Raw genomic sequence first — 131260 nt, 5'->3', positions numbered from 1 at the left:
GCAATTTGAATAAAGATCAAAATGTATGTTTAATTTTACTCAATAGTACGATTGAGAGAATCCATATGTAGTAAAGTGTTGTATTACTACATATGATTTCATCTTCATTTAATTTTGACACACTTTTCAAAATGCTACTCAGTGTCCCAGTGCACACATGTTTTGCGTGTGTAACTGGTTGTCACAACCCGTGTTCCACATCCTAATCTTTCCTCCCTCCAGGTGTCAAACCAATCAAGATAAAAGATAAAAAACAACAAAATAACCGCCAGTAAATTAATATAAGTCAATTGTTGTTGTTTCTTAACTTTAACTAACTCAATCACTCTCTTATTCTCAAATGTAAGAACTTGTGTAGTCTTGACACAACCAATTGACTATTTCTTCTAAATTTAGCTTTGAAATGTTGTTATTTAATAATTTTGTTCTTTCCATCCCTCAAAATTTGTTTCATCAAGGCTAGGCATTAATGCAGTGTGGACCAGTTTCTGTCCTCCAAAAATTATATAAATATGATTATGTCAATCCCGATCAAACAAACATAAGTAAGAAAATACAACGACAGCAATAACTTCCAGTGAAGATGAGGTTTTTTCCTCAAAACTCCAGTCCAAAGTTTGTGTGTAACTTAAAAACCTGCGGCCAGATTAAATGCAGGAAAAGAGTTACACGGACCCTCTGCCTTAGGCGACCAGAAAGCTATCAATAATAACAGTTCAAGATAACAATTGCTCGTGATTGTTCAGCCGTTGGGGGCTTGGCACGCCCACTAGTGGAGGGTGAGCACGATTCTCACCCCCTTCGCAGCTCCGCTCCGTCATGGGAGAACTCGGAAACATCTGCTGCGCGGTCGTTGTCTTCAGTTGCTCAGAGTGGACTACCTGGCCACCAAGAGGGAAGAGGATTATTCTGCCTCTGTATGAACTGGGGGCGGGGACTGTCGATGGCTGATCTGGTTCCTTGCAGGAACCCTTCACTGGGGCGCACTGGGACAGATGATACCACGTATCTCCTTTGCCGGCCAGCTGGACGGCACGTGAGATGCGCTCCACCAATTTGTAGGGTCCAGTCCACGCAGGCTCCGTCCCCCTCCTTCTTGGGACCTTCAGCCAGAACGTTGGGGTGATCTGGACCTCGGTCTTTCCTTCCGTATCCGCAGTAGTTTGCTGAGCAAATCCCTATCTGGATCCGCCACCAAAAGAACAGCAGCACGTCCGGAAAAACAGCAAAAAACAGCACTTTTTCTCGAACCTTTGCATTAGTCATTTGAGATGTTTCTTCTGCTCCTCTCATCACTGTTTTGGTTGCCCTGGTTACAGAGGCGTTGCTACACCAAAGGGAGGGAAGACTGTGTCTGTAGCAACGCTGATTAGTTAAGGAATGCAGTGTGGTGTGAATTAGCACTTCATTGTCGGCCCGTGACCCCCGCAGAATCTGTCCTCCTTCCTCAACCAGCTGTTCTTCTCTCATGGTTGGCTGACTCGTCCTCGAGTGTGATCAGATAACTTGAATTGCTGCTTTCCTGTGGAACAATGCAACTAAACCTTGGCTAGACTTTATATATGGCTGACAGGGATCAAAAGACATCCCTGCCGTTAAAGAGGAAGAACCCAAACAAAAGGAAAGTCACAAAATGTAAAGACAAGGCCTCCAGGTCTGGCAGGCCAAGGCTTCATCCAAATCACTCCAACATTTCCCTTCTGTTTATCTCACATTTGCTCAATTTCTACATTACCAAAAACAACCACTTCTCTTGATTTTCAGTTGACGGATCACAAGTATGAGCACAAATATTTCCACCAAAAAGGATAAATGTTGCGACATCATCATTCGGAAGCACACAGATCTGGGAAAAAGCCTGTAAACTCAAGTGCAAAAACTGCATCATCATCATCGTTATCATCAACATGCTGGCATTCAGACATTAGGCATACCCGGGCTTTCTCGTCTTCCATGGGCGATATTGCTGTAGTGATATGACGATTAAACAGAGCACGGAGACATGGAATACAACAACATCCACACAAGGTGAGTATAGCAGTAAATGAGGACACAAGGGCTTTATACTTCCCAAAAGCAGTCATCCACTTGTTGTGCTCTTTCATCCTCGTGGTGAGGGATTGCAAGCTTGCAATCACCTTCGTCAGGCTCCCATCAGGGACGGTGTCATTCTGGATGAAGGTGCAGCATTGTTCCCTGAACATTGCGCAGACCCTTCCTTTCCCAGACAACAACATAACAAGAGCATTGCGGTTCTGGATTGACATTAGGGAAGTTGTGGCTAGCTGTTCGTGCACTGCCTCAAGTCCCGCTTGTGTCCGTTTGCCCAATTTCTGCATGTTGTAATGGATGTAATTTATCCTGTCAACGTTCTTGTTCATCGTACACCGGCAGCAAATGGAGGACTCCCATCCCGCTGCAATTTGGTTAATTAATTCTTATTAATCAGGAACTCCTCTGGGGACTCCAATTGCATCAATTTCAGTCAGATCATCGTCGCCTCTGAAATTTAAAGACATTATGTTTTTGTTTTTCCAGCTTTTTCCCAGATCTTGGCATGTCAAGTCAAAGTCAAAGTCTGAACTGCCTTTCCATCCCCCTTGTTGAGCCAGGTGTCAACGCCACGTGACAACACCATGGCTCAATACAGCTGCCCATTCGTATCGTTTTTTTTTCCTTTCTCAATGTGACAACCCAATCCACTAATCGAAGAAAAAAAAAAAAATCAACAAAATAACTGCCGGTAAAGTAATATAATAGTTAACTGTTGTAGTTCCTTAACTTTAACTAACTCAATCGCTCTCTTATTCTCAAATTTTAAATTTAGCTTTGAAATGTCGGTACTTCATAATTGTTCATCATCCAATTCCAGAAAGCAAGTTCTTTCCATCTCTCAAATTTAGTTTCATCAAGGCTAGGCATTAAAGGAGTGTGGACCAGTTTCTGCCCATAAACAAATCGCTCGCCTTTATTTTTTTTTTCTTCCTATCTTTACAAAATCGTTTTTGTTTTGCGGTGCAGACTAATAAATTCTTTAGTGCACCTATATTAGCCAATTTCATCCTTTTAACACATAACACTTACAACACACAGACAACACAAAAACAGCAGAGACACAGCTCACAAACAATACCAACGAACAACGCTGCGCAAACGCCACCCTCTATTCTGACGTTTTGGTTATACTTTTTCTCTTTTTTTTTTTTCTTTCCTCAGTGCCTTTTATCCTTCGTGCCACTATTGTCACACCTTCCCTAGGCATCACCCTGCTTCAATATCACTTGCTACCACGCACACAGCACACCCCTGGAGTGGGTACGACCCCACTCCGCGCGCAGCCACAGCAAGGGAAGCAAGAGGGGGAGGCCGGAATTTTCATACTGATTTATCGCAGCCTGGCCAGTACTGGGACAATCAATGCTGTCGTCCCCCACCTGCGCCAACCCAGCAAATAGCTACCTGCAGAGTCCAGAGCCCCACACCTACATCAGTCTCCCCCACAATCAAATTACAATATCAATCACCACAGGAGCCGGCTCCTACAGCCTTTTCACACCACAATACCACACTCCCCCCTCCACAGTCCAGTCTCAGTGGGGACAATGGAAGGCAGGAAGGCACAGGTGAGACACTGGAGGAGCAAGCTCCTGCAGTCCTCCCACTAACCAATTACAACAAACAACAAAAGCCCAAATCACTTAGGTCTGTTTGGGAAGTTCACAACGGCCAAACGTTACAAATGACAAACCACAAGACGCAGGTCTTGGAACCACATCGACGACCGCCAAACGCAAATGACTGTTCTTCGTCTGTTCTTTGCAACTTTTGTAGTCAATTTTATTGCCCTTTTGAACTGGGCAGATAGGGGTGTCTGCGAGAAGAGTTTGAGCACTTCCTAATGATTCCCCCTAACCAAAGACCATTTATGACAGGGGCTATCCCATTTATTGCCTCCTGTTTCAAAGGAGATTCTCTGGTCTTGGTCGGATCTGGGCTGGGGGAATGGATGTAAAGTCCTGTAGCAAATGGTTCCTTTGATCAGTCAAACAAACGTTGAGCATTTAACTTACTCAAAATCACTCTTCCTTCAAAGTCGCTCAACTAATTTTCCATAATAGTCTCCAACAACTTCAACCATTCAACCTGTATTTTCCCTTCAGTCGGGCATTCAGTCATCAATGCTCATTTGCTTCTCACACACAGCCTCCAAAAAGGAGTCTTTCTATCACATTGGTCCCAATTCATCCGAGCTCTCCACACAACATTCACATACCATTTTCATTTCAAGGTTTCTGATAGAACAATCCACCAATCCAAATAATTCCAACACAAAAAATACTGCTGGCAAATTAATCAGAATTTTTTCTTTGTTCTTAAATTTAAAGAACTCAATCTCTCAGATTTCAAAGTCAAAGTCAAAGTCTGCTTTATTGTCAACGTCTTCACATGCCGAGACACACAAAGACATCGAAATTACGTTTTCCCTATCCCACGGTGACAAGACATATTACACGATAGACACACAAGTAAACAACGCAATATAAAAAACAAGAAGGCACAAACAATAAATAAGAGTAACAATAAATAATAAATAAATAGATAACACAACGAATAAAAGCCAGTGTGCATACAGACAGTAAAAGTACAGGACGCTACGCAGAACGTCTATGTGTCGGTACATATAAAAGTTTGGTTGACTACATTCTCTAAAAGCAATGGTTTTTTTGGGGGGGTTTTTCAACAGATATTATTTAGAACACTGTCGCACATTTCACAATCAGTAGACGTGACAGATTTCACACAATCTTTTGTCAATGGCAACGGTACAACATATAGAATCGGTCGTCAACCCATACACATGACATTCATTATTTTTCCTGTCTTTGCAGCTTGTTTTGCCATTAGCAATCAATTGTTTCTTTTACCAGTTACTCTTATAGTCACCTGAAACAAACTATCTACATTCATTTTAGAGATAGTGATTCCATCCTTTAACATCTACAGCAGTTGTTGACAAGGTATTATTTCTTTACATAACGTTTTTGCCACTGTTAAGGCATTCAGTTTTAGTTTGAAGCCAATTCAATCCATTTTGAGAATGCATCTATTATGACCAGGCATTATAACCCTGTGGATTGTGTTTAGCACATGTTAAACAAGCTCTACAAAAAAAAATTTTATAAACGTTTTGAATATGAATCAAATTCATATGTTGTATAAAGCTGACTGAACTGCCTTTCCATCCCCCTTGTTGAGCCAGGTGTCAACGCCACGTGACAACACCATGGCTCAATACAGCTGCCCATTCGTATCGTTTTTTTTTCCTTTCTCAATGTGACAACCCAATCCACTAATCGAAGAAAAAAAAAAAAATCAACAAAATAACTGCCGGTAAAGTAATATAATAGTTAACTGTTGTAGTTCCTTAACTTTAACTAACTCAATCGCTCTCTTATTCTCAAATTTTAAATTTAGCTTTGAAATGTCGGTACTTCATAATTGTTCATCATCCAATTCCAGAAAGCAAGTTCTTTCCATCTCTCAAATTTAGTTTCATCAAGGCTAGGCATTAAAGGAGTGTGGACCAGTTTCTGCCCATAAACAAATCGCTCGCCTTTATTTTTTTTTTCTTCCTATCTTTACAAAATCGTTTTTGTTTTGCGGTGCAGACTAATAAATTCTTTAGTGCACCTATATTAGCCAATTTCATCCTTTTAACACATAACACTTACAACACACAGACAACACAAAAACAGCAGAGACACAGCTCACAAACAATACCAACGAACAACGCTGCGCAAACGCCACCCTCTATTCTGACGTTTTGGTTATACTTTTTCTCTTCTTTTTTTTCTTTCCTCAGTGCCTTTTATCCTTCGTGCCACTATTGTCACACCTTGCCTAGGCATCACCCTGCTTCAATATCACTTGCTACCACGCACACAGCACACCCCTGGAGTGGGTACGAGCCCACTCCGCGCGCAGCCACAGCAAGGGAAGCAAGAGGGGGAGGCCGGAATTTTCATACTGATTTATCCCAGCCTGGCCAGTACTGGGACAATCAATGCTGTCGTCCCCCACCCGCGCCAACCCAGCAAATAGCTACCTGCAGAGTCCAGAGCCCCACACCTACATCAGTCTCCCCCACAATCAAATTACAATATCAATCACCACAGGAGCCGGCTCCTACAGCCTTTTCACACCACAATACCACACTCCCCCCTCCACAGTCCAGTCTCAGTGGGGACAATGGAAGGCAGGAAGGCACAGGTGAGACACTGGAGGAGCAAGCTCCTGCAGTCCTCCCACTAACCAATTACAACAAACAACAAAAGCCCAAATCACTTAGGTCTGTTTGGGAAGTTCACAACGGCCAAACGTTACAAATGACAAACCACAAGACGCAGGTCTTGGAACCACATCGACGACCGCCAAACGCAAATGACTGTTCTTCGTCTGTTCTTTGCAACTTTTGTAGTCAATTTTATTGCCCTTTTGAACTGGGCAGATAGGGGTGTCTGCGAGAAGAGTTTGAGCACTTCCTAATGATTCCCCCTAACCAAAGACCATTTATGACAGGGGCTATCCCATTTATTGCCTCCTGTTTCAAAGGAGATTCTCTGGTCTTGGTCGGATCTGGGCTGGGGGAATGGATGTAAAGTCCTGTAGCAAATGGTTCCTTTGATCAGTCAAACAAACGTTGAGCATTTAACTTACTCAAAATCACTCTTCCTTCAAAGTCGCTCAACTAATTTTCCATAATAGTCTCCAACAACTTCAACCATTCAACCTGTATTTTCCCTTCAGTCGGGCATTCAGTCATCAATGCTCATTTGCTTCTCACACACAGCCTCCAAAAAGGAGTCTTTCTATCACATTGGTCCCAATTCATCCGAGCTCTCCACACAACATTCACATACCATTTTCAACTCAAGGTTTCTGATAGAACAATCCACCAATCCAAATAATTCCAACACAAAAAATACTGCTGGCAAATTAATCAGAATTTTTTCTTTGTTCTTAAATTTAAAGAACTCAATCTCTCAGATTTCAAAGTCAAAGTCAAAGTCTGCTTTATTGTCAACGTCTTCACATGCCGAGACACACAAAGAGATCGAAATTATGTTTTCTCTATCCCACGGTGACAAGACATATTACACGATAGACATACAAGTAAACGACGCAATATAAAAAACAAGAAGGCACAAACAATAAATAATAAGAGTAATAATAAATAATAAGTAAACAGATAACACAACAAATAAGAGCCAGTGTGCATACAGACAGTAAAAGTACAGGACCCTACGCAGAACGGGGAAGCGAGTTCAGGATCCTAACAGCCTGGAGTATGAAGCTGTTTGAGAGTCTGGTGTTGCGGGAGCGCAGGCTTCTGTACCTCTTCCCAGAGGGCAGAAGCTCGAACAAAGAGTGAGCGGGGTGACTCACATCACTCACAATCGTGGTCGCCTTGCGGGTGAGATGGGAGGTGTAAATGTCCTTCAAGGAGGGGAGCGAAGCACCAATAATCTTACCAGCCGTGTTCACTATGCGCTGCAGGGCCTTCAAGTTGTAGTCAGTGCAGCCGCCACCCCAAACAGCAATACAGCTAGAGAGGACGCTCTCAATTGTGCCGCGGTAAAATGTAGTCATGACGGCCGGAGGAGCGCTCGCTCGCCTGAGTTTCCGCAGGAAGTACAGGCGGCGCTGGGCTTTCTTTGCCAGTGATGCGGTGTTGGTGGACCAGGAGAGATCCTCACTGATGTGCACCCCCAGGAACTTGGCGCTGCTCACTCTCTCCACCACAGCACCGTCGATGGTCAGCGGCAGGTGTCCACAACAATCTCCTTGATCTTGTCGACGTTCAGCAGGAGGTTGTTGTCCCTGCACCACGTGGTCAGAAGGTCAACCTCCAGCCTGTATTGAGTCTCGTCTCCCTTGGTGATGAGACCCACCAGAGTCGTGTCGTCAGCAAACTTCACTACACGGTTGTCGCTGTAGGTTGCAGTGCAGTCACGCGTCAGGAGGGTGAAGAGCAGCGGACTGAGCATGCAGCCTTGAGGGCCCCCGTGCTCAGCGTGATGCTGGCGGAGATTTTGTCGCCAAAACGTACTACCTGTGGCTTCTGTCAGAGGAAGTCCAGTAGCCAGTTGCAGAGGTAGGTACTGAGGCCCAACGTGTCAAGTTTGCTGATGAGGCGTTGTGGCACAATGGTGTTGAACGCAGAACTGAAGTCCACAAACAGCAATCTCACATACGAGTGCCTTCTCTCCAGGTGGGTGAGGGCCGAGTGGAGGGCAGAGCAGATGGCATCCTCAGAGGACCGTTTGGCTCGGCACGCAAACTGGAAGGGGTCAATGGTGGGGGGGAGAATGGATCGGATGTGCTCCATGACAAGCCGCTCAAAGCACTTCATGATGATGGGCGTAAGTGCCACGGGCGGTAGTCATTGAAGCAGGACGGAGCGGGTTTCTTCGGCACAGGTACGATGGTGGCAGCTTTGAAACACGACGGGATGATGGCCTGCTGCAGGGAAGTGTTAAAGATGTCTGTGAAGACATCCGTCAGCTCACCAGCGCAGTCCTTCAGCGCTCGACCCGGGATGTTGTCAGGGCCCGCCGTCTTACGGATGTTGATAGCGGCAAGCGCCCTCCTCACGCTGTCGGCGGAGAGGCACAGGGGCAGCTCGTGTGAAGGGGGAGTGGCCTTCAGCGGGCAAGTGCTGTTCTGAGCGTCGAAGCGAGCAAAGAAGCGGTTGAGGTCATTGAGCAGACGGACGTCGCCTTCACAGCTCTGCGGCGCGGGCTTGTAATTTGTGATGGTCTGAATGCCCTGCCAAAGGCTCCGTGCGTCCCTGCTGTCCTTGAAGTGGGCGGTAATTTTGCACGAGAACGCCCTCTTTGCATCTTTGATGCCCCGGGACAGGTCAGCCCTCGCAGTCCTCAAGCCAGCCTCATCCCCCGCTCTAAAGGCTTTGTCCCTGGCCCTCAGCAGCCTGAAGACAGCACCTGTCAGCCATGGCTTCTGGTTAGCCCGAGTGACGATGGATTTTGAGAGAGTCACATCATCAATGCACTTCCTGATGTAGGAGGAAACAGAGTCAGTATACTCCTCAATGTCTGTCCGATCGTCGCAAGTGGCAGCCCTCCTAAACATGTCCCAGTCAGTAGAGCCAAAGCAGTCACGCAGTGCATCAGAGGCACCCTCAGGCCACACCCATACCTGCTTGCGAACTGGCCTGGACGCTCTCACCATTTGTCTGTATGCGGGCAAAAGCATAACAGTGATATGGTCAGAAAGTCCAAGATGGGGGAGGGGGCGGCTTTGAAAGCTCCTTTATGCGAAGAGTAGACCAGGTCCCGGAAGCTGTCGCCACGCGTAGGAAAATTAACATGCTGGTGAAGCCTCGGAAAAACAGACTTCAGGTTAGCATGATTAAAATCCCCAGCGAAGATGGTGAAACCGTCAGGGTGCGCTGTCTGTTGTTCACTGACAGCCAGGTACAGTTCACTAAGAGCCGCGATCCTGTCGCCTTCGATGTTGGAAGGCGGGATGTAAACCGCGACTAGCAGAATCGCGGTAAATTCCCTTGGCAGGTAAAAAGGACGGCACTTAATGATCACAAACTCCGCCAGTGGCGAGCAGTGCTTGCATACCACTACAGAGTCCCGGCACCATTCGTCACGGATGTAGACGCATATTCCACCTCCACGAGATTTCCCCCCTTGTAGAATGGCCCGTTCCGCCCGATAGCACGCTAGCCGCTCCAGATGTACGGCAGAGTCCGAAATGCTGACAGTCAACCAAGTCTCAGTGAACACGAGCACACAGCAGTCCCGCACTGTCCGGTTTGTACATCGCAGCAAGCGAATGTAATCCATTTTGTTGTCCAGCGATCGAACATTCGCCAGAAGAATGGAAGGCACGGCCGGGTGAGCAGGGTTGGCCGCCAGCCTGGCCCGGACGCCCCCGCGTTTGCCCCTCTTCAGCCTCCTCGCACACCGCTTTCGACGCTTCCCAACCGAGGGAGGAATAGCAGACGAGCCCGGCGACGCTTCAGGACGTAGCAGTCCGAGCTCCTTTAATGTTCCCGCATCAAAGTCCAGAACTTGACAAAACTCGCTTTCGCCGATGTCAAGCAGAACCTGCCTGCCGTACTTGTAGCACGACTCAGTACGACGAGACGAACAAAAAAAACTGCCGGACAAACACTCATTAGACGGACAAAACACCGTTTGGGCGGGACAGAGAGAGGTCGCTGCGTATGCACGCGCCGCCATCTTGAAAGTTCTATTTAGGTCGCATATAGAAGTTTGTATAATCTTATAACACAACCAATCAATAATTTCCATTAAATGTAGCATACAATGTCTCTGTATTAGCATGAGCGGTCAAAATTTGGCTTTTCCTCTGCCTCTTCCTTCACCCTTTGATTGGTATTGTTTTGCACGACGACACTCTTTTGACCAGTGTCCACGTTTCCCACAGTTCCAACAGTTGTCAGAACCTGATGGGGGTTTTGAATTATATGGAAGCTTGCGACCATGTTGGTCTCTAACTCTTCCTCTGCCCCTTTTGGAGCTTTGGAAGAAGATCGTTGCATCTTCATTTAGATCATTATCATCATCTAGATCAATGGTTCCCAAACTTTTGCAGGCTGGCGCCCCCTTGGGTCCCCAGTGAATTCCTAGCGCCCCCCCCCACAGACACATATGGAAACAAACACCTCTTTCTTGATATTTGGTATGCTGCAATTTGAAAAGAGAAAGGTTAAATTGGAGTCTTGGAAGAATTCAACAACTGTATCAAACAGTGAATAGAAACGTCTCAGGCAGTTTCCCTTTGACAGCCATCTAACTTCTGTAGTTTTGTCTATCTTTTGTAGTCTATGCTGTCGTATCTGACTGGGCCAGAGCGGCGTGTGGTAACCGGACCCTGATGCGTCGTCCACTGACTCGTCCTGCTGCACGTGTTGTGTACAAATCGTCAAACAAACGGTACCGCCCACTTTGGGAACCACTGATCTAGATGAAATACATCAGAACATTTGCCTTTCTCAATCGTCACAACGCAAGCAGTGCCTGCTTCCACCAAGTGTTTCCTCACCCAGTTGCCTAAGTCGGGGGGGAAACCAGTGAGGAGCGCATTTTTAAGATGTTGCTGATAAGCACTCTCAGCTGCATCATCGAATGGGATGCCTCTGTGCACCCAGAATTCTTTTCCAAATCTTAATTGAATGGTGGTCTCATCACTTTTTATCTTTCCATTTTTTTTCTCTTGAATTTGTTCTCTTCTCTCTTGTGAAGCTTTCAACCTAATTCTAGCACAATTCAACTCTCTCTCTTTCCTTTTCTTTTTCTGTCCCTTTGTCGTCCTATCTACACTCTCCTCCAAAACTTCAACCACTATCTTCCAGACTTCAACTTTCAACTTCCCTTCTACTCCATACTTTTTCTTCCACTTTGGCATGTATTGCATACAATTAAGAAATTTACCTGCCATGTACTTCTCATCTCCTTCAAGAGCTAGGGATTTACCGGTTTTGCTTCCCATCTTAATTTGGTATTTTAGGTTTATACAATTATTTATTTCTTTTTTCTTTTCTTTGAGGATCCTCAATGCAGGTTTAAATTGACTTTCCACCAAATTCTCTTTGCAGTCAATTTATCCTACAAGTCACACTCTCTCAACCACACAACATTCATGCAAACAGCTTGGAACAACGGACAAAAAAAAGAATCTACGCCCTTCTCCAATTAGGAAAAAGAAGCTCTGTTTTTTTTCTTAGCCCGTTCCTTCCACTCGGACTTGAACCCAAGCTGTTCTTTGGCCGGAAAAACATACTAAGAAAAATCTACACTCTTCTTTGATTACCAAAAAAAGAAGCTCCGTGTTTCTTAGCACGTTCCTTCCACTGGGACTCTAACCCAAGCCAGATCCCTCAGCTTGGAAAAACAGACAAAGAAGAATCTACGCACTCTTTCGATGAACGAGAAAGAAGCTCTGCTTTTCTTAGCCTGTTTCTTCCCCTGGGACTTGAACCCAAGCTATCTCCCGTGCACCTTTTACGCGTTTCACCACACAATTTTATACTTACCTGACCCCTGGTCCGTTGCATTGCCGGAACCCGTCAATCCACCTCTGGCAGACGAAGGCAGACCTAAGATGCTGGCCCAGCGAAGAAATTCTCTTCCCAGGACTTTCTTTTCCAGGTCCCCCTAAAGCTAGTTAAATTATTACAGGTTACATTCCAACATAATCATACGATGAAGATATTCTGCAAACCCTAACACAGGGGTGGGCAAACTACGGCCCGCGGGCCACATCCGGCCCACGGGACCGTTTAATCCGGCCCGCCAACCCTGAACAAATTGTATTATTAAACTTTTTTTTTTTTTTTTTGGTCATTTTGCCTGCAATGACTGCGTTTCCCCAGTAGATGGCGAAGCGCTCGCCTGCGCATTTACTACCGGAAGCCGTGTCAGAAAGCTCGGTGCACACTCATAAGTGCGTGTACGTACTCAGTAGTACGGACATGGCGCACTCTCGCTCTATTCGTATCAGTCCCGAATTTAGAGCGTGGGCTTCGACGACAGCATTCTTGTAATTCGCGCGCTGAGCTTTCAGATGCAGTTTTGCGCTAAAGCCACCCACAAACCTTCCCCTGGAATCTTTCCATTAAAATGAGTCGCCCAAGGAAACGCAAGGTGGACACAGTGCCGAGCGTTTAAAAGAGAGTGGCCAATTTGGCCCGACGTACGCGACGTTCAGCCACATCAACATCAACCCGTCACAGATCGAGGTAAACGGACCAACACCTCGCATTTCTCCTAAGAATTTCCACAACAAATTTTACTCCAGACTATGACGCACTAGCAAAAAAGGGAGACCAACAACACTGTTCCCACTGAAAATGAACGGGAGGCTCTCAAGTTTATTGTAAAAAAAAAATGCATTTTGAATATGATTTGTACACATAGCAGGGATTGAAACTAGCGACCATTCTCATTTTCAAACAATGCAGGATGCTCAAGGACATTGATGCACCACCTATTTGCGACTAATCTTAACCTGTAAAGTTCTTAAGGCTTACTTTAAGGAAGTGTTTCCCATTTCCTCACCTCTGTTACCTGGTGTTTGTGAGTCAAAACTCTGCTCTGATTTTCCGATACCCCTCACCGTGTTGCTGTTTTGATTACTTTATTTAGATGTATGCTTTCACAGATTCTTCAAGAATTCAAGAATATTTGGTCAGAATGTTTGCCGTTTGATGTGATCTCATAAGATAAACATCTTTCATTAATCTGACCTGCAGGCACTGAAGTGATGGAGACTGTTATTCATAATAACAGTGTCGTATTTTATGAGAATCACTGATAGCAGTTTTTTAGTGAATTATTATTATTTATTTTTTTAATGCTGTTAATAAATGCATTTGTTTTCAAAAAACTTGTTTGGAATATCCATGCTTTACTACCTACTAAAGGCCAAAATCTTTTATGCAATGACCTTTGCAGGTCGCTTATATGACTTCACACAAAGCCTACGTCCATCTGCTCCTGGTTCGGCCCTCCGGTCCAAATTTAGAACCCAGTTCGGCCCGCGAGTCAAAAAATTTGCCCACCCCTGCCCTAACAGGTATGGTCTTAACTAGGCTGGATGTATTTTTTTTTTGTTGGCGTTGATTTCTGCCCGTAAAGGCACCACCGCGATCAGTGCGGACATGTGAAAAAGGCGTGCGGACATGTGAAAAAGGCGGCTCTGTATTGGAGAGAAGTTGAAGAGGAATAAAAACACCCTTGGAAACCAAAACGTCGTGATTCGGAGCCGCAACAAATGTTTCGGATTTGTGTAGGGTACATTGTGACAGCAAACGAGCAGGTGATCGAGCAAGCGTCTGATACGAGAGCATTGCATTCGTATGGAGCGTGTTTGAAGTGAACAGCAGAGACGAAAGGAACAAGGCAAAGTGTTGTGAAATAAAAATATTACCTGTAATACGCATTTTGTTATTTGCTGATTGAAACTGCTAATTAAACTGTGAATTGAAACTAATAGGAAGAAAACTGAACTCTCGCTCTTTATATAGCTGACGTGTCTTGCGCATCCGTTCTGCGCATCGGATCCATAGTGCACATGCGCAGTGATACTGCCTCCGTATGACGTCCGGTCCGCAATGGAGATCAAAAAACAAACAATATTTGACAATAACACACCATCAAGGATTGCACCATCGCATCAAACGATGTGTCGTCAATTATGAATTTTACTGACTAAGTGTGTTGGGCAGGATGGCTGAATGCGATGCGCGATTGACAACAAACAAGAAGAAAGGTAATTTCAAGTTTTATTTCGAGGGAGATTTGTCATGTCTCGTCCCTAGTTTTGCTATGTGTCTAGGTTGCCATAGTTTCTGTTCGCGTCGCCCCTCCCTTCCTGTGTCACCTCAATCAATGTAACGTGTTTTGTATTTAAGTCCTGTCTGCCCCTCGCGCACCGTCGGATCATTGCATGTGTTACTGTCATGATGTCTGTTTGGTTTCTGTTCCTGTCTTTGGTAATGTCACCCTGTCTTTTTGTTCCACGACTTTGTCGGTCAGTCCTGTTGTTGGTTTTGTTGTACCATGATTTTCTTAAAAAAAAAAAAAAATTTTTTTTTTTTTCTTTTTTAATTTGTACCCATGTATAATGCGCACCCCAGATTTTAGGACAATAAATTAGTTGAATTTTGCGCATAATACACGGAAAAAAAAGGTATATGATTCCGCTTGGGGATATAATACGGAAATATAATATTAGTTTTCAATGTCACGCGGATGACACCCAATTATATATGCCGTTATCGATGATGGATCCGCTGGACTGTTGTAATCTTGAGGCGTGCCTTGCGGGGATCAAGCAATGGATGTCTCTCAACTTCCTTCGTCTTAACCCAGATAAAACTGAGATGTTGATAATTGGTCCAACTCGTTATCAACACTTATTTAAGGAAACCACTATAACTATAGATAACCGTACTATCACTCAGAGCGATACTGTAACCAATCTCGGGGTAATATTTGACCAAACGCTATCCTTTCAAAAGCACATTAAGAATATAATCAGAATTGCGTTTTTTCACCTTTGTAATATTGCTAAGATTCGTTCGATCCTCTCGACCGGTAATGCGGAAACTATTACCGTAATTTTCCACGAATAATACGCCCCCATGCAATGTTCCCTCTAAGCTGCGCGCGTGCGCAATCGCGCATTGCCCGCACATTCTCAGCGCCCAAGAAATCTATCCAGCGCATAAACATCCGACCCCCCCCCCAATGGAAGAAAAGCGAACACGCAGCGTTTGACGTCCCATTAACATACCCCCCCCCGAAGCGAAGCAAACACGCAGCGTTGGACGTCTCATTACCCCAAACCCCCCACCAGAAGCGACCTGACGCTCACAGTAGTCCTCAGTTTGTTCAGGGAGCTTGTGTGTATGCCCTGATACATGAAAAATTAGAGGGAACATTGCCCCAATGTATAATACGCACCCTAAAAATGGCATGCCGATGCTGGAAAAAAGCCTGTACCCATGTATAATACGCACCCAAATTTTGACTCTTACTTAAGTCCTCCTCCTAATTGAAATGTCATTGCGCCTCATGAATAAGTAGCACCACTTTGGAGAGGCTCTGAAGTTTGAATCCGGGTGGTCTCTCTTTATCCATTTCATAGCCAAAGTTCTAATCTCAATAGTGCTGATGGCTATTCCACCAGCTCTTCTCTCCCTAATGAACTCCACTAATTGTTCCTCAACATCTGGATACTGTGCTTTCTTTCCTCTTCCAGTTGCTCTTGCTGAATTCTTCGCTGTATTGTGGTGGATGGTCTTTGTTGTTTCGCTGGTCTCCAAAAAACACTCGGTGGACAATGGCTGTCCCGGCCAAGCACTCCAGTGACACACGGCTGATTGGGAAAAGATTTTATTCAACCGATGTCAAAGTGATGTCTCTCCAAAAGTTTGAGTGGCCCCAAAAGCAAAGATCGTTCAGCTCTCGACGGCACAGATGTTCGCCCCAAAAAAACTCCCCCCTCTGACAGACAAGCCTATCTTATACCTGCCCGAACCGTTGATGTCATGACTTGGGGTGCAGCTGCTGTTCGTATTTTAGTCTACTCGTTGCTCCCAAATGTCCTAAGAAGGAGATGTAGAAGACGCTTTCCCCTGCATAACAACAGCTGCTCCCTTCTATATTCTAAGTTGCTATACCTTGCAGAAACTGAGGCATCTCTGGCCAGCCAAAATAGCTTATGGTCTCCTCACTGCAGCTAAGTCACCATTTAAGGTGACATACGGCGACGCCTAGAATCTAAAATTTACCTCATTCCCCCCTCCGGGACGTTATAAATGTCCCGAAAACGGTCCGAAAAAGAAAGATGACATCGGTAAACATCCAAAAATCTTCACCCAACCAAAATTTACAGTCACGTCTACAATACGGCCTAGAAATTCGCAGCCTAAATCACGCTCAGGACATGCTACGCAAGGTTACATTGTCTAAGAAAGCTCAAACTCTTTAGGTATCCAACTGCTCCTTGACAGCAACCTGAAGTAATGAATTTGGCGTGGTCCGTTAGAAACCCCAAAAAACTGTCTGCCCTCCCTCGAGAGAAAAACCTGCCTGTCTAATGACAAGGAAAAAGAGGGAGGCCCTTTCTAACAACCCCAGTGATTCCCTCCACCTGGCGTCAGCCAGGTAACAAGGAGTCCTGGCACACATCACAAAACAGTATGAGCTCACAGAACAGTAAGAAAAAGAAATGACACGTTCAACGACTGCCAAACGGTCAAGTCGCATCGTCACCTAATCAACATGCCATGATTTAACAAAAGGAGGTATAAAAAACGGAATAAAACAACGAGGTATACGATAAAGAGGTATCAAAATAGCTTATCGACTCAAAACCCCGAAACGTAGCCCCCCTTCTCATGTGTGAGTGCGTGCTGAGGCAGAGTCCAGTCCACCGAATCTTCCCATGGTGGGTCGTGCCAGGTACCCCTGCCCAGGGCCTGCTGTCCATACAAAGTCCTTATGTCCAGTTCACTGTCCATAGAGTCCCTTGCACGGCCCCGGTCCACATCCAGGGGTTCTGCAACGAATGAGAACTTCTGCCAGTATCGAGTGATGGCAATGGCACGAAACACAAAGCACACATGCAACTTTGACATAACGAAGGTGTTAAAGTCTGTCAAGGGCCGGGCAACACTGTACGGTGGACCACATCACACTGGAATCATGCAACACAGCAAAAGAAAATTGAAAATCGGAATACCAAGACATTGGTGCTGTGTTCTTGTTCCCTACACCTGATTTTCCGCTCTCATCACTGTCCTATCCCCGGTTCTTTATTTATTTTTAGTGTTTTCAATCGCTACTCTCAGTCCTCCCTACCTTTGTACTCACGTCGCCAATCTGTTAAATTTAATCTGAGTACCTATCATTTATTAGCATCCCATCCGCGCATTTCAGATCTGCATCGCGGTCGAACGGGAGTAACGGCATCTGGGTCTGGTCCCTCGGCATTACCACACCTATCCACCGTAATATCATGGCCTTTGCGCAAGTCAATATCACAGTGCAAAAACAAAACATTACACACAGCGATATCCCGAGTGCCCCCAGCACCTGCGCCACTATCGTTCCCACAGGTCCCAGTCTATCCTGAATCCAGCCCGTCGCTGACCAACCAGCGCCCTCGGACGGCCCAAAAGAATCCCGAATGACTCTAAGCGCGTCGATGATACTGGTGATGTTGTCAGTGTTATCTGGGATCAAAGTGTAGCAAGCGTCGTCCGTCAAATTTAGGGCTACGCACAACCCCCCTTGCCTTGCCAAGATATAATCCAAAGCCATGTCGTGTTTAAGCAGAGTCAGCCGATGGCTCTTTTGGGTAAGCGACAACTGTCTGAAACCCTTGATCGTCTCATTCGCGAACCCCTGAAGGGTATACGTGATGTTATCAATGTGATCTGCCAAAAATGTGACCCCATACCAGGGAAAAATCCCAAGGCCCCATTTTTCTCCCAAGCTAATTCTCCAATGGTACGCGTCGGTAGTATGAAACGCCGCCATCTCCCTCTTAGCCCTACTAGGGACCTCCCTAAACGCCTTCTCCTCAGGCTTGTGGCCCTTCCTAATCGCCAATACCTCGAACGGAAGCTTCAGGGTGGCAGAATAGCAGCAACCCATCCATCCATACGGCAAAAACAAATAAGCTCTAGTTCCACAAACCCACCAGATGTCTCTAAGATCCCCTACAGTCGTGTTCCCAGGCACCGTGCGATTCGCCACCATCACAGTAATCGCCTGATAGGAGTCTGGTAGAGCAAAGGTCACCGGATGGACGGCTCCCCTCTCCCCCCATGCTTCTCCTGGGAATTGCATGGAGTAATAGTCGCAGTCTGCCACCCCCATAGGCACCCCCGGCCCTCCATGTGTCACATTAGAGCAAAAACAGGTGGGCACCTTTACAGATGGCACATCTATGGATTCTGGCACCGCGACTTGGATGTCCTCATGCACGGCGAGCAGATCCAAGTAGGGAAGTTCGCTTATCCAGGCGCACTCCCCTGTGGGCTTGAAAATCTTCCTGACCTGCGCGTCGGTTTCAGGTGCCTTCCACGACTGTTCGTATACCAACCAAAGCAATAATCTAAGCTGGCAATTGTCGGATACCGGCACCGGTATGGTCTGGAACACGGCCTTAAGCGTACTTGGTGATTTCACTCTTACTAAACACGGCCCACTCACCGCCTTAGACGATTTAATCGAATGCACCATCAGCTGATACCACATGTTCCTTCCTGCCCATTCATCAACCCCAGGTAATGCCGAGGCATCGAACCCATAAGCCTTCCATGCAGCCTCCCGTCTCGCCATGGCATGCAAATTGGCTTGCACCTCTGCCGGGGACCAGTTCGATTCAGCCAGTGCATCGTTGACATTTTCTGGAACGTCAGGCGTCGGCTCTACAGCCTCTATCTCCGACATGAGCGCCCCTGAAGCGGCAGACTGTGTTTCAAAGCTGTCACCAATTGTCGTCACGGGTAAGGCGACATTATTCATGGTGACTGCTTCTTCCTTTTTGACACATTCCGCGACGGGGCTGTATGGATGCTGTTTCGCAATTTCTTTTTTCTCCATCAACGTCACGAAATTAATGCTGTCCACCGTCTTATGACCGCCCGTGCGGTCTGCTTTTCTCGCCCCCCGTTTGAGACAGGTACACGTATAGTACCCGAAATCATCTATGCCAATTTTTGTCAGAAGTAGAGCACAATCTCCTAGCACCTCAAACCGCCTATATGTATTCAATAACAGCACATTGTCCGTATGTGTTCGCCCGGCCAGGGCAAGTATGTTACCGGTGTTGTCTTCCCATTCGGCGGTGCGCCTGCACAGGGACCCTTCTTCCTTTCTGCAATTGCATGGCAGTATTGCAGCCCCCCCCAACACTCCCTCAACATTGCTCAATGTACCGCTCCGGCCGGACTCTGTGGCGGACTGGGCGTCCGCCGCTGGGTCCTGCTGGGTGGCGTTGTTCTCTGGGGGCACTACCTCTGGCGGTAGTTGGCTCAGTGTTGTTGTGCTGAGGGTCGTCATCTGCGCCTGGGGAGGGTGCGTCGTCACGATTGATATCGTTGAACTGTTGGTTTCCTCTGTCGTCGGCTGTGCTGCCCGCGATGTCCTCAGGGACAGGTTCAGCAGACACATTATCCACCACAGCTTGATCATGCCCATCTTTGTCCCGATCCGGGCCCTCTGGCGATTCTTGTTCTGGCAGTGGTTCTGCAGTTTCGCAGTCGCGCCTCCCTCTTTGGGGATCTTCATCTTTGGGCACCTTGACGCAGTGTGTCAAATGGTACCAAGTTGGTGACCCTTGTACTTGCACTGCAGTTCCGGTACAGCGGACAACTTCGAATGGCCCCTGCCGCCTTTCGTTGAACCACTTGCGTCGGAACACTTTCACATACACCTTGTCTCCTGGCTGAACAGTGTCTTTAGTATTTGCCTCGAGTCTCTCTTGTGCCTCTTCTTGTTTCTGCCTGTCAACAACATAGGTGGAAATATTCCTATGTATCGTGGTTAAGTGTTTGACATAGGCTTTCATTTCGTCCTCCAAAATTGACAGGCTTGGGCCTTTCCCACTGGTTCGCAAACATGGTGAAGGCATGCGTCTACCGGTTGCCAATTCGTGTGGGGTCAAATGCAAATCGCGTAGTTGACTCGACCTGCAGACCATCAGTGCCAGTGGTAAGGCAGCTATCCAATTCAAGCCTGTATGTTGACAAATTTTGGAAATTCTATTTTTTAAAACGCCGTTCATTTTTTCACAAATGCCTTGGCTTTGTGGATGATATACTGCGCCAAGCCGCTGTTTAATTCCCAATTTTTGAAATATGATTTTGACCGTTTTATCCACAAACTCTCTCCCGTTATCTGAAGAAATCCTATCCGGCAGACCCCATCTGCTGATGACTTCACGGCACAGAAACTTGGCCACAGACTGAGCATCTTTTCGTTTAGTTGGACAGGCCTCCGGCCATCTTGAGAATCGGTCTACGACCACCAACATGTATCTTTTCCCTTCAACAGGTTGTATCATGTCGACGAAATCTATCACTAGTTCTCTCATGGGGCCATTAGGAGTCGGGATGTAACCCGTGGGGGTGGCTACCCCTCTCCTCACATTGTTTTTCAAACAAATTACACATCTTCCAATGACCTGGTCGATTTGTTCGAGTAGATATGGCGCCCAAAACCCATATTCTGCGGTTATTTTTCGCTTCACCTCCCCCCTTGACACATGGGCTAACCCATGTGCCTCCTGGATTAACAGTCCCAACAAATCTGGCGGCGCCACTATCAGACCCTCGTGATTTCTCCAAACGCCGGTAGAGTCCTGGCTCGCCCCCCTCTGCGCCCAAAGATGTTTGTCCATCGGATTAACGGCCGCTTGCATCAACAGCACATCCCTGAGCGTGACCCTGTCCTCGAGGTCAACCTCATGCGTTACTAACAAAACTCTTCCCTTCTGGCTTCCCTTCGTGACAGCCCTGGCTGCCTCGTCTGCCATCTTGTTTCCCTGCGTAACCCTGGACGCATCGGACTTGTGGGCCGCACACTTCGCGATGGCTATTTCACTGGGCTTCATCATAGCCATCAGCAGTCTCATTATCTGCGCATGATGCTGGATGGGGGAACCGTCAGTTTTCTTGAAGCCCCGATTCCTCCACACAGCACCAAACAGGTGGCACACACTATGCGCGTATGCGGAATCTGTATAGATCGTCACTCTTTTCCCTTCCGCGAGCAAGCACGCTTCCGTTAACCCCACCAGTTCAGCAAGCTGGGCCGAGGCTGGTTGTGGTACCACTTCGGCTTTGATTGTCACAAACTCAGGACCTTGCGCTTGTACCACTGCATAGCCAGCGCACAAATTTTCCCCGACTCGATAACAAGAACCGTCCGTCCAGAGTTCGAGATCCGCCTCGCCCAAGGGGATGGCTTGCAAATCAGACCGTAATCTCGAGTATTTTTCTGACTCATGTAAGCAATCGTGAGGGTCTCCGTCCTCTGAAGTTGGCAAAAATTCAGCTGGGTTTACAGTAGTACACCTTGCTAGAGTGACTTGCTCCAAAAGTCTGTAATAGTCCCGGAGCCGGGGCTCTGTCAAGGTGTACTTGCCATGGTTCAACAGAGTCCGAAGACTATGGTGAGTCAGAATGGTCACAGGATAGCCCATTGTTATGGCAGAGGCTTTGTCGTACATCAAATAGACTCCCACCATAGCTCTATAGCAAGGCGGCAGTCCCATCTCCACCCCGGAATAGGATGTTGAATAATAGGCCACAGGTTGGGGTCCAGACCCGGTGCCTGTAGGCTGACAAAGAATCGCACATGCAAACTTTCCCCCTGCTGAGATTGACGTGAATAACACAAAATTTTTGGAATAGTCTGGTAAAGCCAATGCCGGGGCCTCTTGCAACCTTGCCTTGGTTGTTTCAAACGCCACAAGGCCATCCTGTGTCCAATCCAGTGTTGCGTGGAGGTCATTATTGCCTGTGTCTTTGACCATAGCCCTTAGCGGCCCTACCAATTTGGCGTATTCTTCGACCCAGGAGGCCGAATAGCCCGCTATTCCCAGAAATGTTAACATTTGCCTGACGGTTCTGGGTTTCGGAGCCGTCCGTATCGCCTCCAAATGGCCATCTGAGATACGTCTCTTTCCATATGATATTTTCTGACCCAAATAGTCAACTTGTTTTTTACAGTATTGCAATTTCTTTTGGGACACTTTATGACCATTTTCTGCCAAAATTTGCAACAGTTTGATTGAGTCTTTGTGACACGTTTCAACATCTACGGCACAGACAATAATATCGTCCACATATTGAATAACAGTGCTCTGCACCTGTCGTTCCAGCCCTTCGAGGTCATCTTTTAACACTTTGTTAAACACATGAGGGCTATGTTTATAGCCCATAGGAAGTCTCTGATATTGATAAAACTGCCCCTTGAACGTAAACCCGAACAGTCCTTGTGATTCACAGCTGAGTGGGACACTGAAAAAGGCGCCACAAAGGTCCACCACTGAGAAGCACAGCATCCGGCGGTATCTGTGCCAGCAGGGTGTGCGGATCCGGCACATCGGCTACATTGTCAATTACCACCTCGTTCACTGCTCGAAGATCATGTACCAGCCGATGGGTGTTGTCAGGTTTTTTCAAGGGCAATATTGGCGTATTACTAAGAGGGGTCTGCGTTATTCTTAACACATTTGCCACGAGCAGCCCTTCAATCTGTGTCTCGATCCCTTGAACTGCTTCCTCTTTCAGTGGATACTGTGTTTTCCACGGCGGCCTGCAGCCTGGACGAAGATCCACTTTTACCGGTTGCGCTGATTTTACAAGTCCAATATCTGTACTATGGCGCGACCACAGGTAGTCAGGGACCTGCCGTAACATGTCCTCTTTGAGTTGATCAGCCGCCATACTGAGGATGGAGTCGTGCGACAGCTGCACCGTTTGTGGTTGTCCGTGTCCGAGCGCTGAGATCATGATCTTCATATACTGCTTATCAGCGCTCACCCACAGCGCAACGTTTCCTTCCAGCGGGGAAAACTTGCGCCTCTCCGCCTCCACCATCATCTCCCCCACATGTTGCTGCTCACAGTCCTCTGCCACCAACAAGGTCACATGTGGGATGCTATTTTTGACCTTGAATTCCTTGTTGATGTATATGTCTCTCTGTATCTTCATGGCCACTCCCTGTGGTCCCAGGACGATACAAGTCCCCTTCAATTGCACTCCATGGGGTTGCCGACGTAACCACTCTTCTGCCTGGGCCTGCGTTAGGTCTTTGTGGTATTGTAATGTACAGTGAAACGGGTACTCGGGGGTCCTTGCTCCTGGTTTATTGGAGTGGATAAACTTTTCCCATTTCTTGTATGGTTCCAACAGGTCGTCGCTGATCTTACCCACCCAAAATACAGTGGGCGTTGACTTCCTGGACTCTGACAGCATCATCACCTGATGGCACGCTTGGTATGGGATTTCAATCTCACATCCATCGGGGGAACACTTTATGGTGCAGTTTAATCCACACAAAGCATCTCTGCCAAGGAGGGCAATAGGTGTACGGTCTGACACCAGGACTGGTATTCTTATCGTGTGGTCTTGCCAGCAGAGCTTTACTGGTCTTGTGGAAGGGATCAGCTGTTTAATACCCTCGAACCCTATTGTCCGCACGAAATGACCGGACATGGGGAGATGTGTAGCGTCTTCGGGCCGGATACAAGTGAAAGCAGCTCCGCTGTCAACCATAGCTGTTAATGGTTGATCATTTACTTTCACTGTTATTATTGGCTCCTGTTCCGGACCTGACACTACCAGCTGACATCCCCCCTTAGGGCACTCTGGGCACCCCTAAAATCCGGGCTCCGGGCCCCCAAAGGGGTGTGCCGGGCCTTGGGGCATTTGGGCTCGTTGTTTGACGCCCCCTCTGAAGCCACCTCCAGGGGAGCTGTTGTTGGGTCTGTCGCAGTGGCGAGCCATGTGGCCTGGTTTCCCACAATTGTAACACACCGTAGGTCTTTGTTGTAGGCCCCCCGGGAGATTCGGCCTTCCTGCCCATCCTTTGTCTCCACGGGCTTTGGCTCCCCAGAGATGGGTCTGTCTATTTCCCCATTGAGGGGCTGGACTGAAGGGCGCTGCCATAGCTGACTGCGGTGGTTGTCCAGGCGGGGGCGTGGGCTGTAATATGATTTGTTGCGGTGGAGCTTGCACCACGACCGTCTGCTTCTTCTCCTTCTTATTGTCCGCGAGTTGCACCTGGTTCAGCCTCCTCACCACTTCTTGGTCTTGTTCCTTTTGGGCCATCTCCTTCTTGCGGAACCAATCAACTTGATGAGCTACGTGATCGGTGTAGACATTAGTCGTCATGTTTCCCAGTCCCACTACTTCAGCCAGTTTACTCCTCACTTGCAGGGGCAGGCCCTTCTGGATCTTATCCCGCAAGATAGATTTTTCCATTTGGGTTGTGTCCGGGTCGTTTCCAGTAATGTGTCTCCAAGTTTGATGCGCTCTTGCCACGTATGAGCGTGCATTCTCCATCGGTCCCAGGGGTTCGATCACAATGTTATCGGGGTTTGCATTGGTCGGATAAGCTGCCTTCAGTGCTCCCCACATCTGGCCTCGGACTGCTGCAAACAGGTCGGAGTCATTCGCTGATGTTGTGGTAAATTGATGTAGCCCTGCTTTTCCCAAAAGGTCTTTCATGGTATGGACTCCTACCACATTAGCCAGGAGCCTCTTGATGTCGCCTACCGCAAACTGCGTCCCCACCATGCACTCCTCCAACTTGGATATCCAAGGGTGTGCTCCATCCTGAATGGTGGGCAGCTTCTCAAGGATGGCTGACATGTCGGAATTCTGCCATGGCTTGTATTCCAGCTGTTGTCCTCTTACCAACACTGGCAGAATTGTATGTGCTCTCCTCGATCTTTGCCCATGACCCAAAGGATTCGCCGGCAGCTTGGATGCTTCTTTCTTCAGCTCGCGTTCAGCAACTTCTAATCTTTGCAATTCTTCTTCCAGCTCCTCTTGCTCCCTGGGCTCCCCACTCCAGTCCAATTCCTCCAGGCATTGCTTTTTCTTGGTCTTAATGCTTATTAAAGCAGTTCGTCTCCAATCCTCTATCGCCATGGGGGTGGAGCATGAGGTGGGCGTTGGGACCTTGCCGCCCCACTCGTCATCACTACTGTCGGTACTGCTAAAATATGTTTTTGTCCTAATCTTTTTCCCTGGAGTGCGTCCTTTTTCCTCCGCTCGTTTTAAGATGCTTTTAATTATGGGGGCGTAACCCCCAGCTGCTCCTTCAGCGTCACTCTGGCTGTCATACCGCGCCTCCTTTCTGGTGTAGTCAGAGGTGCCTTGCTTCGCAAATCGTGTTTTATTTCTTTTGTGGGTAGGGCTGGGGTGCATGATGATGGTTGTCTTCGCTCTTCCTGTTTCGACAATGTCTTTATCCTCCGTCTCCAGCTGGTAACTTCCTTCTTGGTTGATTATCGGGAGTTGTGGATAGACATTACCGTTGTTTTCACTCGCATCATACGGTGGGGGATTCTTAACAGGGGACACATGTGAAAAAGGCGTGTTTGCTTTTTCCATTAATTTCCTAGCTTCCTCCACATTTTTCAGCATTTCAGCTGTCATTTTCTCTTTTTTCTGTTTGAACTCTCGGTTCAATTTGAGTCCTTCTTCGTCAAATATTTTCAACAATCCCAATTCCCATTCTCTTTTTTCCTTCCTTTTTTCTCCTATTTTTCCTTTTTTATTTCCTGCCTTGTATGCTGATACAAGTATTCGTATAGTCTCGATTACTTCCCTGTTAAAAGTCCCTTCCACCGGCCAAGGCCTTTCAATATCCGGCCATCTCTTATTCCATCTCTTAGATATTTCTTTGACCCCCTTGATAAGCGGGTTGTTTCTCAACACCACCTCTATGGGGGTAGTCATCATTGGGCTTGCAAAGCTCCTTTCTCCCATCTTTTCTTTTTTTTTTTTTTTTTTAATTCAATGTCAATTAAACAATTGAGATAAGATTTTGCCAACTTCAGATGCGACCCTTAGGACCGTATTGTCATGCGCTTTCTTGATATTTAATTCGGTGTACTCGCACGCACTATTCCTGTACCAGCACTCGACTTATGTTTGAGATGATGATTTGTCTGAAAAACAGTTATTCACAATCTTTATGATGATCAGTCTGTTGTCAGTCTGCTATGCAATCCTTTGATTGCGGGTGAGAGTGAACTGCAAGAGTTTGTGGATAAATCACACTGGCCTTAAGAATTTTGGATGCGGCGCTCCACGAAGCTCTTCTCCAGACGACCGGTAAGTTCAGTCTGTGTCTCTTTGTCCTCCTGGAGAAAACGGATGTATCTGCCGTCTCAGGTTTTTTATGCAAACAGAGAATCAGAAGTATTGAGGAGAGTTCCAAAGAAACAGAGCAGTATCACTAATTTGTCAGTTCCACCTTGCCATTCCTCTCAGAATGCTAAAGGTGGCGCCAGCTGGCCTTAATGGGGTCCCCCATTATTTACGAGGGGGCTACCCTCTTCAGCCACAACTTGTTGTCTCAACTTGCATGCACATCTATATTAGTGTCGTATTGGGTAACACACGCATGCTCCTATTTCTCCAGTTGGTCATGCATTCTTTTGCTCCTTCAGCATTCCGTCTTCCACCATTCTATAATAGTTTCTCTCGTTGCTGGCAGGGCAGGCCCCCTTAATTGGGCATAACTTCGGCCCTGCGCCCCGCCTCGGCATCACCGCGCGGGGAGGGGCCAGCCTTAAACACAGTGGGCAGATACAGGTTGGCCACTCCCTGCCCTACCCACCGCCAGATCTCCCCCCCCGCGCGCGGGCACCGCAGGCGTGGACGCGCCCCAGAGCAACGAGAGCGCACTCTACTATCCGTTATTTTTGGTGGTTTTCCAAACACTCAAACTCACCCCCATGCGCGCTCATGAGCACATTCACACACACACACACACGTACTTACGGACACGCGCGCACCCACACAAACACGCACGCACACACCCCTACACACACACTTACTGGGCCCACCAAGTACACACATCAAGCGTCCATTCATTCGGAAGCTCAAACAGACAACATTAAGCTGACAGAGTTCACAAAGATTACACACGGACACAAAAGACATACAACGGGATTCGAATCCATTCCACATTTTGCTTCTTTCCAACTGCTGTTGAGCAGTTTGGTCATTTTAACTGTCATCAGAGCAGATGCACTGACAAATACGCACGTCTTACTTAACTTTTGTGTCGTTTCGTTTCGTTCCTAATAGCGCTGTATATTTCCCCTTTATTCTGCAGAATTTAACTTAAGTGTGCACACAAATTACTTTTTATATCACTACTAAACCCCCCAGAGGCCTCTTTTCCACGTTTTCCATTTTCACACAGCAGCCGCACAAAACCTTCGTCCAATAGCGGTTTTGTCGCCGGCTCAAATTTATCAAACTTTGACAGACGTGCATGCTATTACAGTGCGCCTCGACAAATCGGGATCGGACCGTTGCCGCGATAACGCACCAGCTACCTCGGTATTCAAAAATGACAGCCCACCGGGTTTACCTATTCATTTCCTTGCACCAGCGTTTAAATCGAGGAGCCTTGTAACCCCCACACACTTCTAATTCGATCAGTGTCCAAACGACGTGGCTTACGCGCGCTTTATTTTCCTCGGTACCCTTAAAATCTGACCGGATCTCGGCACCCATAACTGGGTCTGACCGGACCACTTCGGCACCCTTAAAAAAGGGTCTGACCGGGTCACTTCCACATTCATGCTCACAGTTACGGATGCCAAGGCTGCGCACTTTTCCTATTTGCCAAACGCGGTCAGCGCAAGCCTCCCTTTTTGGTTGGACTTTTGACGGAGACTAACCCGGCCACCGAAACTCTCCACAGGTGCGCACTTGGCCCGTACGGCCGCTGAGTGCGACTGCAGTGTCTCGGCTTTTCCAGGAACTACATCTGGGGCGGGTCGTTTCCTGTCGCAACAGTGTTCAATCGTATCTGTGTTTTCGCCTCATTCACACAGCTAAAATTTCTATCCTCCATCGGATCTGTCGCCAAACTAAAGTCCACGTTTTATGGGACTTTCTACCATTCTTTTATTGTGACGGTCAACAGCGATGTCCCTGACAACCTGTCCCGTCACGAGCCACACTACTTCGGGCTTTTTTCTTTTTCATCATTCATCATTCTCACCAGACATGTCACTCACTCCACTGTGCACATTCCCCATTAAGTTCTAAGTTACTGTTCACTTTTTATTTCTTATTTTTTGTTTATTTTCAATTTTTTATTTTATTTTTCCTTTGCTGCTTCTATTTGGGGGCCACTCCCCCTTCAAAAGTCGAATTATGACAACTTTTGACTGGGAGAGACAACTTACTCCCGAGACAGCTCATGGCCACATCAGATTCGGTTGTAACTGCCCCCCTCAAGGGGCCGACCCCCCACCTGTCCAAGAACCGAGCATATCGCGGCAACTGTGGGCGAAGCATCTCACCTTAATGCAGTGCTTCTCAAATAGTGGGGCGCGCCCCCCTTGGGGGGCGCGGTGCTATTCCTGGGGGGGCGCGTGTGACCCTGGGGAACAGGCTTTTTTTTTGGCAGTACTAGAATAAAGTGTAATTGCGCGTTTACTACAGCAGGGGGCAGTGGCGCTCTCATTGTTACTTCTGTCACGTTTGCGACAGTGCAACATTTTACGACTTACAAGACAAGTTAGGATAGTCACGGTGGGGAGGGGGGGCGCGAATAGTTTTCTTCTTGCTAGGGGGGGGCGTAACAGAAAATAATTGAGAAGCACTGCCTTAATGACAGCCGCTGGTCGACCGCTGGATTCTCGCTCAGGAAGCGGGCGCGAATTCCCCGGGGGAACACGAATCCTGTTCGTGACGCCAAAAATGTGGTGAATGGTCTTTGTTGTTTCGCTGGTCTCCAAAAAACACTCGGTGGACAATGGCTGTCCCGGCCAAGCACTCCAGTGACACACGGCTGATTGGGAAAAGATTTTATTCAACCGATGTCAAAGTGATGTCTCTCCAAAAGTTTGAGTGGCCCCAAAAGCAAAGATGGTTCAGCTCTCGACGGCACAGATGTTCGCCCCAAAAAAACTCCCCCCTCTGACAGACAAGCCTATCTTATACCTGCCCGAACCGTTGATGTCATGACTTGGGGTGCAGCTGCTGTTCGTATTTTAGTCTACTCGTTGCTCCCAAATGTCCTAAGAAGGACATGTAGAAGACGCTTTCCCCTGCATAACAACAGCTGCTCCCTTCTATATTCTAAGTTGCTATACCTTGCAGAAACTGAGGCATCTCTGGCCAGCCAAAATAGCTTATGGTCTCCTCACTGCAGCTAAGTCACCATTTAAGGTGACATACGGCGACGCCTAGAATCTAAAATTTACCTCAGTATGAAATTTATTTTTTTTCTTCCTCCAGAGTCTTGTTTGATTCATTGACATCAAATTGGCGCGCAGCTGCCCTATTGCCTAATTCTTCTGCCCTATTGCCTAATTCTTCTGCCGCTTCAATGACTTTCTTTCGAAATGCTATATATACTATAACTTGCTCTCTTGACCATTTTGATGAAACTGCGAATTAAACTGAACTCTCGCTCATTAAATAGCTGACGTGTCTTGCGCATCCGTTCTGCGCATCGGATCCATGCGCAGTGACACTGCCTCCGTATGATATCCGGTCTGCGATGGAGATTAAAAAAACGAACAATATTGCACTATCGCATCAAACGATGTGTCGTCAATTATGAATTTTACCGACTAAGTGTGTTGGGTAGGATGGCTGAATGCGATGCGCAATTGACAACAAACATAGGTAGAGAACTGAACTCTCGCTCTTTATATAGCTGACGTGTCTTGCGCATCCGTTCTGCGCGTCTGTAATGGCGGCCTCCGTATGATATCCGGTTTGCGATGGAGATTAAAAAACAAACAATATTTGACAATAACACACCATCAAGGATTGCACCATCGCATCATACGATGTGTCGTCAATTATGAATTTTACTGACTAAGTGTGTTGGGCAGGATGGCTGAATGTGATGTGCGATTGACAACAAACAAGAAGAAAGGTGATTTCAAGTTTTATTTCGAGGGAGATTTTCTTCAAAAATTGTTGTACCCATGTATAATGCGCACCCCAGATTTTAGGACAATAAATGAGTTAAACTTTGCGCATTATACATGGAAAAAGACGGTATCCATGCGTTCATCACGTCGCGCCTGGACTACTGTAATTCATCCGTTCTTCCTAAATCCAGCATCAAAAGTCTACAGTTAGTACAAAATGCTGCTGCAAGGCTGCTCTCACGGATGAGAAAATTTGATCACATTACCCTAATATTAGCCAACTTACATTGGCTCCCGGTCCATTTAAGACGTGACTTCAAGGTTCTTCTATTAACCTATAAATCACTGCATGGCTTGGCGCCTTCATATGTCGTCAACCTAGTTGTGCCTTATGTTCCGTACTGATTAAGCCAGTTTGACACAGACTTCTGAAATAGCCAATTTGCTCAATTTGGCTTTCACTGTGTTATTATTGTCATTTCTAGTTCACATGTAAATGTGATTTTAGTAAGAATACCAAAGATACAGTAAAAACTTGGATTTTGACCACAGTTCGAGAAGCGAATCGGTCGAATTCCGAATCTGTTTTTCCCATTACAAATAATGGATTTTTTTAATAATCCGTTTCAAAACAAAAAAATCCCGCCTTTTTAAAGCATTTTGTCATTTGCAAATATTTGTCCGATTTGTTCGAGAACCAGGACGTTCAAAAACCGAGGTTTGACTGTAAAATAAATAGATGCAGCTCACTGACAAGTGCCGCTATTTGAGCTAATTTCAGAACAGTCCTGCGGGCGACTCATGCGGTCCTCACGGGCGAACCTGGTGACCGTGGGCAACGTGTTGGTGAACCCTGGTCTAGAGCATTTTCTATTCGGGCTCCAGAGCTTTGGAATGCTCTACCAATGGATATTAGAACTGCTACCTCACTGGAAACATTTAAGACACGTTTAAAGACACAATTCTATGATATGGCCTTTAATTAACCGGTCGTAGCCGATTCGGCTGGAGTTTGTTTTCGCTCCCTCTCCCCATCCTCTCTCCCCCCATCCCTCCCCGGCTGGGGAGGTGGTTAGGTGGCACCCAAGCTGACAGCGGCTATCTGGATTCTCGTGGACCAATTCAGGATGAGGGAACTGCAGCTTACCTTCCTTGAAGACACTGCCCTGACAATTGAGGGCACCTCCGGCAGCCCTTCGCTTTGACTTGGACATCCACTTTTTCATTGATTTTCATATTAGGTATTATTTGTACCCTCTCTTCATCCATTGTAGCCTGGTGATCCTGAAAGGTGGATCCTTCCATCTGTGGTCCCTTCTCAAGGTTTTTTTTTGTTTTTCCTTGCCTTTTTGGGAGCTGAAGATCAGGGGATGCTTTGAGAATAATTGTCAGTTTTTTGTCTATGTGAAGCCCTTTGAGACTGCTTGTGATTTAGGGCTATACAAATAAACTTGACTTGACTTGAAATTCCTTTGTTTACATTGCTTCTTATCAAAATATTTTTGTAAATTACTTAATTACTTACTTTTTTAATTACATTAATTACTACTGAAGTCTATCACAAAAAAAAACCTCAAGCCTTTCCATTGTCTGTAAGTGGTATGTGTGCATGCGCGCACACGTGTGTGTGTTTCCATCATGATGAGATTGGAATCAGCTGGGCCCATGCTCTTACCTGTTCGGGAGCAATGCTAGAAAATTCTGGGGATTCTTGACACGTGCTTGCTGAGTAATGGACGAGTCGGTGCTGGAGCGTTACTTGGATGACTCTTTTGCAAATGTGAGTGATTGAGCAGCAGTCACGCTCTGCGATGAGGGGTCCTTCGCTATATCGCGCTTCACTTATTGCGGCCTCACCGCATGGCTGATGTTGCTCAACTAGGGCTTGTCTCTGCTGACGCAAACATTGCTAGCTAGTTGAATTGCAATTAATCAGAGTTGATATTAGAAGAGGGAGAATCGGAGTGGTGCGCTTTCAATAGCTTTATTGAACAAAAGCATTCTTGGCACACCTGCCGGTAGCCTCAAGTAATTTGCCGATCAAGTGAATTCAACTAAAGCTAAAATATTTGTGAATAAAAGCATATTGTTGGTTACTTTGGGTTTTTTTTTTCCTGCTGTGATCACTGCAATTACTGCAAATGATTGATAGTGATGAATGATCGTGATGGTGAGTGATTCACGATTGATTCCAATCAATCATTGCAAAGTTAAGCCATGATGATGAATCATCATCCACAGAATTCACCTCCAAATGCTCTTGTTGGACCTTCAATTAAATATCCATCACACAATCATCTTATATCATTCAGGGTTAACTGGTGTGTATTTTTCTGGGCAGGACTCTGGCTTCCTGGACGGGGAAGATTCCGGCCTCCCGAGCACGGCCGACCCGCTCCCGCCCTCCCCGAAGGCGAGCGGCGAACTGAGCGACGACCTGGACCTCAGCTTCCTACCTGACGAGCTGAGTGCCAGGACACAGGATTCCGAAGGTACTGGTTACCTGCACTACTGTACTGCATGAGTCACCTGCTGGTCGGGCCCTACTAGTGTCACGACTATGAAGGCAAAATTATGCACAATGAAAAAACTTAACCAGGTAAAGAGATTTCAAATCTTTTTCCAAGAGTGTGCTTGCCAAGACGACGGCGCAAAATCAAAATAGAGCATGGCATCATGCAAATGATTGCAAACTGTCCCTTTTAGAACAGGTAGAAAAGTAACAGAATGGTGGATTGTGTCAAGTGTTTTAAAGTAAAGTATGAGCAAAAGTACTTTAATGCAGGTTTGCGTGCATTTGACAGGAGGCGGTGGGAGCGTCGCTCTGGCATCCCACCACGAAAGTGAAGATGAAGATCAACCTATTTTGTCATCCTCACGGTTGGCTAACGACAGTGCCACCTTCTGCCCCATGACCCCCATGACGCCCATGACCCCCATGACGGAGAGGTCAGGGATCGTCCCGCAGCTGCAGTACGTCCAGCTACCATATTGAACGTTGTCTCCATAGTGAGCCTGTTCAGGTTCATGCTCTTGACGTCATTAGTGTACATGGTCATGTTTTCCATCCTGTTCCTGTCCATGATCTTTTTCCTGCACACATTCTTGAAGCTGTGCAGGGTTTCCACATTTCTCTTCCTGTTCCTACTGCATTTTGGCATCCAGTGCATGCTGTCACTGGTGTATGTGTACGCAGAAACATCGTCTCCACAGTGAACCTGGGTTGTCCGCTGGACCTCAAGTTCATCGCCCTTCAAGCCCGAAACGCAGAGTACAACCCCAAGGTATCGAGCTCGCTCAAGACAACCTCAGGAGTTGAAGGCTTGAGCTCGACCACGAGCATGTTTAGCTCGGGATGGTTGGCTCAACATGTTTAGTTGGTTAACTTTAGCATGTTGAGCTCAGCATTTTCTTTTGGACTGAGTGATTAGCTCGGCCTCTTGGAGTATGTTTATTTTAAACCTGTTGTGCTCACCAGGTTTAGCGTATTTAGTCTAGCATGTTTAGCATTATTAGAGGTGCATTTTGTGCTTCTAGCGCTTCGCCGCAGTCATCATGAGGATCCGAGAGCCCAGAACCACGGCGCTGATCTTCAGTTCCGGGAAGATGGTCTGCACCGGAGCAAAGAGGTTGGTAGGTCTGCATAGTCAAGCAAGTTTGCCTGGGCTGGCCCGTCCTGCTCCCGTGTCGTCTTTTTTTTTTTTTTTTTTAACGGCAATCTTGTATGAGCGCACGCAGTGAGGAGCAGTCCCGACTAGCGGCCAGGAAGTACGCCCGCGTAGTGCAGAAGTTGGGCTTCCCCGCTCGCTTCCTGGAGTTCAAGATCCAGAATATGGTGGCCAGCTGCGACGTCTGCTTTCCCATCCGTCTGGAGGGCCTGGTCTTGACCCACCAACAGTTCAGCAGGTCGCAGCTTCTACGCACTTCCTCTCTGCGCAACGTCCTCGCTCATCCTGCTGCTGTGCATCTTCCCGCTCAGTCTTGTTACTGTTCCTGCTGGTATTCTTCTTGGTGTTCTTGGTTGGGCTCCAGTTCTCCATCCTGTCCCTGCCCATCACTTAGTTCTTGCAACTTATTCTTTAGTGATCATTTTCCTGTTTCTGCATGTGCTCTTCAGACCTCCTCTTCAGTTACTCCTTGCTCATGTATAGTTTTTACACAGGATCTCATTCTTGATGCTACGCATTTAGTACTTGTTTCGGGCAAGTTCTGAATCTCGTTACTGTCTGTGCTGAAGTTTATACTGAGTGTCGCTGATCATCTGTCATTATACACACATCCTTGTTCCTGTTCAGGTTTTGCTATCCTGTTTTCAATCTTATTGTACTTGTCATATTCAGCTTCTCAATCTTGTGACTGTTTATGCACTTCAGCCTGTTACTGTACATGTTCCTGCTAGAATTCCGTCCTGTTCCTGTTCTCATAATTACTTTTAATCTTGTTTCAGATGAAGTTCTCAATTTTGTTACTCCCCATGTTCTGAACCTGTGCACCGTTCTTGCTCCTGTTACAGTTACAATTTCCCATTGACATTGTTGTTTAAATTGAGAAGCTAACTGGACTGTTCTTGCGGCTGTGCAGTTACGAGCCCGAGTTGTTTCCGGGTTTAATCTACCGGATGGTGAAACCTCGGATCGTTCTGCTCATCTTCGTGTCGGGCAAAGTCGTCCTGACGGGTAGGCGTCGGCCAGTCAGGGTGCCGGCAACATTCAATAGATTACTTGATAAATCAATGATCTGCCAGTCAATCTGCTTTCCTTGCAGGCGCCAAAGAGCGCAGCGAGATCTACGAAGCCTTCGAGAACATCTACCCAATTTTAAGAGGCTTCCGCAAGCAGTGATGTCACTTCCTGCTCATTTGTAAATATTTGCGCTGTTTTATGTTGTTGGCAATTAATTTTAGTCATGTCAGAACACAAAAGTGGGGAAGAAGTCAAATAAAAAAATTAAAAATACGCTAATAAACGTTTTTAATCATATTTACACCATTAACTTGTATTTGTCACGCTGGAAGAAAAACAAATCTGTTAACACATTGCCTGCATTTGTTTACCTTCAGTGGAAGCCCCGCCCAGCATTTGCTACGTCACGACAAACAAAACAGAACCCGGAAGTGTGGCACCGAACGTTTTCGCCGTGTTTGGTGGTCACGACCCAAAAAAGTCTGACGTTACCACATGAACGCCTTGTGTTGACGTCGTGGAATAGTTACGTTAGGTGATATATATTTACAATATATATTAAGGAAAAAAGGGTTAGGTGATAACCACGCGAGAATGGCAACGTCAGCGGTGCTGCCGCTTCTCGCCGAAGACCCAGCAGCCCCTTGTCTTGCTGGCAGGCCGCCGCAGCCGCCTGCACATACAGCGCCGCCTCGCACGCATCAGACCGTTCTGGCCGCCGGCGTCATGGTGGAGTCCGTGGATGACGCAGAGGGTCTTTTCGTGGCGGTAGAGCGGTGCCCGCTGTGCAGCACGTCCCGCCGAAGGCTGACGTGTGCCCGTTGCGTGGAGGCCGGAGACTTCGTGTACTTGGACGGCAGAAACGCGGAGAGGTGAGAGCAAGGCGGAACTTCGCTGACATATTTGGGAATATACGATTGACCTCCGCACAGTTCGCCTGTAAAACGATGATGTGCGGTGGTTGACGCGACGTCATCCGAAATCTAAACCCCCTCTTTACTTCAGCGTCATTGTCACCCTCCAAAACGACACAATAGATGTTGGGACAACATTCAAACACTACAGCACGGCACACCTCGCGTCGGCTCGCAGAATCCATTGAAACATAGCCTTAACAAAACACGACACAATGCCAAGCGACTCTTTTCCAAAAGATAACCGCGCACTGAAATGTCGTTTCTCAGGTGTTGATTTGAAGTTCACACATTCGACGCACAGCCATTGTTTACGTCCATGTTGTTGTTTTAGTCGAGTCGGTCACGTTAGCACTGCAGCTAATTGGCGCTCCGTTAGCAGTTAGACACGTAGAGGCGATGACTTGCTGATGTAGTCTTAAAACGTTGAATTTCCCCACAATAACCCCTATGACGTAGAATTCAACATGAATGTCACAATTTGGCTTTGACAGCGTTTTAATACTTTCGTCAAACCCCCACCTCGGATTTCCGTGACCATGCACAGAGAGTTGTGAGTTTTGCGATCGTACTGTTTTTTTTCTTTGCTTTTTTGCATCTTTTATGTGATTTTGTTTTTAACGTGTGTGTTGTGGATAAATTATACACCACTTACAGTGCCTTGCAAAAGTATTCGGCCCCCTTGAACCTTTCAACATTTTGCGACATTTCAGGCTTCAAACATAAAAATATAAAAGTTAATTTTTTTGTCAAGAATCAACAACAAGTGGGACACAATCGTGAAGTGGAACAAAATTTATTGGATAATTTAAACTTTTTTAACAAAAAAAACTTAAAAGTGGGGCGTGCAATATTATTCGGCCCCCTTGCGCTAATACGTTGTAGCGCCACCTTTTGTTGCAATTACAGCTGCAAGTCGCTTGGGGTATGTCTCTCAGTTTTGCACATCGAGAGACTGGAATTCTTGCTCATTCTTCCTTGCAAAACAGCTCGAGCTCAGTGAGGTTGGATGGAGAGCGTTTGTGAACAGCAGTCTTCATCTCTTTCCACAGATTCTTGATTAGATTCAGGTCTGGACTTTGACTTGGCCATTCTAACACCTGGATACGTCTATTTGTGAACCATTCCATTGTATATTTGGCTTTATGTTTTGGATCATTGTCCTGTTGGAAGATAAATCTCCGTCCCAGTCTCGGGTCTTTTGCAGACTCCAACAGGTTTTCTTCCAGAATGGTCCTGTATTTGGCTCCATCCATCTTCCCATCAGTTTGAAGCCTGAAATGTGGCGAAATGTTGAAAGGTTCAAGGGGGCCGAATACTTTCGCAAGGCACTGTATGATTTTCAAAGTGCTCCATAATTACATTTGGATTGGATGGGATGAGACATTTGGTCTCTGTGTCTCGTGTCCACGCTGCAGGTACGCAGACAAGATGGCAAGGCTAAAGACGCTGAAAGACGAGAAGGAGCAGCTGCAGCATCGGTGAGATTTTGTGCGCGTCGACTTGTTTGGGTACTGATCACAGAATTTCCTATCCTCCTCAGGGTAATCCACAGCATGCGCAAGAAGTTGCGGACCGACGAGACGGTGAGTCCGACGAGTTGGAGGTGGCGGCGTGGTTGACCCTAAGCGCTTTGTGATTATGCTATGTTCAGAAGTGGAAGATGATGTGGTGCCGCGTGAAGATGGAACAGATCAGCCAGGCGCTGACCTGCGCACGCCAAGAAGTCAAGATCGGTAAGCGGACGCCTGGCGTCATCTCAAGTCCTAACCCTATTCTTGCGTCATCTCCAGACTTAGTTGAGTATAAGTCACAAATCACATCACCATGTGTCCTTACGCGTCACCGCGCTACCACCATCCCGCAGACAAAGAGCTGCTACTGCACTCCCAGGAGGAATGTCAGCGCCTTCAGCGCCGCGCGAACCGCCACCAGCAGAAGCAGGAGAAAATCGAGCGGCACAACCGGCGCCTGGCCGAACTGCTGGAGCGACGCAAGCGAGAGCTGGGCGAGCAACTCACTCAGCTGGCGGCCACGCGGCGCGAGCACATCGCCGAATTGATGGCGCACATCTTCCCCACACGGGAAGAAAAGGCCTGCAGCAGGTGAGCCACGGCAGAAAAGCCCTACTTTTCGACCGAGATAATAATAATAATAATAATAATAAATTATATTTATAACGCACTTTACATTTGGGGGAATCTCAAAGTGCTACATGGCAGATAAAAAACAAGAAAACAAAACAAGGACAAGTTTAGAACTGGACAACAACCAAGATATGAGAAAAATTACGGAAATGCTAAGGTAAAAAGGTGAGTTTTAAGTCCAGTTTTGAAAGAGTCAGTGGATTGGGGTGCTCTTAGGTGGTCGGGGAGGGAGTTCCACAGTGTAGGGGCTGTATAGCAGAAGGCTCGGTCGCCCATGGTGCGCAGCTTGGTTTTAGGAACGTGGAGAAGGTGTGAATTGGATGAGCGGAGGCTTCGGGTGGCAGGTTTTGGGGCAAGGAGTTCTTTGAGGTATGGGGGAGCATGTCCAAGGATACAATGGTGAGTGAGGAGGGCGATCTTATAATCAATTCGGAATTTGATGGGGAGCCAGTGCAGAGAACGGAGGATGGGTGTGATGTGATTGCTTTTCCGCACCCCCATCAGGATCCTAGCAGCGCTGTTTTGAATGTACTGAAGCCTCTGGAGGCTCTTGCTAGGGATCCCGATGAGGAGTGCGTTACAATAGTCTATCCTTGAGGAGACAAAGGCGTGGACAAGTTTCTCAGCATCCGTCAGGGTAAGTGTGGGGCAGAGTTTGGAGATATTTCTGAGGTGGAAGAAGGAGGTTTTGCAGATGTGTTTTATGTGTGACTCAAGGTTGAGTTGAGGGTCCAGTTTCACACCCAGGTTGGTGACAGTGGCTGAGAGGGGAATAGTGAGACCGGCGAATAAGATGCTTGTTATTGGGCAGGTATGTATCTGATGGGGAGTGCCAATTAACATGGCTTGGGTTTTGTCACTGTTAACTTGCAGGAAGCTGAGATTCATCCACGCCTTTATCTCCTCCAGACACAGGGAGAGGATGGATGAGGGAGATGGAGAAGGCTGGGTTATGGAGGGCGGGGGGTCAAGTTTGAGGTATAGCTGGGTGTCGTCCGCATAACAATGAAATGAGATGCCGAACTTCCTGATTATATTGCCGAGGGGTAGTATGTAGAGAGTGAAGAGGGTAGGACCGAGTACAGATCCCTGGGGGACACCGGAGGTGACAGTGTGAGTGTCGGATTTTTTCCCCCCCAGGGAAACGTACTCGGTCCGGTTTGAGAGGTAGGACTGAAGCCAGGTTAGAGCAGTGCCAGAGAATCCAGTGGAGTGAAGCTGGTTAAGGAGGATATTGTGGTGGACAGTGTCAAATGCAGCGGACAGATCCAACAGGATGAGAAGTGACGGGGAGCCTGCATCGGCAGCCATGAGAAGGTCGTTGGTGACCCTAACAAGTGCTGTTTCAGTGCTGTGGCCAGAGCGGAACCCGGATTGAAATTTCTCAGCGATGTTATTGCGGGTAAGATGAGTGTGAAGTTGGGCAGCTACCACTTTTTCCAGAACCTTGGAGAGGAACGGGAGTTTAGATATTGGTCTGTAGTTGGCAAGGTTGTCCGGGTCAAGCGAGGGTTTTTTGAGCAGGGGGTTAATAATGGCAGTCTTCAGTGCAGGGGGTACAGAGCCAGACTGGAGTGAGAGGTTGATGACATTGGTTATTAGGGGACTAATGGCTGAGGTTTGTTGTTTAATGAGGGCTGTGGGGAAAGGGTCCAGGGCACATGTGGAGGGTTTCATCTTTTTGCAGATGCAGTAAGCACGCTAACGACACGCTGCCACACCCCTCAGAGACCCCGCCGATGTGGCATCCGAGTGCGAGGCAGCATTGACGTCCAGCACGGTGAGCGAGCTGGCGGAGGCGCGCAGGACCACCTACCTGTCAGGCCGCTGGATCTGGGACGACCAGAACGGCGAGACTAGCGTCAGCATCGCGGGGCCCGCCGCCACCCTGCCTAGCAACGGAGACTGCTCCGCCTACTACAGCTGGGTGGACGAGAAGAGCGCCAAGGACGGCCCGGGTTGGTGGTGGTCTGCCAGCGCAGCGCGGTCTGATGCGTCTGTTTACTCGGGGTGTAACGATTCATCGATAAACATCGATTAATCGATATAATGCTCTACGATTTGTTGGCATCGATGCTAAACGTAAACATCGATCTATATCGCCCGTTTTTGACCTCTGAATTTAGACGCGACTTTATTTTGAAATCCAGTTCATTGTTGCTTGCTTCCTCTTTCCGGGAGCAGTGCGCGGCGTGTTGTGTTGTGAGCAGAGCAGGCACGTGAAAGGGGAGCCGACAACTACGCGGCTCCTGGGCTGGTGCTATGGCTAGTGTCCAAGAAGACGAGGAAATTTGCTCCCCTTTGGGCTTCAAGTCATTCGTTTGGAAGCACTTTGTGATTTCCTAAATAAAGAGTTTGCAGTACCTTGTTGATTTTGCGTATGAATTGTTATAAATCAGGATATTGTTCTATATCGATCGTAGAGCACTATATCGTGATGTATCGTGAATAGGGGTGTAAATCGCGGGTTTTGTCACGATACGATATAATATCGATATAAAGAACTACGATACGATATTTGCCGATATCTTAAAGCCTGCTGCGATCCATTCACGATATATCGCGATATAGTGCTCTACAATCGTTTTTTTTTTTTTTTTTTTTTAATAAAAAATATAGAACAATATCCTGATTTATAACAATTCATGCGCAAAATCAACAAGGTACTGCAAACTCTTTATTTAGGAAATTACAAGAGTATTGTAGTATACAAATTGCTTACTTTAACACTGAACTTTGATGTCGTGTTTTTTCTTTAAATGTACGGCAAGATTTGTGCTCCCTGAATATTTGATCACCGCATGGCAGGATTTACAAACTGCACGTGTCTTGTCCGTTGAGCCATCTTTTCTTTGGAATCCAAAGTGCTTCCAAAGAATGACTTGAAGCCTAAAGGGGAGCCAATTTCCTCGTCTTTTTGGACACGAGCCATAGCACCAGCCCATGAGCCGCGTACTAGTTGTCGACTCCCCTTTCATGTGCAGCAACGCCGCGCACTGCTCCCTGCTCCCGGAAAGAGGAAGCAAGCAACAATGAACTGGATTTCAAAATAAAGTCGCGTCTAATGTCCGAGGTCAAACACGGCGATATAAATCGATGTTTACCTTTAGCATCGATGCCAATAAATCGTAGAGCATTATATCGATGTATCGTTACACCCCTAATCGTGAATGAATCACAGCAGGCTTTAAGATATCGGCAAATATCGTATTGTGCTTCTTTGTATAGATATTAGGGGTGTAACGATACATCGATACACATCGATTAATCGATATAATGCTCTACGATTTATTGGCATCGATGCTAAAGGTAAACATCGATTTATATCGCCGTGTTCGACCTCGGACATTAGACGCGACTTTATTTTGAAATCCAGTTCATTGTTGCTTGCTTCCTCTTTCCGGGAGCAGGGAGCAGTGCGCGGCGTTGCTGCACGTGAAAGGGGAGTCGACAACTAGTACGCGGCTCCTGGGCTGGTGCTATGGCTAGTGTCCAAAAAGACGAGGAAATTTGCTCCCCTTTAGGCTTCAAGTCATTCGTTTGGAAGCACTTTGGATTCCAAAGAAAAGATGGCTCAACGGACAAGACACGTGCAGTTTGTAAATCCTGCCATGCGGTGATCAAATATTCAGGGAGCACAAATCTCGCCGCACATTTAAAGAAAAAACACGACATCAAAGTTCAGTGTTAAAGTAAGCAATTTGTATACTACAATACTCTTGTAATTTCCTAAATAAAGAGTTTGCAGTACCTTGTTGATTTTGCGTATGAATTGTTGTAAATCAGGATATTGTTCTATATTTTTTATTAAAAAAAAAAAAAATCGATCGTAGAGCACTATATCGCGATATATCGTGAATGAATCGCAGCAGGCTTTAAGATATCGGCAAATATCGTATCGTAGTTCTTTATATCGATATTATATCGTATCGTGACAAAACCCGCGATTTACACCCCTAATAGATATGATATCGTATCGTGACAAAACCCGCGATTTACACCCCTACTGTTTACCAGTGCCGCCCGGGGTGTCCCTTTCAGAACTGGACCACATCAACCCGGCCCACACGATCAGCGCTGCTCTGTGCTACGCCACGCAGCTGCTCACTGTGTTGTCACACATCTTGGACGTGGGGCTGCCCAAGAAGCTGTGCAACAGGTGACGCCGCACCAAAACACGCAATAGCGCGCACCTGACTCTTGACCTCATCCTCAACGTTTTCTTCCCTTCCTCCTCCAGCGAGTTCTGCGGCGACAACCTGACTCGCTACCGATTCACGCGCGCACTCAGCAAGCTCAACACCAACACGCTGCACCTGTGCTTTTCACAGGTAATCGCGGCGACCGCGCCAGCTTCTTCCGCTTCACTGCCTGTGTGCGTCGCATGCGTTATAGTTTGAGGCAGGGGTCACCAACCTTTCTTAAACCGAGAGCTACTTCCTGGGTACTGATTAAGGCAAAGGGCTACCAGTTTGACACACACTTCTGAAATAGCCAATTTGCTCAATTTGTTATTGTCATTTCTAGTTCACATGTAAGTGTGATTTTAACAAGAATAGCAAAAATACAGTCAAACCTTAGTTTTTGATCACAATCCGTTCCAGAACGTGGTTCGAGAAGCAAATCGGTCGAATTCCGAATCTATCTTTCCCATTACAAATAATGAAAGATTTTTTAATCCGTTTCAAGACAAAAAACCCCGCCTTTTTTAAGCATTTTTTCGTTTGCGCATACAGTTTTTTTCCATGTATAATGCGCCCCCATGTATAATACGCACCCTAAAAATGGCATGTCGATGCTGGAAAAAAGCCTGTACCCATGTGTAATACGCACCCAAAGTTTGACTTTTTTATTTTATTTTAAGTCCCAATGATCATCATACACATCTGGGTGTGGTGAAATTTGTCCTCTGCATTTGACCCATCCCCGTGTGATTTTGATCCATCCCCTGGGGGAGAGGGGAGCAGTGAGCAGCAGCGGCACCACGCTCGGGAATCATTTGGTGATCTAACCACCCAATTCCAACCCTTAATGCTGAGTGCCAAGCAGGGAGGCAATGGGTCTCATTTTTATAGTCTTTGGTATGACCCGGCCAGGTTACTTAAGTCCGTAAACGTAAAATTATTTCAGAAAAATGATGATCTTTGGGAACAACTGGTTGTTATTCTGCCAGTCAGTATCACTGCGCATGCGCTAGCAAACTCGATAGCGAAGAAATGTTTTGAATTTGTGTAGGGTACATTGTGACAGCAAACGAGCAGGTGATTGAGCAAGCGTCTGATATGAGAGCATTGTGTTCGTATGGAGCGTGTTTGAAGTGAACAGCTGAGAAGAAAGGAACAAGGCAAAGTGTTGTGAAATAAAATATTACCTGTAATACGCATTAAGGTAGAGAACTGAACTCTCTGTCGTGTCAAAAAAAAAAAAAAATTGTACCCATGTATAATGCGCACCCCAGATTTTAGGACAATAAATTAGTTAAATTTTGCGCATTATACATGGAAAAAAACGGTATTTGTCCGACCGCGGAACCGTAGCGCGTCGCCCACCGCGCAACTGCACCGCGCTGGTCGCATTATTGTGACAGAGCCATCGCTGAAATTTAGAAAATATTTTTGAAGTCTTGATGTACTTTCCAAAATTTAAGTGGACCTGAGTGCGCAGGGATCTTAATTTTGTTCGATCGCGCAACTGCAGCGCACCACCGAACGCGCAAAGGTAGCGCGTCGCCGACCACGCAACTGCACTGCGCTGATCACATTATTGTGACGGAGCAGTCTCTAAAATTTAGAAAATATTTTTAAAGTCCTGATGTACTTTCCAAAATTTAAGTGGACCTCAATGCGCAGGGAGCTTAATTTGGTCCAATCGCGCAACCGCAGCGTGCCGGGCGCTCACTGTTGCATTGCTTTAAGAGCGTCTTTGTGTTTTAGGATGGCTTTACTGCACCCACTTGCTTTCTTTGGAGGCATGATTAGGGGTTAATACAATCCTCAAAGTAACGAAAATACAATAACAACAGAGTCAGTCGGCATCCGGGCCGCTCGGTCGGGTTTTCTCGGGTCCTCCCGGCTCATCTCGCGAGGTTCGACCTCCAAATTTTGTTCGACAACCGAAACAAAAAAATCTCGAATTTTTTGTTCGAATTCTGATTGGTTCGAGAACCAGGACATTCGAAAACCGAGGTTTGACTGTAAAATAAATAAATGCAGCTCACTGACAAGTGCCGCTATTTGAGCTAATTTTAGAAAAGTCCTGCGGGCGACTCATGCGGTCCTCACGGGCGACCTGGTGCCCGCGGGCACCGTGTTGGTGACCCCTGGTTTGAGGACATTTTGAGTCACATTATTTTGGGGGTGGGGGGTGCTGGATGTCTGGGTTTGTGCAGCACGTGAACTATGACAAGCTCCACCCACACCACACCCTCCGCAACATCATGTTTCTGGTCTCGGCCGACAATGCCAACCTGGGCAGGTGAGCCGGCGACCGCATCACGGTCGTCCCGAGAACGAGCACTGAGCATGTCCCTTCTGTTTCAGGACGGGTCCATTTGAGATGAGCGCCGACCTAGAGGAGTCGATGGAGTTGGTGCAGCCCGAGGCCTCGGGAGCTGCCGAGGAGAGCGGAGACGAGGCTGTCACCGATGACGAGACTGACCTCGGCACCGACTGGGAGACCGTGCCCAGTCCGCGATTCTGCGATATACCATCGCAGGTACTGCCCACCTTTTATGCGCAACATGTCAGCCACCATTAGGAACAGTTTCAGCACTTGGATTTGAATCCAATGTCCCGCCCGCAGCCAATGGATCTCTCCCAGAGTGCGCTGCAAGTGTCTCAGCCATCTGTCATCACCGGAGGGATGATCTCATCTGCGGCGGCCTCCTTCACATCCTGGGTCCGAACGTACACGGGCCAGCGCTGACCTGTCCACCTTTGGCCCTCGCAACATGGATGGAGGGGGGTGTTGTGCAGCGAGGACAGCGTCCTGGAGGCTGTGTGGTGCCAATGGAATGGTTCTTTCTAACCCGGTTCTAGAAGGCAGGCTGAGGAGGGCTGTGACGTCACCATCACACTCGTCAGCATTTCTTTGGCGGGGTGGCATCGGACTCTGCTGCACTTTTTTCTAACCCTGTGGTCTGAAACTTCTGAACGTTGCCCAATGGCTGAAAATACTGCGGCCCATCACCCCAATTTATGTGGATGTGGCGAATTGTCATTTCTTTATGGGTTGTACCGTTTTTTTCCATGTATAATGCGCCCCCATGTATAATACGCACCCTGAAAATGGCATATTGATGCTGGAAAAAAGCCTGTACCCATCACTGCGCATGCGCTAGCAAACTCAATAGCGAAGAAATGTTTCGGATTTGTGTAGGGTACATTGTGACAGCAAACGAGCAGGTGATCGAGCAAGCGTCTGATACGAGAGCATTGTGTTCGTATGGAGCATGTTTGAAGTGAACGGCAGAAAAGAAAGCGCATCTGTAATGGCGGCCTCTGTATGATATCCGGATAAAAAAGTTATATAATAAATTGTACCCATTTATAATGTGCACACCAGATTTTAGGACAATAAATTAGTTAAATTTTGCGCATTATACATGGAAAAAACGGTATTTTTAAAGTTTGAAGTGGGTATAAGGCAGTGCTTCTCAAATAGTGGGGCGCGCCCCCCTTGGGGGGCGCGGTGCTATTCCTGGGGGGGCGCGTGTGACCCTGGGGAACAGGCTTTTTTTTTGGCAGTACTAGAATAAAGTGTAATTGCGCGTTTACTACAGCAGGGGGCAGTGGCGCTCTCATTGTTACTTCTGTCACGTTTGCGACAGTGCAACATTTTACGACTTACAAGACAAGTTAGGATAGTCACGGTGGGGAGGGGGGGCGCGAATAGTTTTCTTCTTGCTAAGGGGGGGCGTAACAGAAAATAATTGAGAAGCACTGGTATAAGGGATGGGATCAGGAGGGCGTCGATACTAGCCACTGATACTTAATCTGACTAAATCCTCGTCAGCAGTAGTTGGCGGTATACCGCAGCAGTTTGACATATCAACAAATTGTCTGCATCAGAAAAAAAACTGTTTGCAATCTTTTCTTAGTGGGTTAAATGACATTTCTGAAGTCTGTAGGGAATAGTACTCAACGAGCAAACACTTGTACTGGTATGCAAAACAGCGGTATCCAACATCCCTCATAGAGATGTCCACCTCAATTCGAGCGCGTTCGTCCTGTTGTTCACAATCGGGAATCATCACTGTGTTAAGTTGGTGGTCAAGGACACGTGTAGTAATGTTAACAAAGATTTCTACTTATTTAAGGAGAAAATATTTCACGTGTGTTTTTCCCCTAACGACTTGCTTTGGATTTGTAATGCTTTGACAAAGTCCACCAGACCTGAGACTTCTACTGGCATGTGCTTCGGGTCCACAAAGAAGCCAGAGTGTAAAAGCAGGGCAGCATCTCGAAGAGCCTCGATGGACGTGGGGCTGTTGTTCACAATCGGGAATCATCACTGTGTTAAGTTGGTGGTCAAGGACACGTGTAGTAATGTTAACAAAGATTTCTACTTATTTAAGGAGAAAATATTTCACGTGTGTTTTTCCCCTAACGACTTGCTTTGGATTTGTAATGCTTTGACAAAGTCCACCAGACCTGAGACTTCTACTGGCATGTGCTTCGGGTCCACAAAGAAGCCAGAGTGTAAAAGCAGGGCAGCATCTCGAAGCGCCTCGATGGACGTGGGGCTGTCCAAGAAGCTATGCAACAGGTGGCGCCGCACCAAAACACGCTCCTGACTCTTGGCTGCGTCAAACTACTTACGTCCATCAGCCAAGCAGCTGACGGCACGGCGTTTTGTGCCAAGAGCCAGCCCATTGATTGATGCCCAGTGGAATGGAAAAGTGACTATATGACCGCAGACTTTCATAGATGAATATTTGTTGTCGCTAAGGAATGTTCTTTTTTAATAAAAAACTTTTTGGCTTTTTTGTTTTTCGTTCTTCACATCATCCCAGCCTCGATAAGAGATAGTCAAAAATTGAAATAACTCAGTAATAGTTTTGAACAGTATGCTACAGTGTTTTTTTGTACTATAGTGCAGTGTGTAGATCCCTCGATTGATAGTGTAGGAGTAAATAGTAATAGCACAGTACAGTAATTTAGTGGTAGTGTGGTAGTCGATTAATCGATGTGTATCGATTAGGGGTGTAACGATACGTATCGTAGTTCTTCATATCGATATTATATCGTATCGTGACAAAACCCGCGATTTACACCCCTAATCGTTACACCCCTAATGGGTACAGGCTTTTTTCCAGCATCAACATGCCATTTTTAGGGTGCGTATTATACATGGGGGCGCATTATACACGTACTCTTCGGGCAACTTACCGGGGTGAACTGGTGCGCTGCGGTCGTACCCAAAGTCGACACTGTTCGATTCCGATTGTCGAGACGCACTGTAATAACACACACTCCAGTCAAAGTCTGATAAAATTTACGGCTTGCAGCAGACCGCAATTGGCAGAGCGGAGGAGTGCACAGCAGATAGAAATTGGAAAACGTGGAAAAAGAGGCCTCAGGGGGTTTAATTTTGGTATACCATGTAAGAAATGTAATTTGTGTGCACACTGAAGTTAAAAATCTGCAGTATAAGGGGAAATGCAAAGCGCTCTTAGGGGAAACAAAGACAAGAAATTCAAAGGGCATGTTCGTAAGTGCACCTGCGCACGGTAAGAAGTAGGGGTGTAACGATTCATCGATACACATCGATTAATCGATATAATGCTCGACGATTTATTGGCATCGATGCTAAAGGTAAACATCGATTTATATCGCCGTGTTTGACCTCGGACATTAGACGCGACTTTATTTTGAAATCCAGTTCATTGTTGCTTGCTTCCTCTTTCCGGGAGCAGTGCGCGCGTGTTGTGTTGTGAGCAGAGCACGCACGTGAAAGGGGAGTCGACAACTACCGTTTTTTTCCGTGTATAGTGCGCCCCCATGTATAATACGCACCCTAAAAATGGCATGCTGATGCTGAAAAAAAGCCTGTACCCATGTATAATACGCACCCAATTTTTATGAATTTTTTTTTTTTTTTTAAGTCCCAATGATCGTCACACACGCAGGGAGGCAATGAGTCCCATTTTTATAGTCTTTGGTATGGTCTTAACTAGGCTGGATGTAATCTTTTTTGTTGGCGTTGATTTCTCCGACTGCCCATAAACGCACCACCGCGCTCCGTGCACGCACGGGAAAGAGGCGTGCGGACGTGAAAAAGGCGGCTCTGTATGGGAGAGACGTTGAAGAGGAATAAAAACACCCTTGGAAACCAAAACTTGGTGATTTCAAGTTTCATTTCGAGGGACATTTGTCACGTCTCGTCCCCAGTTTTGCTATGTGTCTAGGTTGCCATAGTTTCTGTTCGCGTCGCCCCTCTCTTCCTGTGTCACCTCAATCGATGTAACGTGTTTTGTATTTAAGTCCTGTCTGCCCCTCGCTCACCGTCGGATCATTGCATGTGTTACTGTCATGATGTCTGTTTGCTTTCTGTTCCTGTCTTTGGTAATGTCACCCTGTCTTTTTGTTCCACGACTTTGTCGGTCAGTCCTGTTGTTGGTTTTGTTTTCTAAAAAAAAAAAAAAATAAAAAAATAAAAATCTAAAATTTTTTGTACCCATGTATAATGCGCACCCCAGATTTTAGGACAATAAATTCGTTAAATTTTGCGCACTATACACGGAAAAAAACGGTAGTACGCGGCTCCTGGCCTGGTGCTATGGCTAGTGTCCAAAAAGACGAGGAAATTTGCTCCCCTTTAGGCTTCAAGTCATTCGTTTGGAAGCACTTTGGATTCCAAAGAAAAGATGGCTCAACGGACTAGACACGTGCAGTTTGTAAATCCTGCCATGCGGTGATCAAATATTCAGGGAGCACAAATCTTGCCGCACATTTAAAGAAAAAACACGACATCAAAGTTCAGTGTTAAAATAAGCACTTTGTATACTACAATACTCTTGTAATTTCCTAAATAAAGAGTTTGCAGTACCTTGTTGATTTTGCGTATGAATTGTTATACGCACCCAAATTTTGACTCCTACTTAAGTCCGTGAACGTAAAATTATTTCAGAAAAAAGATCATCTTTGGGAACAACCGGATGTTATTCTGCCGGTCAGCATGCGCTAGCATACTCAATAGCGAAGAAATGTTTCGGATTTGTGTAGGGTACATTGTGACAGCAGACGAGCAGGCGATCTAGCAAGCGTCTGATACGAGAGCATTGTGTTCGTATGGCGCGTGTTTGAAGTGAACAGCAGAGAAGAAAGCGCATCTGTAATGGGGGCCTCCGTATGATATCCGGATTTAAAAAAAATAAAAAAAGTTTTTCTTTTTTTTTGTACCAATGTATAATGCGCACCCCAGATTTTAGGACAATAAATTAGTTAAATTTTGCGTATTCTACATGGGAAAATACGTGTACTCGTATCGACATACGAAGCAGGAGTCAAAAAAGGAAAAAAAGGGGGAAAGAGAAAGGAAAAAAGGGAATTGGAATTGGGATTGTTGAGAATATTTGACGAACAGGGACAAAAATTGGATCAGGAGCTCAAAAAGAAAAAAGAGGAAATCACAGCTGATGTACTGAAGAATGTGGAAGAAGCTAGGAAGCTAATGGAAAAAGTTAATACACCTTTCTCACATGTCGCCCCGGTTAAGAGTCCCCGCCGTACGACGTGAGTGATAAACGTAATGTCTATCCGCAACTTCCGATAGTTAACCAAGAAGGTAGCTATCAGTTGGAGACCGAAGACAAGGGCATTGTCGAAACCAGAAGAGCTAGGACCACCATTGTTATGCGTCCTAGCCTGACCCATAAGAGGAATAAAACTCGACATGCGACAGAGGGGAGACAAGGGTCCACCAAGAGGGAGCTACAGGATGATAGCCAGAGTGACACAGAAGGAGCAGCGGGGGGCTACAACCCCGTAATCAAAAGCAATTTGAGAAGAGCGGAGGAAAAAGGACGCACCCCAGGGAAAAAGACAAGAGCAAGGAAAGATGTAAGCGGTACGGAGGGCGGAAGCTGCGAGGACAGCTGGGGAGATGAATGCCCTGTGCCTATTTCACGCTCCACCCCAGTTGCCATGGAGGACTGGAGAAGGACCGCTTTAAGGAGCATTGAAGCCAGAAAAGAACAATGCTTTGAGGAGTTAGAATGGAGCGTGGAACCAAGAGAGCAGGAGGATCTAGACCAGGGGTGGGCAAACCTTTTGACTCGCGGGCCGAACTGGGTTCTAAATTTGGACCGGAGGGACGAATCAGGAGCGTGCTTATTTTCATGTCAAAATAGGCTGCTCTGTTCATGTTTCGAGTAAATCTACGGATCGATATGGAAGGGAAACATTGGTAAGTAGTACCAATGCGTTAGATCGAACTTTAGTCAGTTTTGATCATTTTATAGGAGATCGTTTGAGAAACGCGATTGTTTACAGAAGGCTCGTTGGTTATTGCCTAGTGGGTGCATACCGCAACCCTACTCAACCTCAGTTTGTTGCAGTAAAGCTTCTATTTTATGCGCCTTATAGTCCGGTGCGCCTTATATATGGACAAAGTTTTAAAATGGGCCGTTCATTGAAGGTGCGCCTTATACCCCGGTGCCCCTAATAGGGCGCAAAATACGGTACATGTTAGTGGTCGTAGACCGGTTTTCCAGATGGCCGGAGGCGTGTCCGACTAAACGAAAAGATGCTCAGTCTGTTGCCAAGTTTCTGTGCCGCGGTCATCAGCCGATGGGGGCTTCCGGATAGGATTTCGTCGGACAACGGGAAAGAGTTTGTGGATAAAACGGTCAAACTACCGTTTGCAATCCTTGATGGTGTGTTATTGTCAAATATTGTTTGTTTTTTAATCTCCATCGCGGACCGGACGTCATACGGAGGCAGTATCACTGCGCATGCGCACTATGGATCCGATGCGCAGAACGGATGCGCAAGACACGTCAGCTATATAAAGAGCGAGAGTTGTTTTCTTCCTATTAGTTTCAATTCACAGTTAAATTAGCAGTTTCAATCAGCGAATAACAAAATGTGTATTACAGGTAATATTTTATTTCACAACACTTTGCCTTGTTCCTTTCGTCTCTGCTGTTCACTTCAAACACGCTCCATACGAACGCAATGCTCTCGTATCAGACGCTTGCTCGATCACCTGCTCGTTTGCTGTCACAATGTACCCTACACAAATCCAAAACATTTGTTGCGGCTCCAAGTCACGACGAGGGGCAAGTTTTGGTTTCCAAGGGTGTTTTTATTCCTCTTCAACTTCTCTCCCATACAGAGCCGCCTTTTTCACATGTCCGCACGCCTTTTTCACATGTCCGCACTGATCGCGGTGGTGCGTTTATGGGCAGTCGGAGAAATCAACGCCAACAAAAAAAAATACATCCAGCCTAGTTAAGACCATACCAAAGACTATAAAAATGGGACCCATTGCCTCCCTGCGTGTGTGATGATCATTGGGACTTAAAAAAAATAAAAAAATAAAAAATTGGGTGCGTATTATACATGGGTACAGGCTTTTTTCCAGCATCACCATGCCATTATTAGGGTGCGTATTATACATGGGGGTGCATTATACACGGAAAAAAACGGTAATTCTTCAAAAATTGGGAATCAAACAGCGGCTGGGGGCCGTATATCACCCACAAAGCCAAGGCATTTGCGAGAAAATGAACGACGTTCTAAAAAACAGAATTTCCAAAATTTGCCAACATACGGGCTTGAATTGGATAGCTGCCTTGCCACTGGCACTAATGCTATGCAGGTCAAGTGCACTTCGCGACTTGCACTTGACTCCTCACGAATTGGTGACCCGGAGACGCATGCCGTCGCCGTGTCTGCGCACCAGTGGCAAAGGCCCAAGCCTGTCAGTTTTGGAGGACGAAATGAAGGCCTATGTCAAACACCTAACCACAATACATAGGACCATTTCCACCTATGTTGTTGACAGGCAAAAACGAGAAATGCAAGAGAGACTTGAAGCGAACACTAAAGACGCAGTTCAGCCAGGGGACAAGGTGTACGTGAAAGTGTTTCGCCGAAAGTGGCTCAACGAAAGACGGCAGGGGCCATTTGAAGTTGTGCGCTGTACAGGGACGGCGGTGCAAGTCAAAGGCTCACCAACGTGGTACCACCTGACACACTGCGTCAAGGTGCCCAAGGACGAAGAACCCCGGGGACTGAGTCGCTACTGCGACAACCCAGAACGACTACCAGAACAAGGATCACCAGAGGACCAACATCGAGAGGTTGAAAGGCATGACCAAGATGTGGATGCTGTTGGGCCTGCAGCTCCTGTGCCTAACGGAGTCAGGGTCAACACAACCAATGCCCGGGAAGGCCAACGGTTTGACCGCATCGATCTTGGCGACGCACTCACCTCAGGTGGGAGCGACGCCCCACAGTGCGGTACGACCGAGTCAATTGCAGCCGGACGGGGCCCCCTCGGTGGACAAGGTCGTCCGGTGGAACGAAGCAGCAGACGTCCAGTCCGCCGCAGAGTCCGACCGACACGTTACGTGGAGCAGTGTTGAAGGGGTGGTGGGAGGCGCCAACATCCTGCCGTGCAGGTGCCCCAAGGAGAAGGGGTCTCAGTGCACACGTACTGCCCAATGTGAGGACAATGCGGGTAGCGTACTTGCATTGGCGGGCCGAACGTTTGCGGATGATGTACTGTTTCTGAATACATATAAACGATTCGAGGTGTTGGGGGGTTGCGCGTTGTACATAACCAAAATTGGAGGCACTGATTTCGGACAGTATAAATGCACCTATTTTAACCCGGAGGGGGGAAAAGGTGAGCCGCTCGGGTAAGCAGGGGAAGGCAATACGCATTAATTTCGTAAAGTTGGCGGAGAAAGAAACGGGTGCTAAAAGGCACCCAGAAAGCTCGATCGCTGGGCTTGCCGAGAAGGGGTTAGCAGTCGCGACCAAGAACGACACCGCGCCCCTGTTAACAAATGACGGTACCGTTGTAACCCAGTCGGGCGTCTTGGGCAGCATTGCGACGACGCAATAAATGTATTTATTATTTATTGTTACTCTTATTATTTATTGTTTGTCCCTTCTTGTTTTTTATATTTCGTTGTTTACTTGTATGTCTATCGTGTAATATGGTTTGTCACCGTGGGATAGGGAAAACGTAATTTAGATCTCTTTGTGTGTCTCGGCATGTGAAGATGTTGACAATAAAGCAGACTTTGACTTTGACTTTTGACTTTGATGTTGCGGTGGTTCGGTGTGGTAATGCCGGGGGACCAGACTGTCAGGTCTAAATACCATCAGACATTTATTTACACACTGGAAACAAAGAGGAGAAGACAACCAGTATTCTTTTGCTCGCGAGGAGAATTAGGTAGAGGGCCCAGTTCACAGTCCACCACCAATTCTGACCTACCCTACAATCATCTCCTCTTTTTATATTGGGTTGCCCTGGTTACAAGAGGCGTTGCTACACTAAAGGGAGGGGAGAGTGTGACTGTAGCAACGCTGTTCAGCTAGCTAATAATGTTGTGTGGTGCGAGGCCGCATGGCCTTGGCCGATCAGTGACCCCAGGAATGCAGAGTCTGTTCTTAGATGGTTGGCAGCCTCGTTCCCGGCTGCAATCTCCAAACCTGGATGCCGTGTCTCTGTAAAACAATGCTCTAGACCAGGGGTCTCAAACTCAACTTACCTAGGGGCCACTGGAGGTAGAGTCTGGGTGATGCTGGGCCGCATTAAGTATTCCACAAAAAAAGGCTTCAAGTATTCAAAAAAAAAAGGTCAACTGAACCAATCTTCTCAATATTAACAAGTCAGAACATGCAGAACATGAACAGTTCTTCAGAATCCTTGCTGCCAGAGACTTGGCAGCGCTTCCTCTCACACAGCTGAGCCACATTTGGCTTGAGGGAGGAGGCAACTGAGACCCTCAGTATGGCTTTAAGGTGCTCATTTTTAAGTCTGGACCTGAACTTTGACTTATTAAAGTTCATTGTGGAGAAGAGCTTTTCACACAGATAGGTGCTGCCAAAAAGGCACATGGTCCGCGTGAACATCCTGGAAAGCTCAGGGAACCTGGGGGGGAGTTTTCTCAAAAATTGTCCAAGCTCCACTGTTTTTCCACTCACCTCCTGAACTTGGGTTTGAGGTCAGTATTGCACTGCAGGTCAATTAGCTCCATCTGCAGGACAGGGGGGCATCCTCCACATCAAAGGAGAAGGGGTCAGCAAAAATCTGAAAAGTGGCTCTGTGTGTCTTGAAGTCTGCAAACCTCTGATCAAATTCTTCCTGTAGCTTTCCAATGGTATCAGCATACTTCTCACCACTGAATGTTGTGCCTGAAACCATGAGTGCCTTGCATGAGAGCACGTCCTCGTAATCTGACTCTATTTCCGCCAAAAAGTCGCGGAACTGCCGATGCTTTAAAGCCCTGGATCTGATATGGTTGATGATTTTCACAACGTCAGACATCACATTGCCAAACCTCATGATCTTGCTGCAAAGGGCCTGCTGGTGGATAATGCAGTGCAGAGCAATGGCATCTTCCACACCCTCCTCTTCCAGTTTCCTTTGAACAAGCGCCACCGCTCCGTCGGTAGTTATTCCAGCCAAACGCTTCCATTGTAAGCCGGCATCTTCAATGGAATCAAACAGCTGGAGGAATATCTCCTGGGCAGTGGTCTGGCCATGCATTGCAATCACTGAGAGCAACTCCTCCGTAACTTCAAAATTGTTATCAACGCCACGGACATATATTGCGAGCTGCGTCGTGTCAGTGACGTCTGTGCTCTCATCAAGAGCAAATGAGTATGAATGGAAATGTTTAGCTTTCTCACGCAGTTGATCATAAATGTTGCCAGACATGTCAGAAATGCGCTCTGTGTTGGCTGAAATGCTGATGTTACTAAAGTGAGCATTTTTTTCCGAGCAGACTATACTTGCAGCCTGTAACATGCACTGTTTGATGAACTCGCCGTCTTTGAATGGCTTAGTTTAGTTGAGTAATGACATCTGATGTTATACTCCTTGTGCACCGCAACTTTATCTTTGCATATTAGACACGTTGGGATGCCCCTGTGCTCAAGAAAAAAATATTCCGTCTCCCACTTCTCCTGAAATTATCTGTGCTCATCGTCAATTTTCTCTTCACGACAGGTTTTGAAAAAGACATGACGGGCTGACAAAAACCGTATAGCACGAGGTGACAAGATATATTTTCCCTCCACTTGTTCATCCAAACATGTTAAAGTGACCAATTGCTAATTTGCACTGTTGTCACGAGCCTGAGCTACAGGAGCCCACAGGTGTTAAAAAATATAAAACGCCCAGATGCATGTGAGAAAAAATGCGCGGGCCGCATTAACACAAAGATTTTATTTCAGGCAGGGGGCCACAAAACATTGTCCTGAGGGCCGCAATTGGCCCGCGGGCCGCGAGTTTGAGACCCCTGCTCTAGACTTTCTTGCTACATTTCACACAATAATAATAATGAGTAAATAATCAGATACCTCTCGTGCATACACTCTAACAAACGTTAAGTAGATGTGAGATAACTTGCATGAAGTCTACTTAAACAAACATTGAGTAAATATGGGATAACTAAAAACTGTCTCGGACAAAAACAATTAACAGAGAAGGGATTTCTCTTGAACTAACAAAGAACAAAGAACAAAGATGTTCTGTTCCTAACTAGTGAGGGCCTCTCACAGGTAAGACAAGGAAGGGAGTACAAGGACTCCCCAAGGCTAGCTGGCACATACTATGTTGACTTGAGCGAAGATATGTGACCTCCGGTTTCAGGCCGACCAGCGCTTCAGCAAAACTAATTATTCTAACATTTCCCTCCTGTTTATCACATATTTGCTCAAATCCTCACATCACCGTAAACAACCACTTCTCTCGATTTTCAGTTGTCGGATCACATTTATGAAAACAAATATGTTTACACTTTAAGGATAAACGTCACGTCGTCATCATTCAGAATCGCATGGATCGGGGAAAAAGTCCTCTAGCGTCTGTGTACAAATCCCGTCATCAACATCATTATCATCATCATCTTCATCATCTTGTCGCTCGGACATTAGGTACATCCGAGCCATCTTGTCCTCCATGGGCGATACTGCTGTAGTGATGAGACGGTTAAACAGAGCACGCAGGCAAGGGACACAACAACATCCACACAAGGTGAGTATAGCAGCAAATACTGCAACTGATATCAAAATTGAGGACACAAGGGCTTTATACTTCCCAAAAACATCCATCCATTTGTCCCACACTAATGTGTCCACACCAGAGTGCTCTTTCATCCTCGCATTGAGGGATTGCAGACCTGTAATCGCCCTCGTCAGGCTCTCATCAGGAGCGGTGTTGTTGGGGATGAAGGTGCAGCATTGTTCTCCGAACATTGCGCAGACCCCTCCTTTCTCAGACAACAACATATCAAGAGCAATACGGTTCTGGAATGCCATTAGGGAGGTTGTGGCTAGCTGTTCATGCACTGCCTCAAGGCCCGCTTGTGTCCAATTGCCCAATTTTTGCACATTGTAGTGGATGTAATTTATTCTGTCTACGTTCTTGTTCACCGTACACCACCAACAAATGGAGGACTCCCATCCTGCCGCAATTTGTTCTACTAATTTGTATTCACTAGGAACCCCTCTGGGCACTCCAATTGCATCTATGTAAGTTGGATCACTGTCGCGTTTGGCGGTCGTCGATGTGGTTCCAAGACCTGCGTCTTGTGGTTTGTCATTTGTAACGTTTGGCTGGTGTGATCCTCCCAAACAGACATAAGTGAGTTGTGCTTTTGTTGTTTGTTGTAATTTGTTTGTGGGAGGGCTGCAGGGGCTTGCTCCTTCGGTGTCTCACCTGTGCCTTCCTGCCTTCCATTGTCTCCACTTAGACTGGACTGTGGAGGGGGGAGTGTGGTATTGTGGTGTGAAAAGGGTGTAGGAGCCGGCTCCTGTGGTGATTGATATTGTAATTTGATTGTGGGGGAGACTGATGTAGGTGTGGGGCTCTGGACTCTGCGGGTAGCTATTTGCTGGGTTGGCGCGGGTGGGGGACGACGGCATTGATTGTCGCCAGGCTGGGATAAATCAGTATGAAAATTCCGGCCTCCCCCTCTTGCTTCCCTTGCTGTGGCTGCGCGCGGAGTGGGGTCGTACCCACTCCAGGGGTGTGCTGAGTGCGTGGTAGCAAGTGATATTGAAGCAGGGTGATGCCTAGGGAAGGTGTGACAATAGTGGCACGAAGGATAAAAGGCACTGAGGAAAAAAAAAAAGAGAAAAAGTACAACCGAAACGTCAAAAAAGAGGATGGCGTTTGCGCAGCGTTGTTTGTTGGTATTGTTTGTGAGCTGTGTCTCTGCTGTTTTTGTGTTGTCTGTGTGTTGTGTTATGTGTTAAAAGGATGAAATTCGCTAATATAGGTGCACTAAAGAATTTATCTGTAGTCTATCTGATTTGCACCGCAAAACAAAAACGATTTTGTTAAGATAGGAAGGAAAAATTAAAAAGCGAGTAATTTGTTTATGGGCAGAAACTGGTCCACGCTCCTTTAATGCCTAGCCTTGGTTAAACAAAATCTGAGAGATGGAAGGAACTTGCTTTCTGGAATTGGATGATGAACAATTATGAAATAACGACATTTCAAAGCTAAATTTTCAATTTGAGAATAAGAGAGCGATTGAGTTAGTTAAAGTTAAGAAACTACAACAGTTAACTATTATAGTACTTTACCAGCAGTTGTTTTTTTTATTTTTTTTATTTTTTTCTTCGATTGGTGGATTGGGTTGTCACGTTGGGAAAGGAAAAGAAACAATACAAATGGGCGGCTGTATTGAGCCATGGTGTTGTCACGTGCCGTTGACACCTGGCTCAACAGGGGGGATGGAAGGGCAGTTCAGTCAGCTTTATATAACATATGAATTTGATTCATATTCAAAACGTTTATAAAAAAAAATTGTAGAGCTTGTTTAACATGTGCTAAACACAATCCACAGGGTTATAATGCCTGGTCATAATAGATGCATTCTAAAAATGGATTGAATTGGCTTCAAAATAAACACTGCATGCCTTAACAGTGGCAAAAACGTTATGTAAAGAAATAATACCTTGTCAACAACTGCTGTAGATGTTAAAGGATGGAATCACTATCTCTAAAATGAATGTGGACAGTTTGTTTTAGGTGACTATAAGAGTAACTGGTAGAATAAACAATTGATTGCTAATGGCAAAACAAGCTGCAAAGACAGGAAAAATAATGAATGTCATGTGTATGGGTTTACGACCGATTCTTTATGTTGTACCGTTGCCATTGATAAAAGATTGTGTGAAATCTGTCACGTCTACTGATTGTGAAATGTGCGACAGAGTGTTCTATATAATATCCGTTGAAGAAAAAAAAAAAAAGAAAAGAAACCATTGCTTTTAGAGAATGTAGTCAACTAAAATTGTATATGTACCGACATGCCAAGATCTGGGGAAAAAGCTGGGAAAAACAAAAACATAATATCTTTAAACTTGAGAGGCGGCGATGATCTGACTGAAATTGATGCAATTAGAGTCCCCAGAGGGGTTCCTGATTAATAAGAATTAATTGACCAAATTGCAGCGGGATGGGAGTCCTCCATTTGCTGCTGGTGTACGACGAACAAGAACGTTGACAGGATAAATTACATCCATTACCTCATGCAGAATTTGGGCAAACGGACACAAGCGGGACTTTAAGCAGTGCACGAACAGCTAGCCACGCCTTTCCTAATGTCAATCCAGAACTGCAATGCTCTTGTTATGTTGTTGTCTGGGAAAGGAAGGGTCTGCGCAATGTTCAGGGAACAATGCTGCACCTTCATCCAGAATGACACCGCCCCTGATGGGAGCCTGACGAAGGTAATTGCAAGCTTGCAATCCCTCAACACGAGGATGAAAGAGCACAACAAGTGGATGACTGCTTTTGGGAAGTATAAAGCCCTTGTGTCCCCAATTACTGCTATACTCACCTTGTGTGGATGTTGTTGTATTCCATGTCTCCGTGCTCTGTTTAATCGTCTTATCACTACAGCAATCTCCCCCATGGACGACGAGATGGCCCGGGTATGCCTAATGTCTGAACAGCAGCATGTTGATGATAACGATGATGATGATGCAGTTTTTGCACTTGAGTTTACAGACTTTTTCCCAGATCTGTGTGTTTCCGAATGATGATATTTGTGCTCATACTTGTGATCCGACAACTGAAGGTCAAGAGAAGTGGTTGTTTTTGGTAATGTAAAAATTTAGCAAATGTGTGATAAACAGGAGGGAAATGTTGGAATAATTTAAGTGAAGCCTTGGCCTGCCAGACCTGTAGGCCTTGTCTTTACGAGTTTATGGCTTTCCTTTTATCTAGGTTCTTCCTCTTTAGGGATGTCTTTTGATCCCTGTCAGCCATATGTATCCTTCCTGTCCTTATGTTATCTGTGTGTTTTCGTTCCTGTAAGAGGCCTTCACTAACAATGAGCAGAGCTTATTTGCATGGGCGAAATGTTCTTATTTGGTTGAAAGAAACTCCATTCCTTTTAGTTAACTGTAGGTTTGGTTCATAGATTGTTGTTGATCAAAACTGTTTTTCTTTGTTAAGTGTTAAACACAGTTTGAAGTAGTTGCGTACAAGTTATCCTATATTTACTCAATGTTTGTTTAAGGAACTGCATACCAGTTACCTTACATTTACTTAACATTTGTTTTAGTGTTTAAGACAAGTTACTTATTATTATTGTGTGTTAATTTACTAAGTAGATAAAGCCTAGCCAAGGTTTAGTTGCATTGTTCCACAGGAAAGCGGCAATTCAAGTTATCTGATCACACTCGAGGACGAGTCAGCCAACCATGAGAGAAGAACAGCTGGTTGAGGAAGGAGGACAGATTCTGCGGGGGTCACGGGCCGACAATGAAGTGCTAATTCACACCACACTACATTCCTTAGCTAATCAACGTTGCTACAGACACAATCTTCCCTCCCTTTGGTGTAGCAACACCTCTGTAACCAGGGCAACCAAAACAGTGCTGAAAGGAGTAGAAGAAACATCTCAAATGACTAATGCAAAGGTTGCAGAAAAGGTGCTGTTTTTTGCTGTTTTCCGGATGTGGTGCTGTTCTTTCGGTGGCGGATCCAGATCGGGATTTGCTCAGCAAACTACTGCGGATACGGAAGCAAAGACCGAGGTCCAGATCACCCCAACGTTCTGGCTGAAGGTCCCAAGAAGGAGGGGGACGGAGCCTGCGTCGACTGGACCCTATAAATTGGTGGAGCGCATCTCACATGCCGTCCGGCTGGCCGGCAAAGGAGATTCGTGGTAACATCTGTCCCAGTGCGCCCCAGTGAAGGGTTCCTGCAAGGAACCAGATCCGCCATCGACAGCGTCCCCGCCCCCAGTACAAACAGAGGCAGAATAGCCTCTTCCCCCTTGGTGGCCAGGTAGTCCACCCTGAGTCACTGAAGACAACGACCACGCAGCAGATATTTCCAAGTTCTCCCCGGACGGAGCAGATCTGCGAAGGGGGTGAGAATCGTGCTCACCCTCCACCAGTGGGCGTGCCAAGCCCCCAACGGCTGAACAATCACGAGCAATTTTTATCTTGATTGATAACATTCTGGTCGCCTAAGGCAGAGGGACCGTGTAACTCTTCTCCTGCATTTAATCTGGCCGCAGGTTTTTAAATTACACACACAATTTGAACTGGAGTATTGAGGAAAAACTTCATCTTCACTGGAAGTTATTGCTTTCATTGTATTTTCTTACTTATGTTTGAGACAGTCAAACTGGTAGCCCCTTGCCTTAATCAGTACCCAGGAAGTAGCTCTCGGTTTAAGAAACGTTGGTGACCCCTGGTGTAGAATAACATAAGTGTGAACGCCTTCGCCTTCACACTAATAAAGAATGGTTTTGTAGTCGCCTAAGGCAGAGGGACCGTGTAACTCTTTTCCTGCATTTAATCTGGCCGCAGGTTTTTAAATTACACACACAATTTGGACTGGAGTATTGAGGAAAAACCTCATCTTCACTGGAAGTTATTGCTTTCATTGTATTTTCTTACTTATGTTTGAGACAGTCAAACTGGTAGCCCCTTGCCTTAATCAGTACCCAGGAAGTAGCTCTCGGTTTAAGAAACGTTGGTGACCCCTGGTGTAGAATAACATAAGTGTGAACGCCTTCGCCTTCACACTAATAAAGAATGGTTTTGTAGTTACATATCTACAGTCCTGTTAGTTTTCCATAATAATTCACATTCCCGAAGAATAAAGAATACCCACGGGGTTTGCAAACTTCTCACAGGGAATCAAACCCGCACCCTCCGAACTGTGAGGCGGGTTTGCTAACCGAGCCGCCCTAGAACAACAATCCCATTTCTGCAAAACAGCCCACTCATAATCTTAAACCTCTGTCTTCAGCCAATCATATCGCGACGTTAGGGAGCCGATCTGAACACCGAGTGGATGTGGTGCCGGCTTTTAAGGTGCGGCGGATAAATTCAACAAAATAAAATGTTACGACCGGCATAAAAACTCATCATCATCATCATCGGCGGTCACTCGTAGTCGAGTATGACGGTCCTCCTTCTTGGTCTTTGTGGGTCTTCAGGTGGTTGAAGAGGCCGATCCTGGACCCGATAACTCTGGTGCAGTGTGGACAGGGGAATGTAATGGTGGTGGGTTTGGGTTGGGCCTGCTTGGTGGGGGCTCTCTCCTTTCTGCGTCTGCGTTTGTCTTGAGCGGCATGGTGGAGGTCAACGTTATATTGCGCGGCGCCGTCACGGACAAGGATTCTCCACGTCGTCCTGTCTGCGGCCTTGTCTTCCCAAGTTTTAAGGTTTATGTGACACTTCTTCAGGTTTGCTTTTATGTTGTCCTTGAACCTCTTCTTCTGACCTCCCGGGGCCCGCTTTCCTTCAGCGAGCTGGGAATAAAGAACTTGTTTTGGGAGGCGAGAGTCAGGCATGCGGATTACATGGCCAATCCATCTCAGTTGGTTTTGGGCAATGGTGGCAGTGATGGTAGGCAAGCCAGCCTCCTCCAGGACGCTGGTGTTGGTGCGTCGGTCCTTCCAGCTGATCCTGAGGATTTTCCGGAGGCATCTCTGATGGTAGGTCTCCAGTGCCCTTAAGTGCCTGCTGTATGTGGTCCAGGCTTCTGACCCATACAGAAGGGTGGGGAGGACCACAGCTTTGTAGACCAGGATTTTGGTCTTTGCTTGGAGGTCACGATTCTCAAAGACTCGCTTCCGTAGCCTTGAGAAAGCCCCACTGGCACAGCTGAGGCGATGGTCAATTTCATCATCAATGGTGGCTTTCGATGACAGGAGGCTGCCAAGATAGGGGAAGTGGTCAACCTTTTCCAGTCGGATGTTATCAATAGAGATGTTTGGGGGGCGGACAAGCAAACTGCAGTTTGGTAGTGGTTGGTGGAGGATTTGGGTCTTTTTTATATTAATGGCCAGACCAAGCTGTTTGTATGCCTTCGTGAAGGCAGACAGAATACTCTGTAGGTCTACTTCTGACAGGGCCACAAGGGCATTGTCGTCCGCATACTGCAGCTCCATGATGGATATGGTGGTGGTTTGACCTTTAGCCCTGAGTCGGTTGATGTTGAGGAGTTGGCCGTCAGTTCTGTACATGATTTTGACTCCGTGGGGCAGATGCTTGCATGTATGGCGGAGGATAGCAGCAATAAAGATGGAAAATAGTGTTGGAGCGATGACACATCCCTGTTTGACACCTGTGTCAACCCTGAAGGGTTCCGTCTCGTCTCCACTGCCGCTGAGCACTGTGGCTGACATGTTATCATGCAGTAGTCTCAGTACTCGGATGTATTTGTCTGGGCAGCCAATCTTGGATAGAACCAGCCAAAGGGCCTGACGGTTAACTGAATCGAAGGCTTTGGTGAGGTCTATAAAGGCCATGTATAGTGGTTGATTTTGTTCCCGGCATTTTTCTTGCAGTTGTCGAGCAATGAAAACCATGTCTGTGGTGCCTCTGTTTGGGCGAAATCCACTCTGAGACTCAGGAAGGATGATTTCTGACAGGGGGGTGAGTCTGTTGGCCAGAACCCGAGCGAGGGCTTTCCCTATGGTGGAGAGGAGAGAAATGCCACGGTAATTCCCGCAGTCTGCCTTGTCTCCTTTCTTGAATACGGGGACGATTAAGGCATCTCTGAGCTGCGCAGGGATTTCCTCTTCTTCCCAGATCTTAAGAAGCAGGGCATGGATGTGCCTGAGAAGGTCGGGTCCGCCTTTCTTCAAGACCTCTGCTGGAATTCCATCGGGCCCAGCAGCCTTGTTGTTCCTCATCTTCCCAATGGCATCCTGCAGCTCGTTCAGGCTGGGTGGCTCTCCCATGCTTTCAGCTGTGGGCTGTTGTGGTAGTTGATCAAGAGCCTCCATCTCAGGTGTAGTGTCCCTGTTTAAGAGGTCCTCGTAGTGTTCTTTCCACCTGTTTGCAATTGCCTCCTTGTCCTTCAGCAGCAGGCCATCCTTTGAGCGAAGGGGGGTTAGGCAGCGGTGGCTGGGACCATACACCGCTCTTGTGGCATCAAAGAAGCCTCTCGTGTTTCCAGAGTCAGCAAGCTGCTCGATCTCCAGAGCCTTCTTTGTCCACCATTGGTTCTTCAGTTTCCTAACCTGTGTTTGGACGGCTGCCTTCGCTTTGGCATGGGCTACTCTTTTCACCTTGCAGTGGATGTCATTTTGCCAGGTGATGAAAGCTTGCCGCTTGTTGTTAATTAGCTGCTGGATCTCAGTGTCATTCTCATCAAACCAGTCTTGATGCGTCTGCTTTTTGTGCCCGAGGATTTTTTTGCAGGTGTTCATTATGGTAGTCGAAAGTGTGCTCCAGTGTGTTTCAGTATCCTCTGGGTAGTGGTTGGGCAGCGCTGCACTAAGAGCCTCCTGCAGCTGTTGTTGGTAGGCGGTGTCATTCAACAGCTCGATGTTTATTCTTGGCCGACATTGTCTTTTCTGCATCCGTTTTTTCCGCATTAGGCGGATGGACATGATGGAGCGAATGAGGCGATGGTCGGTCCAGCAGTCGTCTGCACTGGTCATTGCTCTGGTGTTTAGGACATCGTGGCGGTCTTTAGAGCGGACAATGACATAGTCGATGAGATGCCACAGTTTGGAGCGAGGATGCATCCAAGATGTTTTGAACTTGTTTTTTTGACGGAAAAGTGTGTTGGTGATGACCAGGTTGTGTTCTGAGCACTTGGTTAGTAGTAATGTGCCATTAGAGTTTGTGTTTCCAACCCCTTCTCGTCCCAGCGTACCCCTCCATAGGTGGTGGTTTCGTCCCACTCTGGCGTTGAAGTCTCCAAGCAGGATTAGCTTATCCTCCTTGGGGACTTCCGATAGGACTTTGTCTAGGTCAGCGTAGAAGGCCTCCTTATCTTCGTCCTGTGCATCAAGTGTCGGTGCATAGGCACTAATGACCGTGGCCATCTGATTGTTGGCAAGCATCAGGCGTATGGTCATTAGGCGCTCGTTAATGCCCACAGGGAGTTCATGGAGGTGGTTGATGAGGCGGTTCTTGATAGCAAAACCCACACCATGGATTCTTGGCTCAGTTGCAGGTTTTCCTTTCCAAAAGAAAGTATATCCACCTTTTTCCTCCTTCAGCTGCCCTTCATCTGCTAGTCGGGTCTCGGAGAGTGCTGCGACATCGATCTGGAACTTCCTTAGCTCTCTGGAGATGATGGCAGTTCGCCTTTCAGGTCGATCACTGGCTTGGTTGTCCGTTAGGGTCCGCACGTTACAGGCTCCAATGTGTACATGTTTTTGTTTCTGACCGCGTGATGGTGATCCCTCTGGATGCGGTATTCCAGACAGGATTTTGTGAGGCAGGCTATATTTAGGGTACCTTTTCTAACCCCCTCCCCTAAATGGGGTGAGCAGAGTGGATCCTAAATAGGGCTGCTCAGTCATGGGTGCAGCTGCCGAGAAGCTCTTCTGCCTCAGTCCAAAAACTTAACGGCTGAATCTAACACCCACCGCCTGTGTGTCAGGTTGTGGCTAGGGGCTGCCAGACCTCACTGTCCTGCCCCCGTTACCACTTCCTGATCGCCACAGGACTTTGTTGTCCAGGATGTAAAATGGAATACGTTCCCTTCAGGAGGACGCCTGCGCGTGACGTCTTTTAACGTGGGGAGACTGATGCGCCTGCAGCCACCACACGGTCCTTGGCAGAAAGGGGCCGGGATCCAATGGCATGAGTCCATGACGATTGGAGACCACCCTCTGTTGCAGCCTTCGTCCGCCTTCAGTGCCGTTGTGACTCACAGTGTCATCCTCCGCCACTCCCACCGTTGAGGTCTTTGGATCGCACTTTGTCTGGAACCTCCCCTTCGACCTTACCGCCATGGTTGAACCTACCAGGAGCCGAGACTCCGGACGGCATCGCTCTTAGGTTCATCGGAACACGCAAGGCTCTCCACCACGGCAAGGTGGCGATCCATGGAGAACAGAATCAAACCCGCACCCTCCGAACTGTGAGGCGGGTTTGCTAACCGAGCCGCCCTAGAACAACAATCCCATTTCTGCAAAACAGCCCACTCATAATCTTAAACCTCTGTCTTCAGCCAATCATATCGCGACGTTAGGGAGCCGATCTGAACACCGAGTGGATGTGGTGCCGGCTTTTAAGGTGCGGCGGATAAATTCAACAAAATAAAATGTTACGACCGGCATAAAAACTAGTATTGTGGTGACAAAAGAAAGGAGATGCAGGTGTGCAGCAAAAAAAACTTAACTGAACATACTTGTAAAACAAGGAAAGGGCCTTGTCACAATTACCCCAAAGTTACTATTTATACTTTGTGGTTCTTGCAAAATAAGTTAGAGTGCGCACCACCCTAACAATCATCATCTAGATGAAATACATCAGAACATTTGCCTTTCTCAATCATCACAACGCAAGCAGTGCCTGCTTCCACCAAGTGTTTCCTCACCCAGTTGCCTAAGTCGGGGGGGAAACCAGTGAGGGGCGCATTTTTAAGATGTTGCTGATAAGCACTCTCAGCTGCATCATCGAATGGGATGCCTCTGTGCACCCAGAATTCTTTTCCAAATCTTAATTGAATGGTGGTCTCAACCTGTTCAGATTTTCCACACAACCTGAAAGGACCCCCAGGAAGACAGAAATTTTTTTGCTGGAGTCCAGCACTCACGGTTCTCAAAATAAGGGGGGGGGGGGGAACATATTCTCACGGGGCAGCTGTGAGGATTTGTTCCCCCCCTGTAATTTGGCCTATAGGAATGAGGGAACCTGTTCAGATTTTCCACACAACCTGAAAGGACCCCCAGGAAGACAGAAATTTTTTTGCTGGAGTCCAGCACTCACGGTTCTCAAAATAAGGGGGGGGGGGAACATATTCTCACGGGGCAGCTGTGAGGATTTGTTCCCCCCCTGTAATTTGGCCTAGGAATGAGGGAACCTGTTCAAATTTTCCACACAACCTGAAAGGACCCCCAGGAAGACAGAAAAAAAACTGCTGGAGTCCAGCACTCACCGTTCTCAAAATAAGGGGGGGGAACATATTCTCACGGGGCAGCTGTGAGGATTTGTTCCCCCCCTGTAATTTGGCCTAGGAATGAGGGAACCTGTTCAGATTTTCCACACAACCTGAAAGGACCCCCAGGAAGACAGAATTTTTTTTGCTGGAGTCCAGCACTCACGGTTCTCAAAATAAGGGGGGGGGGACATATTCTCACGGGGCAGCTGTGAGGATTTGTTCCCCCCCTGTAATTTGGCCTAGGAATGAGGGAACCTGTTCAAATTTGGCACACAACCTGAACAGACCCCCAGGGAGACAGAAAAAAAACGGCTGGAGTCCAGCACTCACGGTTCTCAAAATAAGGGGGGGGGGGGTAACATATTCTCACGGGGCAGCTGTGAGGATTTGTTCCCCCCCTGTAATTTGGCCTAGGAATGAAGGAACCTGTTCAAATTTTCCACACAACCTGAAAGGACCCCCAGGAAGACAGAAAAAAAACTGCTGGAGTCCAGCACTCACCGTTTTCAAAATAAGGGGGGGGGGGGGGGGGGGACATATCCTCACGGGGCAGCTGTGAGGATTTGGGAATTCTGACTTTATTCTCAGAATTCTGAGAAAAAAAGTCAGAATCCTGTCACCCCTCGTTTTTTTTTTTCTTCACTGGCCCTAATCCTCTTCCGTAGAGAGGAGATGCAGGTGTGCAGCAAAAAAAACTTTACTGAACATACTTGTAAAACGAGGAAAGGGCCTTGTCACAATTACCCCAAAGTTACTATTTTTACAACAGGGAACTGCGCATGCGCCGTGGTCGGACAAACACAAGAGCCGCACAGGTCGTGAACAGCTGGAGCGCAAAGGACCAACTAGCTTTGTTTTTTTAAAATCAGAAATAACATTATCGGACCCATCATGGTTAGTAGTGTCTTAGTGTCTGCCGGAGCCACTCGCGATATGCTGACTGGGATCATATGAGGGGAGTGTTCTTCCTATCTTTTCCAAAGCCATGGATGAGCCGAGAGAAATGCTTTCACTGGGTACAAGCTTGTAAACGGCAGAGGTTTACAGTAAATAATGTCACCAAACACATGACATTATTTACATATATGCTCTCTGCATTTTGTCGGTGGAAATGGGCCAACGAGGTTAGCGTGGTTAGCTTACAGGACCTCACCTGAGTGAGAGAGCTATCACAATAGTGCTTAACTATCGACTAAAACGGCATTCTTTCAGCTGACTAAGGTCTCTGCATGTCAGAACACGTTTAAGTTGTTCCACACACTGTTTGTCGATTAATTCTCAGGAAAGTCAGCAACACGAGGTTACTTAGCAGGACCTTACGTGAGTAAGAGAGCTATCGTACAATAAATCTTACCTTTCGACCAAAACGGCTTTCTTCCCGCTGACTTTGAGGCCTCTGCGTGTCAGCCAACGTTTGAGTAGTTCCACACTATGTTTGGCAATAAAACTGTGCTGGAATTTTGCCCCTGGTACGTCATCCTCCTCCAAAATCCTCCTCAGTCAGACACAATGTTTGTCCGACTGACCGCATCCGCTGAATATTTATGAGCGACCGTGACGTAATTTGAGATCAACCCCAGAGAGACACATCACATGCACATCACGGTCCCAACACACCCTTCAACTCTTAGTTCCATGGTGGAATTCTGTATGCAAACACCTATGCAACTTTACTCGCAGTGTCCTCACGACATCGAGCCACCAACATAAGACGAGTAATGTTATGTTTTGTTCATGTCACAAGGTGTAGAAGAATCCGGTCCATTTTTCAAAATAAAAGATCGTTCAGATTCAGATAAATAAATTGGAAGTAATGCAAGTTACTTATACTTCTGTGGCTCGGTACCAAATGATCCATGGACCGGTACTGGTCCGCGGCCCTGGGGTTGGAGACCACTGCTCTAAATGACAAGACAGATCAGACTAAATCTACAAGTACGCAAATATGGACAGGCGGATGTGTGGGAAAACAGGCAGGACAGCAGCCCTCCCTCCGGAATTGAGTTTTGACAACCCTTATCTAGATCAAGAGGCATCAACATATAATTATTTGCGCAGATATCAACATGAACATTTGTATTTTTGCTGATTTGAGACACAAACACTCGAGATAATAGTCCAAGGAACGTCCAGGTCATAAGACCCTATACAGGTGGATCTGTCGCAGATTCTCTGGGTCGGTGTCTTTACCCACGTATACATGGTAGTCCAAAGGAAGCTCCTCCACCCAGCCGGCCGGCAGCGCTTCCTAATGAGCAAAAAGAGGACGCACTGAATAAAAGAAATCAATGCTGCCCTCCCGGGTCTGTGGTCAATCGCTGAGCATCAGCCTCACCTGCAGAGGGTGGAGAGCGTCGTGCAGGCTGGGCACCGTCACCAGCAGAGAACCTTGTTTCCGCAACGTCCGCATGATGAACCTCCAGGCCCTGAACGGGAGGGGCCGGGTCACACGCTCAAGTTGCATGCCTTCACTTTCAAGAAGTCACGTTGGAAAAGTCCGCTCGTGACTCAGACATACCGAAGCAAGTCAGACAATTGTCAACCTTGCACCCAGTAGCTGCACCCATGTTGTGCGCGTTTGTGTTTGAACTGTTGTGTGTTAATCCTGTGCGTGTTGAGATTGTGTGCGTGCATCCGCGAGCCCATCCTGACCTGACTTGCTGGTCGGGCTCCAGGAAATACTCAAAGACGTTGTTCATGACCACAACGTCGGCGGTCCACAGCAGAGCTTCCTGCGTGCAGACGTCAGCATGGACAATCTGCGGCAGAAAACGTTTCACCAATAAATACAAATCAGCCATCAAACATACTCTGAATACTTGAAACTTGCCATCGACAAATGAAAAACATTCCACAAACAAACGACACATTCCATAATTCTAAAACACCAGAATACATTGAGAGAAAAAAAACCCACAGAGCACCCCAGATTTACTGCCCATTAAACATTCCATACGTAAAACAAATATTAAACATAAAAGAACGTAGCACGTTTGACTTTTTTAAACATTTAATGAATACTGCACTTCTAAATATCACATGGATATATTGCGATATCACATGAACACAAGGAATATCATTCAGATTGTCAATAAACTAGCAATCTCACAAATGCGGGACGCCATCCCACGTCTCGAATCCAAAGACCCCCTTACCACACATCAGAGGTGGCCCCACCTGGACTCTGGCCTCCATCCCGTACTTGAGAACCATCTTGTTCTGCAGTTGAACAAACCCCTCGTCGAGCTCCACGCCAACAAGCCGGGACGCCGCGCTGTACACAAAGCCCTGAACGACACAAAGGTATGGGCGTATGGCAGCGGCAAAGACAACGTGAGAGAGGGGAAATGTGGGATGCCAGAACGGTGGGAGAAAGGCCTGAATACAGAAGCGTGAAACGGGCATGGATGTCTGTCGAAAAGGATGACCAAGAGAGGCCTACGCTACGTCACAAAGGAAGTGCCAAGTCACCACTGCGGCGTATGCTATGTTACCCCATAGAGCACGGCGCCCAGCCGCGACCCAATGTCCACCAGCATGCGGCCGCTCAGGTCCGGCAGAACGTTTTGGAACAAGAAGAGCAGCTCGCACATGGAGAACGAGTGCGACACAAAGTCTGTTGGCGCACACGGCAGATAAATGTGGGTTAGTGGTGCGCCGTGATTCGGCGGTGGTGGCTTCACGCACCCAGAGGCGCCGTGCTGTGGGATCCGCACTTGAGACAGTAGCATCGACTCATCCGTCCCGCCTCGCACAGGGCGTCCACATGGTTGTCACTGTACAGGAAGGCATCAACGTGGACAGACAGACACGAGTGGCACTGCAGCTGCCAGGTACAAACACACATTCACTAACAACATACGCCGTATAGGCCAGTGTGAAAGGGGCTACATGACAGCCAGACAGACATGACGTGTGCTTGTGGAACCTTGTGCAGGGCGTTGGCTTCAGACGGCAGCATGGCATCCAGTGGCAGGCTCTCCCTGATCTCATCAGCGATGCACCTCAGGATGACTTGATTGTTGTCCACCAGCAGCTCATCCAGCTCATCTGCAAACGCAAGGCATTGTGGGTAAACGTAGTCGATAACAACTTCCCACGGGACCCGTCGACGGCCGAAGTTAGCAAATGCGGCAGAAGACGTCACAGGGAAGCAACCGTACCTGAAGTTCGGATCCAGTCAAGCAACTTCGGCAGCTGAGAAAGTTCGACTCTACTCAAAAGATGCCGTAGTTCACTTTGAGCTTCACGCAAATTCATCGCGGCTTCCACGCTGGCTGTTTACAACACTTCCGGCTCCTTGCCGTGCCACCGGTTGGTCCCATTGGCTTGTCGCCTCAGAATAGTATGTTACGTCAGGCTGAGACCCGGATGCATTTTGAACCAGTTTTTAAATGTTATTTAATTTTCTTTCTTTCTTTCTTTCTTTCTTTCTTTCTTTCTTTTTCTTTCTTTCTTTCTTTCTTTCTTTCTTTCTTTCTTTCTTTCTTTCTTTCTTTCTCTCTTTCTCTCTTTCTCTCTTTCTCTCTTTCTCTCTTTCTCTCTTTCTCTCTTTCTCTCTTCTCTTCTTTCTTTCTTTCTTTCTTTCTTTCTTTCTTTCTTTCTTTCTTTCTTTCTTTCTTTCTTTCTTTCTTTCTTTCTTTCTTTCTTTCTTTCTTTCTTTCTTTCTTTCTTTCTTTCTTTCTTTCTTTCTTTCTTTCTTTATTTGAGCAATAAAAGCTGCTTGAAGTCCATCTGACGGACACGTTGAATCACAGACAAAAATATGAATTGAAACTGAACTCAAGTTATTGTTTTTTGATGACAAGACGTCCCAAAACACATCAATTTTGTCCGAAACAGAGCAGCCAGCCAATTTTGAAATTAGAAAAAGAAATATACACGTTTGCAAACTAGGTTTTTTTCCCATCAAATGCGCTATCGCGAGTCTACGTGTTGCAGTTTTCATGGTGTCCTTGGGTTTGGAGGCGCCGTGCAACGGCTACATCGTCTCGAAACACAAGTCGAAGAAGACAAACGGAAACTCAAAGCGTCTGGCGGGCTCGAATTGCTACAAACGGCTGTCAAATTTAGAGCTTTGAACTCATTAGGCCAAGAAGTCTGTTGGTTTATCACGGTAAGTCGTTTGCCTTATTTTTTTGTTCTTTCAACCAATACCTGTTTAACTTTATCACAAAATTATAACAAGCGCTCATATTTACCATATGTATGTGCAAATGGTTTAAGTGCACATCGAAGGAGGAATTCTTTCAAAATGGTAATTTGTCAATCATCACTCGATGATATGTGCGTAATTGAGCGTGACATCCGCAGAAGCTTCAATGCACCGTAGCTTCCTTCACCATGACGTCATCAGCCAGACTGCTAGCCAAATGTGTGTCCAGTGGGGCAGTGTCTCAGGTCAGACTTATAGCATGTTGCCCTCATTAACTCTTTAATTCGTAACTGGCAAGTTAATCTAAGTCACCTAAGTCATCCGTGGCTTTTAGGAGGAGCTAGAATCCGCCAACTCATCGCAGAGCTCCGTTTTCTCCTCTCAACTGCATGAAGCCGAACAACGAATCAATATGCATAAAGAGCTGGAGCAGGTCAAGCAGCCCACCCGTTGTGATTCATCACACGTTGATAAACTCATCAGCCTCACTTTCTGGTTTGCAGCTGCAGCTAGAATTGGAGCTACTGACGGCGGACAAGCAGAACGCAGACGCCACGCACGTGTTCTACCTTGGTGAAGAACACGCACGCACGCACGTTGATCGATTTGTGAGTTTGAGCTCAGAACTCTGTAGCACAAACATGACCTTTCTTGCCAGCTGCCAGGCTGCAGGCGCTGCAGACGTTCTGCACTCACCTGCAGAATGTCGTGAAGGACCACAAGCTCCTGGCCCAGCAACTGAGCAGTCCGCTGGGAGGTGCAAACCTTCCTGTCCCGGCCCACCTGCGCCGGTAGCGTCCGACGCGCTTGGACTCCTCGCAGGAGCCGCTCAGTTGTCCGTGTTTTGTCCACAGCGGGTCACGTGTTGCTATTGCTTCAGGTTTGTAGTGCAAGTGGTCCAGATGTCGACGGATTTTGTGGAGACTTGGGACGAGAAGAGAAGTGCTATAAGCAGATGCGCCGGCGCTGCCGCCAACCTGGATCAGCTGGTAGGACGTGTGGGCCTGCGGTCTGAACAGAAAACTCACGCCCTATTTGCTTACATTATCTCAATAAAAACAAATTATGTTATAAAATATTTTGTTAATGAATTAAAATTTAAAATGTAATTTACCGTTTTTTTCCATGTATAATGCGCAAAATGTAACTAATTTATTGTCCTAAAATCTGGGGTGCGCATTATACATCGGTACAAAAAAAAAAAAAACATTTTTTTTTTTTTATCCGGAGATGATATGGAGGCCGCCATTACAGATGCGCTTTCTTCTCTGGTGTTCACTTCAAACACGCTCCATACGAACACAATGCTCTCGTATCAGACGCTTGCTCGATCACCTGCTCGTTTGCTGTCACAATGTACCCTACACAAATCCGAAACATTTCTTTGCTATCGAGTTTGCTAGCGCATGCGCAGTGATACTGACCGGCAGAATAACATCCGGTTGTTCCCAAAGATTATCTTTTCTCAGAAATAATTTTACATTTACGGAGTTAAGTAGGAGTCAAAATTTGGGTGCGTATTATACATGGGTACAGGCTTTTTTCCAGCATCAACATGCCATTTTTAGGGTGCGTATTATACATGGGGGCGCATTATACATGGAACAAAACGGTAGTTCTTATTCATCTGTAAAAAGCAACGATCTACTCAAAATTTGCGCCTTTGCTCTACCCCTTGGTGTCAGAACACGTGCGTCTCGCAACTTTTGGGCCTCGCCTCGCAGGAGGAGGTGTTGGCCGATCGGCTTCTTCGATGGAAGGACACGTGACCAACCTCGACCGACGCTGGTCCTCCAGACCGTACCGGCCCGCTTCTGTCTTTTGTGACCGCTTCTTTTTCTTTGGAATAAAAATGACTGATTAGAAATCTTTGTTTTGGACCTCACTGATGCAGTTTCACTCTGTGTCCGTTCGAGGGCTCTCAAACATTCTCAAACATAGTAGGTGGGGGACACCTTGAACTGGTTGCCAGCCAATCGCAGGGCACACAGACAAACAATAATCACATACTATACCTAGGGGCAATTTGGAGTGCTCAATCGGCCAACCAAGGATGTTTTTGGGATGTGGAGGAAACCAGAGTGCCCGGAGAAAACCCACGCGGGCATGGGGAGAACATGCAAACTCCACACAGGGTGGGCCGGAGATGGAACCGAAGCCACACCCTTCTAACTGTGAGGCGGATGTGTTAACTAGTGCCCCACCGTGCCACCCTTGGCCCTCAAACAGACGACAGTTAATTGTGAAACTACAAACAGGTTATGTCTTCAAAACTAATTGAAACTGCTTGATTAGATGTCTCTATTAGTGGTGAGTCATTGTGCAGAAAGAAAATGTGAAAGCTTCAGAAAATAAAGCTTCTTAAATGATGCCTTGATGATATCACGGAAACGACATTTCTATTTTTTTAACATGACTATCAAATATCACACTTTAAGTAAGATCCGGAAGATATAGATTAAGTTAAATCGTCAAAGTAAAGTATGTCCACACATAGATCGACTGTATATGAGGATTACTTCTGGTAAATGATTGCCGCACATAAAAAAAAAAATGGTTGGAGATGTCCGTGTTCCCGATAGCCCTGAACGCAACATACCCGCGGCTCTCATCCTCAACGTCCGCTGAACACCATCATTGTCACGTCTCCTCTGTTTCTTTTGCTTGCCAAGCCGGAGCCACCATGGACCAGAACGAAGACAAGACAACGCAGACTCGAAACCGGGACCAGGCCGCCGCGGAGGTGCAGGACGAAGCTCCAGCCAAGCAGCCCGAGGCAGCGAATGCTGATGATGCAACGGAGGCCAACGTGAGCGAGGTGCTTCTGGATGCCGACGTCGAGAAGCAACAGCAGGAGGGCGAGCAGGATAAGCGACCTTTCGTGAACGGAGCAGGAGAGGCAGGAGCTGCGCTGTCGGAGAAGAACGGCTGCGTGAAGGTGAAGATGGACGAAGAAGAGCGGGAGGCGAAGTTTACCGGGCTGAACAAGGAGGAGCTGCTGCGAGTGGCGAGCACGCCCGGGTAGGAACACAGCCGCAGTCACCATTCTGCTTTACAGAAAAGAACAAGATGCATTTAATATCGCCAGGAAAACGACCAGTTGAAGGTGCGTGCAAAAGGTTTTTTTTTGGGGGGGGGGGGGGGATTTTGAGGGGTAATTCGTTCCGAACCCACACTCGTAACTCGAAGCAGTCTTGCAGAGCCGCTTCTACCCAAGGCTAGGGGGAAAAAAATAGTTTCGAAATTACTACAAGAACAAAAAATGCTTAGAAGCCCGCTATCCAAGGCATGGAAGGGAAAAACAAAGTCTGTTTGCTTTGAACTATGGGCTTCACTAATTTAACAGAAAATTACCTCGCCGTCGACCGGAACTCAGGTCGCGACCTGTCATGCAGTGGCGTAGCCAAGCCGGGGCGCCCCGGTTAGGACTCCCTGTGCCCCGGTTGAAAAAAATCGAGCTTTTTCGATTCTTCATTTTCATGCCGTTTTTTTCTCTCGGTCTTGCGCAAATGTGCTTGTGCTATTCTATGTGCGCGATGTTATCCATTCACCGTTTGCCTCTCGGACCCGGATGTTGTTTTAGCGATCAGCGAACGGCGTGGGTGATGTTCGATTTTTTTTCCTGTGGGCGCGCGCCCCTCCTGGAAAAATTCCTGGCTACGCCACTGCTGTCATGCCTCACCTTTTTTCTGAGGTAGGTCGTGCGACCCTCTCAAGTCAATAAAATCATCCACACGATAAATCTATTCGACAGTGCTTTCTTTGGGCTGACGGTAAAACGCTAGCTTTGCTGATTGTTTTGAAAGCTTTTACGTCACTGAGGCTGGCAAATGCACTGTGGGTTTTGAACGGCCAACCCCTCCCCTCCCACCAACCTCTCGGAGGCTTGTGCGAAAGGCGCTTATTGTGTCCCGCTGCAGGTGGGTGCGCACCCGCTGCGCGCTGCTGGTTCTCTTCTGGCTGGGCTGGCTGGGCATGCTGGTGGGCGCCGTGCTGATCATCCTGCAGGCTCCGCGCTGCCGGGACCTGCCCGACACCCACTGGTGGAACCAGGGGGCACTCTACCGCATCCCCAGCGTGCACGCCTTCACCCGCGCCGTTGACATCAAAGGTGAGGCAGGGGTGGGCAAACGTTTTGACTTGCGGGCCGAATTGGGTTCTAAATTTTGACCGGGGGGGCCGAACCAGGAGCAGATGGATGTAGTGTTTGTGTAAAGTAATATAAATGACATGTAAAGGTCAGTGCATAAAAGGTTTTTACTTTTAGTAGATACTAGGGGTGTAACGATTCATCGATACACATCGATTAATCGATATAATGCTCTACGATTTATTGGCATCGATGCTAAACGTAAACATCGATTTATATCGCCGCGTTTGACTTCGGACATTAGACGCGACTTTATTTTGAAATCCAGTTCATTGTTGCTTGCTTCCTCTTTCCGGGAGCAATGCGCGGCGTTGTTGTGTTGTGAGCAGAGCAGGTACGTGAAAGGGGAGTCGACAACTAGTACGCGGCTCCTGGGCTGGTGCTATGGCTAGTGTCCAAAAAGACGAGGAAATTTGCTCCCCCTTTAAGCTTCAAGTCATTCGTTTGGAAGCACTTTGGATTCCAAAGACAAGATGGCTCAACGGACAAGACACGTGCAGTTTGTAAATCCTGCCATGCGGTGATCAAATATTCAGGGAGCACAAATCTTGCCGCACATTTAAAGAAAAAACACGACATCAAAGTTCAGTGTTAAAGTAAGCACTTTGTATACTACAATACTCTTGTAATTTCCTAAATAAAGAGTTTGCAGTACCTTGTTGATTTTGCGTATGAATTGTTATAAATCAGGATATTGTTCTATATTTTTTATTTTAAAAAAAAATTATCGATCGTAGAGCCCTTTATCGTGATATATCGTGAATGAATCGCAGCAGGCTTTAAGATATCGGCAAATATTGTATCGTAGTTCTTTGTATCGATATGATATCGTATCGTGACAAAACCCGCGATTTACACCCCTAGTAGATACTAAAGCATGGAGTTTTAAAAAAAAGCTTTTTGAAAACAAATGCATTTATTAACAGCATTAAAAAAACATTTCACTACTAAAAACTACTATCAGTGATTCTTATTAAATACGACACTGTTATGATGAATAAAATTTTCCATCACTTCAGCGCCTGCAGGGCAGATTTATGAATTATGTTTATCTAATGAGGCGAAATCACATCCAACGGCAAACATTCTGGCCAAATACATCATCTTGAAGAATCAGTGAAAGAATACATCTAAATAAAGTAATAAAGAAATCAATAGTACTATTGTTGGTTTCCCTTTTTTGCTAGTGCATCATAGTCTGGAGTAAAATTTGTTGTGGTAATTCTTAGGATAGAGCCGAGGTGTCGGTCCGTTAACCGAGATCTGTGACGGGCTTTGTTGACGTTCATGTGGCTGAACGTCTTCTCACACACGTAGGTCGAGCCAAATTGTCCACTCTTTTTTAACATTCGGCACTCAGTGTCCACCTTTCTTTTCTTCAGGCCACTCATTTTAATGGAAGGATTCCAGGGGAAGGTTTGTGGGTGGCATTAGCGTAAAACTGTATCTGAAAACTCAGCCCGCGAATTACGAGAATATTGACGTCACAGCCTACACTCAAAATTCGGCACTGATAGATGAAATTACTACGTACTACTGAGTACGCACACGCACTTGTGAGTGTGCACCGAGCTTTCTGACACGGCCCCCGGGAGTAAATGCGCGGGCGGGCGCTTCCCCATCTACTGGGGAAACATAGCAATTGCAGAGAAAATGACCCCCCAAAAAATTAATAATACAGTTTATTCAGGTTTGGCGGGCCGGATGTGGCCCGCGGGCCGTAGTTTGCCCATGTCTGTGATAAAGTGTCGCAACCCCTGGTTGGCCGCTTGCCCACTTGATTTTGGATTATTTCATCTTGACTGACTTGAAGGTCATTGTGTGTGTTAGGTGTGATGCAGAAGGTGGATGCCTTGTCCCAGTTGAAGTTCAAAGGTTTGGTGATTGGGCCGGTTCACGTAGCCCCACCCGACAATGCAGCCGCGCTGAACTTTCAGGAGATCGCAGCTGATGTTGGAAGTCTGGAGCAGTTCAAGGACCTTGTGCGCACCGCGCACAGGAAAGGTGATTGAGCACAAAAGGACATTTTTGTTTTGGAACCGAGATACGGTCTAAGATTCCATTCTCAGAGTTAGCGAATTTGTCCGGCGCTAGTTTGAAGCACTAAGCGCTTCCTAGAACTTTTGCCATTGCGGTCTTGCAGGTATGTCTGTGGTCCTGAATCTGACTCCCAACTACCGTGGCTCCACCGGGTCCTGGTTCTCCAACGCCAGTGTGAGCATGGTGGTCGAAAAGCTAAAGGTGATGTGGCTGCCGGCCAGCAGGGGGCGCCATCCATCCCTGACTCTTTGTTTGGGTGTTCTCAGTCGGCGCTGGTGTTCTGGTTCATCGAGGGCGTGGACGGCATCGAGCTGGAGGACGTGGAGTACGTGGCTAACGCCGTACCGTCTCTGTGGTCCGACATCCGGGCCATCGTCCAGAACGGGACCAACGAGCAACCCACCAGAAGGTCAGAGGAATCGTTCAAAAGTGTTCTTGAAAACTGCTGCACGCTCAGTGACGCGATTTATGTCTTTGAGAATTTTTTATCAAACGTAGCCAAGTATGTACTTGCGAGTCACTCATCGGTCGGCCATGGCATTGTGGTGAAATACAGAAACACTGCCACGTCCAGAAGTTTTCCGACGACATGGCCATTGTTGGAAATGTTTCGGAGGGGAACGATGTGGAATACAGGATGGTCATCAAGGACTTTGTCAGCTGGTTTGAGCTCAACCTGCTTCAGCTGAACACCAGCAAGACGAAGGAGATGATTGTGAGCTACGGGAGGACAGCACCCCACTTCACTCCGGTGAACTTCCAGGGATTGGACATTGAGGTAGTGGTGAACTCCAAATTCCTGGGTGTTGGCCTCAACAACAAACTAGACTGGACTGATCACATCCACGCCCTGTACAAGAAGGGCCAGAGTCGCCTCCACCTGCTGAGGAGACTGAGGTCCTTCGGTGTGTGCAGGGCTCTCCTCAGGACCTTCTATGACTTTGTGGTGGCCTCAGCCATCCTCTACGCTTGTGGTCTGCTGGGGTGGGGGCAGTACGGATCAGGACAGGGGTGACTGAATAAGATGGTCAGGAGAGCGAGCTCTGTCCTGGGCTGTCCCCTGGACTCCATAGAGGTTGTGGGTGAGAGGAGGACGTTAATTAAGCTCAAATCCATCATGGACAACACCTCTCGCCCCCTCCATGACATTGTGCGGTCCCTGAGCAGCTCCTTTAGCAGCAGACTCTTACACCCACGGTGTAGGAAGGAAAGATTCCACAGGTCCTTCATTCCCACTGCTGTCAGACTCTACAACAGGGGTGGCCAACCAGTCAGAGACTAAGAGCCACATTTTTTACTGTGTCATCGCAAAGAGCCACATCATACACATGAGCACACATGAACACCCCCCCCACCCACCCACACACACACACACACACACACACACACACACACACACACACACACACACACACAAACATACACACACCCCTCTGCTCAGCCAAATTTATTGTGTGACATTATTATGTCACGCACCAACGTGATAATGACAAATTGACTCCTACAGTACTAAAACCACAGACCAAAGACCACATTTTCAACAATGAACATTGTGTGCATTGTCTCACACAGACAAACTCTCAGTTCAACAAATTCCACAAACAAAAACATAATAAATTTTTTCACTTACTATGTGTGGCGGGATAGACCATTCGTTTTAGTTTGTCGTTTTCAGGAGACAAGATTTCAATAACATCACTGAGGCATTTTTTAACGAACTCCACTTCATTGTACGGCTTTTTAGCCCGTTCAATGTTTCAAGCCAGTTGAAACAATGCAAGTGTGACAGTCTCTGAGTGCTTCGTAATTTTTTTTGAAAAACTGTACCTACTTTTCTGCCTGACTTTTCAAAGTGTCCAAACTTGTGCTTGCGAAATTCAGTCCCTTTTGCAAACTCCTTATCGATACTGGCATGAAGTGAGCTGGTGGCGCTGACCATTTGAAGCTTTTAAATGCGCTAATGACGTCCGACATATCAGGCAGAGTGGCTTGCCACAGCGTTCGACAAAAAACAACTTTAACTCTGTTAAAAAACGTCCTGTGTTCATCGTCATATATTCGTTTAGCTGTGCATTTATTCCTTGCCATTTTGGCCGGGTTGACCACCCCTGGGTTAGTGTCTTGTCAGCTTTTCTGGACCTAATGGGCCCCCGTAGTCACAGTCGCCATTCATTAAAAAGCCTGCAAAACCAATCGCTCTGCCCTGTGTTCATCGTCATATATTCGTTTAGCTGTGCATTTTTTCCTTGCCATTTTGAGAGCGAAATTGACACTCCTCAAATGGGTTTGTCCCTCCTCCTTTGCGGGATTTCACTTCACGCGCATGCGCTTTTGACCAAAATACCATATTGAACTCAAGCGAAGCAAATACGCACGAAAAATAAACACAAATGTTGATATGAATGTAAAAGAGCCGCATGAAACCAGCCAAAGAGCCGCATGCGGCTCGCGAGCCGCGGGTTGGCCACCCCTGCTCTACAACATATGTGGCACCTGATCATGTGTTTGGTCTCTACCGCTACTAGTGGCACTTGTCTTTGTCCTTGTCTGTTGTTTATCCATTTTTACATTTGGCACTTGTCTCTTGTATTCTTGCACGCTGCTGTGACAAGTAAATTTCCCCGCTGTGGGATGATTAAAGTTCTATCATCATCATCTTTCCTCCCTGCAGACTTCTGATGGGTGTGACCGAGCACCGCTCGGCTGCGGCCGTGTCCACCCTTCTATCATCCACCGGCGTGGACCTCCTGACGTCCATGGTGCTTGCGGAGGGAGACGCGTCCCAGCTCGTTCAGTCTGTGCTGGACTTGTACGCTGCCCACGGGCCAACCCGCCTTTCCTGGAACATGGGGGGGCGAGGCCCAGGTCACTTGGCTTCACTGGTGGGCCCGGCGCTGGTGCCGCTGTGCCAGCTGCTGCTCTTCACGCTGCCCGGGACGCCCGTGCTCCAGTACGGCGATGAAATAGGCCTGATGGATGAGGTAAGCCCTTGCTTGCTCGTGCGCATCTGCTTCCGAGTAGTCACTTCCTGTCAAGTTTGGAAAAAGTTGGTGTGGGGGTGTGGTTATTTAAATGAGCCAAATTGTGATGACAAATTCAATAGAGTTGAATTTCATAAAAAGGCTTGGTTGACACATTTTCAATGTTTCATTTTGTTTTAATGTGTCTTTTGAAGGGCACAACATTTTCTACAATGATTTGGGACTCGCCCGAAGAGGAGGAACCTAACACAACTCTGAAGGTAAACGATTACAAACAAGACGTGATGAGGATGAAGACAAGTATAATGAAGTTGGTGGTGGTGAGGAGGGGCAGGGTGAAGATGCAGAGAATGAGGATGATGTTAAAATACATGGCTGATAGGGGTGTACCGTTTTTTTCCGTGTATAGTGCGCCCCCATGTATAGTACGCACCCCTAAAAATGGCATGCTGATGCTGGAAAAAAGCTTGTACCCATGTATAATACGCACCCAATTTTTATGAATTTTTTAAAAAAAAAAAAATTTTTTTTTTTTTTTTTTTTTAAGTCCCAATGACAGTCACACACGCAGGGAGGCAATGGGTCCCATTTTTATAGTCTTTGGTATGGTCTTAACTAGGCTGGATGTAATTTTTTTTGTTGGCGTTGATTTCTCCGACTGCCCATAAACGCACCACCGCGCTCCGTGCGCATGGAGCGTGTTTGAAGTGAACAGCAGAGAAGAAAGGAACAAGGCAAAGTGTTGTGAAATAAAATATTACCTGTAATACGGATTTAGGTAGAGAACTGAACTCTCGCTCTTTATATAGCTGACGTGTCTTGCTCATCCGTTCTGCGCATCTGTAATGGCGGCCTCCGTATGATATCCGGTTTGCGTGTGTGCGAGAGCGAGAGAGAGCGAGAGAGAGAGAGCGCGCGAGAGAACTCTCAACCGTAGCGCGCCGCCGACCGCCCAACTGCACCGGGCTGGTCGATTATTGTGACAGAGCCGTCGCTGAAATTTAGAAGATATTTTTAAAGTCCTGATGTACTTTCTAAAATTTAAGTGGACCTCAGTGCGCACTGCGCAGGGAGCTTAATTTGGTGCAGCGCGCCGGGCGCTCACTGTCGCATTGCTTAAAGAGCGCCTTTGTGTTTTAGGATGAACAGCAGAGACCAAAGGAACAAGGCAAAGTGTTGTGAAATAAAATATTACCTGTAATACGCATTTTGTTATTTGCTGATTGAAACTGCTAATTAAACTGTGAATTGAAACTAATAGGAAGAAAACAACTCTCGCTCTTTATATAGCTGACGTGTCTTGCGCATCCGTTCTGTGCATTTTATTTCACAACACTTTGCCTTGTTCCTTTCTTCTCTGCTGTTCACTTCAAACACGCTCCATGCGACCGCAATGCTCTCGTATCAGACGCTTGCTCGATCACCTGCTCGTTTGCTGTCCCGTGCGCGCACGAAGCGCGGTGGTGCGTTTACGGGCAGTCGGAGAAATCAACGCCAACAAAAAAAATTACATCCAGCCTAGTTAAGACCATACCAAAGACTATAAAAATGGGACCCATTGCCTCCCTGCGTGTGTGACGATCATTGGGACTTAAAAAAAAAAAAAAAAAAAAAAAATTTAAAAAAAAATTTTTTTTTTTTTTTTTGTACCCATGTATAATACGCACCCCAGATTTTAGGACAATAAATTAGTAAAATATTGCGCACTATACACGGAAAAAAACGGTAAATCGCGGGTTTTGTCATGATACGATATAATATTGATACAAAGAACTACGATACGATATTGGCCGATATCTTAAAGCCTGCTGCGATTTATTCACGATATATCGCGATATAGTGCTCTACGATCGATTTTTATTTTTTTAAATAAAAAATATAGAACAATATCCTGATTTATAACAATTCATACGCAAAATCAACAAGGTACTGCAAACTCTTTATTTAGGAAATTACAAGGGTATTGTAGTATACAAATTGCTTACTTTAACACTGAACTTTGATGTCGTGTTTTTTCTTTAAATGTGCGGCTCCCTGAATATTTGATCACCGCATGGCAGGATTTACAAACTGCACGTGTCTTGTCCGTTGAGCCATCTTGTCTTTGGAATCCAAAGTGCTTCCAAACGAATGACTTGAAGCCTAAAGGGGAGGTGATTTCCTCGTCTTTTTGGACACTAACCATAGCACCAGCCCAGGAGCCGCGTACTAGTTGTCGCCTCCCCTTTCACGTGCGTGCTCTGCTCACAACACAACAACGCCGGGCGCACTGCTCCCGGAAAAAGGAAGCAAGCAACAATGAACTGGATTTCAAAATAAAGTCGCGTCTAATGTCCGAGGTCAAACACGGCGATATAAATCGATGTTTACGTTTAGCATCGATGCCAATAAATCGTAGAGCATTATATCGATTAATCGATGTGTATCGATTAGGGGTGGAAATCGCGGGTTTTGTCACGATACGATATAATATCGATATAAAGAACTACGATACGATATTTACCGATATCTTAAAGCCTGCTGCGATTCATTCACGATATAGTGCTCTACGATCGATTTATTTTTTTTTTAAATAAAAAATATAGAACAATATCCTGATTTATAACAATTCATACGCAAAATCAACAAGGTACTGCAAACTCTTTATTTAGGAAATTACAAGAGTATTGTAGTATACAAATCGCTTACTTTAACACTGAACTTTGATGTCGTGTTTTTTCTTTAAATGTGCGGCGAGATTTGTGCTCCCTGAATATTTGATCACCGCGTGGCAGGATTTACAAACTGCACGTGTCTTGTCCGTTGAGCCATCTTTTCTTTGGAATCCATAGTGCTTCCAAACGAATGACTTGAAGCCTAAAGGGGAGCAAATTTTCTCGTCTCTTTGGACACTAGCCATAGCAGCAGCCCAGGAGCCGCGTACTAGTTGTCGCCTCCCCTTTCACGTGCGTGCTCTGCTCACAACACAACAACGCCGGGCGCACTGCTCCCGGAGAGAGGAAGCAAGCAACAATGAACTGGATTTCAAAATAAAGTCGCGTCTAATGTCCGAGGTCAAACACAGCGATATAAATCGATGTTTACCTTTAGCATCGATGCCAATAAATCGTAGAGCATTAGTATATCGATTAATCGCTGTGTATCGATGTATCGTTACACCCCTAGTATCGATGTATCGTTACACCCCTAATGGCTGATGAAGCTGATGGGGTTACTCAGGAGGAGGATAAGGATGAAAATGAAGAGGGTGAAGACAGTGGTGGTGGTGATGGAGCAGATGTGGATGAAGATTGTGATGTGTTAATGAGGTTTGCCTTGGAGATGATGAAGATGCAGACCGCCAAGATAATGATGACGTTGTCTTCCCCCAGGAGGATCGTGCTCGCCGCACTTCGTGGCGCGCGTTGGTGCGCGACCTGAGCGGCCTGCGCGCCAAGGAGCGCTCCCTGCTGATGGGTGACTTCGTCCTTTTGGTCAACACGTCATCGACGCTGGCCTACGTCCGCTCGTGGGACCAGAACAATCGCTACCTGGCTGCCTTCAATCTGGCTGACGGAGAGGCCCAGCTGGAACCCACCGGTTGGGTCCTTCCGCCGCTGGCTGAGGTGGTACTCGCCACTCCCGTGGTTGGTGCCCTGACACCGGGCACCCGCACAGACCCCGCCAAGCTGCGCCTGGGCGCCCAGCAAGCAGTGCTGCTTAGGTTTCCTTACGCCGGCTAAAAAGCGCAACATCATCATGTTGATGTCTCGTGTTTGTGTGGTGAAACTAGTCAAATAAATATTAAGGTGAGCTGCAGGTGGCGCCCACTTGTCATTCGACTTCCTTCGGGACATTTCCTCCTCAATACTAGGGGTGTAACGATACATCGATTACCGTTTTTTTCCGTGTATAGTGCGCCCCCATGTATAGTACGCACCCCTAACAATGGCATGCTGATGCTGGAAAAAAGCTTGTACCCATGTATAATACGCACCCAATTTTTATGAATTTTTTTAAAAGATTTTTTAAATTTTTTTTTTTTTTAAGTCCCAAAGATCGTCACACACGCAGGGAGGCAATGGGTCCCATTTTTAAAGTCTTTGGTATGGTCTTAACTAGGCTGGATGTCATTTTTTTTGTTGGCGTTGATTTCTCCGACTGCCCCTAAACGCACCACCGCGCTCCGTGCGCGCATGGGCTGCGGACGTGAAAAAGGCGGCTCTGTATGGGAGAGACGTTGAAGAGGAATAAAAACAACCTTGGAAACCAAAACTTGCCCCTCGTCGTGACTCGGAGCCGCAACAAATGTTTCGGATTTGTGTAGGGTACATTGTGACAGACGGCAAACTAGCAGGTGATCGAGCGAGCGTCTGATACAAGAGCATTGCGGTCGTATGGAGCGTGTTTGAAATGAACAGCAGAGACGAAAGGAACAAGGCAAAGTGTTGTGAAATAAAATATTACCTGTAATACGCATTTTGTTATTTGCTGATTGAAACTGCTAATTAAACTGTGAATTGAAACTAATAGGTGGAGAACTGAACTCTCGCTCTTTATATAGCTGACGTGTCTTGCGCAACCGTTCTGCGCATCTGTAATGGCGGCCTCCGTATGACGTCCGGTCCGCGATGGAGATTAAAAAACAAACAATATTTGACAACTAGAATTTTGCAATTTCTGGAGAAATTGCGTGTGAAGGCGAAATGTATGAATAACTTTTTCGGGGAATGCTGCCGAACGATGTTGAAACGTGTTGAATTACTTGAGAAATGTAGAATATTTGGAGAATTTGTGGTGAATTTCAAAATTGAAAGTTTGGAATATTTGGTAAGTGGGAAGTTGTGGAATAGGTAGGCAAAAGATGAACAGTTGAAAGTTGGAATGGGTTGAATCGGTAGAAAAATGTAGAAGTTAGAGTAGAAAAACGAAATTTTGGAGAATTTGGTTGAATTTTAAATTTGGAATTGTTGGTAAGTGGGAAGTTGTGGAATAGGTAGGCAAAAGATGAACAGTTGAAAGTTGGAACGGGTTGAATCAGTTAAAAAATGTAGAAGTTAGAGCAAATGTTGAATCCCCATAGAGAATGAATGGGAAAATAAAAAAAAGCAATTGCGCCAAAATCTTTCTAAATTTGGAACAAAACCAAAAAAAACGGCCTCAGGAGGTTCACTTTTGGGGTAAAAATGTTGAAACGGGTTAAATCGGACAAAAAACGAAGACGTTAGCGCAAATGTAGCTATTTGGGGCACTTAGTGTTGAAATAAGGTCACTTCCGGCTTGATTTGGGTCACTTCCGGTCTACTTGGGGTCACTTCCGGTTTATTTGGGTCACTTCCGGTTTAATTTGGGTCACTTCCGGTTCGTCTAAGGTCACTTCCGGTTTATTAGGGGTCATTTCCGGTCTAAAAAGGTCACTTCCGGTTCATTTTGGGTCACTTCCGGTTTGATTTGGGGTCACTTCCGGTTTACCAGAGGTCACTTCCGGTGTATTTGGGGTCACTTCCGGTCTATTTGGGGTCACTTCCGGTTTATTTGGGTCACTTCCGGTTTAGCTGAGGTCACTTCCGGTTTATTTGGGGTCATTTCCGGTCTAAAAAGGTAACTTCCGGTTCATTTTGGGTCACTTCCGGTTTGATTTGGGGTCACTTCCGGTTTACCAGAGGTCACTTCCGGTCTATTTGGGGTCACTTCCGGTCTATTTGGGGTCACTTCTGGTTTATTTTGGTCACTTTTGGTTTATTTTTGGGTCACTTCCGGTTCGTCTGAGGTCACTTCCGGTTTATAAGGGGTCATTTCCGGTCTAAAAAGGTCACTTCCGGTACATTTGGGGTCACTTCCGGTTTGATTTGGGGTCACTTCCGGTTTACCTGAGGTCACTTCCGGTCTATTTGGGGTCACTTTCGGTTTGATTTGGGGCACTTCCGGTTCATTTTGGGTTCATTGGGGGCACTTGAGGGTCAATCCAAGATGGCCGCCACACTGGAATTGGGGGTCAAGGGTTGAATGTGTAAGCGTAGTGGAAGTGGGGGTGAATGGGAGTGAATGTGGGAAGCATAAGGTCAATGCATTTGGAATGGGTTGAATCGGTCGAAAAATGTAGAAATTAGAGTAGAAAAACGAAATTTTAGAGAATTTTGGTTGAATTTCAAAATAAAAGATGTGAAGTTTTTGGTAAGTGGGAAGTTGTGGAATAGGTAGAAAAATGATGAACGGTTGAAAGTTGGAATGGGTTGAATCGGTTGAAAAATGTAGAAATGAGAAGGGAAAAGGAAATTGGGTGTGTATTTCAAAATAAAAGATGTGAAGTTTTTGGTAAGTGGGAAGTTGTGGAATAGGTAGAAAAATGATGAACAGTTGAAAGTTGGAATGGGTTGAATCGGTTGAAAAATGTAGAAATGAGAAGGGAAAAGGAATTGGGTGTGAATTTCAAAATAAAAGATGTGAAGCTTTTGGTAAGTGGGAAGTTGTGGAATCGGTAGAAAAATAATGAACAGTTTAAAGTTGGAATGGGTTGAATCGGTTGAAAAATGTAGAAATTAGAGTAGAAAAACGAAATTTTAGAGAATTTTGGTTGAATTTCAAAATAAAAGATGTGAAGTTTTTGGTAAGTGGGAAGTTGTGGAATAGGTAGGCAAAAGATGAACAGTTGAAAGTTGGAATGGGTTGAATCGGTTGAAAAATGTAGAAGTTAGAGGTGAAAAACAAAATTTTGTGAAATGTCGAATGTGCCATGAAGAATGGATGGGGAAAAATTTGTCGGAATTTTGGGAATTTTGCGGAATCGGAAAATTTTCGGAACGAGAAAAATGGAAGCGCTCATCGCGTGAATATTTGGAATACGTGGAAAGTGGAATGGAGTGAATCGGATGAATTATGTGGAAGATGAAACTGGACAAAAAAGTGTGGAGAATAAAAGAGAATAATAATAATAACTAGAATTTTGCAATTTCTGGAGAAATTGCGTGTGAAGGCGAAATGTATGAATAACTTTTTCGGGGAATGCTGCCGAACGATGTTGAAACGTGTTGAATTACTTGAGAAATGTAGAATATTTGGAGAATTTGTGGTGAATTTCAAAATTGAAAGTTTGGAATATTTGGTAAGTGGGAAGTTGTGGAATAGGTAGGCAAAAGATGAACAGTTGAAAGTTGGAATGGGTTGAATCGGTAGAAAAATTTAGAAGTTAGAGTAGAAAAACGAAATTTTGGAGAATTTGGTTGAATTTTAAATTTGGAATTGTTGGTAAGTGGGAAGTTGTGGAATAGGTAGGCAAAAGATGAACAGTTGAAAGTTGGAACGGGTTGAATCAGTTAAAAAATGTAGAAGTTAGAGCAAATGTTGAATCCCCATAGAGAATGAATGGGAAAATAAAAAAAAGCAATTGCGCCAAAATCTTTCTAGATTTGGAACAAAACCAAAAAAAACGGCCTCAGGAGGTTCACTTTTGGGGTAAAAATGTTGAAACGGGTTATATCGGACAAAAAACGAAGACGTAAGCGCAAATGTAGCTATTTGGGGCACTTAGTGTTGAAATAAGGTCACTTCCGGCTTGATTCGGGTCATTTCCGGTCTAATTTGGGTCACTTCCGGTTTATTTGGGTCACTTCCGGTTTAAAACAGGTCACTTCCGGTTTAGCTGAGGTCACTTCCGGTTTATTTGGGGTCATTTCCGGTCTAAAAAGGTCACTTCCGGTTCATTTTGGGTCACTTCCGGTTTGATTTGGGGTCACTTCCGGTTTACCAGAGGTCACTTCCGGTCTATTTGGGGTCACTTCCGGTTTATTTGGGTCACTTCCGGTTTAATTTGGGTCACTTCCGGTTCGTCTGAGGTCACTTCCGGTTTATAAGGGGTCATTTCCGGTCTAAAAAGGTCACTTCCGGTACATTTGGGGTCACTTCCGGTTTGATTTGGGGTCACTTCCGGTTTACCTGAGGTCACTTCCGGTCTATTTGGGGTCACTTCCGGTTTAATTTGGGTCACTTCCGGTTCGTCTGAGGTCACTTCCGGTTTATTAGGGGTCATTTCCGGTCTAAAAAGGTCACTTCCGGTACATTTGGGGTCACTTCCGGTTTGATTTGGGTTCACTTCCGGTTTACCTGAGGTCACTTCCGGTCTATTTGGGGTCACTTTCGGTTTGATTTGGGCCACTTCCGGTTCATTCTGGGTTCATTGGTGGCACTTCAGGGTCATCCAAGATGGCCGCCACACTGGAATTGGGGGTCAAGGGTTGAATTGTGTAAGCATAGTGGAAGTGGGGGTGAATGGGAGTGAATGTGGGAAGAATAAGGTGAATTAAGTGAATAAATTTGGAATGGGTTGAATCTGTTGAAAAATGTAGAAATGAGAAGGGAAAAAGGAATTGGGTGTGAATTTCAAAATAAAAGATGTGAAGTTTTTGGTAAGTGGGAAGTTGTGGAATAGGTAGAAAAATGATGAACAGTTGAAAGTTGGAATGGGTTGAATCGGTTGAAAAATGTAGAAATGAGAAGGAGAAACGGAAATATTGGAGAATTGGGTGTGAATTTCAAAATAAAAGATGTGAAGTTTTTGGTAAGTGGGAAGTTGTGGAATAGGTAGAAAAATGATGAACAGTTGAAAGTTGGAATGGGTTGAATCGGTTGAAAAATGTAGAAATGAGAAGGGAAAAGGAATTGGGTGTGAATTTCAAAATAAAAGATGTGAAGCTTTTGGTAAGTGGGAAGTTGTGGAATCAGTAGAAAAATAATGAACAGTTGAAAGTTGGAATGGGTTGAATCGGTTGAAAAATGTAGAAATTAGAGTAGAAAAACGAAATTTTAGAGAATTTTGGTTGAATTTCAAAATAAAAGATGTGAAGTTTTTGGTAAGTGGGACGTTGTGGAATAGGTAGGCAAAAGATGAACAGTTGAAAGTTGGAACGAGTTGAATCGGTTGAAAAATGTAGAAGTTAGAGGTGAAAAACGAAATTTTGTGAAAATTTGTCGGAATTTTTAACGTGAAAACGTGAAATTTTCGAATTTGGGAATTTTGGGAATGTCGAGAATCCTTCCGAATGTGATTAGAATGTGCTGAATGATGTGAATTTCAAATTGGAACGACGTAAATGTGAAATGTCGAATGTGCCATTAAGAATGAATGGGGAAAAATTTGTCGGAATTTTGGGAATTTTGCGGAATCGGAAAATTTTCGGAACGAGCAAAATACAAGCGCTCGTCGCGTGAATATTTGGAATACGTGAAAAGTGGAATGGAGTGAATCGGATGAATTATGTGGAAGATGAAACGTGTCAAAAAAGTGTGGAGAAACGTAGAGAATAATAATAATAACTAGAATTTTGCAATTTCTGGAGAAATTGCGTGTGAAGGCGAAATGTATGAATAACTTCTTCGGGGAATGCTGCCGAACGATGTTGAAACGTGTTGAATTACTTGAGAAATGTAGAATATTTGGAGAATTTGTGGCGAATTTCAAAATAAAAGATGTGAAGTTTTTGGTAAGTGGGAAGTTGTGGAATAGGTCGAAAAATGATGAACAGTTGAAAGTTGGAATGGGTTGAATTGGTTGAAAAATGTAGAAATGAGAAGGGAAAAAGGAATTGGGTGTGAATTTCAAAATAAAAGATGTGAAGGTTTTGGGAAGTTGTGGAATAGGTCGAAAAATGATGAACAGTTGAAAGTTGGAATGGGTTGAATCGGTTGAAAAATGTAGAAATGAGAAGGGAAAAGGGAATTGGGTGTGAATTTCAAAATAAAAGATGTGAAGTTTTTGGTAAGTGGGAAGTTGTGGAATAGGTCGAAAAATGATGAACAGTTGAAAGTTGGAATGGGTTGAATCGGTTGAAAAATGTAGAAATGAGAAGGGAAAAGGGAATTGGGTGTGAATTTCAAAATAAAAGATGTGAAGTTTTTGGTAAGTGGGAAGTTGTGGAATAGGTAGAAAAATGATGAACAGTTGAAAGTTGGAATGGGTTGAATCGGTTGAAAAATGTAGAAATGAGAAGGGAAAAGGGAATTAGGTGTGAATTTCAAAATAAAAGAATTGAAGTTTTTGGTAAGTGGGAAGTTGTGGAATAGGTAGAAAAATGATGAACAGTTGAAAGTTGGAATGGGTTGAATCGGTTGAAAAATGTAGAAATGAGAAGGGAAAAAGGAATTGGGTGTGAATTTCAAAATAAAAGATGTGAAGTTTTTGGGAAGTTGTGGAATAGGTAGAAACATGATGAACAGTTGAAAGTTGGAATGGGTTGAATCGGTTGAAAAATGTAGAAATTAGAGTACAAAAACGGAATTTGAGAGAATCTTGGTTGAATTTCAAAATAAAAGATGTGAAATTTTTGGTAAGTGGGAAGTTGTGGAATAGGTAGAAAAATGATGAACAGTTGAAAGTTGGAATGGGTTGAATCGGTTGAAAAATGTAGAAATGAGAAGGGAAAAGGGAATTGGGTGTGAATTTCAAAATAAAAGATGTGAAGTTTTTGGTAAATGGGAAGTTGTGGAATAGGTCGAAAAATGATGAACAGTTGAAAGTTGGAATGGGTTGAATCGGTTGAAAAATGTAGAAATGAGAAGGGAAAGGGAATTGGGTGTGAATTTCAAAATAAAAGATGTGAAGCTTTTGGTAAGTGGGAAGTTGTGGAATCGGTAGAAAAATAATGAACAGTTGAAAGTTGGAATGGGTTGAATCGGTTGAAAAATGTAGAAATGAGAAGGGAAAAAGGAATTGGGTGTGAATTTCAAAATAAAAGATGTGAAGGTTTTGGGAAGTTGTGGAATAGGTGGAAAAATGATGAACAGTTGAAAGTTGGAATGCGTTGAATCGGTTGAAAAATGTAGAAATGAGAAGGGAAAAGGGAATTGGGTGTGAATTTCAAAATAAAAGATGTGAAGTTTTTGGTAAGTGGGAAGTTGTGGAATAGGTAGAAAAATGATGAACAGTTGAAAGTTGGAATGGGTTGAATCGGTTGAAAACTGTAGAAATGAGAAGGGAAAAGGGAATTGGGTGTGAATTTCAAAATAAAAGATGTGAAGTTTTTGGTAAGTGGGAAGTTGTGGAATAGGTAGAAAAATGATGAACAGTTGAAAGTTGGAATGGGTTGAATCGGTTGAAAAATGTAGAAATGAGAAGGGAAAAGGAAATTGGGTGTGAATTTCAAAATAAAAGATGTGAAGTTTTTGGTAAGTGGGAAGTTGTGGAATAGGTAGAAAAATGATGAACAGTTGAAAGTTGGAATGGGTTGAATCGGTTGAAAAATGTAGAAATGAGAAGGGAAAAGGAAATTGGGTGTGAATTTCAAAATAAAAGACGTGAAGTTTTTGGTAAGTGGGAAGTTGTGGAATAGGTAGAAAAATGATGAACAGTTGAAAGTTGGAATGGGTTGAATCGGTTGAAAAATGTAGAAATGAGAAGGGAAAAGGAATTGGGTGTGAATTTCAAAATAAAAGATGTGAAGCTTTTGGTAAGTGGGAAGTTGTGGAATCGGTAGAAAAATAATGAACAGTTGAAAGTTGGAATGGGTTGAATCGGTTGAAAAATGTAGAAATGAGAAGGGAAGAGGAAATTGGGTGTGAATTTCAAAATAAAAGATGTGAAGTTTTTGGTAAGTGGGAAGTTGTGGAATAGGTAGAAAAATGATGAACAGTTGAAAGTTGGAATGGGTTGAATCGGTTGAAAAATGTAGAAATGAGAAGGGAAAAGGAATTGGGTGTGAATTTCAAAATAAAAGATGTGAAGCTTTTGGTAAGTGGGAAGTTGTGGAATAGGTAGAAAAATGATGAACAGTTGAAAGTTGGAATGGGTTGAATCGGTTGAAAAATGTAGAAATTAGAGTAGAAAAACGAAATTTTAGAGAATTTTGGTTGAATTTCAAAATAAAAGATGTGAAGTTTTTGGTAAGTGGGACGTTGTGGAATAGGTAGGCAAAAGATGAACAGTTGAAAGTTGGAACGAGTTGAATCGGTTGAAAAATGTAGAAGTTAGAGCTGAAAAACGAAATTTTGTGAAAATTTGTCGGAATTTTTAACGTGAAAACGTGAAATTTTTGAATTTGGGAATTTTGGGAATGTCGAGAATCCCTCCGAATGTGATTAGAATGTGCTGAATGATGTGAATTTCAAATTGGAACGACGTAAATGTGAAATGTCGAATGTGCCATTAAGAATGAATGGGGAAAAATTTGTCGGAATTTGGGGAATTTTGCGGAATCTGAACATTTTCGGAACGAGAAAAATACAAGCGCTCATGTCGTGAATATTTGGAATACGTGAAAAGTGGAATGGAGTGAATCGGATGAATTTTGTGGAAGAAGAAGCGGGACAAAAAAGTGTGGAGAATAAAAGAGAATAATAATAATAACTAGAATTTTGCAATTTCTGGAGAAATTGCGTGTGAAGGCGAAATGTATGAATAACTTTTTCGGGGAATGCTGCCGAACGATGTTGAAACGTGTTGAATTACTTGAGAAATGTAGAATATTTGGAGAATTTGTGGTGAATTTCAAAATTGAAAGTTTGGAATATTTGGTAAGTGGGAAGTTGTGGAATAGGTAGGCAAAAGATGAACAGTTGAAAGTTGGAATGGGTTGAATCGGTAGAAAAATTTAGAAGTTAGAGTAGAAAAACGAAATTTTGGAGAATTTGGTTGAATTTTAAATTTGGAATTGTTGGTAAGTGGGAAGTTGTGGAATAGGTAGGCAAAAGATGAACAGTTGAAAGTTGGAACGGGTTGAATCAGTTAAAAAATGTAGAAGTTAGAGCAAATGTTGAATCCCCATAGAGAATGAATGGGAAAATAAAAAAAAGCAATTGCGCCAAAATCTTTCTAGATTTGGAACAAAACCAAAAAAAACGGCCTCAGGAGGTTCACTTTTGGGGTAAAAATGTTGAAACGGGTTATATCGGACAAAAAACGAAGACGTAAGCGCAAATGTAGCTATTTGGGGCACTTAGTGTTGAAATAAGGTCACTTCCGGCTTGATTCGGGTCATTTCCGGTCTAATTTGGGTCACTTCCGGTTTATTTGGGTCACTTCCGGTTTAAAACAGGTCACTTCCGGTTTAGCTGAGGTCACTTCCGGTTTATTTGGGGTCATTTCCGGTCTAAAAAGGTCACTTCCGGTTCATTTTGGGTCACTTCCGGTTTGATTTGGGGTCACTTCCGGTTTACCAGAGGTCACTTCCGGTCTATTTGGGGTCACTTCCGGTTTATTTGGGTCACTTCCGGTTTAATTTGGGTCACTTCCGGTTCGTCTGAGGTCACTTCCGGTTTATAAGGGGTCATTTCCGGTCTAAAAAGGTCACTTCCGGTACATTTGGGGTCACTTCCGGTTTGATTTGGGGTCACTTCCGGTTTACCTGAGGTCACTTCCGGTCTATTTGGGGTCACTTCCGGTTTAATTTGGGTCACTTCCGGTTCGTCTGAGGTCACTTCCGGTTTATTAGGGGTCATTTCCGGTCTAAAAAGGTCACTTCCGGTACATTTGGGGTCACTTCCGGTTTGATTTGGGGTCACTTCCGGTTTACCTGAGGTCACTTCCGGTCTATTTGGGGTCACTTTCGGTTTGATTTGGGCCACTTCCGGTTCATTCTGGGTTCATTGGTGGCACTTCAGGGTCATCCAAGATGGCCGCCACACTGGAATTGGGGGTCAAGGGTTGAATTGTGTAAGCATAGTGGAAGTGGGGGTGAATGGGAGTGAATGTGGGAAGAATAAGGTGAATTAAGTGAATAAATTTGGAATGGGTTGAATCTGTTGAAAAATGTAGAAATGAGAAGGGAAAAAGGAATTGGGTGTGAATTTCAAAATAAAAGATGTGAAGTTTTTGGTAAGTGGGAAGTTGTGGAATAGGTAGAAAAATGATGAACAGTTGAAAGTTGGAATGGGTTGAATCGGTTGAAAAATGTAGAAATGAGAAGGAGAAACGGAAATATTGGAGAATTGGGTGTGAATTTCAAAATAAAAGATGTGAAGTTTTTGGTAAGTGGGAAGTTGTGGAATAGGTAGAAAAATGATGAACAGTTGAAAGTTGGAATGGGTTGAATCGGTTGAAAAATGTAGAAATGAGAAGGGAAAAGGAATTGGGTGTGAATTTCAAAATAAAAGATGTGAAGCTTTTGGTAAGTGGGAAGTTGTGGAATCAGTAGAAAAATAATGAACAGTTGAAAGTTGGAATGGGTTGAATCGGTTGAAAAATGTAGAAATTAGAGTAGAAAAACGAAATTTTAGAGAATTTTGGTTGAATTTCAAAATAAAAGATGTGAAGTTTTTGGTAAGTGGGACGTTGTGGAATAGGTAGGCAAAAGATGAACAGTTGAAAGTTGGAACGAGTTGAATCGGTTGAAAAATGTAGAAGTTAGAGGTGAAAAACGAAATTTTGTGAAAATTTGTCGGAATTTTTAACGTGAAAACGTGAAATTTTCGAATTTGGGAATTTTGGGAATGTCGAGAATCCTTCCGAATGTGATTAGAATGTGCTGAATGATGTGAATTTCAAATTGGAACGACGTAAATGTGAAATGTCGAATGTGCCATTAAGAATGAATGGGGAAAAATTTGTCGGAATTTTGGGAATTTTGCGGAATCGGAAAATTTTCGGAACGAGCAAAATACAAGCGCTCGTCGCGTGAATATTTGGAATACGTGAAAAGTGGAATGGAGTGAATCGGATGAATTATGTGGAAGATGAAACGTGTCAAAAAAGTGTGGAGAAACGTAGAGAATAATAATAACTAGAATTTTGCAATTTCTGGAGAAATTGCGTGTGAAGGCGAAATGTATGAATAACTTTTTCGGGGAATGCTGCCGAACGATGTTGAAACGTGTTGAATTACTTGAGAAATGTAGAATATTTGGAGAATTTGTGGTGAATTTCAAAATTGAAAGTTTGGAATATTTGGTAAGTGGGAAGTTGTGGAATAGGTAGGCAGAAGATGAACAGCTGAAAGTTGGAATGGGTTGAATCGGTTGAAAAATGTAGAAATTAGAGTAGAAAAACGAAATTTTGGAGAATTTGGTTGAATTTCGAATTTGGAATTTTTGGTAAGTGGGAAGTTGTGGAATAGGCAGGCAAAAGATGTACAGTTGAAAGTTGGAACGGGTTGAATCAGTTGAAAAATATAGAAGTTAGAGCAAATGTTGAATCCCCATAGAGAATGAATGGGAAAATAAAAAAAGCAATTGCGCCAAAATCTTTCTAAATTTGGAAAAAAAACAAAAAACGGCCTCAAGAGGTTCACTTTTGGGGTAAAAATGTTGAAACGGGTTAAATCGGACAAAAAACGAAAAAGTTAGCAATTGTAGCTATTTGGGGCACTTAGTGTTGAAATAAGGTCACTTCCGGTTTGATTCGGGTCATTTCCGGTCTAATTTGGGTCACTTCCGGTTTATTTGGGTCACTTCCGGTTTAAAACAGGTCACTTCCGGTTTAGCTGAGGTCACTTCTGGTTTATTTGGGGTCACTTCCGGTCTAAAAAGGTCACTTCCGGTTCATTTGTGGTCACTTCCGGTTTGATTTGGGGTCACTTCCGGTTTACCAGAGGTCACTTCCGGTCTATTTGGGGTCACTTCCGGTCTATTTGGGGTCACTTCCGGTTTATTTGGGTCACTTCCGGTTTAATTTGGGTCACTTCCGGTTCGTCTGAGGTCACTTCCGGTTTATTAGGGGTCATTTCCGGTCTAAAAAGGTCACTTCCGGTACATTTGGGGTCACTTCCGGTTTGATTTGGGGTCACTTCCGGTTTACCTGAGGTCACTTCCGGTCTATTTGGGGTCACTTTCGGTTTGATTTGGGGCACTTCCGGTTCATTCTGGGTTCATTGGTGGCACTTCAGGGTCATCCAAGATGGCCGCCACACTGGAATTGGGGGTCAAGGGTTGAATTGTGTAAGCATAGTGGAAGTGGGGGTGAATGGGAGTGAATGTGGTAAGCATAAGATGAATAAAGGGAATAAATGTGGAATGGGTTGAATCGGTCGAAAAATGTAGAAATTAGAGTGGAAAAACGAAATTTTGGAGAATTTGGTTGAATTTCAAATGTGAAAGTTCGGAATTTTTGGTAAGTGGGAAGTTGTGGAATAGGTAGGCAAAAGATGAACAGTTGAAAGTTGGAATGGGTTGAATCGGTTGAAAAATGTAGAAATTAGAGTGGAAAAACTGAATTTTGGAGAATTTTGGTTGAATTTCAAATTTGAAAATTTGGAATTTTTGGTAAGTGGGAAGTTGTGGAATAGGTAGGCAAAAGATGAACAGTTGAAAGTTGGAATGGGTTGAATCGGTTGAAAAATGTAGAAATTAGAGTAGAAAAACAGAATTTGAGAGAATTTTGGTTGAATTTCAAATTTGAAAATTTGGAATTTTTGGTAAGTGGGAAGTTGTGGAATAGGTAGGCAAAAGATGAACAGTTGAAAGTTGGAATGGGTTGAATCGGTTGAAAAATGTAGAAGTTAGAGGTGAAAAACGAAATTTTGTGAAATGTGGAATGTGCCATTAAGAATGGATGGGGAAAAATTTGTCGGAATTTTGGGAATTTTGCGGAATCGGAAAATTTTCGGAATGAGAAAAATACAAGCGCTCATGTCGTGAATATTTGGAATACGTGAAAAGTGGAATGGAGTGAATCGGATGAATTTTGTGGAAGAAGAAGCGGGACAAAAAAGTGGCGGGAATAAAATAGAATAATAATAATAATAAAGTAAATGGAGTAGAATAACATATGTGTGAAGGCCTTCGCCTTCACACAATAATAATAGAGAATGGTGTAGAATAACATATGTGTGAAGGCCTTCGCCTTCACACAATAATAGAGAATGGTGTAGAATAACATATGTGTGAAGGCCTTCGCCTTCACACAATAATAATAGAGAATGGTGTAGAATAACATATGTGTGAAGGCCTTCGCCTTCACACAATAACACACCATCGAGGATTGCACCATCGCATCAAACGATGTGTCGTCAATTATGAATTTTACTAAGTGTGTTGGGCAGGATGGCTGAATGCGATGCGCGATTGACAACAAACAAGAAGAAAGGTGAGTTTTATTTCGGGGGAGATTTGTCATGTCTCGTCCCCAGTTTTGCTATGTGTCTAGGTTGCCATAGTTTCTGTTCGTGTCACCCCGCTCTTCCTGTGTCACCTCAATCGATGTAACGTGTTTTGTATTTAAGTCCTGTCTGCCCCTCGCTCACCGTTGGATCATTGCATGTGTTACTGTCATTCTGTTCCTGTCTTTGGTAATGTCACCCTGTCTTTTTGTTCCACGACTTTGTCGGTCAGTCTTGTTGTTGGTTTTGTTGTACCATGACTTTATTTTAAAAAAAATAAAAAATAAAAAATTTTTTTCTTTGTACCCATGTATAATACGCACCCCAGATTTTAGGACAATAAATTAGTAAAATATTGCGCACTATACACGGAAAAAAACGGTAATCGATATAATGCTCTACGATTTATTGGCATCGATGCTAAAGGTAAACATCGATTTATATCGCCGTGTTTGACCTCGGACATTAGACGCGACTTTATTTTGAAATCCAGTTCATTGTTGCTTGCTTCCTTTTTCCGGGAGCAGTGCGCCCGGCGTTGTTGTGTTGTAAGCAGAGCACGCACATGAAAGGGGAGGGGACAACTAGTACGCGGCTCCTGGGCTGGTGCTATGGCTAGTGTCCAAAGAGACGAGGAAATTTGCTCCCCTTCAGGCTTCAAGTCATTCGTTTGGAAGCACTATGGATTCCAAAGAAAAGATGGCTCAACGGACAAGACATGCAGTTTGTAAATCCTGCCATGCGGTGATCAAATATTCAGGGCGCACAAATCTCGCCGCACATTTAAAGAAAAAACACGACATCAAAGTTCAGTGTTAAAGTAAGCAATTTGTATACTACAATACTCTTGTAATTTCCTAAATAAAGAGTTTGCAGTACCTTGTTGATTTTGCGTATGAATTGTTATAAATCAGGATATTGTTCTATATTTTTTATTAAAAAAAAAAAAAAAATTGATCGTAGAGCACTATATCGCGATATATCGTGAATGAATCGCAGCAGGCTTTAAGATATCGGCAAATATCGTATCGTAGTTCTTTATATCGATATTATATCGTATCGTGACAAAACCCGCGATTTACACCCCTACTCAATACAGAAGGGTGTAGCTCAGGGGTCACCAACTCCGGTCCTCAAGGGCGCCAATCCAGCCTGTTTTAGGTGCAGCCCTACAACAACACACCTGATTCAAATGATCAGCTCATCAGCAAGCTCTATTAAGGCTGAAACCGATCCTGATTATTTGAATCAGGTGTGTTGTTGTAGGGCTGCACCTGAAACAGGCTGGATTAGCGCCCTTGAGGACCGGAGTTGGTGACCCCTGGTGTAGCTGCTTGTGTGGAGTAAATACCTTTTTTCATCTGTTGTGTAGAAAATAAGAAGTAAAATTTCACATCCGTCAGTGCTATGTTTGTGTTGATCCGTCAGCGTCTGAAAGCACTTTAAATGTCAGCTCGTGCAAACTGAGCACGTATGAATGGTCGATCTGAACAACCCTCTGGTGACCCTGGACCACCATAATTGCTCATTTTAATTACGGCTGGACTTATATCCGAACAGATCAGCAAGTACTGAGTACTTGTAAATTTTGCCACTTGTGGAAGCCCTTGGAGCCAAAGTCAACCGCTACAAAACGAGAAGTCATCTTGTCAGTTAGTAAAAATGAAACTCTTTTTTTCCATTGCTTTGACAAAACATTTTTCACATGTATAATATTCTTCCTGCCAGGTACAGATTACATGAAATTTATTTGAGCTATAAATACAAACAATTTGGATGGAACGTGACATCCACAAACAGTGTTGACTTGAGATGGAGAAAAACACAAAACAAGTTTAAAGTACATTTTTTAAAAGGAATGATTTGATAGGTCCATTTTAAAGAAGCAGCAAACGTCATTGAACGAATGCTGAATCTTGCAAACGCGGCCAACGTTCCGATGAGAGTCGGGCCACGTGCGGAAGCACCTCGCCGCCTTTGCCATTCGGGATGGCCGACGTCATTGGAGCATCTGGAAGTAGCGCAGGATGGCCATGATGTGCTGCGGCATGAACACGTAGCCCGTGTACACCGCCATGCCCGCCACGCTGACCAGCAGTGAGTCTGACGCGCTCAGCGTTAAAGACAACAACGATCAACTTAAAAAGTACTTTTGTGGCTGACTGTGTCCTTCTGCACCAAAATATAAATACCGTTTTTTTCCGTGTATAGTGTGCAAAATCTAACTAATTTATTGTCCTAAAATCTGGGGTGCGCATTATACATGGGTACAAAAAAAAATTTAATTTTTTTTTTTTAATTTTTTTTTTTTTTTTTTTAAGTCCCAATGATCGTCACACACGTAGGGAGGCAATGGGTCCTATTTTTATAGTCTTTGGTATGGTCTTAACTAGGCTGGATGTAATTTTTTTTGTTGGCGTCGATTTCTCCGACTGCCCATAAACGCACCACCGCGCTCCGTGCGCGCACGGGACAGCAAACGAGCAGGTGATCGAGCAAGCGTCTGATACGAGAGCATTGCGGTCGCATGGAGCGTGTTTGAAGTGAACAGCAGAGAAGAAAGGCAAAGTGTTGTGAAATAAAATGCACAGAACGGATGCGCAAGACACGTCAGCTATATAAAGAGAGAGAGTTGTTTTCTTCCTATTAGTTTCAATTCACAGTTTAATTAGCAGTTTCAATCAGAAAATAACAAAATGCGTATTACAGGTAATATTTTATTTCACAACACTTTGCCTTGTTCCTTTGGTCTCTGCTATTCATCCTAAAACACAAAGGCGCTCTTTAAGCAATGCGACAGTGAGCGCCCGGCGCGCTGCGGTTGCGCGACCGCACCAAATTAAGCTCCCTGCGCAGTGCGCACTGAGGTCCACTTAAATTTTAGAAAGTACATCAGGACTTTAAAAATATCTTCTAAATTTCAGCGACGGCTCTGTCACAATAATCGAGTTGGGCGGTCGGCGGCGCGCTACGGTTGAGCGTTCTCTCTCGCTCGCTCTCTCTCGCTCTCGCACACACGCGCACACACGCAAACCGGATATTATACGGAGGCCGCCATTACAGATGCGCAAGACACGTCAGCTATATAAAGAGCGAGAGTTCAGTTCTCTACCTAAATCCGTATTACAGGTAATATTTTATTTCACAACACTTTGCCTTGTTCCTTTCTTCTCTGCTGTTCACTTCAAACACGCTCCATGCGACCGCAATGCTCTCGTATCAGACGCTTGCTCGATCACCTGCTCGTTTGCTGTCCCGCGCGCGCACGGAGCGCGGTGGTGCGTTTATGGGCAGTCGGAGAAATCAACGGCAACAAAAAAAATTACATCCAGCCTAGTTAAGACCATAGCAAAGACTATAAAAATGGGACCCATTGCCTCCCTGCGTGTGTGACGATCATTGGGACTTAAAAAAAATAAATAAATAAAAATTTTTTTTAAAGAAATTCATAAAAATTGGGTGCGTATTATACATGGGTACAGGCTTTTTTCCAGCATCAGCATGCCATTTTTAGGGGTGCGTACTATACATGGGGGCGCACTATACACGGAAAAAAACGGTACACCTCAAGAAACCTTTGAAAAGTTGTTCTCGCTCAGCATTAACGTCATAAGTAAGCGCAAAAGTAACTTGCACCGGCTTGCATTTTTTGGCCGCCTCTTTGACCTTTTTTTCAACGCATTTATTCAGGGTCAGCCTAAGGGTATTTGTCAACCGAGGCAATGTCCAAAAACAGCACCCCCTACTACTGGTGTACTACTAGTAGTAGTAGTTCAAAGATAACTGGCGGTCCGAGTTATAGCGCTGGAGTGGGCGGCGGCAGAATTTTGCTGGCCCGTATATTTTGACGTAATCGGCGGCTGCCGAGCTCGCCTAACAGTAATGCATTTATTTGGCACCTCCTCTACGCGGTCAGTTGACCTCGTGACGTCATCGGACGCATCGTATCTAAACAGATAGCTTCGCTTCCGACCGTTAGCTCCCATTTAGGATCAACAGTTCGCACAACACCGCCGGCGCGAACCAAAGCCCCCAACGATGACGTGTTCAATGTCCGACTGAAAAGTGTTCTGCGTAAATCACAAGTTCACATGGCAACCAAAAGCAACTCGACAGCAATATGCTTCCATTGTTAAACGCACTGCACACGGCCTCAAAGCCGAATGGAAGTGTTTTGATGAAAACTCCGCGTTCTCCAGGCAACACAGAAGGAGACGCTAAGCTGTTAGCGCGCAGCCCGTCTGGGAGGTGAAAAGGATACTGAAGACTGTCCTCTCCCACGGCTCCAGCATGTAGAGAGCCGTCACCAGAAGGTACTGGCGGTAGAACCACGACAGGTTCTTCCAGCAGTCGCTGAGAGCCATGTTACAAACTTCGGCTAGCGGCTAGGCTAACATCCACTTTTTTTTTTTCCTATCTTGGCTTCCCTAGTTTGGGGCGGTACGCAATTCCGCATCGCATGTGACGTCGCAGGCCTCCGCACGCCAGCCAATGAAGACAGCCCGCCGCGGCGATACGTCTTGAGGTCCGCCGTTTTGGAAGTGGTGGATATATCATGCACTTTTTCATCCGATTATAAATGTACATGCCGATATATATATATATACACACATATATATATATATATACACATACATACACACACACACATATATATATATATATATATATATATATATATATATATATACACATACATACACACACACACATATATATATATATATATATATATATATATATATATATATATATATATATATATATATATATATATATATATATATATATATATATATATACACATACATATACGCATATATATATAGTTTTTATCTATATATCCATCCATCCATTTTCTGTACCGCTTAGTCCCCACTGGGGTCGCGGGCGTGCTGGAGCCTATCCCAGCCGTCATCGGGCAGTAGGCGGGGGACACCCTGAACCGGTTGCCAGCCAATCGCAGGGGACACAGAGACAAACAACCATTTGCACTCGCACTCACACCTAGGGACAATTTGGAGCGTTCAATCGGCCTACCAAGCATGTTTTTGGGATGTGGGAGGAAACCCAATATTGTTTTATATATATAGTTTTATATATATATATATACACACACACACACACACACGCACAAAGGTGGCTCGGTGGTACACTGGGTAGCACGTCCGCCTCACAGTTAGGAGGGTGCGGGTTTGATTCCACCTCCGGCCCTCCCCGTGTGGAGTATGCATGTTTTCCCTGGGCCTGCATGGGTTTTCTCCGGGCACTCCGGTTTCCTCCCACGTCCCAAAAACATTCTTGCTAGGCCGATTGAAGACTCCAAATTGTCCCTAGGTGTGAGTGCGAGTGCAAATGGTTGTATGTCTCCGTGTGCCCTGCGATTGGCTGGCAACCAGTTCCGGGTGTCTCCCGCCTACTGCCCGATGACGGCTGGGATAGGCTCCAGCACGTCCGTGACCCCCGTGGGGAGTAAGCGGTTCAGAAAATGGATGGATGGATGGACACATACATGCCCTATAATTCAAAGTTTAAGGAGCTCAGTATTTATTTTGACTTTGTATGTGTTCATTTCTATCAAATTTATTTTTCAGAGCAGTTTTGTTAGTTTTGACTTAGAAAGATGACAATATGCTTGATGATTAAATGTGCTGTACTTTCTGATTTTGGAGACTCGCTAACCTGAGTGAGGGGTTCATGGGTACACAAGACAATAAAAGTTGGGAATCTTATGCATTAATGGCTGTGTATTTATGGAAAACTGAGTTTTTTTGTATTATCAGTGAGCAGCAAATATGTTTTGACTTTTCATGTGATAATGTTGCACTGATTTGTGACTGTACTTGAGACCTTTCCATGAAATACAGTGGAGCCTCGGTTTTCGACCACAATCCGTTCCAGAAGGCTTCTCGAGAAGTGAATCGTTCGAATTCCAAATCATGTTTTCCCATTACAAATAATGGAAGAAAATGTAATCCATTCCAAGCAAAAAATACCTTTTTTAAGCATTTTTTCATTTGCGCAATTTTGTCCAATCGCGCAGCCCACCGCCGAATGCGCAACCGTTGTGCGCTGCCGACCGCGCAACTGCATCGCGCTAGTCGCGTTATTGTGACAGAGCGGTTGCTAAAATTTAAAAAATATTTTTCAAGTCCTAATGGACTTTCCAAAATTTAAGTGAACCTTAAGTGCGCAGGGAGCTTAGTTTGGTCCGATCGCGCAACCGCAGCGCGCCGGGCGCTCACTGTCGCATTGCTTTAGGAGCGCCTTTGTGTTTTAGGATGGCTTTACTGCTCCCACTTGCTTCCTTTGGAGGCATGACTAGAGTTGATGCAATCCTCAGTGTACCGAGAATGTAATATTGAACTGAGTCAGTTGGCATGCGGGTCCTCTCGGCTCATCTCGCGAGGTTTGACAACCGAATTTCGTCCGATATCCGAAACAAAAAAATCTCAAATTTTTTGTTCGAATACCGATTTGTTCAAGAACCGGGACGTTTGAAAACCGAGGCTCCACTGTAAGTGAAAGGTAAAAATAAAACGCAATTTCTTTACTAAAACCTTTTCTTAAATAGATACAGAAAGTAATAAGTTTCTTTTGATTAAAAAAAAAAAAACACTTTCAAAATTCCACCTTGTGGTGCCACTTCATTCCACAATCCGCTTTATACACAACGATGACAGATCATGGAATAATATGCATAAAGAGATGGGGGGGGGGTTGAGACTCTCCTGTCCAAGTCAGCAGTGGCTGGACAGGATGTTGAAGAAGTGGTAGACCTCGTCCTTATCTAGCACAGCAACCTCTGTGGAGCACTCAGAGCACTGCACGGGATGGTATGCCTCATCGGCGTCCATCCCGACAGGCGCTGCTGTCGCCTGCTCTCTCATGCGGTTCCATTTCTTTCCCGGCGTCCTGTCCATTTGCTTCTTGTAGCGCAGAACTTGCTCTTTATTCACGCTGCAGTTCATGACGAACATGGCGCGGTACTGCGTGCGGTACTTCTCGTGTCTGCGGAGAGTGGCGGGACATGACATCGTCCCCATCCAAACCCGCCTGTGTCGATCGCGCGAGTCCTTACCGCTGACAGTCGAGACACAGCGTGGTCATGCAAGCAGGACAGTTGAGGACGGCGTCGCTGCTGGGAAGACTTTTGGGCCCCGGGCGCCGCGGGTGAGCAGACATCGCAGGGCGCTTCATCACACGATACCTGCTGCAAAAGTGGGCGGGGACGGAAAACGTGATCTAAAAAGCAAGAGCTGCGCCCACCCGGCCCAGACGCCCTTACCCGCGCCTGGCGTCTACCCAGGCCTGGTCCCGCTCGTCCTCGTCGGGGTCGTACAGCAGCTCGTCATTGGTCATCATGCGCCGGCCGGCCGAATCACCTGCAGACGCTGTGGTAATTTGTCATTGACAACTTTCATACAAGTATTCTAATGTATGAAAATCAAACAAATGAGATTGTCATGAAATATCATATTGGCCCAAATATAAGACGATGTTTTTTACATTGAAATAAGACTGAAAAAGTGGGGGTCGTCTTACATTCGGGGTCTAGACATTATACCCATTCACTTGTGCGCAGCGGTAAGTTAGAGGTTGCTGGTATCGACTGAGTATGTTGCTGTGATCGTGTGCGTCTCTGACACAAAGTGAATATATACATTTCATTGTTACTACTGTCCACCATTGTGCCGGTTGTCCGATCGCAGTTTGCTTCGTGTGCGCACCGTTTGATTGACAGCTCCGGCGCGCTCCTTAAGTTTGCATTGTACGAGTAGCCGTTAGGCAGCGGCACAGCGACTAACCGTCGCCAGCAATTGTATTTTGTGTTCTCTATAACTTATGTTTGGTGTGTTGCCGAGAGTATTTCATTCATGGTTATTTAGTATAGCGGAACCGTTACGCGCAGTTAGTTATGTAATGTGTGCCGTCTACTAGTGTTGTGTGACGTCAGAAGTTGAGCACTGACTTACGTGCTGTATTTCTGTTGCAGAATCACACACACGCACGCACGCACGCACGCACGCACGCACGCGCGCGCGCGCGCACACACGCACACACACACACACACACACACACACACACACACACACACACACACACACACACACACACACCCTTCACAAGCTTCATACGATAATCATACACACAAGAATCACATTCACACATCCAAAGACTCACCCATGTACACTACACACACCTGCTCTCACATCCTTGCGATCAATATACCCTTTTGCCAGTTTGCCTGTATGCCCCTATGAGCCACAGTGCCTGTTACTTTTTTGCCAATCATTCAGTAAAGCAATCAAAACTGAACCACGTCTTCCCTCCTGTGTTCTGACCGACACCTGGGGGCGAAAAGAGCAAAACCTTCCGAGCCAACCCTCTATACAACTCTATTGGAACAATTGGATTCGGGCAAAAGAAGGCTGAATTAATTAATTTTTTTATTTTTATTAAAGCTAAATTAAAAGAAGGCTGAATTGCTAAACTTACCGTAATTTTCGGACTATAAGTCGCACCGGAGTATAAGTTGCACCAGCCTTAAAATGCCCAAAAAAGTAAAAAAAACAAACAAACATATATATGTATATAAGTCGCTCCTGAGTATAAGTCGCCCCCCCACCCAAACTATGAAAAAAACTGTGATTTATAGTCCGAAAAGTACGGTAATTGACCTTTATCAAAACGACAGAATTTAATTACAATTGCAACTGATTTATAGGATGCGTATTTGAGCTTGAAGGGGTGAGGGGCCATAAGAAAGTTGGAATTCTGTATAGTCAGCAAAATAGTAATACAGGGCACTACTTAATTAAAAAAGAATACAGTAGGGCTTTAAATAACAAATACATTGACATGACCCTTGCGACAATTGATTTAAATGGCAATTTATGATAGGCACTTGGGGTTAGGACAGGGGTGGGCAAACTTTTTGACTCGCGGGCCGAACTGGGTTCTAAATTTGGACTGGAGGGCCGAACCAGGAGCAGATGGACATAGTGTTTGTGTGAAGTAATATAAGCGACCTGTAAAGGTCATTGCATAAAAGATTTTGGCCTTTAGTAGGTAGTAAAGCATGGACATTCCAAACAAGTTTTTTGAAGACAAATGCATTTATTAACAGCATTAAAAAATAAATAAAAATCACTAAAAAAAACTGCTATCAGTGATTCTCATAAAATACGACACTGTTATTATGAATAACAGTCTCCATCACTTCAGTGCCTGCAGGTCAGATTAATGAAAGATGTTTAGTTTATGAGATCACATCAAACGGCAAACATTCTGACCAAATATATCATCTTGAAGAATCGGTGAAAGCATACATCCAAATAAAGTACCGTATTTTCCGCCCTATTAGGCGCACCGGGGTATAAGGCGCACCTTCAATGAACGGCCCATTTTAAAACTTTGTCCATATATAAGGCGCACCGGCCTATAAGGCGCATAAAATAGAAGCTTTACTGCAACAAACTGAGGTTGACTAGGGTTGCGGTATGCACCCACTAGCCAATAACCTGTAAACAATCGCGTTTCTCAAACAATCTCCTATAAAATGATTGGAACTGACTAAAGTTCAATCTAACGCATTGGTACTACTTACCTATGTTTACCTTCCATATCGATCCGGAGATTTACTCGAAACATGAACAGAGCAGCCTATTTTGACATGAAATAGCCTCGCGCGTATAGCAGCTATCGTTATAGCATTAGCCATCCGCAAAAACCCATGACCCTCAGCTCGCAATCTCCCATGAGCCTCAGCAAAGTGTTAACAATCGCGTCTCTCAAACGAGCTCCTATAAAATGATCAGAACTGACTAAAGTTCGATCTAACGCATTGGTACTACTTACCTATGTTTCCCTTCCATATCGATCCGTAGATTTACTCGAAACATTAACAGAGCAGCCTATTTTGACATGAAATAGCCTCGCGCGTATAGCAGCTATCGTTATAGCATTAGCCATCCGCAAAAACCCATGACCCTCAGCTCGCAATCTCCCATGAGCCTCATCAAAGTGTAAACAATCGCGTCTCTCAAACGAGCTCCTATAAAATGATCAGAACTGACTAAAGTTCGATCTAACGCATTGGTACTACTTACCTATGTTTCCCTTCCATATCGATCCGTAGATTTACTCGAAACATGAACAGAGCGGCCTATTTTGACATGAAATAGCCTCGCGCGTATAGCAGCTATCGTTATAGCATTAGCCATCCGCAAAAACCCATGACCCTCAGCTCGCAATCTCCCATGAGCCTCAGCAAAGTGTAAACAATCGCGTCTCTCAAACGAGCTCCTATAAAATGATCAGAACTGACTAAAGTTCGATCTAACGCATTGGTACTACTTACCTATGTTTCCCTTCCATATCGATCCGTAGATTTACCCGAAACATTAACGGAGCAGCCTATTTTGAAATGAAATAGCCTCGCGGGTACAACAGCTAGTCGGTGACGCTCCCTGACTACAGTTACCGTAATGCTGGGAAGCGATGCGACCTTGTAATTTACTAGTCGTACTAAAACGTACTAAAACATTTTGGCAGAGCACTGTGTACAACCAGTATGGATCAACAAATTCATCACTTGATCCATATATAAGGCGCACCGGACTATAAGGCGCACTGTTGACTTTTGATAAAAATTCAGGTTTTTAGGTGCGCCTTTTAGGGCGGAAAATACGGTAATCAAAACGGCAACACGGGGAGGGGTATCTGAAAATCAGAGCAGAGTTTTAACTCACAAACACCTGGTAACAGAGGTGAGGAAACGGGAAACACTTCCTTAAAGTAAGCCTTAAGAACTTTACAGGTTAAGATTAGTCGCAAACAGGTGGTGCATCAATGTCCTTGAGCATCCTGCATTGTTTGAAAATGAGAATGGTCGCTAGTTTCAATCCCTGCTATGTGTACAAATCATATTCAAAATGCATTTTTTTACAACAAACTTGAGAGCCTCCCCTTCATTTTCAGTGGGAACAGTGTTGTTGGTCTCCCTTTTTTGCTAGTGCGTCATAGTCTGGAGTAAAATTTGTTGTGGCAATTCTTAGGAGAGATCCGAGGTGTTGGTCCGTTTACCTCGATCTGTGACGGGTTGATGATGTGGTTGAACGTCACGTCGCGTACGTCGAGCCAAATTGGCCACTCTTTTTTAAACACTCGGCACTGTGTCCACCTTGCTTTTCCTTGGGCGACTCATTTTAATAGAAGGATTCCAGGGGAAGGTTTGTGGGTGGCTTTAGCGTAAAACTGTATCTGAAAGCTCAGCGCGCGAATTACAAGAATGCTGTGGTCACAGCCCACTCTCTAAATTCGGGACTTATACAAATAGAGCGCAAGTGCGCCATGTCCGTACTACTGAGTACGTACACGCACTTGTGAGTGTCCATCGAGATTTCTGACACGGCTTCCGGTAGTAAATGCGCAGGCGAGCGGTTCCCTATCTACTGGGGAAACGCAGTCATTGCAGGCAAAATGACCAAAACAAAAGTTTAATAATACAATTTATTCAGGGTTGGCGGGCCGGATCAAACGGTCCCATGGGCCGGATGTGGCCCGCGGGCCGTAGTTTGCCCATCGCTGCTCTATACAGTCCTCAGGCTCCCCAAGAATAACGGTAGCAGTTTGCATTATTTTATTGCAATGTTTTTCCTTATTCAGATTTGTTTCAATACTACAGTTACAGTTTGACTTCACTTTGATGGTTAATGCAGTTATTGCAATTTTGTTGTTTTATCACAACATTTATTTATATTTCAAAAACCAGAACCCATTCATTTACAAATGTGATTGCACTTTAGTTTACGTATTTAAATGTTCAGATATTAAGACGTGATAGACAGTTTTTGCATGATTTGAATGAGGCAAAATAACATGCTTTTTCTCTCGAATATATCATTATAATCATTTGTTTCAGATTTAATCATTTCTGTATAAAACTTTAATTTGGTGTTCAAAAAGTCTTTTTTCAAACTTGAGTCTTGAAAAAGAGGGGGTCGTCTTATAATTCGGGCCAATACAGTATAACTTCAATTTTGGCCCCAACACAATGCCCATAAAAAATGAAATGACTAAATGACGCAGTGAATGCGGCAAAAGGTGGAAGTTGTGGTCTCAGAAACGCCGATTTACGATGCAAACTTACTTGGCTGGTGGTCTTCGTCCGAGTCCGAGTCAAAGTAGATGTTGTCGTACATCCGTGGCTCGACGTGTGTTGGGTCTTCGCCTCCGCTTCCTGAACCCTGGACTGGACCACACGGGTGACAACAGACTAAGAAACGGATGCGAAAAGCAAATATATGGCAGGCGTGTAAATCGCGGGTTTTGTCTAGAGATGCACCGATCCGATATCTGGATCGGATATCGGCCCTGATATCAACAAAATAGATGGATCGGGTATTGGAAAATGCAGCCGATCTGTGAGCCGATCCTTTCCTTAATCTATTGGGACGCGGGCTACGTCATACGTCAGCAGCACGTGTGCCGCGGGCTACGTCATACGTCAGCGGCACGTGTGCCGCATGCCACGAGAGTTTTCTAAACAAACGCAAACATGGAGCGAACGAAAGAGTCAGTTGTGTGGAGGTACTTTAAACTGAACACGCCAACTAGCTCGACGGCAGTTTGTGATGTCTGCAAAGCCAATGTTGCCAGGGGTGGTAGTAGTACTGCCAGTTATAGTACTACCAATTTAATTAAGCATCTCCAGAAACACCACACAACGGAGCACCAGGAGTTCCAGCAGTTGAGCAGATCAATGGGAGCGGGAGGTGGACCTACACAGCAGTTAACGTTAGCAGATGCACTGAAAAGACGGGAGAAGTTCCCAGGCAATAGCGCAAAACCTATGAGAATTACTGAGAAAGTGCTGGAATTCACGGTTTTGGATGGACAACCGATGAGTGTTGTTGAAAACGAGGGCTTCCGACGTTTACTTGAGCACCTGGAGCCACGGTACAATTTGCCATCGCGCAAGTATTTTTCTGAGACCGCACTGTCAGAAATGTATGAGAAAGTGTGCGAACACTTGTCAAGAAAAGAATTAAGAGATGTAGATGCCATGAGCTTCACAACTATGTACAAACATGTTTACATTGCTTGATCATTGTATTTGACCAAGTCACTTGTTTATTCTCCTGTCCCGATGCTATATTATATTTTTAATTCCACTCTGCACTTTCAATATTTAGAAATAATTTTGAATGGTTTTTTTTGTGTTGGACTATGCAGAGCTTGTTTTCAGGGAGCACTTTTCCTTGCTGCTTAAATGAGCATTTAGAGCAAAGAACTGTGTAGTCATGCCTGATGCCATTGCCTTTAGTCTTTTGACTCTTTTCTGTTCCACATGTAGAGGTATGTAGCTTGTTAAGTCAACCATATCGGATCGGTATCGGGTATCGACCGATACGCAAAGACACAGCATCGGTATCAAAACTGTCGGATCGGTGCATCTCTAGTTTTGTCACGATACAATATCATATCGATACAAAGTATCACGATACGATATTTGCCGATATCTTAAAGCCTGCTGTGATTCATTCACGATATATCACGATATAGTGCTCTACGATCGATATATATTTTTTATTTTAAATAAATAATTTAATAATGATAATAACTATCCTGATTTATAACAATTCATACGCAAAATCAACAAGGTACTGCAAAATCTTTATTTAGGAAATTACAAGAGTATTGTAGTATACAAAGTGCTTATTTTAACACTGAACTTTGATGTCGTGTTTTCTCTTTAAATGTGCGGCGAGATTTGTGGTCCCTGAATATTTGATCACCGCATGGCAGGATTTACAAACTGCACGTGTCTTGTCCGTTCAGCCATCTTTTCTTTGGAATCCAAAGTGCTTCCAAACAAATGACTTGAAGCCTAAAGGGGAGCAAATTTCCTCGTCTTTTTAGACACTAGCCATAGCACCAGCTCAGGAGCCGCATACTAGTTGTCGACTCCCCTTTCACGTGCCTGCTCTGCTCACAACACAACAACGCCGCGCACTGCTCCCGGAAAGAGGAAGCAAGCAACAATGAACTGGATTTCAAAATAAAGTCGCGTCTAAAACGCGGCGATATAAATCGATGTTTACGTTTAGCATCGATGCCAATAAATCGTAGAGCATTATATCGATTAATCGATGTGTATCGATGAATCGTTACACCCCTAGCAGGCGGCAATCAGGTCGACCTCGGAAGACAAAAACATGTTTGCGAGGGCTCTACAATTCATCCGACTCAAATTGACGCGTGAATGGAAGCCCCCCCCCTCTTCTGGCAGCGCTTAATGTATCACACAAGTCGGTAAATTAATCAGTTATCGGGCGCTGTCCATCTAGGTGTGTTTGGGGACGGACCTGTGCCAGCGGGCGTCCAGGTGTCCTCCATGGTCCTGAGGGTGGAGCTGAGCTCGGCCTCCATCTCCTTCTCAAAGTCGTCATCGCTGGACGACTCGCTCTCACCCGTCAGGTATTCTCGGATCAGCTTCTTCTTCTGCTCCGGCGTGCCGCTAAGAAGCACGTCCAGCTCGTCCTCTGAACTACCACAACAATACAAGTATTGCATTGCAACTTTGTTTTTTTTAAATACATTCCAAAAATAGGCCGAATTGGACGAAAAGCCAAAGAAGAACTTTAGTTGAACACGCTAAAAACAATGTAAAATAAACAGCGACTACTGAAATGAATAGATGAAAATCAATGATCACTTTCTTTTACCGAACAGAACGTTAAAGGTGATCATGGTTATAATCCTTTCTTTTTACATTTTACTCATTCAGTTGTGGTCCATGTAAAGTGGAACAGCAAAGCTTTTGTCTGAATTTCTCATTTTCATAGTATCACAGGCGGCTCTTTTCCCCTTGTTCTGAGAAGCGGCTTTGGGTGCTAGCTCTTTAAATGCAAATGAGATACTTCACAACCCACTCCCTCCAGATGTGCACCTCCCTTTCCGATCGGACATATTAGTAGTTTTTTAGCCAAGGTAGAGTTTACTTTTTCCACAAACTTCTAGATTAATTAAAGGATGTCAGCAGCAGAAGACTTGTCCATACAACCATGTATAACACGTAACCAAATAAATCCCCTCACAATATTTATGAACACGTCTTGTAAACAAGCACTGCAGTCAAGTTATGAAGTAAGCTAATACTAGCGTTAGCGAGAAGCTAACGAATGCATTGAACACATTATGTTCCCAAAGAATAAAACAGCACCTTTGATGCAATTAATCTCATTCAACTACTAGAAATACGTCCACAAGGAGTGAAAACAGAGTGATCAGCGCTGAGATCATCAGAGGGGTATTCCAGAAAGCGGGTGATGTGAAAACTCTGAGTAAGTTAACCCTGAAATGAGAGAAACTGAGTTGTCCGTTCGAGAAAGAGAGGTAATTTAAACTCTGGGTCAGTTACTGCGGTGTGGTAACTTATTCTGTGAACATAACCTGCTCGCTGGCAGGTTTACTATAAGAGACCCAGAGTTTCTACCTGTCTCCTCCCACACAAAGAAAGCGGTTAATCATGGATTGTCCATTCTTTCAAAATCCAATCGTCATCAAAGTTGGAATAATTCCGAATCTTCCGACCCAGATTAGACATTTTATCATTTCCAGAAGAATATCTTTTCGAACGCTACCGCTTTTCTTTGAACAGTATAATTTATCTCAATAACCTTCTCTGGCCATATAGCTCCAACCTCACACACTGCGAACGAGCACTCACATCAACGCAAACTTTATGCATAGCACGTTTTCTTTTTTGCAAACGGCATTTTCTTTATAATATTGGACGAGAGCATAGCTTTTTTCTGTTGGCTGAGCAGAACTCAGTTTGTTTTAAAATAGTATTTTAATGAGTGTTGGTGTTGGCTACAGCATCATATTTTAAATGACTTCAATAGGTAGGTAAAGGAGTTTGTGTCAAGTGTTAATCCACAAAGTGCAGGATTAATTGAAAGGCCGTTGGAAAACATTGTTTGGGGTTAAATTATTTGAAGTAGCCAATGAATTAATATTTTAGTTTAAATTACCGTTTTTTTCCGTGTATAGTGCGCCCCCATGTATAGTACGCACCCCTAAAAATGGCATGCTGATGCTGGAAAAAAGCCTGTACCCATGTATAATACGCACCCAATTTTTATGAATTTCTTTAAAAAAATTTTTTATTTATTTATTTTTTTTAAGTCCCAATGATCGTCACACACGCAGGGAGGCAATGGGTCCCATTTTTATAGTCTTTGCTATGGTCTTAACTAGGCTGGATGTAATCTTTTTTGTTGCCGTTGATTTCTCCGACTGCCCATAAACGCACCACCGCGCTCCGTGCGCGCACGGGACAGCAAACGAGCAGGTGATCGAGCAAGCGTCTGATACGAGAGCATTGCGGTCGCATGGAGCGTGTTTGAAGTGAACAGCAGAGAAGAAAGGAACAAGGCAAAGTGTTGTGAAATAAAATATTACCTGTAATACGGATTTAGGTAGAGAACTGAACTCTCGCTCTTTATATAGCTGACGTGTCTTGCGCATCTGTAATGGCGGCCTCCGTATAATATCCGGTTTGCGTGTGTGTGCGTGTGTGCGCGTGTGTGCGAGAGCGAGAGAGAGCGAGCGAGAGAGAACGCTCAACCGTAGCGCGCCGCCGACCCCCCAACTCGATTATTGTGACAGAGCCGTCGCTGAAATTTAGAAGATATTTTTAAAGTCCTGATGTACTTTCTAAAATTTAAGTGGACCTCAGTGCGCACTGCGCAGGGAGCTTAATTTGGTGCGGTCGCGCAACCGCAGCGCGCCGGGCGCTCACTGTCGCATTGCTTAAAGAGCGCCTTTGTGTTTTAGGATGAATAGCAGAGACCAAAGGAACAAGGCAAAGTGTTGTGAAATAAAATATTACCTGTAATACGCATTTTGTTATTTTCTGATTGAAACTGCTAATTAAACTGTGAATTGAAACTAATAGGAAGAAAACAACTCTCTCTCTTTATATAGCTGACGTGTCTTGCGCATCCGTTCTGTGCATTTTATTTCACAACACTTTGCCTTTCTTCTCTGCTGTTCACTTCAAACACGCTCCATGCGACCGCAATGCTCTCGTATCAGACGCTTGCTCGATCACCTGCTCGTTTGCTGTCCCGTGCGCGCACGGAGCGCGGTGGTGCGTTTATGGGCAGTCGGAGAAATCGACGCCAACAAAAAAAATTACATCCAGCCTAGTTAAGACCATACCAAAGACTATAAAAATAGGACCCATTGCCTCCCTACGTGTGTGACGATCATTGGGACTTAAAAAAAAAAAAAAAAAAAATTAAAAAAAAAAAATTAAATTTTTTTTTGTACCCATGTATAATGCGCACCCCAGATTTTAGGACAATAAATTAGTTAGATTTTGCGCACTATACACGGAAAAAAACGGTAATACTGACTTTGTTTAATAGCCTAAGTCCATTTAAAACAGTTCTATTAAAATCAAAGTGAGTGCAATCACAGCCTAGAAAAACATGCCTTGTTTTTAGGTTTCATTTTGAGCTGATGCTAATGCTATGACAACGAGGGCATCATAGACACGCAATAATATGAAAGTGTGTCAACTCAAGCTTACCGCTTTACTGTGTCCAAAATTTTCATAGTTCAAAGGAACTGAACCCTCAATGAAACTGAACCTTCAAAGAAACGAAGTCTTTTGGGAAATCCTTCTCTATACTGACAAGAGATTTCTGGAACATTCATCCTTGAACAAGCATGACTTTGTCCACAGATGTGGGAACTTCGTCCTGAAAAATGAAACTTAACCAGGCACTTGTTTGAGGTTCTGATGCTGGAGGGAAGGTGTAATGAGTTGTGTGGATTAATGCATCGAACAACAGAACATTTGATCTCTCCACTTGGCATCCTTGAGTTGTTTGGACTACAAAAGTCTCTCCAAGTAATAAAGATGGCGGATTTATTTGGTACTGCCACCACAGAGACTGTGACATAATAGATAAAAATACATAATCGAAAATGGGTAAAAATTGAACGGAGTGAAAAATATCCCCCAAACAGATTGTAAACGTATCTCTGCAGCACCTGGAGGACACTTTTCTACAATCCTGGAGACTCCAAGTGCACAATAAAATTTATTTAAAAGCTTAAAAAAGTGAATTTTCTATGACCGGTCTCTTTTAAGGAGACAATTTGGCGGCTTGGTGGCGCACTGGGTAGCACATCCGCTTCACAGTTAGGAGGGTGCCTGCGGGTTCAATTCCACCTCCGGTCCTGCCTGGTTGGAGTTTGCATGTTCTCCCCGGGCCCGCGTGGGTTTTTCCGGGCACTCCGGTTTCCTCCCACATCCCAAAAACATGCTTGGTAGGCCGATTGAGCACTCCAAATTGTCCCTAGGTGCGACCGAGTGCGAGTGCAAATGGTTGTTTGTCTCTGTGTGCCCTGCGATTGGCTTGCAACCGGTTCAGGGTGTCCCCCGCCTAGGATCTTAATGGATGGATGGATGTCTCCTTTAAGACTTAGACCAATTCCAGTCATGTTGCCTGTTGCACTCCATATTGGTAAAAGGTTGATACGCAGCAAAGCAATGAACGACTTAATAGAGTCACTAAGTGCAAAAGCTTCACTGGATATTTGGAAAAACACCAGCAAACGGGTAGAACCACAAGAGAAGACGCGTCGCGGTGCTGATAAACATCATACTTGCTTATGAAGTTGATACTGTAATGATATGTGGTTGCAGACGATCACCCACAGAGGGCTGTATAGCCTCAAGGGAACTCTGTAGGACGGAATGTATGCACAGGCAGTAGAAGAAGAGTGTTAGCATGAGACTACGTGAGTGATTAAATAAACAACTAGCTGAAGCTAGTATAAAGTTCAACTGAAGCCTTATTTAAGGAGCATAAGAACTTTACATGGTACCAGGACGGGGTTAAAAAAAAAAAAAAAAAAAGAAGCAACACAATGGATGCAGTAAAACCGCCAGGTCAGTTAAAACTAACTGGAAACGTAGATGCAAGTTGGAGGACATTCAAGCAGCAGTTCCTGCTGTACATCGCCGCGGTCAGAGTGGATCGAAGAGCGGAGGGAAGAAAAATAGCAATGCTGCTCACCATCGCCGGCCCAGAGGCAATTGAAGTCTTCAACACCTTTGTGTTTGCTCAACCCGAAGACGGAGAGAACTTTGAAGAGGTCTTAAAGAAATTTGACGAGCATTGCATGTCAAAGAAGAATGAAACGTACGAGAGATACGTATTCCGCTCACGTGTGCAGCGCCAGGGTGAGTCATTTGATAATTTTCTCACCGACCTAAAGATCAAAGCTCAGTCCTGTAATTTTGGAGAACTCAGAGACTCTATGATAAGAGATCAAATAGTTTTTGGAACAAATGAAAAGAAGCTCCGGGAGAAAATGTTGAGGGAGACAGACCTCACACTTAGCGGTGCCATAAAAATATGTCAAGCCAGTGAGCTTGCACGACAACAGGTACTGACTTTCAGGGAGCCTGCTCACGGAGCTGCGCACCAAGATAACGAGGATGTGAACGCTGTGTTTGTGAAAGGAAAGCCACAGAGAAAATTTAAGAACAGTGACACCAGGAATAAAAACAAGGACAAGGAGAAGTTCACTTGCAAGAGATGTGGTGAGCGACACAGACCAAGACAATGTCCTGCCTTTGGAAAAACATGTGCAAAGTGCAAAGGACAAAACCATTTTGCCAGAATGTGTCTCTCTAAGAAGGGACGGGGTGTGCACACAGTGCAGGAAGAATCAGATGACAGTGATGATCTGAGTGACACATTTTTCATAAAGATGGTGTCACACGATGAAGATGTTAAGACAGTGTCTTCCAGAATTAATGGTTCAGATCAGGCTGTAAATACAGTAACAGATGACAAATGGACTGCTTCACTGTTAGTTAATGGGACAATTGTAACATTTAAAATTGACACTGGGGCTAAAGCTAATTTGATCAGTGAGAAAGATTTAAATGCACTGACTGAGAAGCCTAAAAAATTCACAGAAAGAGTCACACCCCTGAAGGCTTATAATAATCAGCCAATACAGACAAAAGGTGGATGCAGACTTAAAATAATGGCAAAAGGCAAACAGCATAACCTGTTATTCACCATTGTGCCAAATGGACACGAGTCTCTTTTAGGAGACAAAGCCTCTGAGGATCTAGGTCTAGTAAAGAGGATCTATCAGATTAATACTGACATTAAAGTAGTCATGCAAGACAAAGGACAGGAACAAAAACAGTGTGAGGGAAGTGCAAACATAGTGGAGAAGTTTTCTTCTGTCTTCAAAGGACATGGGACTTTACCTTACACTTACAAAATACAACTCAAAGATGATGCCAAGCCTGTTGTGCACGCCCCAAGGAGAGTGCCAGCACCACTCAGCGCTGGCTTGAAAAAAGAACTTGAAAGAATGACTCAAATGGCGGTCATTGAGCGAGTGGAAGAACCCACAGATTGGGTCAACTCAATCACGTGTGTCAAAATGAAGAACACAGGTGCCTTAAGAGTTTGCCTTGATCCCAAAGATTTAAACGAAAACATAAAGAGAGAGCATTATCAGATCCCAAAACGGGAAGAGATCATTAGTGAAATGACTGGTGCTAAGTTTTTTAGTAAACTAGATGCTTCTCACGGATTCTGGCAACTGAGGCTTGACCCGGAAAGCAGCAAGTACACCACCTTTAACACACCATTTGGACGTTACTGTTTCTTAAGACTCCCATTTGGCATTAAATCAGCGCCAGAGATCTTCCACAGAGCAATGGAGTCCATGATAGAGGGTCTGGACGGCACCAGAGTTTACATAAATGACTTGGTCGTCTGGGGAAAAACACAACAACAACATGAGACTAAGACTGGAGAAACTCTTTCAGAGAGTCAAAAAGCATGGACTAAAACTGAATAGAGACAAGTGTCTCTTTGGTGTCAAAGAGATGACTTTTTTGGGAGACAAAGTCACAAGTGAAGGTGTGGAACCGGACCAGTCAAAAGTGCAAGCCATATTGGATATGCCTGCCCCCACTGACAAAAAAGGTGTCCTGAGAGCCATGGGGATGATCAACTTCCTGGGCAAGTTCATCCCTAATCTTACCTCTAAGACGGCATGCCTCAGGGAGTTACTACAGCACAACACAGTATTTGAATGGACTTATCGACATGAGAGGGAGTGGAAAAAATTAAAGGAAACTGTAACTACAGAGCCAGTCCTCACATTCTTTGACCCGTCAAAACCCACAAAGATCTCCACTGATGCCTCAAAAGATGGTTTGGGAGCAGCACTGCTACAAATGAATGAGGACATATGGCAACCTGTAGCATATGCGTCTAGATCAATGACAGACACCGAGCAGCGCTACGCTCAAATAGAAAAAGAGACTTTGGGGTTAGTGTTTGGATGTGGAAAGTTTCACAGTTATGTGTATGGACTGCCAACCTTCACAGCAGAGACCGACCACAAACCGCTCATCACAATCAGAAAAAAGAACCTTAACGACATGTCACCCAGAATTCAGCGCATGATGATGGCATTGCAGCGCTACGACTTTGAACTTATTTACACACCTGGAAAATATATTGTACTGGCAGATGCTTTATCTCGAGCACCAGCACCAAACAGTGACATGCTGGTCACCCCGGTGACTGATGAGTCTGAAACACACATAAACATGGTGACTGCTTCACTCCCAGCATCAGATGGTATGCTACAGAAAATTGTACAGGAGACAGCAAAAGATCCTCTGCTGCAGAAAGTTTCACACCATCTACAGAATGGATGGTCGAGAGGAGTCTGCTCAGGGTTTTACCCTGTGCGAGCGGACTTGTGTGTGGCGGATGGGCTGCTACTGCGACAAAACAGGATTGTCATCCCACAATCCATGCGCCAGGACATGCTTCAGCGTATACATGAGGGACATCTGGGCGTGGAGAAATGCAAAAGGAGAGCAAGAGGAGCAGTTTATTGGCCGGGCATCAACAAAGACATTGAGGAGATGATACAGCAGTGTGAAACGTGTCTCAAACATCATTACAAACAAACAAAAGAGCCGATGCTAATCAGAGACCCACCCACTGCACCATGGCAAAAAGTGGGAACAGATTTGTTTCATCTGCATGGCAAGGACTATCTTCTGGTGATAGACTATTATTCTAACTATCCAGAAGTTGCACAATTATCCAGTACATCAGCACAGTCTGTCATCACACACATGAAAGGTTTTTTTGCCAGACATGGAATTCCGCGATGTGTTGTCAGTGACAATGGTCCACAATATGACTGTAGGGCATTCAGTGAGTTTGCTCAGGTATATGGATTTCTACATGTCACCTCTAGCCCGTTGTACCCACAGGCTAATGGACAAGCTGAAAAAGGGGTGCAAATTGTAAAGAGACTGTTGAAAAAAGCAAAGGACTGTAAAGCTGACCCCTACCTGGCTTTGCTAAGCTACAGGTCTGCAGCTCTGGAGTGTGGTGCATCACCTGCTGAGCTACTCATGCATCGCAAGCTGCGCACCACACTTCCACACATTTCAAGACACAATGATAACAAAAACACAGATGGACTGACTGACAAACGAATGAGACTCAAGTACAGACAGAAAATGAACTATGATAAAACCGCAACACAACTGGAACCTCTTCAGGAAAGGGATGTTGTGAGGATTGAGGGTCCTGAGTCCTGGGACAGAAAAGCCAGAGTCCTCAGTGAAGTAGGTCCCAGGACTTTTGTTGTCGAGACAGAGAATGGACAGGTATTAAGGAGAAACAGGAGGAGTCTGTTAAAGACTCGGGACATTGAGAATCAAGCTGAGGATGTTGGAGCTAACAGCCAGAAGGTGCTACTCCAGATGTGCACCACAGTGAGCCTCCTTCACCTCCCTCAATGACTGTGACACTCAGAAGGTCTACTAGACCTAGAAAGCCCCCTGGGAGGCTCATAGAACAAGAGTGAACTGTTCAACTAATATAAAGTGAAAGAAAGTTGTTGGCACTAGGCACTGTTACATTAAAAAAAAAAAAAAGAAAAAAAAAAGAAAAGGTTCATACTTGTACTGAATTTGGTATGTTAAATGTGTTATTGACTTTTACAGTGGTGTAAATGTGAAGAACAATTCCGTGTTTGATATTCATTGGATTTGATCCAGAAAAGTTAATGGTATGTTGTCATCATATCGAGTATATGGGTTAGACGACATTTTGTGTTGCACGATATGTTCATGTTGTGTTTGCCTGTTTGGAAGGGGGATGTAATGATATGTGGTTGCAGACGATCACCCACAGAGGGCTGTATAGCCTCAAGGGAACTCCGTAGGACGGAATGTATGCACAGGCAGTAGAAGAAGAGTGTTAGCATGAGACTACGTAAGTGATTAAATAAACAACTAGCTGAAGCTAGTATAAAGTTCAACTGAAGCCTTATTTAAGGAGCATAAGAACTTTACAGATACAAGTGTTTTACTTTTGCCCTTCATAGACACGATCATGCTATAACGCTAAACAAATCGAAATGTCCGACGCTCCACTGCATGAAAATGTTTGTTGACAATTGCACACATTCACCGGAGTTAGTCAACGATGCGCAAATTCGGGCAAAAGGCGAACGGTGCTAAGCTTATGTTTGTTTACAACCTGTTAGCCGCATTACAGGCTGCAGCCGGACTAGCTAACAAACGCACAAGACGAGTTGGTGAACAACCTGCTTGCTGCTCTCTCTTCGTCGCTCGGCTCCTCGAGCTCATACGAGTCGACATCACCGAATTTGTTCATCTTGCTGGTCGTTATGAGAAGATCTTCACTGAAAGACACATCGGTGCTAAGCGTGAGCGTACGACGTGCGGTTCCGCCTTTTCTTCTTTTACTAATAAATGAGACTTCTTCTTCTTCGTCGTCTCTCTTCTTCGGGGATTTACGGGGAGTCCTACTTTGCCCCCACCCATCAAATGGTTCAACAAGCGATTATGTTAATATGAATTAAATTATAAAATTTTATATACCGTTTTTTTCCGTGTATAGTGCGCCCCCATGTATAGTACGCACCCCTAAAAATGCCATGCTGATGCTGGAAAAAAGCTTGTACCCATGTATAATACGCACCCAATTTTTATGATTTTTTTAAAAAAAAAATTTAATTTTTTTTTTTTTTAAGTCCCAATGATCGTCACACACGCAGGGAGGCAATGGGTCCCATTTTTATAGTCTTTGGTATGGTCTTAACTAGGCTGGATGTAATTTTTTTTGTTGGCGTTGATTTTTCCGACTGCCCATAAACGCACCACCGCGCTCCGTGCGCACACGGGAAAGAGGCGGCTCTGTATGGGAGAGACGTTGAAGAGGAATAAAAACACCCTTGGAAACCAAAACTTGCCCCTCGTCGTGACTCGGAGCCGCAACAAATGTTTCGGATTTGTGTAGGGTACATTGTGACAGACAGCAAACTAGCAGGTGATCGAGCGAGCGTCTGATACAAGAGCATTGCGGTCGTATGGAGCGTGTTTGAAGTGAACAGCAGAGACGAAAGGAACAAGGCAAAGTGTTGTGAAATAAAATATTACCTGTAATATGCATTTTGTTATTTGCTGATTGAAACTGCTAATTAAACTGTGAATTGAAACTAATAGGTGGAGAACTCAACTCTCGCTCTTTATAGAGCTGACGTGTCTTGCGCATCCGTTCTGCGCATCTGTAATGGCGGCCTCCGTATGATACCCGGTGTGCGTGTGTGCGCGTGTGTGCGAGAGCGAGCGAGAGAGAGAGCGCGAGAGAGAACGCTCAACCGTAGCGCGCCGCCGACCGCGCATTATTGTGACAGAGCCGTCGCTGAAATTTAGAAGATATTTTTAAAGTCCTGATGTACTTTCTAAAATTTAAGTGGACCTCAGTGCGCACTGCGCAGGGAGCTTAATTTGGTGCGGTCGCGCAACCGCAGCGCGCCGGGCGCTCACTGTCGCATTGCTTAAAGAGCGCCTTTGTGTTTTAGGATGAACAGCAGAGACCAAAGGAACAAGGCAAAGTGTTGTGAAATAAAATTTTACCTGTAATACGCATTTTGTTATTTGCTGATTGAAACTGCTAATTAAACTGTGAATTGAAACTAATAGGAAGAAAACAACTCTCGCTCTTAATATAGCTGACGTGTCTTGCGCATCCGTTCTGCGCATCTGCGCAAAAAAAAAAAAAAAAATAAATAAAATTTAAAAAAAAAAAAAAATTGTTTTTTTCTTTGTACCCATGTATAATACGTACCCCAGATTTTAGGACAATAAATTAGGTAAATTTTGCGCACTATACACGGAAAAAAACGGTAATAACATTATTGCAACTGTTGTTCTTGTCACTAAATACTGGTCCCATCTGAGTCATGACACTTAGCCTGCTCTAAGATGAGCCTTTGGTGAAACAAAAGGTAGTGGGGATCCCAAACGACAATAAAGCATCAATAAATTACTCCATTGAATACGTTTTTGACTAATGATTGGTAAGTTATTAAAAAAGCCACTGAAATTTATTTCAACGTAAACTATTTGAACTTATAGTTTCCTGCAAAAAGACAATGAGTTAAAAAAAAAAAAAGATCATGAAAAACGTTTTTGAAACTAGCTTAAGCAGATAACTCCAACGCACAAGACTTGAAGCTCAAGTCTTCCTCGAGGGTCAAGCAGAGGTCAGGGAAATGTGACAACTGTACACAAGCCTTTAATGAAAATTTTTAAAATGAGCTTTAGAAATTTAGATAATGATAGTGATGTGAAATTTACAATATCTCATATGACTTATAATTGCTCAAACTCTCATTGTTAGATTCAAGCCATGTTTGTATGTGTTGTCATGTGTTTTGTGAGTTTGTTTGTTTGTTTGTTTGTTCGTCGAGCAGGTGCCAATCGGCGCTTGTCGTCTGCTGAATAAGTGTTGCAGGCCACACGTGTCACCCGCCGCCGTGTCCACCTTTGCGGCCCTGTGATGAGCTCATTCAACCAATTAGATGCAGGTGGGATGCTAATTAGAAAGCGGCATGCGAAGGAGGTAAAAATATCATAATCGTGCACATCTGTACACGCGCAGCCCGCCTTCCAATCTCTCACACTGGGTGACACTCCCACACACGCACGCACAAACACTAAGGCCAATAGAGGCGCGCGTGTGTGTGCGTGTGTGTGTGCACATGCGTGTGTGACAAATTCATGCTGCTCTTCCTCTAATTTGTTTGAGTCTCCAAGAGTTTTTAGTCAAAGACCAACAGACTTTCAGCGTGTGACTTAATTGCCACATTTGTATGCTACCACACACACACACACACACACGCACGCACACACGCACGCGCGCACGCAAATGCACAGTTGCTCTGTTATTGTATGCTTATGTCTAGGACTGTAAAGCGCATGGTCATATGGTGAGGAATTAGCAGGGACATTTGAAAATCACATAACTCGGTGGGGCACCGGGTAGCACGTCCGCCTCAAAGTTAGGAGGGTGCGGGTTTTATTCCACCTCCGGCCCTCCCTGTCCGGTGTTTGCGTGTATTCCCTGGGCACGCGTGGGTTATCTCCGGGCACTCCGGTTTCCTCCCACCGGACCCCTTTACAAGATAAAGAAAAACATGCTTGGTAGGGCGATTGAGCACTCCAAATTGTTCCTAGGTGTGAGCGCGAGTGTAAATGGTTGTTTGTCTCTGTGTGCCCTGCGATTGGCTGCCAACCGGTTCAAGGTGTCCCCCGCCTACTGCCCGTTGACGGCTGGGATAGGCTCCAGAACACCCGCGACCCCCGTGGGGACTTAGCGGTTCAGAAAATGGATGGATGGATAACTGTAAACACGGTCTAGGGCAGGGGTGGGCAAACCTTTTGACTCGCGGGCCGAACTGGGTTCTAAATTTGGACCGGAGGGCCGAACCAGGAGCAGATGGACGTAGTGTTTGTGTGAAGTAATATAAGCGACCTGTTAAGGTCATTGCATAAAAGAGTTTGGCCTTTAGTAGGTAGTAAAGCGTGGATATTCCAAACAAGTTTTTTGAAAACAAATGCATTTACAGCATTAAAAAAAAAAAAAATCACTAAAAACCTGCTATCAGTGATTCTCATAAAATACGACACTCTTATTATGAATAATCTCCATCACTTCAGTGCCTGCAGGTCAGATTAATGAAAGATGTTTGTTTTATGAGATCACATCAAACGGCAAACATTCTGACGAAATATATCATGATCTTGAAGAATCGGTGAAAGCATACATCCAAATAAAGTAATCAAAACGGCAACACGGTGAGGGGTATCTGAAAATCAGAGCAGAGTTTTAACTCACAAACACCTGGTAACAGAGGTGAGGAAACGGGAAACACTTCCTTAAAGTAAGCCTTAAGATTAGTCGCAAACAGGTGGTGCATCAATGTCCTTGAGCATCCTGCCTTGTTTGAAAATGAGAATGGTCGCTAGTTTCAATCCCTGCTGTGTACAAATCATATTCAAAATGCATTTTTTTACAACATACTTGAGAGCCTCCCCTTCATTTTCAGTGGGCACAATGTTGTTGGTCTCCCTTTTTTGCTAGTGCGTTATAGTCTGGAGTAAAATTTGTTGTGGCAATTCTTAGGAGAGATCCGAGGTGTTGGTCCGTTTACCTCGATCTGTGAGGGGTTGATGTTGATGTGGCTGAACGTCATGTCGCGTACGTCGAGCCAAATTGGCCACTCTTTTTTAAACACTCGGCACTGTGTCCACCTTGCTTTTCCTTGGGCGACTCATTTTAATAGAAGGATTCCAGGGGGAGGTTTGTGGGTGGCTTTCGCGTAAAACTGTATCTGAAAACTCAGCGCGCGGATGACAAGAATGCTGTCGTCACAGCCCACGCTCTAAATTCGGGACTGATACAAATAGTGCGCGAGTGCGCCATGTCCGTAGTACTGAGTACGTACACGCATTTGTGAGTGTGCACCGTGCTTTCTGACACGGCTTCCGGTAGTAAATGCGCAGGCGAGCGCTTCACCATCTACTGGGGAAACACAGTCATTGCAGGCAAAATGACCAAAACTAATGTTTAATAATACAATTTATTCAGGGTTGGCGGGCCGGATTAAACGGTCCCGCGGGCCACATCTGTCCCACAGGGCCGTTTAATCCGGCCCGACAAACTTGAATAAATTGTATTATTAATTATTTTTTTGGGTCATTTTCCCTGCAATTACTATGTTTCCCCAATAGATGGGGAAGCGCCCGCCCACGCATTTACTCCCGGAAGTGCGTGTACGTACGTAAGTAGTACGGACCCGGCGCACTCCGCGCTCTATTTCCATCGGTGCTGAATTTCGAGTGTGGGCTGTGACGTCAGCATTCTCGTAATTCGCGCGCTGAGCTTTCAGATACAGTTTAACGTTAATGCCACCCACAAACCTTTCCCTGGAATCCTTCCATTAAAATGAGTGGCCCGAGTAAAAGAAAGGTGGACACCGAGTGCCAAGTGTTTAAAAAAAGAATGGAGAATTTGGCTCGACCTACGTGTGTGAGCCACATGAACGTCAACAAAGCCCGTCACAGGTCTAGGTTAACGGACCGACACCTCGGCTCTATCCTAAGAATTACCACAACAAATTTTACTCCAGACCATGGTGCACTCGCAAAATAGGGAGACCAACATTACTATTGATTTTTTTATTACTTTATTTAGATGTATTGTTTCACTGATTCTTCAAGATGATGTATTTGGTCAGAATGTTTGCCGTTTGATGTGATTGCGCCTCATTCGTAAACATATTTGATAGATTTGACACCTGCAGGCGCTGAAGTGATTGAAACTATTATTCATAATAACAGTGTCGTATTTAATGAGAATCACTGATAGTAGTGTTTTGAGTGAAATAATTTTTTAATGCTGTTAATAAATGCATTTGTTTTCAAAAAGCTTTTTTTAATATCCATGCTTTATCTACTAAAAGCACAAACCTTTTATGCAATGACCTTTACATGTCATTTCTATTACTTCACACAAACACTACATCCATCTGCTCCTGGTTCGGCCCCCCGGTCTAAATTTAGAACCAAATTCGGCCTGCCAGTCAAAAAGTTTGTCCACCCCTGGTCTAGGGTATTTTGCATTATAGCTGGTAGAAGAACAAGATTTTTATTTTGAAATTACTCTTCTTGTCCCACGAAATACAAGTGAATACATATGCAAGTCAACATGTTGCTGTGTCATTTTCTTCGAGATGATGTGCATGTCGTGTGTGTTCACGTTCATACGTGTTGGACATGGAACATGCTCTCCGGAAGAAGGAGGAGGACGGGACCCCCGCCCGCGGCACGACTCCACCTGTTGGCCCGCTGAGAGACGTGCACTTTCATTATCTTCTCCCACCTCACGTCACCTGTCAGCACACACGCGCACAAACACACGCACGCCCGCACGCACACTTTCGAGCGCCACCTCCTCCTACATGAAGCGCCACCTCCTCCTACATGGAGCGCCACCTCCTCCTACATGGAGACGTGTGTGGAGGTTATTATCGGATCATGTCAGCGGGCTGCCGACCGCTGGATCACGCACACGCACACACACGCACACGCACACACACACACACACACACACACACACACTTGCAGCAAATGCAATGTATCAACTCAGGTGTGTTAGCTGCTCTCACATAATGTTCTTCTGACAAGTATGTGTCCATAAGCGTGTACGCGGTGTGTGTGCGTGTGTGTGTGTTTGTGTCATTGAAACATGTCCTCCATGGTCACAGGACATGTCAGTCAGGCCAACACATATGTAAAGTCCATCTCTTCGTTGTCTGTGCCAACGACTTGACTTATCCGAGCTACAGAATTGTCTTCTGCGTTTTTTATTTCTGCTTTGACCTACGTATAATTCTGTCTCAATTCAGTAATTTGGATACAAAGTTGCAGATTTTCTTTCTGCTTTGACTTGCACCACGCAATTCAGTCACAATTCAGCAATTTGGCAAATCGCGTTGATGGGCTTAATAGCTCAATGCTAATATAGTATATTTTTATGCTGCTCTTCTTCTTGTATGTTTTCCTCATAAGGGCGGGATCGTGTACCAGGTCAGGCACTAGCCAGTTCGTGCAGGATATTGAGGTTTGGTTTCAGGAATGTAGATTTACCGGCGGCAGAATGTAGAACGTCCAGTTGGTTGTGACCAGAAAAGGATGATAGGGAGACGGCATAGGGCAGGGGTGTCCAAACCTTTTGCAAGGAGGGCCAGATTTGATAAAGTGAGGGGGCCCGGGGGCCAATAGTTTTTTCAGACATTTCTTAACTATAATTTCATGCAAATACACACTGTTATGAAACAAATTTCATTGTCACAATTGTCTTTATTTTTCAAATGACAAAATAACCAAATATAAGCCATTCAGGCAGATGTGAACAACTCTAAAAACACAATTTCTGCCTTTCATTCATATCTGAAGAGTCAGATAATATTGAACAAACTTTTTGAAATACCTTACATTTACAGTTTAAGTAAATGTTTAAAATTATTTTTGCCTCATGAACATTTTAAACAGGAGTTATAAGTAATACAAATTTGTCTGTTATTATTTTATTATATATTATATTTATATTATATTTTATTTGCTCTTGTCATTTACAATATCTTTCAGAAAGTAATAGTTTGTGTCATGTCTACAGGTTTATAACATCAACAGTATTAACACGGCCACTTTGTAATATTTAATATTAAGTAATATTTATTTTTTATTTAATTTGGACTCTCAGCCCCGCGTGAAGAATCGCTGTTGTGATGCCATTACAACTTGGAGCTGTTTCACTTTATCAGTGCGGTTACTCCCTATTAGCTTGTCGTATGTGTCAGCATGTTTAGTCTAAGAGTGTCTCTTTAGGTTGAAATCCTTAAACAAGGCAACCGTCTCTTTAGAAATTAGACAAACACAATTGCCTTGATTTTCAGTGAAGAAGTATTGTTTGTAATTCCCATTTCTCTTGAATGCGACGGCCCTCAATGTCAACTGTCCTCGTTTTCTTTGCAGTCGCCATGGCAGAAATGAACGGCGAGGGGTGGTGCTGCCACCCTTAGGTAATAGAAGGATTTACAGGTTCAACTTTTATTTTTTTTTATATTTAGTTTGACAGTAGGCGGCTCGGTGGCGCACTTGGGTAGCACGTCCGCCTCACAGTTAGGAGGGTGCGGGTTCGATTCCACCTCCGCCCCTCCCTGTGTGGAGTTTGCATGTTCACCCCGGGCCCGCGTGGGTTTTCTCCGGGCACTCCGGTTTCCTCCCACATCCCAAAAACATGCTTGGTAGGCCGATTGAACACTCCAAATTGTCCCTAGGTGTGAGTGCGAGTGCAAATGGTTGTTTGTCTCTGTGTGCCCTGCGATTGGCTGGCAACCGGTTCAAGGTGTCCCCCGCCTACTGCCCGATGACGGCTGGGATAGGCTCCAGCACGCCCGCGACCCCAGTGGGGACTAAGCGGTACAGAAAATGGACGGATGGATGGATAGTTTGACAGTGCAGGCGGTCCATAAATAATACATTATGTTACTGCTATATTTCGTTTCTTTTCATTTTCTGTGTATTTTCATTATTATTACCGTTGAGTGCCACCAGAGGGCGCTATAGTGTAAGTGAGCTTTGTAAGAAGAAGTAGAGGTTAGTTTCGAAGAAGAAGCGATCTCTCGAGAGATCGAAAGATGCGTGACTGAAGCGTGGTCACAAAGCTAAGTTGTTAAGAAAGTTAAGAAACAATAAGAAGAAGAAGACGACTGAAACTAATTCCTCTCTCGGTACTCAGCCAACGAGGTATTGTTTGTATGTTGTATTTGTCAGAATCGTTTTATGTGTTAAATGTCTTTCTTTAAGCTAATTGTTGTTTGTTTTGTGCTTTTAGTTTTCACGGTGTGTTTATGAGTCTGAACAAGCTGGATTCAATAAATCCATCAGTTGAGAAAGCCACTTGTGTCTGTTGGTACCTGGAGGAGTTACACATTATAAGACCGAAGCTGCGGGCCGTATGAAATCTGATCGGGGGCCGGATTTGGCCCGCGGGCCGGACTTTGGACATGACTGGCATAGGGGCTGCAGGACGAACTAGCGAGTCGAAGGTCAACCTGCAGCTGTTAGGCAGAGCAATGCGGTCAAGAGTCGCCAGGTATAAAGCATGGAGACTGGAAGACTCGGGTTGCGCACTCTACATTTTTTCCTGGGCGTGAGGCACTTCACTCTGACATCAGTTGAATAAAATCTTTTCCCAATCAGCTGTGTGTCACTGAAGTTTTCCTTCCTGGGCCAGCCACCATCCATACCTTTGAAAACCAGCTGACCACCAAAGACAACTCCTCACACTAACATGAATGTCGAAATAACATTGGCATGCTAATTGCATGTTTATGAACAAACACTGGACTGGTCTCCACAAATTTTCAGGCTATTGTTGGATTTTGTCCACAATTTAGGGAGCGCGCTATCTGCGCCTCACGGCAAAAGCCATTGCCAATCACCTGTTATCCAATTTACCGTGTTTTACCATGCATAATGCGCAAAATGTAACTAATATATTGTCCTAAAATCTGGGGTGCGCATTATGCATGGGTACAACAATTTTTGAAGAAAATCTCCCTCAAATTACACCTTTCTTCTTGTTTGTTGTCAATTGCGCATCGCTTTCAGCCATCCTGCCCAACACACTCAGTCAGTAAAATTCATAATTGACGACACATCGTTTGATGCGATGGTGCAATCCATTACAGATGCGCAGAACGGATGCGCAAGACACGTCAGCTATATAAAGAGCGAGAGTTCAGTTCTCTACCTAAATGCGTATTACAGGTAATATTTTATTTCACAACACTTTGCCTTGTTCCTTTCTACTCTGCTGTTCACTTCAAACACGCTCCATACGAACACAATGCTCTCGTATCAGATGCTTGTTCGATCACCTGCTCGTTTGCTGTCACAATGTACCCTACACAAATCCGAAACATTTCTTCGCTATCGAGTTTGCTACCGCATGCGCAGTGATACTGACCGGCAGAATAACATCCGGTTGTTCCCAAAAATGATCTTTTTTTCTGAAATAATTATACGTTGACGGACTTAAGTTAGAGTCAAAATTTGGGTGCGTATTATACATGGGTACAGGCTTTTTTCCAGCATCGACATGGCATTTTCAGGGTGCGTATTATGCATGGGGGTGCATTATGCATGGAAAAACACGGTACTCACTGCATGCTCGTTTGATTTCTTCAGATTTAGGAAAATGCTAAGACACTGAAGCAGAAATTAAATTTACACAGGTTGGTTGAGTTCAATCACAATTCTTGTTAAGAAAGCTCTGTTTTCAGGAAAGTACAATACAGCGCTGGGCCTTTCGTGCGACCATGCTCAAGAGCAGAAAGT

At 45.1% G+C, this 131260-nt stretch overlaps 8 protein-coding genes and 1 long non-coding RNA gene across 16 annotated transcripts; 5 read left to right on the top strand and 4 right to left on the bottom strand.

Annotated features, from left to right (window-relative positions):
- Nucleotides 1–15943: 15943 nt before the first annotated feature.
- LOC133169593 (uncharacterized) lies at nucleotides 15944–68416 on the bottom strand. Its single transcript, XM_061301933.1, has 4 exons — nucleotides 68405–68416; nucleotides 67913–67987; nucleotides 47367–47434; nucleotides 15944–20083 (listed from the first exon to the last, which is right to left on the bottom strand). The coding sequence occupies exons 1-4, from the start codon at nucleotides 68414–68416 to the stop codon at nucleotides 19498–19500; spliced, it is 741 nt and encodes a 246-aa protein (XP_061157917.1). The 3' UTR covers nucleotides 15944–19497.
- Nucleotides 31876–35187, top strand: tbpl2 (TATA box binding protein like 2). Of its 3 annotated transcripts, XM_061301682.1 has the most exons (8): nucleotides 31876–32014; nucleotides 32576–32726; nucleotides 33039–33207; nucleotides 33431–33518; nucleotides 33772–33863; nucleotides 33973–34140; nucleotides 34816–34910; nucleotides 34999–35187. In XM_061301682.1, exons 1-8 carry the CDS (start codon nucleotides 31967–31969, stop codon nucleotides 35073–35075), a joined length of 888 nt encoding a protein of 295 aa, XP_061157666.1. In that variant the 5' UTR covers nucleotides 31876–31966; the 3' UTR covers nucleotides 35076–35187. The 3 variants fall into 3 exon arrangements, with proteins under 3 accessions (XP_061157666.1, XP_061157665.1, XP_061157664.1); XM_061301681.1 differs by having other exon boundaries at nucleotides 34816–35187; XM_061301680.1 differs by lacking the exons at nucleotides 34816–34910; nucleotides 34999–35187 and having other exon boundaries at nucleotides 33973–34447.
- atg14 (autophagy related 14) lies at nucleotides 35324–45528 on the top strand. 3 transcript variants are annotated; one of them, XM_061301678.1, is made up of 11 exons: nucleotides 35324–35788; nucleotides 37249–37311; nucleotides 37374–37416; nucleotides 37485–37566; nucleotides 37698–37935; nucleotides 39706–39935; nucleotides 42019–42136; nucleotides 42218–42308; nucleotides 44366–44451; nucleotides 44517–44691; nucleotides 44779–45528. In XM_061301678.1, the coding sequence occupies exons 1-11, from the start codon at nucleotides 35511–35513 to the stop codon at nucleotides 44899–44901; spliced, it is 1527 nt and encodes a 508-aa protein (XP_061157662.1). In that variant the 5' UTR covers nucleotides 35324–35510; the 3' UTR covers nucleotides 44902–45528. The 3 variants fall into 3 exon arrangements, with proteins under 3 accessions (XP_061157662.1, XP_061157661.1, XP_061157663.1); XM_061301677.1 differs by having other exon boundaries at nucleotides 41995–42136; XM_061301679.1 differs by having other exon boundaries at nucleotides 35653–35788; nucleotides 37214–37311; nucleotides 41995–42136.
- Nucleotides 68417–68619: 203 nt separating the features above from the next.
- On the bottom strand, nucleotides 68620–70897 carry zgc:109986 (uncharacterized protein LOC553566 homolog). The gene is made up of 8 exons (XM_061301683.1): nucleotides 70722–70897; nucleotides 70487–70608; nucleotides 70246–70384; nucleotides 70053–70174; nucleotides 69736–69846; nucleotides 69211–69317; nucleotides 68894–68984; nucleotides 68620–68806 (listed from the first exon to the last, which is right to left on the bottom strand). The coding sequence occupies exons 1-8, from the start codon at nucleotides 70816–70818 to the stop codon at nucleotides 68693–68695; spliced, it is 903 nt and encodes a 300-aa protein (XP_061157667.1). The 5' UTR covers nucleotides 70819–70897; the 3' UTR covers nucleotides 68620–68692.
- A 573-nt stretch (nucleotides 70898–71470) lies between these two features.
- On the top strand, nucleotides 71471–73580 carry haus2 (HAUS augmin like complex subunit 2). The gene is made up of 7 exons (XM_061301932.1): nucleotides 71471–71674; nucleotides 71872–71958; nucleotides 72048–72146; nucleotides 72217–72286; nucleotides 72372–72504; nucleotides 72594–72702; nucleotides 73399–73580. The coding sequence occupies exons 1-7, from the start codon at nucleotides 71471–71473 to the stop codon at nucleotides 73480–73482; spliced, it is 786 nt and encodes a 261-aa protein (XP_061157916.1). The 3' UTR covers nucleotides 73483–73580.
- A 137-nt stretch (nucleotides 73581–73717) lies between these two features.
- On the top strand, nucleotides 73718–86054 carry LOC133169450 (amino acid transporter heavy chain SLC3A2-like). Its single transcript, XM_061301676.1, has 8 exons — nucleotides 73718–74734; nucleotides 75634–75824; nucleotides 77694–77867; nucleotides 78007–78104; nucleotides 78170–78312; nucleotides 80575–80884; nucleotides 81079–81144; nucleotides 84256–86054. Exons 1-8 carry the CDS (start codon nucleotides 74277–74279, stop codon nucleotides 84604–84606), a joined length of 1791 nt encoding a protein of 596 aa, XP_061157660.1. The 5' UTR covers nucleotides 73718–74276; the 3' UTR covers nucleotides 84607–86054.
- Nucleotides 86055–99610: 13556 nt separating this feature from the next.
- sptssa (serine palmitoyltransferase, small subunit A) lies at nucleotides 99611–102266 on the bottom strand. Its single transcript, XM_061302089.1, has 2 exons — nucleotides 102143–102266; nucleotides 99611–99984 (listed from the first exon to the last, which is right to left on the bottom strand). The coding sequence occupies exons 1-2, from the start codon at nucleotides 102243–102245 to the stop codon at nucleotides 99881–99883; spliced, it is 207 nt and encodes a 68-aa protein (XP_061158073.1). The 5' UTR covers nucleotides 102246–102266; the 3' UTR covers nucleotides 99611–99880.
- A 2234-nt stretch (nucleotides 102267–104500) lies between these two features.
- eapp (e2f-associated phosphoprotein) lies at nucleotides 104501–121792 on the bottom strand. Of its 4 annotated transcripts, none has more exons than XM_061301297.1 (6): nucleotides 121591–121792; nucleotides 112254–112435; nucleotides 110036–110137; nucleotides 105170–105266; nucleotides 104963–105094; nucleotides 104501–104892 (listed from the first exon to the last, which is right to left on the bottom strand). In XM_061301297.1, exons 1-6 carry the CDS (start codon nucleotides 121659–121661, stop codon nucleotides 104622–104624), a joined length of 855 nt encoding a protein of 284 aa, XP_061157281.1. In that variant the 5' UTR covers nucleotides 121662–121792; the 3' UTR covers nucleotides 104501–104621. The 4 variants fall into 4 exon arrangements, with proteins under 4 accessions (XP_061157281.1, XP_061157280.1, XP_061157279.1 ...); XM_061301296.1 differs by having other exon boundaries at nucleotides 104963–105091; nucleotides 105170–105275; nucleotides 121591–121791; XM_061301295.1 differs by having other exon boundaries at nucleotides 105170–105275; nucleotides 121591–121789.
- Nucleotides 121793–129208: 7416 nt separating this feature from the next.
- LOC133169748 (uncharacterized) lies at nucleotides 129209–129813 on the top strand. The gene is made up of 2 exons (XR_009718447.1): nucleotides 129209–129664; nucleotides 129753–129813. It is a non-coding gene; the product is annotated as an uncharacterized LOC133169748 (long non-coding RNA).
- The last annotated feature ends 1447 nt before the right edge of the window (nucleotides 129814–131260 follow it).

The sequence above is a fragment of the Syngnathus typhle genome, linkage group LG16 (genome assembly GCF_033458585.1).
Source record: "Syngnathus typhle isolate RoL2023-S1 ecotype Sweden linkage group LG16, RoL_Styp_1.0, whole genome shotgun sequence".
In the NCBI taxonomy this organism is placed as follows: domain Eukaryota; kingdom Metazoa; phylum Chordata; class Actinopteri; order Syngnathiformes; family Syngnathidae; genus Syngnathus; species Syngnathus typhle.
Note: the sequence above shows the minus strand (reverse complement) of the source record. Positions and strands in the feature narration are given on the sequence as shown.

Bases quoted from the DNA above. Each gene is read 5' to 3' on its own strand.
- tbpl2 (XM_061301680.1), top strand. From the start codon at position 31,967: ATGGACGAGTCGGTGCTGGAGCGTTACTTGGATGACTCTTTTGCAAAT. The intron at 33,208-33,430 runs GTACGTCCAGCT...ATGTGTACGCAG, and splicing joins GGGATCGTCCCGCAGCTGCA to AAACATCGTCTCCACAGTGA. The intron at 33,864-33,972 runs GTTGGTAGGTCT...GAGCGCACGCAG, and splicing joins GTCTGCACCGGAGCAAAGAG to TGAGGAGCAGTCCCGACTAG.
- atg14 (XM_061301677.1), top strand. From the start codon at position 35,511: ATGGCAACGTCAGCGGTGCTGCCGCTTCTCGCCGAAGACCCAGCAGCC. The intron at 37,567-37,697 runs GTAAGCGGACGC...ACCATCCCGCAG, and splicing joins ACGCCAAGAAGTCAAGATCG to ACAAAGAGCTGCTACTGCAC. The intron at 42,137-42,217 runs GTGACGCCGCAC...TTCCTCCTCCAG, and splicing joins CCCAAGAAGCTGTGCAACAG to CGAGTTCTGCGGCGACAACC.
- LOC133169593 (XM_061301933.1), bottom strand. The intron at 47,435-67,912 runs GTAAGATTTATT...GTGTTATTACAG, and splicing joins AAAGCCGTTTTGGTCGAAAG to TGCGTCTCGACAATCGGAAT. The intron at 20,084-47,366 runs GTAAGTTGCCCG...TGTTGTTGACAG, and splicing joins CAGCGCACCAGTTCACCCCG to GCAGAAACAAGAAGAGGCAC.
- zgc:109986 (XM_061301683.1), bottom strand. From the start codon at position 70,818: ATGAATTTGCGTGAAGCTCAAAGTGAACTACGGCATCTTTTGAGTAGA. The intron at 70,609-70,721 runs GTACGGTTGCTT...TTGCGTTTGCAG, and splicing joins TGACTGGATCCGAACTTCAG to ATGAGCTGGATGAGCTGCTG. The intron at 68,807-68,893 runs GTGAGGCTGATG...TTTGCTCATTAG, and splicing joins ACGCTCTCCACCCTCTGCAG to GAAGCGCTGCCGGCCGGCTG.
- haus2 (XM_061301932.1), top strand. From the start codon at position 71,471: ATGCGCTATCGCGAGTCTACGTGTTGCAGTTTTCATGGTGTCCTTGGG. The intron at 71,675-71,871 runs GTAAGTCGTTTG...TGACATCCGCAG, and splicing joins AAGTCTGTTGGTTTATCACG to AAGCTTCAATGCACCGTAGC. The intron at 72,505-72,593 runs GTAGCGTCCGAC...CTATTGCTTCAG, and splicing joins GTCCCGGCCCACCTGCGCCG to GTTTGTAGTGCAAGTGGTCC.
- LOC133169450 (XM_061301676.1), top strand. From the start codon at position 74,277: ATGTCCGTGTTCCCGATAGCCCTGAACGCAACATACCCGCGGCTCTCA. The intron at 80,885-81,078 runs GTAAGCCCTTGC...TGTCTTTTGAAG, and splicing joins AAATAGGCCTGATGGATGAG to GGCACAACATTTTCTACAAT. The intron at 81,145-84,255 runs GTAAACGATTAC...GTCTTCCCCCAG, and splicing joins AACCTAACACAACTCTGAAG to GAGGATCGTGCTCGCCGCAC.
- sptssa (XM_061302089.1), bottom strand. From the start codon at position 102,245: ATGGCTCTCAGCGACTGCTGGAAGAACCTGTCGTGGTTCTACCGCCAG. The intron at 99,985-102,142 runs GTATCCTTTTCA...TGAGCGCGTCAG, and splicing joins GTGGGAGAGGACAGTCTTCA to ACTCACTGCTGGTCAGCGTG.
- eapp (XM_061301295.1), bottom strand. From the start codon at position 121,661: ATGAACAAATTCGGTGATGTCGACTCGTATGAGCTCGAGGAGCCGAGC. The intron at 112,436-121,590 runs GTTGTTCACCAA...TTGTTGTGGTAG, and splicing joins GAAGAGAGAGCAGCAAGCAG to TTCAGAGGACGAGCTGGACG. The intron at 105,095-105,169 runs GTAAGGGCGTCT...CCACTTTTGCAG, and splicing joins TGGGTAGACGCCAGGCGCGG to CAGGTATCGTGTGATGAAGC.